Source organism: Pan paniscus, chromosome 4 (genome assembly GCF_029289425.2).
Source record: "Pan paniscus chromosome 4, NHGRI_mPanPan1-v2.0_pri, whole genome shotgun sequence".
NCBI classification, from domain to species: domain Eukaryota; kingdom Metazoa; phylum Chordata; class Mammalia; order Primates; family Hominidae; genus Pan; species Pan paniscus.
In genome coordinates, this window is record NC_073253.2 from 172,929,984 (window position 1) to 173,071,175 (window position 141,192).

The window sequence follows — 141,192 nt, forward strand, 5'->3', positions numbered from 1 at the left end:
AGTGGATCAGATCTCTATGAGGACACACTGATTCCCCTGAACACCATAAATCCTAGCTTACTTTGAGCATATGAACACCCTACCTTCTAGGTTATTTGACCGTAGAGGATTACGTGTGTGTGTGTGTGTGTGTGTGTGTGTGTGTGTGTGTATGCACATACATATATGTATACACCTTTTTTGAGACAGGGTCTTGCCCTGTCACCCAGGCTGGAGTGCAGTGGTGTCATCATAACACACTGCAGCCTCAAACTCCTGGACTCAAGTGATTCTTTCACCTCAGCCTCCTGAATGGCTGGGACTACAGGTGCGCACCACCATATCCAGCTAATTTTTGTATGTTTTTGTACAGACACAGTCTCACTACAATGCCCAGAGGAATATCTTACTGTACCAAGTGACTCTGATTCCTAGAGCATTTTAGCCATCCAAAGTTACTTAGACCTTCCAGTGCCTCTGACACCTCAGGAAACTCCACCCCCGTCCGGACACCCTCCCTATCTAGTCCACTGTGATGCTGCAGAAAAGTTACTGAACAGTAAAGAAATTCTGTGGGAAGAGTGTCCCTTAAGGATACTCTGATCCTAGAAGAACATCCTGCAAGTCGGGTTGTCTGAATCCAAATTCTAGAACCAGCCCTTGCTTGCTGTGTGACCACAGCAAGTAATTTCATCACTTTAAGCCTTACCTTCCTCATTTGCAAAATGAGCACAATACTAGAACTTTCCTTCTGTGTTTGAGCAGGTATGAAGAATGCCCTATGAAGACTCTATCAAAGAAAGGAATTCAAGTTTTTGTTTAGCTCATCTGTTCAGAAAAGTCAATGTAAAGATACTAGTATATTGAACAAAAGGAAATATATAAGATATACGAGTAGAATGACGTCCTAAAAGGCTAAGGTTTACACCTTAGCAAAAAGAAGAGAATAAGAATAGGCTCATAGTAAATAATTCATCACATCAACCAATAAAAAACCATATGAATATCTAGCATTTGATAAAACTCAACACTTATTCTTTTTTTTTTTTTTTTTTTTTTTTTTTTGAGATAGGGTCTCAGTCTGTTGCCCAGGCTAGAGTGCAGTGGCACGGTCTGGACTCACTGCAACTTCTGCCTCCTGGGTTCAAGTGATTTGCCTCCCTCAGCCTCCTGAGTAGCTGGGAATACAGGTGCCTGCCACCAGACCCGGCTAATTTTTGTATTTTTAGTAGAGACAGGGTTTCACCATGTTGGCTAGGCTAGTCTCAAACTCCTGACTTCAGGTGATCTGCCTGCCTCAGCCTCCCAGAGTGCTGGGATTACAGGCGTGAGCCACCGTGCCTGGCCTCAATTTTTATTTATTTATTTATTTATTTATTTATTTATTTGAGAGAAGGGTCTTGCTCTGTTGCCCAGCTGGAGTGCAGTGGCACAACCTCAGCTCACAGCAGCCTCCGCCTCCTGAGTTCAAGTGATTCTCCTGCCTCAGCCTCCCAAGTAGTTGGGATTACAGGTGCATGCCACCAATCCTGGCTAATTTTTGTATTTTTAGTAGAGACAGGGTTTTGCCAAGTTGGCCAGGCTGGTCTCGAATCCTGGCCTTAAGTGATCCACCCACCTCAACCTCCCAAAGTGCTGGGATTATAGGCGTGAGCCACTGTGCTCAGCCTTATTCAAATTTTTATATGATATAACTATTAGCAAATTATGTAATAAAGGCTATCCATTGAAACCTTCAAGATATTTTGATAAAAGTAATCTGTCAAAAACTTGTCATTCTTAAATGATAAAATGTAATTAGCATTCTCCTAAAATCAGAAGAAACACAGGGCTGGCTGCCTTTACTCCTGCTATGCAACATTGTCCGGGATGTCCCAGCCAATCCAACTAGACAAGAAAAAAATAAGAGGTATGAGGATTTGAAAGAAAGAAAATTGTTTTCCTTCCTTCCTTTTTTCTTTCTTTCTTTCTTTCTTTCTTTCTTTCTTTCTTTCTTTCTTTCTGTCTCTCTCTCTTTCTTTCCCTTCCTTCCTTCCTTTCTTCTTCTTCCTTTTTTTTTTTTTTTTTTTTTTTTACAGATTTTCTCTTGTTGCCCAGGCTGGAGTGCAATGGCGCGATCTCGGCTCACCACAACCTCCACCTCCCAGGTTCAAGTGATTCTCCTGCCTCAGCCTCCCGAGTAACTGGGATTACAGGCATGCACCACCACGCCTGGCTAACTTTGTATTTTTAGTAGATACAGGGTTTCTCCATGTTGGTCAGGCTGGTCTCGAACTCCCGACCTCAGGTGATCCGCCTGCCTCAGCCTCCCAAAGTGCTGGGATTACAGGTGTGAGCCACTGCGCCCAGCCTGTTTTCATTATTTATAGATCATATCTTTGTCAGTATAAAGCATTCAAGAGCATATCCAGAAAATTGTTAGAAAAAGATCGAAACATTTCTAAATGCAAGATTAAAAACAAAATCAATTACATTTACATATACCAGTATACCAGCAATAGCCAATTAAATAATGCAACAGAAAAAAATTCATAATAGTACATAACTAGCAATATTGTCAAAGATTTGTAAGAAATTTAGGGGATAAAGAAGTTATAAAAATGAAACTAGTCCAGGCACGGTGGCTCACACCTGCAATCCCAGCACTTTGGGAGGCCAAGGAGAGTGGATCACCTTAGGTCGGAGGTTTGAGACCAGCCTGGCCAACATAGTGAAACTCCATCTCTACTAAAAATACAAAAAAAAATTAATAATAATAGCCGGGCATGGTGGTGCACACCTGTAATCCCAGCTACTCAGGAGGCCAATGTAGGAGAATTGCTTGAACCCCAAAGGTGGAGGTTGCAGAGAGCAAAGATTATGCCACTGTACTCCAACCTGGGTGACAGAGCAAGACTCCGTCTCAAAAACAAAAAACAAAACAAACAAAAACCACAAAAAACAAAAAAAGGATACTGAAGGACATGAAGGATAACTCAAATTAGAAGATAGTCCATTGACAGAATACTCAATATTGAAGGGTGTCAATTCTCCCTCAAGTTAAGCTATACATTTGATATAATTTTAGTCAAAATCTAAAAGACTTGTCATAGATTTTGAATGCCTGATTTTAAAATATGTATGGAAAAGTAAAGGTTAAAAAAATAAAGATTATTTTTAAAAACAAATAATCAGAGAAACAAAAACCAAGAGGAAGGAATTTGTCCTCCCCAAATATCAAAATGGTTTTAGATTTTTTTTTTTTTTTGAGACAGAGTCTCGCTCTGTTGCCAGGCTGGAGTGCAGTGGCGCAATCTCGGCTCACTGCAAGCTCCGCCTCCCAGCTTCAAGTGATTCTCCTGCCTCAGCCTCCCGAGTAGCTGGGATTATAGGCACTGGCCACCACACCCAGCTAATTTTTTTGTATTTTTAGTAGAGACGGGGCTTCACCATGTTGGCCAGGATGGTCTTGATCTCCTGACCTCGTGATCCTCCCGCCTTGGCCTCCCAAAGTGCTGGGATTACAGGTGTGAGCCACCACACCTGGCCTTTTTTTTTTCTTGTGACTGAGTCTTGCTCTGGTGCCCAGGCTAGAGTACAGTGATGCAATCTTGGCTCACTGCAACCTCCACCTCCTGGGTTCAAGTGATTCTCCTGCCTCAACCTCCTGAGTAGCTGGGATTACAGGCGTGTGCCACCACACCTGTCTAATTTTTGTATTTTTAGTAGAGAAAGGGTTTTGCCATGCTGGTCAGGCTGGTCTCAAACTCCTGACCTCAGGTGATCCGCCCGCCTTGTCCTCCCAAAGTGGGAGGATTACAGTCGTGAACCACCACGTCTGGTCTAACGAATGACTTTTCATAGGTCACTGGACATCAAGGAGCCACTTGTGAACCAGGTGGAATGCACAGCACGTGGCCCACAGGACCTACACTGTGGGTTGGATACAGTAATGGAAGGGGACTTTGGTCTTTCTTTTTTTTTTTTTTTTTGAGACAGAGTCTCGCTCTGTCACCCAGGCTGGAGTGCAGTGGCACGATCTCAGCTCACTGCAAACTGCGCCTCCCGGGTTCACACCATTCTCCTGCCTCAGCCTCCAGAGTAGCTGGGACTACAGGCGCCCGCCGCTGCACCCGGCTTTTTTTGTATTTTTAGGAGAGACAGGGTTTCACCGTGTTAGCCAGGATGGTTTCGATCCCCTGACCTCGTGATCCACCCGCCTCGGCCTCCCAAAGTGCTGGGATTACAGGCGTGAGCCACCGCGCCTGGCCAGGGACTTTGGTCTTTCTTGCTTGGAGCTGGGATGAGTGTGACCTGTGTGAGAAGAAGGAGGCACAAGGCAGATTGGGTGGCCACAGCTGTAACCTGGGGCCACAGAGCAGGCTTCTGTTACATACTATTCTTCTTTTCTTCATTTTAACAGAACCATCCCTTGAGGTTTAGCTGGGCACCTGGCTGCCCAGCTACAGACTAGATTTTCCAGACTAATTTATATCAATTTTCTTTATTCCTTTAAAAGTTGTTTATTTATTGCACTTACATACTAAGATACTATTCTCAAAGGACCACGAAAGCAGAAATGGTTAATATATGAAGCTGTCTATAGGCATGATAGAATAAAAAGTTTAAAAATTATTTGGGTCAGGCTTAAATAATTTTAACAGGTAAAAAAGTGTTTGACAATATTCAACAAATAATTCTTCACCTAATTTCTTATTGAAGCAATCACCTTAATATTCATTGGCCTTGATAAATGTGAACACTGGTCATATTTATGTAAATAATGGTCATGTGGCTTTCTTGGCATATCTAAATTCATGTTAGATCTGGCTTAACCTGTGCTTATATATGTATATGTTACAGTTATGTACATTAAATGTGTGTGTAAGAGTTGGAATTATTTGAAAGATAGCAAAATTTTAACTAGAAAAAATAAGTTAATATCTAATAATTGTTGACTCGTTGATTAAAATAAGTAGTTATTATGAAAGAGAAAAAAGGTGATTTCAAATTGATTCAGAAGAACTGGCCCAGCAACTAAGATTGTATGCTTTCCTTTTTAAAAAAAAAAAAAAAAGAACTGATACAATGTGATGTGACAATTAAGTACAGAAATTACAAAACTAGTTAAATTGATGTTGCCATTAAAGCAACATTAAATAGTTTTGGGGGAGAAGAAAGAAGCCGAGGAGATGGTACCCGTGCAGTTAAGATGGTCATGTCATTTGATACATGTAAACAGAAAGCAGCCTGAGGCCCACACCTGCACCATGCTGAAAAAGCTGACCAGCGTTATATGTTCAGTCCTAGATGAAATGCTGCATTTATTTTTTAAACACTGGTATGCATTGTTTTAAAAATGTATAAAATAACAGTGAAAAGTTAAAGAATTGTAAGAATGTAGCTAAATGTAAAAAAAGTTTGCAAAGCCATAATTTTTATGATGAAACCAATATCTTCATTATCTTTTATGTGTAATGTTTTAATGCTTTTTTAACCCAATGAAATGTGGAAGTGTTTTGTGATTTTTATCTTGCTATAGCGATTGTTTTATAAACAAAGAAAAAATTAATTCAGGGTTGCAGAGATGGTAAACTATTAAAATAGTTTGGTTATTAAATTATGAAACAATTGGGTATTAAATAATTCAAAATCGAAGAGCTGTGATTGAACAAACCTGTAGGCATAGGTAAGTGCTGAGGTGAAAGTGCCAACCAAAGCCGTTAGATTGAACATTTATGCCTGGAGGGAATCAGTAGAGGAACTGGCTGTGGACCTTCACCTCTGCATCCCCTTTGCTTTCTGCTGTAGCTGGGTATCACAAAAACAACAAAAACAAAAGCCGCTTATTTCTTAAAGACAGAGAAAGGACAGTTCCTTCCATTTAGGCATTCCTAAATTGCCTCCCCGGTGGCCCCTGCGCTCTTGGAGGAGGTCGAGACAGAGCAGACCCTCACTCAGGTGGGTGAGCGATGCACTTGACCCTGAGGACATCAGATACCAGGCCCGCCAGCCCCCGCAGGCGCGGAGCTGCGGCTGCAGCCACCAGACTAGAAGTGGCGCGCCCGCAGCAAGTGGCTGGACACCGCAGACCAGGCCCGCGTCCCCAGCAGCGCGGATCCCGGGGCCAGCCGCCCAGGCAGCAAAGTCAGGCGGTCGGCTTCGCCAGCAGCCGATCAGTCTCATCCTGTGGATTGCCCAGCGCCAGGGATCAGGATCCAGAGAGGTGTCCAGGAGGAGCAGACCCTCAGACCAGGTGCACTCGGTGACCTGACGCCATCCAAGGGAAGCTCCGCCATCCCGCGCCAGTGCCAGAGCTGCAACTGCAAACTGCGCGTCCTGGCACGAGCAGCGGTGGGGGCGGGTGGGGGAAGGAGCGAGTGACTCTCCAGGCGTCTTCCGCTACGTGGCACCAGCCAGGCAGCCCCCAGGGCCAGAGCGTCAGCGCCCAAGCCAGGCTCATCCGGGAAGCCACTCCGGTGGCCGCGGGGTGCCCATGCCAGCACCAGATCTCTCTTCGGAAGGAGGAGCGGGGCGGGCTACACGGCCAGACGGGCCCTCCCCTTCAGGCCGGGTGGGCCGCGCGCTTGCGATTTTCCGTCCGTGGTCCCGGGGCAGCCCGGGCCAGCCCAGGAGAACCCGCGAGCCCAGCGGCGCCTGCACCTGCGGCTTCCGGGAGCCGGGCGGCCCCCGCGGTGCAGGCGCGCGCCTAACGGCTTTGCGAGGCTCACTAGGTCTGAGAGGTCGGAGGCCGCCAGTGTCGCTGCTGAAGGGTGGACCAGGCGGGATCGCGGATTCTGGGCTACATCGCAGACTTGGTATCGCGGATTGGGATTTGGATCGGGGATTTTGAGTTGGATCGCGGATTGGGGGTTGGATGGCGGATTGGGGGTTGGATCGCGGATTGGGGGTTGGATGGCGGATTGGGGGTTGGATAGGGGATTTGGAGTTGGATCACGGATTGGGGGTTGGATCACGGATTGGGGGTTGGATCGCGGATTGGGGGTTGGATCGCGGATTGGGGGTTGGATCGCGGATTGGGGGTTGGATCGCGGATTGGGGGTTGGATCGCGGATTGGGGGTTGGATCGCGGATTGGGGGTTGGATGGCGGATTGGGGGTTGGATAGGGGATTTTGAGTTGGATCGCGGATTGGGGGTTGGATCGCGGATTGGCGGTTGGATCGCGGATCGGGGGTTGGATCGCGGATTGGGGGTTGGATCGCGGATTGGGGGTTGGATCGCGGATTGGGGGTTGGATCGCGGATTGGGGGTTGGATCGCGGATTGGGGGTTGGATCGCGGATTGGGGGTTGGATCGCGGATTGGCGGTTGGATCGCGGATTGGCGGTTGGATCGCGGATTGGGGGTTGGATAGGGGATTGGGGGTTGGATCGCGGATTGGGGGTTGGATAGGGGATTGGGGGTTGGATCGCGGATTGGGGGTTGGATAGGGGATTGGGGGTTGGATAGGGGATTTGGAGTTGGATTGGGGATTTGGGGCTGGGTTTGGGGCGGGGGGCGGTGAAAAGGTGACACGGAGCTGCCGCGGCTCAGGAGCCAGTGGTTGGGGGTCTGAGAAGAACTCACCACCTTGAAGAAGTTCTTCGGCTTTGGCAGCCGCAGGGGCCGGCGGTCCGGGGCTCCCTAGGCCACGTCTACAGGGGTTCGGGGTACCGAATCGGAAGATCCACAGGGCGCTGTCAAGGGCGAAGCCGCGGAAGTGGATCGCTGCCTGGCGTGCAGGAGCAGAGACCTGGAAGCCGGGGACACGCAGCACAGGCAGTGGGGTGGGGGCTCAGCCCAGGGTGGGAGGGGGTCCCCAGGCCCGGCTTCCCCGCAGCCCCTGGGATGGGGCCTCGGAGGGCACCCTCAGAGGGGTGGTGCCAAATGGAGCCTCAGCTGCTCTGCATCCCTCATAATTCCCCAGCTGGAGCGCTTGGTGGAGAGTGTGAGTGATTTAACTCACAAAGCTAAGCATACACAGTGTTATTTTTAACCTACACGTTTAAAACATGGTGTTATATACATTATAGGAGGTGCCTAATGAGAGAACTGATTCCGTGAGTCGGCCGGGCGCGGTGGCTCAGGCCTGTAATCCCAGCACTTTGGGAGGCCAAGGCGGGCGGATCACGAGGTCAAGAGATCGAGACCATCCTGGGTAACACGGAGAAACCCCGTCTCTACTAAAAATAAAAAATAAAAATAAAAATAAAAATAAAAAAATTAGCCGAGCGTGGTGGTGGGCGCCTGTAGTCCCAGCTACTCGGGAGGCTGAGGCAGGAGAATGGCGTGAACCCGGGAGGCGGAGTTTGCAGTGAGCCGAGATCGCGCCATTGCACTCCAGCCTGGGCGACAGAGTGAGACTCCGTCTCCAAAAAAGAAAAAAAAACAAAACAAAAAACAAAACAAAAAAAAACCGTGAGTCATTTTCAGTAGCGAAAAGCTCTCACCTAAAACTGTCCGTTTTACATCCGTATCCACCTGTGTAGATCGGTTCTTTACTGAAGGTTCTTAGAAGGAAACTTGGAAGTGGGAGGTGGGTTCTGTGTTCCTGAATGGGAAGACACGTTTTTCTCACAATGTGAGCTCTTTCTGTGATTATCAATTTTACATAAGCCGAATGAAAAAATCAAGGTTTTAACATTTTTGCGTGACACCTACTGTCTTTTACTATTGTAATGACATTTGTAAAAATTTTAGGGCTGGGCGCGGTGGCTCACGCCTGTAATCCCAGCACTTTGGGAGGCCGAAGTGGGCGGATCACGAGGTCAGGAGATTGAGACCATCCTGGCGAACACGGTGAAACCCTGTCTGTACTAAAAATACAAAAAAATAATAATAATAATAATAATAATAGCCGGGCGTGTTGATGGGCGCCCATAGTCCCAGCTACTCCGGAGGCTGAGGCAGGAGAATGGCGTGAACCCGGGAGGGGGAGCTTGCAGTGAGCCGCGATCCAAACGTGCTGGGATTACAGCTGAGAGCCACCGCGCCCGGGCTGAAAAGTGCATCTTCGTTTTACAGGGAATTCTTTCAAATCAAATAATCAAAAACTCTAAAAGCGGGCAAAGTACTTCTTTGCAGATCTACAAGTTTCTTTCTTTTTTTTTTTTAAATAACGGAAAACTTTTGAAGTTTATTCAATGATTAAAAGAACTTAAAAATAAAGAACTTATTTGTGTAGAGGAAGGCTTTTTCTTGGCACAGTTATTAAAATTCTCTGGAATAGATTTCAATTTTTTTCTTTTCTTTTTTTTCCCATTTTTCTCCAGTGATTTTTATTATTATTATTATTATACTTTAAGTTTTAGGGTACATGTGCACATTGTGCAGGTTAGTTACATATGTATACATGTGCCATGCTGGTGTGCTGCACCCACTAACTGGTCATCTAGCATTAGGTATATCTCCCAATGCTACCCCTCCCCTCTCCCCCCGCCCCACAACAGTCCCCAGAGTGTGATATTCCCCTTCCTGTGTCCATGTGATCTCATTGTTCAATTCCCACCTATGAGTGAGAATATGCGGTGTTTGGTTTTTTGTTCTTGCGATAGTTTACTGAGAATGATGATTTCCAATTTCATCCATGTCCCTACAAAGGACGTGAACTCATCATTTTTTATGGCTGCACAGTATTCCATGGTGTATATGTGCCACATTTTCTTAATCCAGTCTATCATTGTTGGACATTTGGGTTGGTTCCAAGTCTTTGCTATTGTGAATAATGCCGCAATAAACATACGTGTGCATGTGTCTTTATAGCAGCATGATTTATAGTCCTTTGGGTATATACCCAGTAATGGGATGGCTGGGTCAAATGGTATTTCTAGTTGTAGATCCCTGAGGAATCGCCACACTGACTTCCACAATGGTTGAACTAGTTTACAGTCCCACCAACAGTGTAAAAGTGTTCCTATTTCTCCACCTCCTCTCCAGCACCTGTTGTTTCCTGACTTTTTAATGATCCCCATTCTAACTGGTGTGAGATGGTATCTCATTGTGGTTTTGATTTGCATTTCTCTGATGGCCAGTGATGATGAGCATTTTTTCATGTGTCTGTTGGCTGCATAAATGTCTTCTTTTGAGAAGTGTCTGTTCATGTCCTTCGCCCACTTTTTGATGGGGTTGTTTGTTTTTCCTTGTAAATTTGTTTGAGTTCATTGTAGATTCTGGATATTAGCCCTTTGTCAGATGAGTAGGTTGCAAAAATTTTCTCCCATGTTGTAGGTTGCCTATTCACTCTGATGGTAGTTTCTTTTGCTGTGCAGAAGCTCTTTAGTTTAATTAGATCCCATTTGTCAATTTTGTCCTTTGTTGCCATTGCTTTTTGTGTTTTAGACATGAAGTCCTTGCCCATGCCTATGTCCTGAATGGTAATGCCTAGGTTTTCTTCTAGGGTTTTTATGGTTTTAGGTCTAATGTTTAAGTCTTTAATCCATCTTGAATTGATTTTTGTATAAGGTGTAAGGAAGGGATCCAGTTTCAGCTTTCTACATATGGCTAGCCAGTTTTCCCAGCACCATTTATTAAATAGGGAATCCTTTCCCCATTGCTTGTTTTTGTCAGGTTTGTCAAAGATCAGATAGTTGTAGATATGCGGCGTTATTTCTGAGGGCTCTGTTCTGTTCCATTGATCTATATCTCTGTTTTGGTACCAGTACCATGCTGTTTTGGTTACTGTAGCCTTGTAGTATAGTTTGAAGTCAGGTAGTGTGATGCCTCCAGCTTTGTTCTTTTGGCTTAGGATTGCCTTGGCAATGCGGGCTCTTTTTTGGTTCCATATGAACTTTAAAGTAGTTTTTTCCAATTCTGTGAAGAAAGTCATTGGTAGCTTGATGGGGATGGCATTGAATCTGTAAATTACCTTGGGCGGTATGGCCATTTTCATGATATTGATTCTTCCTACCCATGAGCATGGAATGTTCTTCCATTTGTTTGTGTCCTCTTTTATTTTCTTGAGCAGTGGTTTGTAGTTCTCCTCGAAGAGGTCCTTCACATCCCTTGTAAGTTGTATTCCTAGGTATTTTATTCTCTTTGAAGCAATTGTGAATGGGAGTTCACTCATGATTTGGCTCTCTGTTTGTCTGTTATTGGTGTATAAGAATGCTTGTGATTTTTGTACGTTGATTTCGTATCCTGAGACTTTGCTGAAGTTGCTTATCAGCTTAAGGAGATTTTGGGCTGAGACAATGGGGTTTTCTAGATATACAATCATGTCGTCTGCAAACAGGGACAATTTGACTTTCTCTTTTCCTAATTGAATACCCTTTATTTCCTTCTCCTGCCTAATTGCCCTGGCCAGAACTTCCAACACTATGTTGAATAGGAGTGGTGAGAGAGGGCATCCCTGTCTTGGGCCAGTTTTCAAAGGGAATGCTTCCAGTTTTTGCCCATTCAGTATGATATTGGCTGTGGGTTTGTCATAGATAGCTCTTATTATTTTGAAATACGTCCCATCAATACCTAATTTATTGAGAGTTTTTAGCATGAAGGGTTGTTGAATTTTGTCAAAGGCTTTTTCTGCACCTATTGAGATAGTCATGTGGTTTTTGTCTTTGGCTCTGTTTATATGCTGGATTACATTTATTGATTTGCGTATATTGAACCAGCCTTGCATCCCAGGGATGAAGCCCACTTGATCATGGTGGATAAGCTTTTTGATGTGCTGCTGGATTCGTTTTGCCAGTATTTTATTGAGGATTTTTGCATCAATGTTCATCAAGGATATTGGTCTAAAATTCTCTTTTTTGGTTGTGTCTCTGCCCGGCTTTGGTATCAGAATGATGCTGGCCTCATAAAATGAGTTAGGGAGGATTCCCTCTTTTTCTATTGATTGGAATAGTTTCAGAAGGAATGGTACCAGTTCCTCCTTGTACCTCTGATAGAATTCGGCTGTGAATCCATCTGGTCCCGGACTCTTTTTTGTTGGTAAACTATTGATTATTGTCACAATTTCAGATCCTGTTATTGGTCTATTCAGAGATTCAACTTCTTCCTGGTTTAGTCTTGGGAGAGTGTATGTGTCAAGGAATTTATCCATTTCTTCTAGATTTTCTAGTTTATTTGCGTAGAGGTGTTTGTAGTATTCTCTGATGGTAGTTTGTATTTCTGTGGGATCGGTGGTGATATCTCCTTTATCATTTTTTATTGCGTCTATTTGATTCTTCTCTCTTTTTTTCTTTATTAGTCTTGCTAGCGGTCTATCACAGTTTTGTTGATCCTTTCAAAAAACCAGGTCCTGGATTCATTAATTTTTTGAAGGGTTTTTTGTGTCTCTATCTCCTTCAGTTCTGCTCTGAGTTTAGTTATTTCTTGCCTTCTGCTAGCTTTTGAATGTGTTTGCTCTTGCTTTTCTAGTTCTTTTAATTGTGATGTGAGGGTGTCGATTTTGGATCTTTCCTGCTTTCTCTTGTGGGCATTTAGTGCTATAAGTTTCCCTCTACACACTGCTTTGAATGCGTCCCAGAGATTCTGGTATGTTGTGTCTTTGTTCTCGTTGGTTTGAAAGAAGATCTTTATTTCTGCCTTCATTTCGTTATGTACCCAGTAGTCATTCAGGAGCAGGTTGTTCAGTTTCCATGTAGTTGAGCGGTTTTGAGTGAGATTCCTAATCCCAAGTTCTAGTTTGATTGCACTGTGGTCTGAGAGATAGTTTGTTATAATTTCTGTTCTTTTACATTTGCTGAGGAGAGCTTTACTTCCAAGTATGTGGTCAATTTTGGAATAGGTGTGGTGTGGTGCTGAAAAAAATGTATATTCTGTTGATTTGGGGTGGAGAGTTCTGTAGATGTCTATTAGGTCTGCTTGGTGCAGAGCTGAGTTCAATTCCTGGGTATCCTTGTTGACTTTCCGTCTCGTTGATCTGTCTAATGTTGACAGTGGGGTGTTAAAGTCCCCCATTATTAATGTGTGGGAGTCTAAGTCTCTTTGTAGGTCACTCAGGACTTGCTTTATGAATCTGGGTGCTCCTGTATTGGGTGCATATATATTTAGGATAGTTAGCTCTTCTTGTTGAATTGATCCCTTTACCATTATGTAATGGCCTTCTTTGTCTCTTTTGATCTTTGTTGGTTTAAAGTCTGTTTTATCAGAGACTAGGATTGCAACCCCTGCCTTTTTTTGTTTTCCATTTGCTTGGTAGATCTTCCTCCATCCTTTTATTTTGAGCCTATGTGTGTCTCTGCACGTGAGATGGGTTTCCTGAATATAGCACACTGATGGGTCTTGACTCTTTATCCAATTTGCCAGTCTGTGTCTTTTAACTGGAGCATTTCATCCATTTACATTTAAAGGTAATATTGTTATGTGTGAATTTGATCCTGTCATTATGATGTTAGCTGGTGATTTTGCTCGCTAGTTGATGCAGTTTCTTCCTAGTCTCGATGGTCTTTACATTTTGGCATGATTTTGCAGCGGCTGGTACCGGTTGTTCCTTTCCATGTTTAGCACTTCCTTCAGGAGCTCTTTTAGGGCAGGCCTGGTGGTGACAAAATCTCTCAGCATTTGCTTGTCTGTAAAGGATTTTATTTCTCCTTCACTTATGAAGCTTAGTTTGGCTGGATATGAAATTCTGGGTTGAAAATTCTTTTCTTTAAGAATGTTGAATATTGGCCCCCACTGTCATCTGGCTTGTAGGGTTTCTGCCGAGAGATCAGCTGTTAGTCTGATGGGCTTCCCTTTGTGGGTAACCCGACCTTTCTCTCTGGCTGCCCTTAACATTTTTTCCTTCATTTCAACTTTGGTGAATCTGACAATTATGTGTCTTGGAGTTGCTCTTCTCGAGGAGTATCTTTGTGGCGTTCTCTGTATTTCCTGAATCTGAACGTTGGCCTGCCTTGCTAGATTGGGGAAGTTCTCCTGGATAATATCCTGCAGAGTGTTCTCCAACTTGGTTTCATTCTCCCTGTCACTTTCAGGTACACCAATCAGACGTAGATTTGGTCTTTTCACATAGTCCCATATTTCTTGGAGGCTTTGCTCATTTCTTTTTATTCGTTTTTCTCTAAACTTCCCTTCTTGCTTCATTTCATTCATTTCATCTTCCATTGCTGATACCCTTTCTTGCAGTTGATCAAATCGGCTCCTGAGGCTTCTGCATTCTTCACGTAGTTCTCGAGCCTTGGTTTTCAGCTCCATCAGCTCCTTTAAGCACTTCTCTGTATTGGTTATTCTAGTTATACATTCTTCTAAATTTTTTCAAAGTTTTCAACTTCTTTGCCTTTGGTCTGAATGTCCTCCCGTAGCTCAGAGTAATTTGATCGTCTGAAGCCTTCTTCTCTCAGCTCGTCAAAGTCATTCTCCATCCAGCTTTGTTCCGTTGCTGGTGAGGAGCTGCGTTCCTTTGGAGGAGGAGAGGCGCTCTGCGTTTTAGAGTTTCCAGTTTTTCTGTTCTGTTTTTTCCCCATCTTTGTGGTTTTATCTACTTTTGGTCTTTGATGATGGTGATGTACAGATGGGTTTTTCGTGTGGATGTCCTTTCTGTTTGTTAGTTTTCCTTCTAACAGACAGGACCCTCAGCTGCAGGTCTGTTGGAGTACCCGGCTGTGTGAGGTGTCAGTGTGCCCCTGGTGGGGGGGTGCCTCCCAGTTAGGCTGCTCGGGGGTCAGGGGTCAGGGACCCACTTGAGGAGGCAGTCTGCCCGTTCTCAGATCTCCAGCTGCGTGCTGGGAGAACCACTGCTCTCTTCAAAGCTGTCAGACAGGGACCTTTAAGTCTGCAGAGGTTACTGCTGTCTTTTTGTTTGTCTGTGCCCTGCCCCCAGAGGTGGAGCCTACAGAGGCAGGCAGGCCTCCTTGAGCTGTGGTGGGCTCCGCCCAGTTCGAGCTTGCCTGCTGCTTTGTTTACCTCAGCAAACCTGGGCAATGGCGGGCGCCCCTCCCCCAGCCTCGCTGCCGCCTTGCAGTTTGATCTGAGACAGCTGTGCTAGCAATCAGCGAGACTCCGTGGGCGCAGGACCCTCCGAGCCAGGTGCCGGATATAATCCCGTGGGACACCGTTTTTTAAGCCGGTCCGAGAAGCGCAGTATTCGGGTGGGAGTGACCCGATTATCCAGGTGCGTCCGTCACCCCTTTCTTTGACTCGGAAAGGGAACTCCCTGACCCCTTGCGCTTCCCGTGTGAGGCAATGCCTCGCCCTGCTTCGGCTCGCGCACGGTGCGCGCACCCACTGGCCTGCGCCCACTGTCTGGCGCTCCCTAGTGAGATGAACCCGGTACCTCAGATGGAAATGCAGAAATCCCCCGTCTTCTGCGTCGCTCACGCTGGGAGCTGTAGACCCGGAGCTGTTCCTATTCGGCCATCTTGGCTCTTCCCGCTACAAGTTTCTTCTGTACGTAGGAAAACAAGCCTTTGCGTTTCTGGTATAAGAATTTAAATTAAAAGAGGAATGAAACTGTTTTCTATCCACAATATGTATGAGGATGTTTTTTATACTGCTGCTTGAAGTTTAAGTTGCTGATTCCTTTTTAAATAGATAATTTGGTGGTAAGTCCTATATTTTAAAAATGTGTATGCCCGTTACCCTTCAATTCCATTATAGTAAAATACCCTTGGGAAATAGAGATACATGCACTTTGTTTTTCACAGCACTTATTTTAAAAAGAACCCATAGAATGGATCTTATACGTAAATTTCAGTTGCATCCATAGGATGCAATAATACGTGACCATCGAAGGTCACAATAGATATAGAAGTACGTTGATGTGTGAAGATGTATTTTGTGATAGCCAGCGAGGAAAAAAGAATCAGTTTGATTATACATTTACCAAACATCAAGAATTTAATATGGTAGCTTTTATTTCAGTATTAAAATAGCAATTTTATTTATTACTTTTTTATATACAGAATTCCACACCAAATTTTGGAACTTAAAAAGAAGATTCTTAAAACTTACAATCCAGGTAAGACTTCTGATAGTGAATTTCTCATTTCTCGTGGTGGTCCTACTCTTGGTTTGAAAAAATTAAGATGTAAGATTAAGGTAGTTTTGAAGGAAAAGAAAAGTTTCAAAAGATGTGTAAATTGCATGTATATGTACATATATACATACATGTACATTAGTTTCTTAATTTAACTTCTTTAGTTTGGAATTAAGAGTTATTTAAGAAGGTAGTTGTAGCTAATTTATAATCTCAAACAGTATTATCTGAAAAAAAATCATTTACTTAATTATGATCCCGAAAATCCTATATAATATTTATGTTTTCTCTATAGTCACATTGTAACAAATTGGACTTGTTATACATATGGCTCTTCTAGTTCATTTTTATAATAAGTTGTTTACTTTTATAATAAATTGTTTCTATTTAGTAAATACATAATTACAGTTGACCCATGAATAATGTGGGGGTTAGGGGCTCTGATTCCAGTGCAGCTGAAAATCTAAGTATAACTTTTGATTTTCCCAATTTAGCTACTAATAGCCCACTATTGACTGGAAGCCTTCCTGATAACATAAACGGTCGATTAACACCTATTTTATTTGTGCTGCATTATTATATACTGTGTTCTTACAATAAAGTAAGCTAGACAAGTGAAGCTGTTAGAAAGAAAATCTGCAGGAAAAATATATTGACTTTTCATAAAGCGTAAATGGATCCTCACAAAGGTCTTCATCTTTATCATCTTCAGGTTGTTTAGGCTGAGAAGGAAGAGAGGTTGGTCTTGCTGTCTCTGGGTTGCAGAGGCAGAAGAAAATCTGCATATAAATGAACTCCTGCAATTCAAACCCTTGCTGTTCAAGGGTGAACTGTATTACCTGTTAATTTGTGTCACTAAGAAAGTATCTTTAGAACCGGGAACTCAACAATCCCTTTCTCGTAGAATAAATAAATGGCAGTAAGAACTGTAAAAGTGAACCAGTGTGCACCCATACGAATAGGAGATTATTTTTTGAAGATACCTACTGAGTGCAGAAGACAGAAAAGCAATTCCTTTGTGAGAAGCACAAGTTATGTTACATATTCTTACATAAGCAAAATGGTTTTATCTGTCATAGTTTACACACACACGTGCACATAGACACATGTGCGTTCAGGTGCACACACACACACACACGCACACAAAGTTAAAAGTCCTGCTGATTCTTAATGACCAAATCCACTGCTTGCAAGGAGTAGTGGATAACACAGCCTACAGCTTGGATGCAATTCTTTTGGCTTTTTGACTTGTTCTGTGATGAACTGCCTTGAATGGGTCAACCATGTTTTAGTCTTATGAGAAATGAAAAGATTAGGGGCAAGTAAAAGGAACTCTATGATCAGTAGTTATACTATTATACTATATTCAATGGTTATGCTTTTTTCCAGTTATACAAGTTACTTGAATGATGCACAATTAATTTATTATCATTATTATAAGAGATGGGCTCTCTCTATGTTGCCCAGGCTAGAATGTGGTGTCTATTCAGTGGTACAGTCATAGCTCACTGTAGCCTGGAACTTCTGAGCTCAAGCAGTCGTCCCACCTCATCCTCCTGAGTAGCTGGAATTGTAGCCATGTGTAGTTACATCTAGCTGGATACACAATCATTTATTTATTTATTCATTCATTCATTTTTATTATTATTATTTTTTGAGACAGGTCTCCCTCTGTTGCCAGTACTGGAGTGCAGTGGTGGGATCTATCTTGGCTCCCTGCAACTTCTGCATTCTGGCCTTAAATGATTCTTTCACCTCAGCCTCCCAAGTAGCTGGGACTACAGGCATGCACCACCACGCTTGGCTAATTTTCCTTTTAAGGTTTTTTTTTTCCTCACTATATTGCCCAGGCTGGTCTGGAAGTCTGGAACTTCTGGGCTCAAGTGATCCTCCTGCTTCGGCCTCCCAAAATGCTAGGATTTTACGGATGTGAGCCACCACACCTGGCCTGCACAATTATTATAAAAAGGAATGAAGCCCAGTTGAGTTGCAGAAAATTGACCACCTTTTCATTTTTTTTTCTTGAAACATTCATATTGTAGAACATATTGTCAATCATCAAGATTCCCTATTTTTTATTCTGGTAAAACTAGGATTGCTGCTTATTTCCCATTATTTTCTAACAATTGCTTCACTTATTTCTTTTATGGCTTTAATCAGTTGAATATAGAAATACAAGAACCTCCAAGTCAAATATCAAGGAAAGAAAAGAAAAACAGATTAGGGAAAGCTATTCTGTGAAATAACCATCTGATTATATAGTCACGTACATCATGTCAACTTAATAAAAACCTTATATGATGCATTTGTGACAAGGGTTCCCAAGACCACCCCCAGGTTTGGTGATTCACTAGAAGGACTCACAGGATTCAGCAAATAATCATATTCAGATCTTTAATTGATTACAATGAAAGGGTACAAGCAAAATGAGAGGGAAAAGGTGCATGTGGTGGTCAAGTCTGGAGGCAACCAGGCACAAGCTTCCAGAAGTTCTCTCCTGTGGAGTTCCCAGGATCTGCTTAATTCTCCCAGCCTCACATTTTGACAACCCATGTGCAGTGATGTCTACCAGTCCCAGAATCTCATTAGAGACTCGGTACCCAAGTGTTTTTTATGGAGGTTACTCTCCCTCACATGTACCCACATTCCGACTCTCAGAAGGAAAGCAGCTGCTCAGAAGTAACCGCATTGTTTCTATCAACACTTTAGACACAGTGACCAGTCTTAGGGCATGGTGGGAACCCTCCCAATTCCAATTTCCTAAACAACAGCCAAGGGCCAGGCTTGCATGCGGGTCTTTCTAAGGACGGCAGTCTCTCGCCTGCTATATGAAATCTTTCCTGCACAACAGTTTTAGCCCCAACTTAACTTTTGGTGCTGTTTTAAAATTTCATTTTAACAGCAAATAATATTATAAGATAAGGTAACCTGGTACTAGTTTCTGTTGCATGATCCATCCTGTGTTGCAATGCTGGCTACCTTTTTGACTTCTGGTGACTCACAGGTATTTGAATGGAAGTTACCATAGCAATATTAAGCAATTATAATCTGTCCTTCTTATCTCTTTAACCTTTCAGTGAAAGTGTTAAATTGAATAAGCATAATAATTTCTGAGTTAAAATTAGAATAAAAATGGTCTTTTATTTTGATTATGTGAATCTACTTTTCATGTCGTGCTAAATCCCTGTTTAGAGTTAGGAAATAAGATATTCAATCATTTTATCAATATTTTCTTGCCTAAGCTTGCAATTGAATTTATTTGTTTTATGCATTTTCTATACTGCGATTTGAGAAATCATGCCCACATGCTGTTACTTTGGTCTTTAATGATCTCCAATTTTTAGGGTTACCACTGTGTCCTGCTTAAATATATCATAACAGATTCAGTGAATATCTTTTATTTTTTATTTTTGTTCTGGAAATCCTGGGATGCATAGACAGTGAATATGTTTTTTAAATCAATAACTCTATTTCTTATAGCAGTTTTAGGTTCACAGCAAAATCGGAGGAAGGTACAGAGATTTCTCCTCTGTTCCATGCCTCCCACACATGCACGGCCTCCCCCATGATTAGTATTTTCCACCAGAGTGGTACATTTGTTACAACTGATGATCCTACATTGACACATTATAATCACTCAAAGTTCATAGTTGACATCAGGCTCCATTCTTAATACTGTACATTCTGTGAATTTGGACAAATGTATAATGACATGTATCTATTTATTATAGATAGAACAGTTTCACTGCCCTAAAAATGCTCTATTCTATGCCTGTTCATCTCTCCCTTTCTCCCCAGCAGCTGCTGGAAACCACTGATGTTTTATCTGTCTTCATAGTTTTACTTTTTTCAGGAGAGTCATATAGTTGAAATAATACAGTGGATATCTTTTTGAATAGTTAAAAAAGTAAAGTTCCATGGTAATTGAATGTAGTCATTTAAGATGTTCTTTGTCCTTTTGTTTTTCTTTAGCTTCTTTGTCATTGTAAGGTCTGATGACATATGCTTTACATACTTAGGAAACATGATTTGTATAGGCCTTTGCCACATAATGGAAAGGGTTGAGGAAAATGACACCATGCAATACCACACAGCACAAACTGGAGCATCTTGCTCCAGTGAGGTGGGTCCAGATAGACTCCCTAGCAATGGAAGGGGAGAAGCTCAAGAGGTTGTACTTTAAAAAACTGGAATCACAAAGTCTTTCATACTTACCTTGGGTTGGAAATAAGACCAGGCAGTGAATGTTATAGGTAAATACATATGTTCCTCACTGATCCTCTTCCTTTGAGGGATGAGTTTGAAAACAGTCTGTGTTATGATGACATGACTCACCTGCAACTAGATTCTGTGTCGTGAGGGACGGCAGTTTTGCTTTATGTGAGGTGAAAAAGAATTTTTTTCTCCTACTAGGGAAAGGGGCAAGCATTGGAACATTCTGGCAGCAAGAGGGCATTGATAGTTTTCTTTCTGTATATTTTTCACATCATATAGTACTGCCTGGCAGCCTGGCACACCTCGCCGGTGTTTCTTAAGCTTCTCTCTGAATGTGAGGCGTGGTTCCGAGTGGATAAGCTCTTAAAGGAGTGATCTTTCCAGTGGTTCTTTCCGTGGGAGGTAAAATGGCAGGTGAATTTGGGCCTTGTTATACGTGGGGCAGAGTATATAGCTACAACTAAGGAAACCACCCAGCACCTTCCCCAGAAGAGTAGTATCCAGAGTAACACGTTGAGCTCTCTTGAGCTCTTCTCCACTGGCAGCTGGAAAGCTTTTGCAAGGATCCCTGTTGCTGGTCTGATTCCTACGTTCTGCTGGCTTCTGGTGATAGGGTGTTTTATTCTAAACCGAAAAGTTTTAACTGAAGAGCTAGAGAGGCTGTGTTGTGTTACAACAAAATAAGTGCAGTAGTTCCCCGTTAACTATGGGGGATAACATTCTAAGACACCCCCAGTGAATGCCTGAGACCACAAATAGTACTGAATCACCCACTGGTTTTTCCGACACATACATAACCATGATAATATTTAATGTATAAATTAGGCACAGTAAGAAACGAACAATAAAATAACAAATTATACTGTAATAAAAGTTACTTGAATGTGGTCTCTTGAAATATATTGTACGGTTCTCACCCTTTTTTTTTTTTTTGGGACGGAGTCTCGCTCTGTCGCCCAGGCTGGAGTGCAATGCTGTGATCTCGGCTCGCTGCTAGCTCTGCCTCCTGGGTTCACACCATTCTGCTGCCTCAGCCTCCGGAGTAGCTGGGACTACAGGCGCCCGCCACAAAGCCCGGCTAATTTTTTTTTTTCGGATTTCTTTAGTAGAGATGGGGTTTCACCGTGTTAGCCAGGATGGTCTTGATCTCCTGACCTCGTGATCCGCCCGCCTCGGCCTCCCAAAGTGCTGGGATTACAGGTGTGAGCCACTGCACCCGGCTGGTTCTCACCCTTTTTCTTGTGATGATGTGAAGTGATACAATGCCCGTGTAATGAGATGAACTGAGGTGAATGACGTGATCCTAGATCGTCAGGCCTTGATGTTGGCGGCGGGCTACAGGAGGAGACCGTGTTGATGACTCACGGGTGGACAGCATGTGCGGTGTGGGTGCGCTGCAGGACGATTCACATCCTGGGCTGGATAGAGGGTGCTGACGGTTTCACTGTGCTTCTCGGAATGGCACACTAAAACTTATGACCTCTTTATTTCTGGAGTTTTCCGTGTATATTTTTGGAATACAGTTGACTATTAGTAACTGTAACCACAGAAATCAAAACTGCAGATGTAAAATCTCTGGATCTTAACTCATTTGTTGGGTACAATTCTTAAAATCCTTAGGATTTCCAAAGTGATGTTTTTTTGTATGCTAATGATCCATGGCTGGAAACCCCTAGGTAGCTTCAGGATGGGAACTGGTCACCATCCTGAAGACGTGATTGATTAGAGTGTTGAGATCTTCTGTCTCATTCAGGAGACTCTGGAGAGGAGAGAAGAGCTGAAGGTTGTCAGTCACCAAAGGCCAGTGATTAATCAGTGATGCCAATATAATGAAGCTTTCATCAAGACCCAAAGTGACTGGGCTTGGAGAGCTTCCAGATGGCTGAATGCATGGAGGCTCCTACAGGGTGGTGTGTCCTGGGAGGGCATGGAATCTCCGTGCCACCTCCCCCATACTTTGCACTATGCATCTCTTCATCTGTATCTTTTGTAATGTCATTCATAGAAAACTGGTAAATGTGTTTCCCTGAGTACTTTGAGCCACTCTAGCAATTCAATTTAACCCAAAGAGGGAGTCCTGGGAACCCCAATTTGAAGACAGTTGGCCAGAAGTTCTGGAGTTTCAGACCTACGACTGATGTAGGGAGGCAGTTTCATGGGACTGAGCCCTTTACCTGTGCAATCTGATGCTATCTGCAGATAGAGTGTGAGAATTGACTTAGAGGATGCCCAGTTTGTGTCATCTGCAGAAATGATTGCTTACTTGTTGGTGGAGAAAAACCCTCCACACGTTTCGTCACAGGAGACTTCTTTGTTGATGATTGTTGCTGTGACGTGACAGCAGAGAAAAACAGGTCAAAGGTGTCTTTTCCACACATCCAGTGGACAAGGGGTACTACTGTATACTCTGTTTGAACTGCCCGTCATGTTTTGGTCCTGAAATCATGCTCTTTGACACTGTTCATTCATCACACCTGTTCTGCTAACAATACCATTTTTAGTCAATCTCACAGGGTTTGGCTAGGATAACTTGTATACTGCGGTTCACTTGTAGATATCAAATTTTATAAATGTATTCTTCTTTGCATTTAATAAATACAAAGTAAGGGAAGTAAGAGTTCTTACTGCATTAATTATCTACTAATAGGTATAATTAATATTAATTCTAATAAGGTCCCGGTTATGCTCCCAAAGGAATGCTTTATAACAAAGCATCAGTCCTATGCTTTAAAAAAAGAAAAGAAAAGAAAAGAAAAAAACATGGTCTGAAGTCTGCACACAAGTGTGCATAACTTTTTTGTGAAGGTAGAGTCTTGCTGTTTCCCAAGCTGGCCTCAAACTTCTGGGTTCCTCAAGTGATCCTCCTGCCTCAGCCTCCCAAGTAGTTGGGAATACAGGCATGTATCACTGTGCCTTCTTATGCTTTTAATATTCTATACAATTATTATTGATTTATAATGCAGTATACCTTTTTCTTGAATAGATTCTGGGAGTTCTGATGAATATACAGTCAGGTAGGATTTTACAGATTTAAAAAATTATGTTAACTAAGGAAATCTAGATGGAAGAGATTCATATCTGTTGAGTGTTGTATTCTGGGCTAAACCCCTATTGTGTGCTATGCATTTATCATCCCATAAAGCCATCGCAACATCTGTGTTCTTATAACCTACTGTTTATTACATAGGCAACTGTGGTTTAGAGGTTGATTAATTGGCTCATGACCCCGTAGTTAACAAAGTAGCTGACCCACAGTTAAACCATCAGCCTGTCTGGCTTCCAGATCCCTTATCTTGCTCCTCAGCATAGATTGATAGAAATCTGTGCAGCACTTGGATCAAGGTATACGTCTGAATCAGATTAATTTAGACAGTCAAATCTAGTTGTATGTTAACTCTCATTTAAGGTTATTGTTAGAAATGTGGTTAGTCCAGAGTTTCTCCTAATAAATTTGACAGTTTCAGTGGTAGCCAATATCTTATTTTACCATCAAAGGCTTTAGGGCAAAGTAAAGGTTTGGCCATAGGATTATAATTTTACAAAAGCAAGATTAGACAAGTCTCAGAATTATTTGACTTCCCAGTTTGGTTTTCCCTTTAGGCTAGTACTTCTGCTTACTTCAATAATACTTTTTTTTAGACTTTTTCCTTTTTCCATGACATTTCTATAATCCTGTCTTGATGTTGTAAAACTTTCTTCTCTGCTTTTCTTGGTCTTTCTTTTGTTATATTATTTTTTCAAAATCTGCTGACTATGTATTCCCAGTTTTCTTATAGACAGAATCAACAGCACATAGAATTACAGAATTTTAAGGAATCATAGGACAAATTAAAATAACCTCTAGTACTTTAACCTGTGTTAAACATTCGGTCAAGTGTTTCTCTAGATAGAGAACGTGAGACTCAAAGAGATCAGGATAGTTTTTTTATATATAGGAAGTGGCAGAAAGGAGATTTCAGCTCATTTTAAAGCTCAGTACTTGTCTTTCTTTTTTTTTTTTTTTATCCTATTGGCATGTTTTTCTGTTTGTCTTTTGTTTTGTTTTGTTTTTTTGAGACAGTCTCTCTCTGCTGCCCAGGCTGGAGTGCAGTGGCACAGTCTTGGCTCAATGCAACCTCTGCCGCCCGAGTTCAAGCGACTCTCCTGCCTCAGCCTCCTGAGTAGCTGGGATTACATGCACTTGCCACTACACCCGGGTAGTATTTGTATTTTAAGTAGAGGTGGGGTTTCAGCATCTTGGCCACGCTGGCCTTGAACTTCAGACCTCGATCCACTCGTCTCCACCACCCAAAGTGCTGAGATCACAGGCAAGAGCCACGACGCCCGGTTTGGCATGTGTTTTAATAATACAAAGTAGGGCGGGGCACAGTGGCTCACAACTGTAGGTCCTCATTTGCATGAGCTAAGTTTTTCATAGCAATCAAAAGCAAAGCAAGCCCAGGTGTTCGCCATTCTCCTTAATGGCATCAAGCCCAGGGTTTGAGAGCCATTTTCATTGGCCCCAGACGACCTGTTCATACCTGTCTTCATCGGGCCCAGCTCGGGGCTTCGAAGCTGGCTTCATCCAGGCCTGCAAAGGTGTTCACAGTGGGCCTCATCTAAGCCAGCCAAGGTGTTCTCTTACCATCCACACGATAGCCAGCCCAGATGTCCATAGCCATCCTCATCGAGGCCAGCCAGTTTGTTCACACTCGTGCTTATTGGGGCCAGCCACCTTCATAGAGGTCATCTCAGGTATTTACAGGCATCCTCACTGGGGCCAGCCCATGTGTCCACAGCTGTCCTCAGTGGGCATAGCCCGGGTGTTCATAGTTTTCCTCACTGGACTTAATCCAGGTGTTCCGAGCAATTCACATGGTCCCAGGCCAGGTGTTGACAGGTGTCCTCAATGGGGACGGCCCAGATGTTCACCGTTGTCTTAATTAGGCCAAGTGCAGATGCCCATAGCTGCCTCACAGGGCTCAGCCAAAAGGAACAAGGCTGTTCTCCTGAGCCCACATCAGGTATTTATAGCTTTCCACATTGGGGTCAGCCCAGGTGTTGGTAGCCATGCATTCTGGGCCAATCCGTTATTCCAAGCTGTTTCCTTGGGCCCAGCCCAGGTGTCCACAGCCATCCTCATTGGTCCAGCACAGGTGTTCAGAGCTATCCTCCTTGGCCCCAGGCCAGATGTTGACACTCGATCTGACTGGGCCCAGACCGGGTATGCAAAGCTGTCTTAACTAGGAGCAGCCCATGCTTTCACAGCGGTCTTCACTGGTGTCAGCCAGGTTTCTCAGAACTGTCACTTGGCCGAACCTTGGTGTACATTGCCATCCCCATGGAGCACAGCTCAGGTATCCATAGCCGTCCTCACTGGGGCCAGCTGAGGTGTTCCCAGCCATCGTCATTTGTCTCAGTGCAGGGGTTCACAGCTGTCCTCATTGGCTGAGCCTAGTTGTTCCTTGCAATCATTACTTGAGCAAGACCAGGTGTTCATGGCTGTTCTAACTGGGGGCTAGCCCAGAAGTTAATAGTGCTCCTCATCTGGGCCAGCCCAGGCATTCACAGCCATCCTCATCATGATCAGTTTCAGTGTTCAAAGCTGTCCTCCTGAGGCCAGCCTGGTTGTTCACTGCTGCTTTTACTGGGCCCAGCCCAGGTTTTCCCAGCTTCCCTCACTGGGGCTAGCGCAGGTGTTCACAGCTTTCCTCACTGGGCCCAGGCCATGGGTTCATAGCCATCTTCATCAGGCAAAGCCAAGGTGTTCACAGCCATTTTTTCCGGGTCCAGCCGAAGTCGCCCTCACTTGGGCCCAGCCCAGGTGTTAATAGTCGTCATCAGTGGGATTAGCCCAGTTGTTCACAGCATCTTTCTAGGGCTGAGTTTAGGTGTCAAGAGCCATTCATCTTGGGCCCAGCCAGCTGTTCATAGGCATCCTCATGGGGACAGGCCCAAGTGCTCACAGTGGCTCTCACTGAAACCAGGGCAGGTGTTTTTGGCTGTCTTCATTGGGCCCAGCCTAGACATTCATAGCTGTGCTCAAGGCGACCAGCCACGATGTTAACAGCTGTCTTCAGGGCAATCGTCCCCGGTGCCACAGCTGTCCTTATTGGCTTAGCCCAAGTGTTCTCAGCTGCTCTCGTTGGACCCAGGCCAGGTGTTCACAGCTGTCCTCACTGGCCCAGCCCAGGTTTCCATAGCCACCCTCACTGGGCCCAGCTCAGGGCTTCACAGCTGTTTACTCTGGGCCAAGTCCAAACACTCCAAGCTGTCCTTAGAGGGCCCAGCCAAGGCGTTCACAGCCGTCCTCATTGGTAGCTAGCCCAGCTGTTAGTCCTTGTCCTCAGTGGGCCAGACCAGTGTTCACAGACATCCTTATTGGGCCAGCCCAGGAGTTCCATGCTGACCTCGCTGGGCCCTGCCTAGCCCTTCATAGCTGTCCTCACTGGGCCCAGGCCAGGTGTTTGCAGCCATCCCCATCAAGGTCAGCCCAGGGGTTCACAGCCTTCCTTGTTTGTATGAACTCAGTTTATTATAGCAACAGTTTTTGATGGCTGTCAATATCAAGGCAAGCCCAGGAGTTCACGCTACCCCTCAGTAACATCAAGCCCAGGATTAAGAGCCATTTTCACTGGCCCCAGGCCACCTGTTCATAGCTGTCTTCATTGTATCCAGCCCAGGGCTTCCCAGCTGTCTTCATCCAGGCCTGCGCCGGTGTTCACAGTGGTCCTCATCTAAGCCAGCCAAGAAGATCCCTGTCATCCTCGTGACAGCCAGCCCAGATGTCCCTAGCCGTCCTCATCAAGGCCAGCCAGTTTGCTTACACGTGTGCTAATTGGAGCCAGCCACCCTCATAGAGGCCATCCCAGGTACTGACAGCCATCCACGCTGGGCCCAGCCCAGGTGTCCACACCTGTCCCCATTGAGCCTAGGCCTGGTGTTCATGGCTTTTGTCACAGGACTTCTCCCAGTTGTTTCCAGCAGTTTCCATGGTCCCAGGCCATGGTTTCACAGACATCCTCAATGGGGACAGCCCATCTGTTCACCGTTGTCTTAATTAGGCCCAGTGCAGATGTTCACACGTGTCTTCCTTTGGCTCAGCCAAAATGAACAGAACTCCTGAGCGCATACCAGCGGTTTCTAGCTGTCCACATTGGGGCCAGCCCAGGTGTTCGTAGCCCTACGTTCTGGGCCCATCCCAGTTATTCCAAGCTGTCCTCTTGGGCCTAGCCCAGGTGTCCACAGCCATCCTCCTTGGTCCCGGCACAGGTGTCCACAGCCATCCTCCTTGGCCCCAGGCCACATGTTCACATGCCATCTCACTGGGCCCAGAGCAGCTATGGAAATTTTTGCTCTTGAAGTTGAGGTCTGTTTTAATTGAGGTTTCTGAGGTTGTATAGCAGTGTGCAGATGCAGGTGACTTGTGCCCCAGCACTGGGCTGCCTGGCTGTGCCCTGGGCTTGTGTGACCTTCAGTCTGTGCTGGGCTGGAATCTGCTCTAGAGGTTTCCAGATTTCTTTTTACCCTCCACCCCAACAGACCCTCAGGCCTTTTTGTGCTCACTTCCCAAGCTCCCCTTGGACTCTGCTCCGGAGTCCATGTCGGCCCCGCCTGGGACCTTGACTGCCACGTCACCCACATTGCTCCTCTCAGCCTGTGATGACGATATATCCAGACCCCTTTCTGCCCCAGAGCTGCAGTGGGTCTCAGAGGAGCCCAGCTTTACCCCACAGTCTACCCTGGGAAGGTGGAGACACATCTGATACTGTCACTGCAGGGGGTGCCCCATATGGCAGCTGCTCCGCCAGGGCTGCCCTGACCCATCCCCAGCTGTAAGTCCCATGTCACTGGTGTGCACAGGCACTCACCTCTTTAACTTTGTCACGTCCACATTCTTAAGTGTTTGGTGGCACCAGGACCCGGCAGGGCTGAGGGAAGGACCCCTCGAAGCTCAGTTAGTTCTCTGTGTCCAGCAAGGATGAGTGTGAGGCCCCGAGCATCGAGCATCGGGAAAACCACGTCAGGTGTTCCTCCCAAGCAGGTGCCCATTGCAGTGCCTGCCCCTGCCGGAGGGCACTGCCTGAGCTAAATCCCCCGTCTCACCTTCCCAGACCTTCACCTGGTTTCAGGGCTCCTCAGCCACCCGCATATCGCTGAAATGTCAAAGAGCTTGTGAGGAAGCTTCTGGGGCACCTGCCTTCTAGAGGAGGCTGAGGGCAGCTGCGGATGGTTATTTATGGGGATGTTTTTGGCCTGGGCCACAAGCAGGTGGGTAAGTGGCACAGGGATGGCAGCTTAAGGTGCCCCGGCTTCTCTGCATGGCTGTCACTGAGCAGAGGAGTCCGGGCCTGCCAGCAGGTTCCATCCTAGCTTATTCTCTGTGTGTCCTCAGTTGGGGTACCTACCCTGTCTCTGCCTCAGTTTCCTCCTCTGTGAGACAGTGATCCTAACAGGCCCTACCTCTGACAGTGGTTTTGATGAAGTACGCGATGTGGGTGAAGCACCTGGAGCTGGCCCACTCACAAAGAACGCACCACGGACTCTCAAGGTTAATGTTGAAAAGGGGCTGGGGTGGGGCAAAAGCGGGCAGGCCATTTCAGCTCCAGGTGCCTGGGCTGACAGATTGGATTAAATTAGCATGTGCGTTGCTGAGTGCACAGGGGACAGTTGCCCAGGCCAGAGGCATCAGGGTCAAAGCTGGTGATGCCTTGGCCTCATCACCCCAGGCGAGGGCCAGTGCATGATGTAGTCGGCCAGGGGAGGGCTCTGGAGCCCTGCAGCCGAGGGGGCCTGGTGACCCTCACAAGGTCATTCACAGGCCACTAGGATGGCCTGCCCTTTTCCGGCCAGGTCTCACTCTAGGAAAAAAAAAATTGATTGTAACCTCGTTGGCAGTTTCCTTTGCATAGAAGTGGGAATTCGCTGCTAGCGAGGCTGGTGATGAACTCCGCCAAAGCTGGGAAATCTCGTTTGAGCAGGAGCGCCCATTATCTTGGCCAAGCTGCTGCAGCTGGGCTGAGCGGGTGTGGAAGTGTGGGTGGTAGTCGTGTAAGTTCTCCAGCCAAGCCCAAGTTCCTCTGCAGACCTGTGCATGACGGCATATCCAGATGATTCCAACCTCCTGCTGTGGATTCAGTCCCGCTTCATAAGACTTCTCTGCAGTCCCCAGACATCAACAAGGACCAATAAGCTATCTTTTCTGTGTCTTACCTGGATTCTTGTCCCTGTGAAGCATTAGCAAATTGAAATGTTTGTTTTCTACCAGCATTTGGGGGTATTAGTTTTTTTTATTTAAAAATAATCACAGTAAAGACATCAGGAATAACACACTTGTAGGACATTCACGAGGTACAGAAGAATGCACACCGAAATCTGGACTTGTCTTTTCCTCTTCTGTAGCCTGCCAGCTTCTGCCTCTGGAAGTAACAACTGTTAAGTTTCTGCACATCTTTCCAGATTTATTAATTGAACAATCATATAGCACTGACACCGTGACAAAGCTTTGTCAAAGGACTTTGGCTACCAGTGTAAAAGACTCATTTCTTTTCATTTACTGTGAACACTTAGGTGGCACCAGGAAGGAAAGCCTTATGCTCATTCCTTTTTATTCTTCCTAACATATTCTGTTTTTAAAAATGTCTTTTCCAGGGGCTGGGCACAGTGGCTCACGCCTGTAATACCAACACTTTGGGAGGCCGAGGCGGGTGGATCACTTGGTCAAGAGATCGACACCATCCTGGATAACACGGTGAAACCCTGTCTCTACTAAAAATACAAAAAATTAGCTGGGCACGGTGGCGGGCGCCTGTAGTCCCAGCTACTCGGTAGGCTGAGGCAGGAGAATGGCATGAACCTGGGAGGCAGAGGTTGCAGTGAGCCGAGATCGTGCCACTGCACTCCAGCCTGGGCGACAGAGCGAGACTCCATCTCAAAAAAAAAAAAAAAAAAAAAAAAAGTCTTTCCCAATTTGGCATTAAGAGATATAAATCTGTGGTCTAGTATTTTTTAATTGAGTTTTCTCACTCTCTCTCATATATGTGTATATATATGTGCACACCTGCCCTATTTTCTATTCAGTTGTTGACAATTAAAATTCTCCATTTACACAGGTAATATGTGTTCCTTCCCAAATTCTGTTAACCACCCCTTCAATTAGATAATTCCTGAAAAAAATTGCAACATCTATGTTAATGCAGTTTTGTTTGTTTTTTTATTTTTTATTTTTTGTTTATTATACTATAAGTTTTAGGGTACATGTGCACAACGTGCAGGTTTGTTACATATGTATACATGTGCCATGTTGGTGTGCTGCACCCATTAACTTGTCATTTAACATTAGGTATATCTCCTAATGCTATCCCTCCCCCCACCCCCCACCCCACAACAGGCCCCGGTGTGTGATGCTCCCCTTCCTGTGTGCATGTGTTCTCATTGTTCAATTACCACCTATGAGTGAGAACATGTGGTATTTGGTTTTTTGTCCTTGCTATAGTTTGCTGAGAATGATGGTTTCCAGCTTCATCCATGTCCCTACAAAGGACATGAACTCATCATTTTTTATGGCTGCACAGTGTTCCATGGTGTATATGTGCCACATTTTCTTAATCCAGTCTATCATTGTTGGACATTTGGGTTGGTTCCAAGTCTTTGCTATTGTGAATAGTGCCACAATAAACATACGTGTGGATGTCTTTATAGCAGCATGATTTATAATCCTCTGGGTATATACCCAGTAATGGGATGGCTGGGTCAAATGGTATTTCTAGTTCTAGATCCCTGAGGAATCGCCACTCTCTCTTCCACAATGGTTGAACTAGTTTACAGTCCCACCAACAGTGTAAAAGTGTTCCTATTTCTCCACATCCTCTCCAGCACCTGTCGTTTCCTGACTTTTTAAAGATCCCCATTCTAACTGGTGTGAGATGGTATGTCATTGTGGTTTTGATTTGCATTTCTCTGATGGCCAGTGATGATGAGCATTTTTTCATGTGTCTGTTAGCTGCATAAATGTCTTCTTTTGAGAAGTGTCTCTTCGTATCCTTTGCCCACTTCTTAATGGGGTTGTTTTTTTCTTGTAAATTTGTTTGAGTTCTTTGTAGATTCTGGATATTAGCCCTTTATCAGATGAGTAGATTGCAAAAATTTTTCTCCCATTCTGTAGGTTGCCTGTTCACTCTGATGGTAGTTTCTTTTCTGTGCAGAAGCTCTTTAGTTTAATTAGATCCCATTTGTTAATTTTGGCTTTCATTGTCATTGCTTTTGGTGTTTTAAACATGAAGTCCTTGCCCATGCCTATGTCCTGAATGGTAATGCCTAGGTTTTCTTCTAGGGTTTTTATGGTTTAAGTCTAACATTTAAGTCTTTAATCCATCTTGAATTAATTTTTGTACAAGGTGTAAGGAAGGGATCTAGTTTCAGCTTTCTACATATGGCTAGCCAGTTTTCCCAGCACCATTTATTATATAGGGAATCCTTTCCCCATTTCTTGTTTTTGTCAGGTTTGTCAAAGATCAGATAGTTGTAGATATGTGGCATTATTTCTGAGGGCTCTGTTCTGTTCCATTAGTCTATATCTCTGTTTTGGAACCAGTACCATGCTGTTTTGGTTACTGTAGCCTTGTAGTATAGTTTGAAGTCAGGTAGCATGATGCCTCCAGCTTTGTTCTTTTGGCTTAGGATTGACTTGGCAATGCGGGCTCTTTTTTGGTTCCATATGAACTTTAAAGTAGTTTTTTCCAATTCAGTGAAGAAAGTCATTGGTAGCTTGATGGGGATGGCATTGAATCTATAAATTACCTTGGGCAGTATGGCCATTTTCACAATATTGATTCTTTCTACCCATGAGCATGGAATGTTCTTCCATTTGTTTGTATCCTCTTTTATTTCATTGAGCAGTGGTTTGTAGCTCTCCTTGAAGAGATCCTTCACATCCCTTGGAAGTTGGATTCCTAGGTATTTTATTCCCTTTGAAGCAATTGTGAATGGGAGTTCACTCATGATTTGGCTCTCTGTTTGTCTGTTATTGGTGTATAAGAATGCTTGTGATTTTTGTACATTGATTTCGTATCCTGAGACTTTGCTGAAGTTGCTTATCAGCTTAAGGAGATTTTGGGCTGAGACGATGGGGTTTTCTAGATATACAATCATGTCATTTGCAAACAGGGACAATTTGACTTCCTCTTTTCCTAATTGAATACCCTTTATTTCCTTCTCCTGCCTGATTGCCCTGGCCAGAACTTCCAACACTATGTCGAAGAGGAGTGGTGAGAGAGGGCATCCCTATCTTGTGCCAGTTTTCAAAGGGAATGCTTCCAGTTTTTGCCCATTCAGTATGATATTGGCTGTGGGTTTGTCATACATAGCTCTTATTATTTTGAGATACGTCCCATCAATAACTAATTTATTGAGAGTTTTTAGCATGAAGGGCTGTTGAATTTTGTCAAAGGCCTTTTCTGCATCTATTGAGATAATCATGTGGTTTTTGTCTTTGGTTCTGTTTATATGCCGGATTACGTTTATTGATTTGCGTATGTTGAACCAGCCTTGCATCCCAGGGATGAAGCCCACTTGATCATGATAAGCAATTTGATATGCTGCTGGATTCGGTTTGCCAGTATTTTATCGAGGATTTTTGCATCAATGTTCATCAGGGATATGGGTATAAAATTCTCTTTTTTTGTTGTGTCTCTGCCAGGCTTTGGTATCAGGATGATGCTGGCCTCATAAAATGAATTAGGGAGGATTCTCTCTATTTCTATTGATTGGAATAATTTCAGAAGGAATGGTACCAGCTCCTCCTTGTACCTCTGGTAGAATTGGGCTGTGAATCCATCTGGTCCTGGACTTTTTTTGGTTGGTAAGCTATTAATTATTGCCTCAATTTCAGAGCCTGTTATTGGTCTATTCAGAGATTCAACTTCCTCTTGGTTTAGTCTTGGGAAGGTGTATGTGTCGAGGAATTTATCCATTTCTTCTAGTTTTTCTAGTTTATTTGTGTAGAGGTGTTTATAGTATTCTCTGACGGTCATTTGTATTTCTGTGGGATCGGTGGTGATCTCCCCTTTATCATTTTTTATTGCCTCTATTTGATTCTTCTCTCTTTTCTTGTTAGTCTTGCTAGCAGTCTATCAATTTTGTTTTTGTTGATCTTTTCAAAAAACCAGCTCCTGGATTCATTGATTTTTTGAAGGGCTGTTTGTGTCTCTGTTTCCTTCAGTTCTGCTCTGATCTTAGTTATTTCTTGCTTCTGCTAGCTTTTGAATATGTTTGCTCTTGCTTCTGTAGTTCTTTTAATTGTGATGTTAGGGTGTTAATTTTAGATCTTTCCTGCTTTCTCTTGTGGGCATTTAGTGCTATAAGTTTCCCTCTAACACACTGCTTTAAATGTGTCCCAGAGATTCTGGTATGTTGTGTCTTTGTTCTCGTTGGTTTGAAAGAAGATCTTTATTTCTGCCTTCATTTCGTTATGTACCCAGTAGTCATTCAGGAGCAGGTTGTTCAGTTTCCATGTAGTTGAGTGGTTTTGAGTGAGTTTCTTAATCCTGAGTTCTAGTTTGATTGCACTGTGGTCTGAGAGACAGTTTGTTATAACTTCTGTTCTTTTACATTTGCTGAGGAGAGCTTTACTTCCAACTATGTGGTCAATTTTGGAATAAGTGCGATGTGGTGCTGAGAAGAACGTATATTCTGTTGATTTGGGGTGGAGAGTTCTGTAGATGTCTATTAGGTCTGCTTGGTGCAGAGCTGAGTTCAATTCCTGGATATCCTTGTTAACTTTCTGTCTCGTGGATCTGTCTAATGTTGACAGTGGGGTGTTACGGTCTCCCATTATTATTGTGTGGGAGTCTAAGTCTCTTTGTAGGTCTCTAAGGACTTGCTTTATGAATCTGGGTGCTCCTGTATTGGGTGCATATATATTTAGGACAGTTAGCTGTTCTTGTTGAATTGATCCCTTTACCATTATGTAATGGCCTTCTTTGTCTCTTTTGATCTTTCTTGGTTTAAAGTCTGTTTTATCAGAGATTAGGATTGCAACCCCTGCCTTTTTTTGTTTTCCATTTGCTTGGTAGATCTTCCTCCATCCCTTTATTCTGAGCCTATGTGTGTCTCTGCACATGAGATGGGTTTCCTGAATATAGCACACTGATGGGTCTTGACTCTTTATCCAATTTGCCAGTCTGTGTCTTTTAATTGGAGCATTTAGCCCATTTACATTTAAGGTTAATATTGTTATGTGTGAATTTGATCCTGTCATTATGATGTTAGCTGGTTATTTTGCTCGTTAGTTGACGCAGTTTCTTCCTGGCCTTGATGGTCTTTACAATTTGGCATGTTTTTGCAGTGGCTGGTACCGGTTGTTCCTTTCCATGTTTAGTGCTTCCTTCAGGAGCTCTTGTAGGGCAGGCCTGGTGGTGACAAAATCTCTCAGCATTTGCTTGTCTGTAAAGGATTTTATTTCTCCTTCACTTATGAAGCTTCGTTTGGCTGGATGTGAAATTCTGGGTTGAAAATTCTTTTCTTTAAGAATGTTGAATATTGGCCCCCACTCTCTTCTGGCTTGTAGAGTTTATGCCGAGAGATCAGCTGTTAGTCTGATGGGCTTCCCTTTGTGGGTAACCCGACCTTTCTCTCTGGCTGCCCTTAACATTTTTTCCTTCATTTCAGCTTTGGTGAATCTGACAATTATGTGTCTTGGAGTTGCTCTTCTCGAGGAGTATCTTTGTGGCGTTCTCTGTATTTCCTGAATTTGAATGTTGGCCTGCCTTGCTAGATTGGGGAAGTTCTCCTGGATAATATCCTGAAGAGTGTTTTCCAACTTGGTTCCATTCTCCCCGTCACTTTCAGGTACACCAATCAGACATAGATTTGGTGTTTTCACATAGTCCCATATTTCTTGGAGGCTTTGTTTGTTTCTTTTTATTCTTTTTTCTCTAAACTTCTCTTCTCGCTTCATTTCATTCATTTGATCTTCCATCACTGATACCCTTTCTTCCAGTTGATCGAATCGGCTACTGAGGCTTGTGCATTTGTCACATAGTTCTCATGCCATGGTTTTCAGCTCCATCAGGTCATTTAAGGACTTCTCTGCATTGGTTATTCTAGTTAGCCATTCATTTAATCTTTTTTCAAGGTTTTTAACTTCTTTGCCATTGGTTTGAACTTCCTGCTTTAGCTCGGAGAAGTTTGATCATCTGAATCCTTCTCCTCTACTTGTCAAAGTCATCCTCCATCCAGCTTTGTCCCGTTACTGGTGAGGAGCTGCGTTCCTTTGGAGGAGGAGAGGCACTCTGATTTTTAGAATTTTGAGTTTTTCTGCTCTGTCTTTCCCCATCTTTGTGGTTTTATCTACCCTTGGTCTTTGATGATGGTGAGAGACAGATGGGGTTTTGGTGTGGATGTCCTTTCTCTGTTTGTTAGTTATCCTTCTAACAGCCAGGACCCTCAGCTGCAGGTCTGTTGGAGTTTGCTGGAGGTCCACTCCGGACCTTGTTTGCCTGGGTGTCAGCAGTGGAGGCTGCAGAACAGCGAATATTGAGGAACAGCAAATGATGCTGCCTGATTGTTCCTCTGGAAGTTTTGTGTCAGAGGAGTAGCCGGCCATGTGAGGTGTCAGTCTGCCCCTACTGGGTGGTGCCTCCCAGTTAGGCTACTTGGGGGTCAGGGACCCACTTGAGGAGGCAGTCTGTCCGTTCTCAGATCTCAAATTGTGTGCTGGGAGAACCACTACTCTCTTCAAAGCTGTCAGACAGGGACATTTAAGTCTGCAGAGGTTTCTGTTGCCTTTTGTTTGGCTATGCCCTGCCCCCAGAGGTGGAGTCTACAGAGGCAGGCAGGCCTCCTTGAGCTGCGGTGGGCTCCACCCAGTTAGAGCTTCCCAGCCACTTTGTTTACCTACTCAAGCCTGGGCAATGGCGGGCGCACCTCCCCCAGCCTTGCTGCAGCCTTGCAGTTTGATCTCAGACTGCTGTGCTAGCAATGAGCGAGGCTCCATGGGCGTAGGACCCTCCGAGCCAGGTGCAGGATATAATCTCCTGGTGTGCCGTTGGCTAAGACCATTGGAAAAGCGCAGTATTAGGGTGGGAGTGACCTGATTTTCCAGGTGCCATCTGTCATCCCTTTCCTTGGCTAGGGGAGGGAATTCCCTGACCCTTTGCACTTCCTGGGTGAGGCAATGCCTTGCCCTGCTTCGGCTCACACTCGGTGCGCTGCACCCACTGTCCTGCACCCACTGTCTGACAATCCCCAATGAGATGAACCCGGTACCTCAGTTGGAAATGCGGAAATCATTCGTATTCTGCATCGCTCACGCTGGGAGCTGCAGACTGGAGCTGTTCCTATTTGGCCATCTTGGCTCCACCCCCTATTAATGCAGTTTTTGTGCCTCATTAATGACCCATTTGATTTAATAGTTCTTAAAACTTGTGATGAATCAACAGTGATGGAAAGTTGTACTGAATCATATCTTTTTTAATTACTATGAATTATATTGTTAGAGATTGGCTTTAAAATTGAAGTTACACTAATGCATTTTAAATGTAATTTGGAGCTAGTTTAGAATTGTTGAAGCTAGGACTCTCTGGTGACTCAGGAATAGTAGAAATTGGTAGGGAAGGCATTTCACATCAAGCCTGGAATCTCCCTTTATTCTCAATGTATTAGCTTTTCTTATCTTTACCCTGAAATTTTCACTATCAAATATATTTGAGAGGCAAATCTTTTTCCTCCTTTAATGTTTGTTTCATACACATAGAATAATACTGTGTGTCTGAGATTCAGTTTTTGAAATGAAACACGGAGTCTAAGTGACCCCTTGTCGATGTGACAATGGACTGGTCTAGATCACAGCAGTTGGGCCCCATATTGTGACATGGATGCTTGCGAAAATTCTACTGTGACCTGTTGCTGAGGTGATCTGATGATATAGGTCTTGCCTTTCATTTTAACTGCCATTCTGGCAACTGAACGTTGGCAGTAAACGCAGCTTAGTTGTCTCAGAGGACTCACAATGGGATGTGTTTATAGTTGTTTCCTCGAAGGTATGTATGTTCATTTCCATCTTCTGACTGCAATTTCTTCAGATGAGCCAGTTTTCCTGTACGTTAAATGTCATTCTGATTGTTTTTTATTTCCCCAGCTCCTATTTGTCTACAGATTTATAAATATGTTTCAGAGTTTTATTACTCAATTTGTGTTTTTTTATTCTTCTATCAAGATTTTTGCCTCAAATACTTTTCTCTAGAAAATACACTGTTTCCAATGCCAATTTTTTTTTTTTTTTTTTTTTTTTTTTTTTTTGGAAGAGTCTTGCTCTGTTGCCTAGGCTAGAATGCAGTGGTGTGATAATGGCTCACAGCAACCTCCACCTCCCAGGTTTAAGCAATTCTCCTGCCTCAGCCTCCTGAGTAGCTGGGATTACAGGCATCCGCCACCACGCCTGGCTAATTTTCGTATGTTTAGTAGAGACAGGGTTTTACCATGTTGGCAAGGGAGGTCTTGAACTCCTGACCTCCTGATCCACCTTCCTTGGCCTCCCAAAGTGATGGGATTACAGGCATGAGCCACAGTGCCTGGACTTTTCTTTTTTTTTTTTTGGCAGAGTCTCATTCTGTCACCCAGGCTGGAGTGCAGTGGCACAATCTCAGCTCTTTGCAACCTCTGCATCCCAGGTTCAAGCGATTCTCCTGCCTCAGCCTCCCAAGTAGCTGGGACTACGGGTGCCTGCCACCATGCCTGGCTAATTTTTGTATTTTTAGTAGAGACAGGGTTTCACCATATTGACCAGGCTGGTCTTGAACTCCTGACCTTGTGATCTGCCCACCTTGGCCTCCCAAAGTGCTGGGATACAGGTGTGAGCCACCACACCCGGCCTCCCCCGCCACACACACTCTTTCATAGACTAGATACAGAATAAACTGCTGAAAAATCCACTGGGGGGCCACATTTTCAGTTAATTCCCATTAATTGCTTCTTCAGAATGGTTCAGTTGAAGGGAAGTTTATTCTTGGCACAGCCATCAAGTGGTAGTTAGTTTGGAATGTCCTAAGTTCCGAACTACCTTGGGGGCCAAGCAGAACTTGGTCCCTTGCTGTGGTCAGTTGGTCATGGAGGGGTGCTCACTGCCAGACAGCTGACAATACAGGGCAATGGGTAGGATGACCAGACATTTGAATTTGTTCCTCAGAGAGGCTTCGTTTGCAGGAAAGTGCCATATTTTAGCCCAGGAGTTAAAACCTAGAGACAGGAGTTTTGTTTTGTTAAATGATTTGGCTTTTTTCTGGACTCACCACCTCTTCCAAATACATCAACCTTCCTGAAGAGCCCTTGGTGCAGGAGGATTGAGAAAGGGAGTGGAAAGAGCTCCAGGTTCAGGGTCCAGGCCATGATTTAGAGGCCTCAGGTATTCAGGGATCTCTGTCCCCAGAAAACCAACCAAATTCTTGTCCCAGATCTATCATTCGTCAGTGTTGTGACCCTAGGCAGGTCGCTTCAAATCTCTTCATTTCACTTCCCTGAACCGTCAACTCTGAGTGGCAGCCCCTGCTCTGCCCATCTCTCTGGGCCGATGTGGGCATCACAGGAAATTCAAACAAAAACTTTTCACGAGTTCTAAAGCATGAGACCCGTGTCAAGAATGAAAAGAATTTTAGCCTCCACTGCCCTGGAGTCCCCCAAGTGGCTTCTCTATTAACCACTACCAAGGGCCTGGCTTATTCTTCCAGACATGAAATAATTGAACACTTTATGGCACTTAGGAAGCACCCGTTTTAAGGCTTTAGGTCCATTTAACTATTCTTACCCTTTTAACATAACGTAGGCCATTAGGAGGCACAGAGGGATCTATAGAACTTCCTCAGGTTCTAGCAGCTTCTCAGAAGTCCCTGAGCTCAGATCCTATGCTCCGGACCCTATGCTCTTGGTCACTCCAATCTACTACCTTTCTGTAATGTCTCATCTCAATACAGGCATTTGCCTGCACACTTATACGTGCAACCCACAGTGCAAGTCTTTCTGAAGCCCAACTCAGATTCAGGGAGCTTTGCTCTGCAGATGATGAACAGTGGAATCAAACATTTAAGCTGTGAATAAATAATTACTCATTTCTCTGATCTTTTGCGGCAAGACACCAACACCTGTCTTTATTTTAATTCATTTCCCAGTGTGTTGTGACGAGGATCAAATAGTGTATCCTAAGATGCCAGGGGAATCCACCGTCTGCCACCGCGAGCGTGAGAAGCCAATCACCTATCACTGGCATCACTGGCATCCCGGCCATATATACCCTAGAATTGCATCAATGGAAGGTGTTGTGGAAATTCAGTCATTCAGTTCATTCATGATATGATTTCTAGATTCTTCAGTGTCTCATATTTCAGACAATTATAAAATTGTGATGCTATATTCTTTATTTCATGTGTGCATATTTAAATGTGTTAAGTCAATCACTAGTGCTATAACCAGAGGAGTAAAGGTGTATTTCCATTCCAGATTTGGGTTTACTTTTAACAGTAAATAACATCTCAGTGCAAATTGTAGACATTTTGCTGATTGTTAAAACATTAATTAAAAAGGATCTTTTTCTGAGACGGTGTTGCCAGGTTTGTAAAGTAATGGACATCACTTCAAACTGTTTGGAAGTAACCGAAAAATGGAGGAAGTGGCAACAAAAATTTCCATATACCCACCTTCCTCAGTGTTTTTTGGTGATCCCATCTTTGTGAGTGTGATAACGCTCGTAACAATGACTGAGCCAATAGTGATACATTCTTATGAACAGAAATCTAGGGTTAGCATCAAGGTTCACTCTGTGTTGTCCAGCCTATGGGTTTTGACAAACTGACAATGTCTTTTGTCACCCTGACGGAATAATTTCACATCCTAAACATGACCTGAGCTGCATCTACTAATTCCTCTCCTTTTCTGAGGATTCCTGACAACTATGGATGATTTTACTGCCTCTATAGGTTTCCTTTTCCAGAATTTTATAGAGTTGGAATCATAGAGTATGTAGCTACGTATAACTAACTTATTTTACTTAGCAATATACATGTAAGATCTTTTGTATCGTTTTGAAGCTTAACAGCTTAATAATTCTTATCAGTGAACAATAGTCCATTGGTTTCATCGAACAGGGTTAGTTGGTTCACTCACTGCCTGAAGACCATCTCAGCTGCTTCCAATTTGGGTAATTATGAATAAAGCTGCCCACATTCTTGTGCAGATTTTAAGATGAACATAATTTTCTAATTTAGCTGGGTAAATATGTAGAATTTGGATCACTTGCTGGTAAGACTATGTTTTCCATTGTGTTAGGCGGAATTCACCAGTACAATTATGTGGGCATTTTTTTTTTAAGTTATTACTTCCTGATTAAATTCTATAATGATAGAGGCCTACTCAGATTATCTGTCTCTCCTTTGGGTGGTTATGGTAGTTTCTCCCTTTGAAGGCATTTGTCCATTTCATCTAAGCTAGGAAATTTGTGGGTGTAGACACTTGAATCTGACAAGTTGCCTGCTTGGTTCTCATCAAAGGCTACTGTGCTTCCGGTCATTCCTACTCTCAAACTTTTCAATAGACTTTCACTCCTGCACTTAAAAAATTGCAGGCATAGATTTGTTGAAAGTATTCTGTGATTATTTTCTTAATGATCATGGGATCAGCAAGGATAATTCCTCTTCTATTCATATTGTTTGTACATCGTGTCTTCTGTATTTTCTTTGTGATTAGCCTTGCTGGAGGTTTACCAATTCTATTGATCTTTTCTAAGAAGCAGCTTTTGGTTTTGTTGAGTTTCTTTATTTTATTATTTCTATTACATTGGTTTCTGCAAATATTGTTATATTTTGGGGGAGGAGGGTTGCCTGGTTTACATTACACTATACTTTTTTCTCTAGTTTCCTAAGGTGGAAAGTAAGACATCTGGATTTGGATTACATTTAGTTTACTGCACAGAATTGTGAATGGCACTGATGCCCCTGAAGTGTGCACTTGATTATTAAAATAATAAATACGATGTATTTTGGCCACAATACTGATTTTAAAGCCAATTAAATGGATGATAAATACAGGAGGAGCATATGTAGATCAAGGAAAGATAAATGCCATTATAACATTTCAACAACAAAAGAAATTTACCAGGCCTCAAAATGCACAAGGGGGTGATGGGACACTGTCATGAAATCAGCAGTGCATTTGTGTGCCACCCTGTGTGAACTCTGCCTTTTTCGCAGTGGTGTGGGGGCTTAGCCAGAGAACCAGGTCCTGACTTCTGTGGCTTTCCTGATGGTCTCATTTGCCTTCCCTCATCACCCAGGAGGGTGTCCCAGTGGCAGCCAAGTTTCTACCCTTAACCCACCTCCTTTACACATGCCAGCCCCCTGTCCTTAGCATCCAAGGTTGCCTAAGGGATTCCTTCAGTGGAACCAACATGATGACAGTTACTCTGTGTTTCCTAGATTACGATGAGGACCTGGTGCAGGAAGCTTCATCTGAAGATGTCCTGGGCGTTCATATGGTAAGTTCTTCTTTATGTTTCTGAGATGGAAATTTTGTTGCTCTTGGTTCTTTTTTATTTTATTTGAATTGAGATATGAAAATCTTACCATGTACATTATAGATGACTTACAGAATATTTTGGTGGGAAAATGTGAGGGTCATTACCAGGTAAGAAATGATCTCAGATGGCATTCTTAGATGACACCTTCAGTTATGAACTGTATGGCAGAAAGAATTTTTTTTAGGGGAAAAGCTTTCTTCTTACAACATTGTGACTATACAACCAAAACAATCTTGAAAGTCTTGCATAAAAATCTTGTGCCTTTCCAGAAGTGTCTTCGAGGCTTTAGGACCATTGCCTCAACCACTGTCTCCCATCTGCTTTTCTAATGTCACCAAGTAAAGAAAAGACTTGTATGGTGAAACCCCATCTCTACTACAAATACAAAAATTAGCTGGGCATGCTGACCGGCTACTGTAATCTCAGCTACTGGGGAGGCTAAGGGAGCAGGATCGCTTGAGGCCAGGAGGCGGATGTTGCAGTGAGCCATGATCATGACACTGTACTCCAGCCTGGGTGACAGAGCGAAATTCCAGCAAAGAAAGGGAGAGAGGAAGGGAGACAGGGAGTAGGGGAGAGAGAGAGAGAGAGAGAGGCAGGAAGGAAGGAAGAAGGGAAGGGAAGAAGGAAGAGAAAGAAGGAAAGGAAAGAAAGAAGGAAGGAAAGAGAAAAAGATAAAGAAAGAAAAAGAAAAGAAAGGAAAGAAAGAAAGAGAAAGAAAAAGAAAGAAAGAGAAAAGGAAGGGAGGGAGGGAAAAGGAAAACCTGTGCACACAGGACACAGCATGGTCTGACCCTTGTAGTGTTTTGTTTTTCTCTAAATGCAGGTGGACAAAGACACAGAGAGAGACAGTACGTATTCTGGAATCACCCCTATGCTGAGGAAAAATTCTAGTGTTGACAAAGGTGACACTTTCTTGCCTCATTTTTTCTGGAGAGCCACTCTGGTTTGAACTTCCTGCCAGAAATGTGGTTCAAGCACTTTTGTCTTGACAAGTGAAGAACCTGGTCAAGAAATGTGACCGTTGACTCTGGTGCTTGGAAGGAACAGGGTCATTTGGATAGAAGAGGGTGTTGTGAATCAGAGTTGGGAGGTATGGAGGAATGAGTCAATGTGGAATGATTGTGAATGTCTCTGCGAGTTTGTGTGCTTTTCCCCAGAAAATACGTTCCCATATGCAAAGCACAACACAAAGATTGATATTCTAGAAACAAAATTTGATCACCACTGCATTTTTGCAAAAAATCAGCCCATTCATTCCTCGCCACAGCTGTAGCTGAAGGTAAGTTTAATATCCCAAGTCCTCACATGGAGATGATGTAGAGATGAATTTTTCAGGCTTTTGGTCTCCTAAATGGAAATGGCATAGATGAACTCGGGAATGGGTGGAAGGGTGATGCTGTGGGCTACTAGTCTGAAGTTATAACATGGCCCTGGTGTAACTTGTCACCATGTCAGAGAGTCCTTAGCATCTATGTGTATGTGGAAGTATGTTGGCCTATAAAGATCTCCAGCACTGTATACCACAATAGAATGGTCTCAATGGTCAGCTGACCCAGAGTTTGAGTAGGTTCATTGTACAGTGAACTTGGGTGCGGTCATTAATATGAAACATACAGAGGGAGCTGCCAGGCCTTTGGTCTTAAGTGATGGGGTATTCCTCAGTTCCTGGTCAAGGGCAGAGAACATTCAGAGATATATTCTATTATATTTAATGAGATCATCACCAGAAACGTTAGAAATGCTCCAATTCAGTAGCACACATACCCAAGACACAGCACCCAACAAGATCTCACAGAGCCAATTGGCTGTTAGCCTGGTGCCCATCTCGTCTGCTGGAATCTCTGCACAGCTGGGTAACAGAGGGTCAGCGCCCCCACCTGCTGTCACCCATGAAGGGCTGTCCCATTCCTGGAGCCAGTGTGAGTATGAGCAACAGCGGGCCCCATGACACACACACACAGTGTTAAAAGAAAGAGCAGAAGGACAAATATCACAGGCCAAGTAGAGGTCATCTTTAAATGGTAGGATAATTGAGTATTTTCAAATCTTGGTTTAGTCTTCTTTGAAACAAAAGGTTAGTGAATATGTAGAATATTTTGGCTAGAATTATATCACCTCTTTGAAGAAAGGTTGCTTTTTACCTCATACAAAATGTTCTGGCTGGAGACGGTGGCTCATGCCTGTAATCCCAGTGCTTTGGGAGGCCAAGGAGGGTGGATCACCTAAGGTCAGGAGTTCAAGACCAGCCTGATCAACATGGAGAAACCCCATCTCTACTAAAAATACAAAATTAGCTGGGCATGGGAGCACATGTCTCTAATACCAGCTACTCAGGAAGCACATGTCTTTAATACCAGCTACGCAGGGAGCACATGTCTGTAATACCAGCTACTCAGCTACCCATTCATCGTCCACCACAGCTGTACCTGAAGATAAGTTTAATATCCCCAGTCCTCAGATGGACATGCTGCAGAGTTGAATTTCCCAAGCTCTTGGTCTTTTAAATGGAAGAGGCACATGTGAACTCGGGAATGAGTGGAAGGTTAATGCCATGGGCTACTACACTGAATTTGTCACAAAGCCCTGGTATAATTTCTTGCTAGGCCAAGTTATTCCAGCACTTCTGTGTGCTGGAAGAATGAAAACCTATTCAGATCCCAAACACTATCATTATCGGATGGTCTCAATGGTCAGCTAACCCAGGGTTTGTTTGAGTAGGTACATTGCACTGTGGGCTTTAGTGTGATCATTAATGTAAAACACACAGAGTCCTCAGGCTTTTGGTCTACAGCGTTGAGGTCATTCCTCAGCTCCTGTTCAAAAGCAGACAATAATCAGTGCCATACTCTATTGTATTTAATGAGATAATCACCGCAAGTCTTAGAAATTCAGTGGAAACCAATCCCAACACATAACATCCAATAAAATCTCAAGACTCAACTTGGGTGTTAGCCTGGCACCCATTTTCCCTGCTGGAATCTCTGCACAGCTGGGTTGGAGAGGGTCAGTGCCCACCCCTTGCCCCGCCTCGCTGCTCCCCGTGACAGACTGTCTCTGTGCTGGAGTCAGTGTGAGCATGAGCAGCAGTGAACTCCATGGTGCACACACATGGTGTTGAAAAGGAAGAGCGGAAGAACAAATATCACATGCTAAGTAGGGGTCATCGTTAAATGGTAGGATAATAGAGTATTTTCAAATCTCTGTTTATTTGCCTTGTAACAGAAAGTTAGTAATAAAATCTTTTGGCTAGAATTAAATCTCCTATTTTAAGAAAGGTTACTTCTTGTTTAGTACAAAATCTTCTAGAAGGGATGATAAACAGATCAGCAGCACATGTGGATTCTGAGGAGGAAATGACTTTGTCAGGGATCAATAAGAGGGCAAGTTAGCTCAGTTCAGATTAGGAAAGAGGAGCCCTAAGAGGCTGCCAGGGACACACAGCCTGCACTGCTGGTGTGCACTGTTTGAGATTGGCTATTATATGTTTATGAGGCGGCCTGGAGCTAGGAAGCCAAAGGCCCTGATTCTCTTTCTTCCTGCATCTCTCCTGTGCCTGCTACCCTCCTCCCAAGCCCACCTCAAGCAGTGTTACTGAATTGTTCATGAGCGCCACCACCAAGGTGCTGACGGTCACTCTGTGTCCTCCTAGTTGAGATGAAACGGCAAATACGGCGACTACGGGAGCTCCACCTATACAGCATATGGAAGAAGTACCCAGAGGCGATGAAGGTCAGGCCACCTGGATTTGTCTGAGAAAAAACTGTTGCTTTCTTAGCTTTATCTTATTTGGATTAAATTAAGATATGAGAATCTGACAATATGTATCTTAGTTACACAGTGTCCTTGGGGGAAATGGTAAGTGAGAGTCTGTCCCCACTGAGGCTTGATTTAAAACAGTGGGAGAAAATGACAGCATCAGTCACACATTGTGGGGCAGGGAGCTTTTGCCTTACTAATTTTGTTCTCTCTTTGGAGCAAAATCAGCTACTTGCCAACCAACATGGACTTCAGAGGAAACATCCTCTGAGAAAAATTTGTGTCTTTAGTATGAGTTGATTTGCTCTGTTCTTCTTTGGGGTTCCTTTGAACACTGGGTTTTCCATCTTGTTTTCTAATGTCACTAAGTGAAGAAAAGTCCTGTGCTCACAGGACACAGCATGGTCTGATGCTCATAGCAATTGATTTTCTGTCATTACAGACATCCTTGGGAGTTCCACAACGTGGTACGTATTGGGGAACCCCTCTCATACTGATGAGTAATCCAGATGTCGAGGAATGTGGCCCTGTCTCACTGGCTTTCCTGTAGACAGGCAGCCTGAGCTGAGCTTCATGTTGTGAATCAGGACCTAGACTGTGATGGGAGAAATGGTTTTTCTAGATAAGAAACAGTGGCCGCATTCTGCAGTCCCCGGGAGCAACTGTGTTCTCTGAAGGTGGGGTGGGATCCCGTGCAAGGGGCCTGCCATGTCTTTTGTGAATTCATGTGGTGCCGTGGTCAGTGTGTCTGGGAGAGGGGTGTGTGGGTTTCCGTACTACATATCCCCGGATTTTCTAGTGTCCACATTCTCAACAGAGATTTCCGTCACCGTTGCAGTCCTGTTGCAGGCACATGAAAAAATTAACTTGTAAGCTTCCAAAGTGTACAGTTTATTTCACGCACAGGACACTTTAATTAACCTAAAAGAAATCCTGTCAACACAAAAGCAAATTCTTACTGCACACCCATAGAACAGGACTGTGTCAGAATCTCTGCTACTTTTATTTTTTCATTGAGAATTCCCTGCTATACTTTATTTTCTAATAAACCTCACCTCTTCACAGGCCTTTCTATTTCCTCTGCCACTGGAGTGGTCATGACACCTCACTCTAGCCCCTTCCCTCCTTTACAAGCCTTTTATCTACCAAAGCCCTCAGAACTGACCCTCCACCACCCATCTTGAGCAGGGAGAGTGGGGCAGGGCTTCTTCCTGTGCATTTAGACCCTGGAGCAGCCTCATGCTACAGCGAGTTCTGCTGGGAAACTGAGAAGAGAGGAGCCTGCAGGTGGGGTTGGGGTGAAATCACCCCAACTTTCTCCACTGAGGCCTCATATTGACCATAAGATAATGGGGCCCAGAATGGATAATTCCAGGGTCATATAGAGTTTCAGCCTTGTATCCCTCAGCCTAGTCATGGTTTCTGTGTGCTCGGCTCAGAAACTACAACATGAAAAGAAAACCAAGGGGTTTGCCCTAGGGTCTGAGAGGCAGGGTGAGCACTTGCCTTCCTAGCATGATGGAGGGTGGCTCATGCACTGCAGGTGGGAAAGCAAACTCGGCTGTGGTACTGCAGAGGCTCCACGATGTCCCCATTCAACCGACTGTTGGCAAAGGTGCTTGTTTGTTTCTGAAGGCTGTTGCAAAAAAAAAAACAAAAACAAAACAAGTGAACGCAGTTGGTTTCGGTGAATAGGAATATAAACTCCACCAAATTTAGCTTGAGTTTTTTCTTGGAGTATGCATTTGGTGGAAACATATTGTGTATAAATCAAATTTGATTGCTGTGTAGGTGTCATTACTTATCCCACATTGTAAAACAATCAGGCTGGTGTGATTTTAAAATGTCCTTCACTAACCTCAGAAACTGTCTCCTCATAACCCGATTCCCCTAGTCATCTTTAATCTCTAGAATATAGTTTTTTGTGGTATTCAGGGGGCTTTCTGCTGTGAGGGATTAAAGGTACAAATCAGTGTTACCAACATTGGGGCTCTAAAAATTCATAGACCGCTGCCCGTTGGGCTCTATGTGAGAGACAGCAGGCTACAGCCTTGGCCTGAGCCTGCAGAGGAACATGATTTGGAGGAGCAGAAGGAAGGCATGAGGGCAGCAAAGCCACGAGGGAAGCCAAGATGCAACATCAGGAGAGTCAGTTCTACATCACCTGGGCACGGCCGGAATGTTCAAGCCTCATCTGAAGGAGGAGTTGAGCTCTGACTTCATGGCTGGCCTGAACATTGGCCATCTTCCCAAAAGCCTGGACAGAGGAGCTACTTTCTTGTTTCTTGTCTTCTCCATCTCCCTGTGTGTTGACAGCAATGGCACCACCAGAAATTAGTGAGAGACAGAGAACAGGAGTGAGTTCCTGAAATGTTCAACTTATCCCAGAGAGGACATGATCATTAGGGATGGACTTCAGGGTCAGGCCAGACACAGAGTAGTTGCCAGGCTTGATCACCCTGTGGCTGGGACAAAGATCAGCTTCTGGGAGTCGCTGGACAGGTGGTCCTTGTGTAGCTACTATTGGCCAAGAGTGTCCTGGCCCAGAGTTCCGTTTTACTGGAGGGAGCCTCAGCTCCCAGGCAGGGCAGCTGCCTAATGCTAGTGTCGGAGGAGGCGAGGAGGGGACCTTTCTCTAAGGCAGGCTGAACTCAACAAAGGGAGAGGGGCTGCCCTGGAGTTTAGGTGGTCCTTGCAACCCTCCCGTGTGATCCATAAGAGATCAGTTTCTCTGAGACAGCCTTGCAATCATCAGTCCCAAAGTCAGTAGTCTCCTACTCACAGGTGGAGGAATCCTGGCCATGGCTGGTCACTGGGAGGGCAGGGACTGTGTCCTCCTCCTTCTTTCTCATCCCAGAGCTCAACTCTGGGCAGCCCATCTTGGGTCCCAGTGATGTTCCGATGCCTGCATTCCTGTTCTGAGATCTAGCACAAGTGTGCAAAAACTTTCTGCTCATTTTCTATAGTCTCCGGGTTCCCACACTTACCCAGTTACCTGCGTGGGTTGTAATCCAGGGTCGGGGAGAAGAGGGTGGGCTCCTCAAACAGTGAGGCTTTCTCTTCTCTGCCCCTGCGGTTCTGGTCTGTCTGTTCCTGAAGTGTGCACTGAATGATTACAATAATAAATTTTGTATATGTTTTACCACAACAATGTCTGAAGTTCAATAAAATGAATGGAAAGTGCAAGAGAGGCATATGTAGACCCAGGAAAGATAAAAGACATTGTCACATTTCAACAGGAAAGTGGAAATTTCCCAGGCCTCAAAACGCATAGGGGAGTGATGAGACACTGCCATGGCATCAGCAGTGCATGTCTGTGCTGCCAAGGCTCTGTCTTCCGTGGCTTTCCTGATGGTCTCATTGACCTTTCTTCATCACCAAGGAGGATGTTCTGGCAGGAGGTCCGTTTTTGCAGTTAACCCCCCTTGTCTACATGTGCCAGCCCCGTGTTTTTAGCACGGGAGTCTGCCTGACGGATTCCTTCAGTGCACCCAACGTGCTGACAATTACTCTGTGTTTCCTAGAGCGTGACGAAGGCTCCTTGGGCAAGCCATTGTGTCCACCCGAGATACTCTCGGAGACGTTGCCAGGCTCTGTGAAGGTAAAGTCTTTTTTGTTTATCTGAGGTGGGAATTTTATTTCTCTTAGTTTCCATAGAAATTGAGATAAGAGATGATCATCTTACCATGTACATTATAGATGACTTACAGAATGTCTTGGTGGGCAGCTGTAAAGTCAGAGTCAATTACCAGCAAGAATGAATTCAAGATGACAGGTTCACTTAAAAACTCTAGGGCAGTAAGCATTTTCCATAGGAGAAGTGCTTTCTTCTGGAAACTAATGGTGAACATGCAATGAAAATAAACTTGGAAATCATGCACAGAAAACTTGTGCCTTTCCACGTGCCCTCTAGGCTTTAATTTGGGGCCCTTGTGTTGACTATTTTCACTATTTCCATTGGGTTTTCTATAATGTCAACAATGCAGAAAAGACCTGTGCACACAGGCCACAGTGTGGTCTGACTCTCATAATGTTTTTCTTTTCTCTATTTGCAGAAAGGTGTACGCTTTCCATCAGAAGGTATGTATTCTGGGTTTACTCTTTTTATTGTTTTTATTTTGCTTGCAATTCTAGGATGCATGTGTAGAACATGCAGCTTTGTTACATCGGTATAAATGTGTCATGGTGGTTTGCTGCACCTAAGCCTTGATCATGGCACTGCATTCTAGCCTGGGCAACAGAGTGAGATTTCATCTCAAAAAAAAAAAAAAATGCAGAGAACAATCAGGGACATATTCTACTATGTTTAATAACATGATGGCCACAAGTGTTCCACATGCCCTTATTCAGCCCACACATCCAATACACAGTGCAGAATAAGAGCTCAAGGAAGAATTGGGGTGTTATTCTGGTGTCCATCACCCCAGTGGGATTTCCTGCACAGCTAGTTTGGAGAGTGTTAGCGCCCCCACCTACTGCCCCCCATGATGGTCTGTCCTAGTGCTGGAGTCAGCGTGAGCATGAGCAGCAACTGACTCCATGGACACATACATCGTGTTGAAAAGGAAGAGTGGAAGGACAAATAAGCTAAGTGCGGGTCATTTTTAAATGGTAGGATAATTGAGTATTTTCAAATCTTGGTTTAATTCTGTTTGACTCAAAGGTTCAGTGAAGTCATAAGTTTTTTTGACTTCAGGGTCAGGCCAGACACAGAGTAGTTGCCAGGCTTGATCACCAAAGGTTAAATTTTTTTGAAGAGAGGTTGCTTTTATGCAGTACAAAATGTTTTAGGAGGGATGATGAACAGCAGCAGCACATGTGGATCCTGAGGGGGAAATGACCTCAGAAGGGATCACAAAGGGAGGGCAAGTTAGCTCAGGTCAGATTAGGAAGGAGGAACCTGAGACGTTGTAGGGAAGCACAGCCTGCCCCTATGGTGTGCCATCTTTGAGATCAGCTGAGTGCCATTGATGAGCTTGCATTAGCCAGAGGACCAAGGCTCTAGTTCCCATGGCTTTCCTCGTTGTCTCATTTGCCTGCCTGCACCACCAAGGAGAAAGGGCCTGCGGCTCCGTCTGGGGTAGCCCACCTTCTTCACACATGCCAGCCTCATGTCCACACCACCCAATACAACCCGAGGGATTCCCTCAGCGGAATCCATGCAGTGACACTTACCCTATTTCTCCTAGATCATCTAGAGGAGTTTATAGCAGGACATCTCCCTGAAGCATCCAATCAGAGTCTCCTCACTGTTGCCCATGTAAGTTGTTCTTTTTTTGTCTGAAAGGGGAATTTCATTTTCCTAGGTTTCTTTCAATTTCACTTGAATAAAGATAGGAAAATCTTACTGCCATGTACATTATAGATGACTTACAGAATTTCTTGGTGGGAAAATGTAAAATGAGAATTCATTACTAACTAAGAACTGATTGAAGATGGCATTCATAGATGACAGCTTCAGTTACAAACTATGTCAGCAAGCATTGTCCTCAGGAGAAAAACCTTTTTGAGAATTATGAATTTGCAACCAAAATAAATTTTAAATAATCTTGCACAAAAACCTGGTGCCTTTCTACAAGTGTTCTCTAGGCTTTATTTTTGTGGCCATTGCCTCCACCAGAATTTCCCATCTGGTTTTCTAATAGCACCAAGTTTAGAAAAGACCTGTGCACAGAGACAGCATGATCTTACCCTCATGGTGTTTTTCTTTCTCTAAATGCAGGCAGACACGGGCACCCAAACCAACGGTACGTATTCTGGGATCACCTTTTTGCTAAGGAAAAATCTTAGTGTTGAGAAAGGTGACACGTTCTTGCCTGCTTTTTCTGGAGAACCACTCTCATTGGAGCTTCCTATTGGAAAATGAGGTTTGGGAAGAAATTTCTAAGAGTGTACTGACGAGTGGTGACCATCCTACGTAGTCTCTGTTAGCTGCCGTGTCATTCTATGAAATCGAATGAGGTGCATCAAGGTTGGGGGTGGGTATAAGAAGAGAGTCTATGTATAGTGATTATGAATGTCTTTGGGAGGATGTGTACATTTCTCCAGATAGCATGCTTCCGTGTGCACAGCTCAACACAAAGATGAGTGTTGTAAATAAAAATTCCATTACCACTGCACACCTTAACGTCAATCTGCCCATTTATCCTCCACCACAGCTGTAGCTGAAGGCCAGTTTAATATCCCCAGTACGCAGTCGGAGATAGTGCAGAGATGAATTTGCCAAGCGCTTTATCTCCTCAGTGCAAGAGGCAGAGGTGAACTCAGGAGTGGGTGGAAGGTTGATGCCATGGGCTACTACTCTGAAGTAATCACATGGTTCAGATATAATTTGTTGTTATGCCAGAGAGTTTTAGCACCTATGTGTGCATATGGAAGTTGCATGGCCTTCAGAAATCCCAAACACTGTCTCTCATGTAGGATTGTCTCAATGGTCACATAACTCAGTGTAGGAATAAGTACATTTTACAGTGGACTTTGGTGTGGTGACAAATGGGAAACAGACATTGCGAGGTCAGGCTTTTGGCTGCAGTGCTGTGTTATTTTCTCATCTCCTGATCCAAAGCAGAAAATAATCAGGCATGTTATATTGTATTTAATGGCATAAACTCCACAAGCCTTACATATGCTGCAGTTCAGCACACGCACCCAAGACACAGCACCAAATAAGAACCGAAGGAAAAACTTGGGTGTTATCCTGGTGCTCATCTTCTCTGCTGGACTCTTCTACACAGCTGGGTTGGAGAGGTTCAGCACCCCCACCTGCTGCCCCCATGATGGGCTGTCCTAGTGCTGGAGCCAGTGTGAGCATGAGCAGCAGCAGGTCCCATGGCACACACACACTGTGTTAAAAGGAAGAGCAGAAGGACAAACATCACGGGCCAAGTAGCGGTCATCTTTAAATGGTAGGATAATTGAGTATTTTCAAATCTTGGTTTAGTCTTCTTTAAAACAAAAGGCTAGTGAATACATAGAATATTTTGATAGAATTAATCTCCTCATTGAAGAAAGGTTGCTTTGTTTCTAGTACAGAATATTCTGGTCAGGCGTGGTGGCTCACACCTGTAATTCCAGCAGTTTGGGGGGCCAAGATGGGTGGATCACCTGAGGTCAGGAGTTCGAAACCAGGCTGACCAACATGGAGAAAACCCATCTCTCCTAAAAATACAGAATTAACTGGGCATGGTGATGCATGCCTATAATCCCAGCTACTCAGGAGGCTGATGCTGGAGAATCACTTGAACCTGGGAGGCAGAGCTGGTGGTGGGTTGAGATTGCACAATTATACTCCAGCCGGGGCAAGAAGAGAGTAACTCCATCTCAAAAATAATAATAATAATAATTCTAGGAGGGACAAAATACACAGCAGCAGGACATGTGGATCCTGGGGAGGAAATGACCTCTAGGGGATCAAGAAGGGAGGGCAAGTTAGCTCAGGTCAGATTAGGAAGGAGAAGCCGTTGATGCTCCAGGGAAACACTGTGTGGTGTGCCCTGTTTGAGATGGGTTACTTCATCTCAAAGAGGTCGCCTTAGCTAGAGGACCAAGGCTCTGTCTTCTGAGGCCTTCCTGATGCCTTCCTTCACCATTTGCCTTCCCTCCACCATGGAGGATGGACCGGCAGCAGCTGAGTCTGTGCTGTGAACACACCTTTCCACACACGCCAGCCCCGTGTCCACAGCTCCAAGACCACCTGAGGGATTCACTGAGTGGAGCTCATGTGCTTATAGCGACTCTGTTTCCTAGGTGACCTGGAAGACCTGGAGGAGCATGTGCCAGAGCAGACAATCTCTGAGGAAGCCACAGGGGTTCACATGGTAAAGTCGTCTTCTTTCCTCTGAAAAGGAAATTTTATTTCTCTCGGTTTCTCTGTTTCAATTGAATTAAGATGTATACATCTCGCCATGTACACTATAGGTGACTGACAGAATTTCTTGGTGGGCAAATGCCAGAGTTCATTATCAACTAAAGAGTGGTTTCAGATGGCATCCACACTTACAAACTGTGTGTCAGCAGGCATTTACCTTAAGAGAAATGTCTTCTTCTTGAGAAAAATTTGGAATTGTCAAACAAAAACAATTGAAAATGTTGCACAAAAATCTTGTGCCTTTCCACGAATGTCTTCTAGATATCGGGGCCATTGTCTCAAGTACTATTTACCATCTGTTTTTTTAACATAAACAAGTGAAGAGAAGACCTGTGCACACAGGACACAGCCTGGTCTGATCCTCATAGTGTTTTGTTTTTCTCTAGATGGAGGGGGACCCAGACACACTGGCCGAACGTACGTATTCTGGGATCATCTCTTTGTTTAGGTTCAAAATATTAGAGTTGCAAAGACGGCACTGTTTTGCCTGCCTTTGTTCAAGAGACACTCTGGTTTGAGCTGTCTGCCAGAAATGAGATTTGGGAAGTTTGGTTTAAAAGAATGCTAAGATCCAGTAAACCACTCTAACCATGCTACTGTCATCCCTGGAAGCAGCAGTGTCATGTAAGGTGGGGTGGTACATCAGGGATGGGAGGGACAGAGGAGAGAGTCTATATGGAATGATTGTGGATGTCTTTGGGAGTGTGTGTGCATTTCCCCAGAAAACACACTCCCATCTGCAAAGCACAACATGAGGATCAATGTTCAAGAAAAATTCCATCACCACTGCACAGTTTGCATAAATCAACCCATTCATCCTCCACCACAGCTGTACCTGAAGATAAGTTTAATATCCCCAGTCCTCAGATGGACATGCTGCAGAGTTGAATTTCCCAAGCTCTTGGTCTTTTAAATGGAAGAGGCACATGTGAACTCAGGGATGAGTGGAAGGTTAATGCCATGAGCTACTACACTGAATTTGTCACAAAGCCCTGGTATAATTTCTTGCTAGGCCAAGTGATTCCAGCACTTCTGTGTGCATGTGGGAGAATGAAAAGCTATTCAGATCCCAAACACTATCATTATCGGATGGTCTCAATGGTCAGCTAACCCAGGGTTTGAGTAGGTACATTGCACAGTGGGCTTTAGTGTGACCATTAATGTAAAACACACAGAATCCTCAGGCTTTTGGTCTACAGCGTTGAGGTCATTCCTCAGCTCCTGTTCAAAAGCAGACAATAATCAGTGCCATACTCTATTGTATTTAAGGAGATAATCACCGCAAGTCTTAGAAGTTCAGTGGAACCCAATCCCAAGACATAGAATCCAATAAAAAAAAGTCAAGGCTCAATTTGGGTGTTAGCCGGGCACCCATTTTCCCTGCTGGAATCTCCTGCACAGCTGGGTTGGAGAGGGTCAGTGCCCACCCCTTGCACCCCCTCGCTGCTCCCCATGACAGGCTGTCCCAGTGCTGGAGTCAGTGTGAGCGTGAGGAGCAGTGAACATCATAGTGCACACAAATTCTGTTGAAAAGGGAGAGTGGAAGAACAAATACCACATGCTAAGTAGGGGTCATCTTTAAATGGTGGGAAAATTATTTTCAAATCTTGGTTTATTTGCCTTGTACCAGAAAGTTAGTAATAAACTCTTTTGGCTAGAATTAAATCTCCTATTTTAAGAAAGGTTGCTTCTTATTCCGTACAAAATCCTCTAGAAGGGATGATAAACAGATCAGCAGCACATGTGGATTGTGAGGAGGAAATGACGTTGTCAGGGATCAATAAGAGGGCAAGTTAGCTCAGGTCAGATTAGGAAGGAGGAGCCCTAAGAGGCTGCCAGGGACACACAGCCTGCACTGCGTGGTGTGCACTGTTTGAGATTGGCTATTTTATGTTTATGAGGTGGCCTGGAGCTAGGAAGCCAAAGGCCCTGATTCTCTTTCTTCCTGCATCTCTCCTGTGCCTGCTACCCTCCTCCCAAGCCCACCTCAAGCAGTGTTACTGAATTGTTCATGAGCACCACCACCAAGGTGCTGACGGTCACTCTGTGTCCTCCTAGTTCTGCTCAGGGATGTACTTCAGGAGCTGTCCAGTTACAACGGCGAGGAGGAGGACCGAGAGGAGGTGAAGGTCAGGCCACCTGGATTTGTCTGAGAAAAAACTGTTGCTTTCTTAGCTTTATCTTATTTGGATTAAATTAAGATATGAGAATCTGAAGATATATATCTTAGTGACACAGTGTCCTTGGGGGAAATGGTAAGTGAGAGTCTGTCCCCACTGAAGCTTGATTTAAGACAGTGGGAGAAAATGACAGCATCAGTCACCCGTTGTGTAGCAGTGAGCCTTACCCATTTTGTTCTCTTTGGAGCAAAATCAGCTACTTGCCAACCAACATGGACTTCAGAGGAAATATCCTCTGAGAAAAATGTGTGTCTGTAGTATGAGTCGATTTCTTCGCTTCTTTGGGGTTCCTTTGAACACGGGTTTTCCATCTTGTTTTCTAATGTCACTAAGCGAAGAAAAGTCCTGTGCTCACAGGACACAGCATGGTCTGATGCTCATAGCAATTGATTTTCTGTCATTACAGACATCTTTGGGAGTTCCACAACGTGGTACGTATTGGGGAACCCCTCTCATACTGATGAGTAATCCAGATGTTGAGGAATGTGGCCCTGTCTCACTGGCTTTCCTGTAGACAGGCAGCCTGAGCTGAGCTTCATGTTGTGAATCAGGACCTAGACTGTGATGGGAGAAATGGTTTTTCTAGATAAGAAACAGTGGCCGCATTCTGCAGTCCCCGGGAGCAACTGTGTTCTCTGAAGGTGGGGTGGGATCCCGTGCAAGGGGCCTGCCATGTCTTTTGTGAATTCATGTGGTGCCGTGGTCAGTGTGTCTGGGAGGGGGGTGTGTGGGTTTCCGTACTACATATCCCCAGATTTTCTAGTGTCCACATTCTCAACAGAGATTTCCGTCACCGTTGCAGTCCTGTTGCAGGCACTTGAAAAAATTAACTTGTAAGCTTCCAAAGTGTACAGTTTATTTCACGCACAGGACACTTTAATTAACCTAAAAGAAATCCTCTCCACACCCAGGCAAATTCTCACCGCACATCCATAGAACAGGACTGTGTCAGGATCTCTGCTGATTTTATTTTTTCATTGAGAATTCCCTGCTATACTTTATTTTCTAATAAACCTCACCTCTTCACAGGCCTTTCTATTTCCTCTGCCACTGGAGTGGTCATGACACCTCACTCTAGCCCCTTCCCTCCTTTACAAGCCTTTTCTACCAAAGCCCTCAGAACTGACCCTCCACCACCCATCTTGAGCAGGGAGAGTGGGGCAGGGCTTCTTCCTGTGCATTTAGACCCTGGAGCAGCCTCATGCTACAGCGAGTTCTGCTGGGAAACTGAGAAGAGAGGAGCCTACAGGCGGGATTAGGGGGAAATCACCCCAACTTTCTCTATAGAGGCCTCTTATTGACCATAAGATAATGGGGCCCAGAATGGATAATTTCAGGGTCATGTAGAGTTTCAGCCTTGTATCCCTCAGCCTAGTCATGGTTTCTGTGTGCTCAGCTCAGAAAGAGCAACATGAAAAGAAAACCAAAGGGTTTGCCCTAGGGTCTGAGAGGCAGGGTGAGCACTTGCCTTCCTAGCATGATGGAGGGTGGCTCATGCAGTGCTGTGTTATTTTCTCATGTCCTGATCAAAAGCACAAAATAATCAGGCGTGTTATATTGTATTTAATGGCATAATCTCCACAAGCCTTACATATGCTGCAGTTCAGCACATACCCCCAAGACACAGCACCAAATAAGAACCGAAGGAAAAACTTGGATGTTACCCTGGTGCTCATCTTCTCTGCTGGACTCTTCTACACAGCTGGGTTGGAGAGGTTCAGCACCCCCACCTGCTGCCCCCATGATGGGCTGTCCTAGTGCCGGAGCCAGTGTGAGCATGAGCAGCAGCAGGTCCCATGGAACACACACACTGTGTTATAAGGAAGAGCAGAAGCACAAACATCATGGGCCAAGTAGGGGTCATCTTTAAATGGTAGGATAATTGAGTATTTTCAAATCTTGGCTTAGTCTTCTTTAAAACAAAAGGTTAGTGAATACATAGGATATTTTAGTTAGAATTAAGTCTCCTCTTTGAGGAAGGGTTGCTTTTTATCTAGTACAAAAGTTGTGACATGGTGACTGACACCTGTAACCCCAGCACTTTGGGAGGCCAAGGCGCGCAGATTACCTGAGGTTGAGAGTTCGAGACCAGACTGACCAACATGGAGAAAACCCGTTTCTCCTAAAAATACAGAATTAGCCAAGCATGGAGAGGCATGCCTGTAATCCTAGCTACTCAGGAGGCTGAGACTGGAGAATCACTTGAACCCAGGTGGCACAGGTTGTGGTGGGTCGAGATGGCACCATTATACTCCAGCCTGGGCAAGAAAAGAGAAACTCCATCTCAAAAAAAAAAAAAAAAAGCAAGTTCTGGGAGGGACAAAAAACACAGCAGCAGGACAGGTGGATCCTGGGAGGAAATGACCTCGAGGGGATAAAGAAGGGACGACAAGTTAGCTGAGGTCAGATTAGGAAGGGGGAGCCCTGGATGCTGCAGTGAAACACTGTGTTGTGTGCCCTGTTTGAGATGGGCTCTTTCATGTCGAAGAGGTTGGCGTAGCTAGAGGACCAAGGCTCTGTCTTCTGAGGCCTTCCTGATGCCTTCCTTCACCATTTTCCTTCCCTCTCCACCATGGAGGATGGACTGGCAGCAGCTGAGTCTGTGCTGTGAACACACCTTTCCACACACGCCAGCCCCGTGTCCACAGCTCCAAGACCACCTGAGGGATTCACTGAGTGGAGCTCATGTGCTTATAGCGACTCTGTTTCCTAGGTGACCTGGAAGACCTGGAGGAGCATGTGCCAGAGCAGACAATCTCTGAGGAAGCCACAGGGGTTCACATGGTAAAGTCGTCTTCTTTCCTCTGAAAAGGAAATTTTATTTCTCTCGGTTTCTCTGTTTCAATTGAATTAAGATGTATACACCTCGCCATGTACACTATAGGTGATTGACAGAATTTCTTGGTGGGCAAATGCCAGAGTTCATTATCAACTAAAGAGTGGTTTCAGATGGCATCCACACTTACAAACTGTGTGTCTGCAGGCATTTTCCTTAAGAGAAATGCCTTCTTCTTGAGAAGAATTTGGAATTGTCAAAGAAAAACAATGGAAAATGTTGCACAGAAATCCTGTGCCTTTCCACGAATGTCTTCTAGATACCGGGGCCATTGTCTCAACCACTGTTTACCATCTGGCTTTTTAATGTCAACAAGTGAAGACCTGTGCACACAGGAGACAGCATGGTCTGACCCTCATAGTGTTTTCTTTTTCTCTAGATGCAGGTGGACCCAGCCACACCGGCAAAGAGTACGTATTCTGGGATCATCTCTTTGTTTAGGTTTGAAATCTTAGTGTTGTAAAGGTGGCGCTGCTTCACCTGCTTTTGCTCAAGGGCCACTCTGGTTTGAGCTTTCTGCCAGAAATGAGATTTGGGAAGTTTGGTTTAAAAACTACTAAGAGTCACACCGGGCACAGTGGCTCACGCCTGTAATCCCAGCACCTTGAGAGGTGGAGACGGGCGGATCAGCAGAGGTCAGGAGTTTGAGAGTAGCCTGACTGACATTGAGAAACCCCATCGCTCCTAAAAATACAAAATTACCTGGGTGTGGTGTCACATGCCTGTAATGCCAGCTACTCAGGAGGCTGAGGCAGGAGAATCACTTGAACCCAGGTGGTAGAGGTTGCGGTGAGCCAAGGTTGTGCCATTGCACTTCAGCCTGGGCAACGAATGAATCTCTGTCTCAAAAAAAAAAAAAAAACCCCAACAAACTGAGAGTCCAGTGCTCAAACCATGCTACTGTCATCCCTGGAAGCAGCAGTGTCATCTAAGGTGGGGTGGTACATCAGAGTTGGGAGGGACAGAGGAGAGAGTCTATATGGAATGATTGTGGATGTCTTTGTGAGTGTGTGTGCATTTCCCCAGAAAACATACTCCCATATTCAAAGCACAACACGAGGATCAATGTCCAAGAAAAATTCCATCACCACTGCACAGTTTGCATAAATCAATCCAGTCATCCTCCACCACAGCTGTACCTGAAGATAAGTTTAATATCCCCAGTCCTCAGATGGACATGCTGCAGAGTTGAATTTCCCAAGCTCTTGGTCTTTTAAGTGGAAGAGGCACATGTGAACTCGGGGATGAGTGGAAGGTTAATGGCATGAGCTACTACACTGAATTTGTCACAAAGCCCTGGTATAATTTCTTGCTAGGCCAAGTGATTCCAGCACTTCTGTGTGCATGTGGGAGAATGAAAAGCTATTCAGATCCCACACACTATCATTATCAGATGGTCTCAATGGTCAGCTAACCCAGGGTTTGAGTAGGTACATTGCACAGTGGGCTTTAGTGTGACCATTAATGTAAAACACACAGAGTCCTCAGGCTTTTGATCTACAGCGTTGAGGTCATTCCTCAGCTCCTGTTCAAAAGCAGACAATAATCAGTGCCATACTCTATTGTATTTAAGGAGATAATCACCGCAAGTCTTAGAAGTTCAGTGGAACCCAATCCTAAGACATAGCATCCAATAAAAAAATCTCAAGGCTCAACTTGGGTATTAGCCGGGCACCCATTTTCCCGGCTGGAATCTCCTGCACAGCTGGGTTGGAGAGGGTCAGTGCCCGCCCCCCGCACCCCCTCGCTGCCCACGACAGGCTGTCCCAGTGCTGGAGTCAGTGTGAGCGTGAGGAGCAGTGAACATCATGGTGCACACAAATTCTGTTGAAAAGGGAGAGTGGAAGAACAAATACCACATGCTAAGTAGGGGTCATCTTTAAATGGTAGGATAATTATTTTCAAATCTTGGTTTATTTGCCTTGTAACAGAAAGTTAGTAATAAACTCTTTTGGCTAGAATTAAATCTCCTATTTTAAGAAAGGTTGCTTCTTATTCCATACAAAATCTTCTAGAAGGGATGATAAACACATCAGCATCCTCCTCAGTGGATTGTGAGGAGGAAATGACTTTGGCAGGGATCAACAAGAGGGCAAGTTAGCTCAGGTCAGATTAGGAAGGAGGAGCCCTGGATGCTGCAGTGAAACACTGTGTGGTGTGCCCTGTTTGCAATGGGTTCTTTCATGTCGAAGAGGTTGGCGTAGCTAGAGGACCAAGGCTCTGCCTTCTGAGGCCTTCCTGATGCCTTCCTTCACCATTTGCCTTCCCTCTCCACCATGGAGGATGGAATGGCAGCAGCTGAGTCTGTGCTGTGAACACACCTTTCCACACACGCCAGCCCCGTGTCCACAGCTCCAAGACCACCTGAGGGATTCACTGAGTGGAGCTCATGTGCTTATAGCAACTCTGTTTCCTAGGTGACCTGGAAGACCTGGAGGAGCATGTGCCAGAGCAGACAATCTCTGAGGAAGCCACAGGGGTTCACATGGTAAAGTCGTCTTCTTTCCTCTGAAAAGGAAATTTTATTTCTCTCGGTTTCTCTGTTTCAATTGAATTAAGATGTATACACCTCGCCATGTACACTATAGGTGATTGACAGAATTTCTTGGTGGGCAAATGCCAGAGTTCGTTATCAACTAAAGAGTGGTTTCAGATGGCATCCACACTTACAAACTGTGTGTCAACAGGCATTTTCCTTAAGAGAAATGCCTTCTTCTTGAGAAGAATTTGGAATTGTCAAAGAAAAACAATGGAAAATGTTGCACAGAAATCCTGTGCCTTTCCACGCATGTCTTCTAGATACTGGGGCCATTGTCTCAACCACTGTTTACCATCTGGCTTTTTAACGTCAACAAGTGAAGACCTGTGCACACAGGAGACAGCATGGTCTGACCCTCATGGTGTTTTCTTTTTCTCTAGATGCAGGTGGACCCAGCCACACCGGCAAAGAGTACGTATTCTGGGATCATCTCTTTGTTTAGGTTTGAAATCTTAGTGTTGTAAAGGTAGTGCTGCTTCACCTGCTTTTGCTCAAGGGCCACTCTGGTTTGAGCTTTCTGCCAGAAATGAGATTTGGGAATTTTGGTTTAAAAACTACTAAGATTCACACCAGGCACAGTGGCTCACGCCTGTAATCCCAGCACCTTGAGAGGTGGAGACGGGCGGATCAGCAGAGGTCAGGAGTTTGAGACCGGCCTGACTGACATTGAGAAACCCCATCGCTCCTAAAAATGCAAAATTACCTGGGTGTGGTGTCACATGCCTGTAATCCCAGCTACTCAGGAGGCTGAGGCAGGAGAATCACTTGAACCCAGGTGGTAGAGTTTGCGGTGAGCCAAGGTTTTGCCATTGCACTCCAGCCTGGGCAACGAGCGAAACTCCGTCTCAAAAAAAAAAAAAAAAAAAACACCCCAACAAACTAAGAGTCCAGTACTCTAACCATGCTACTGTCATCCCTGGAAGCAGCAGTGTCATGTAAGGTGGGGTGGTACATCAGAGTTGGGAGAGACAGAGGAGAGAGTCTATATGGAATGATTGTGGATGTCTTTGCGAGTGTGTGTGCATTTCCGCAGAAAACATACTCCCATCTGCAAAGCACAACATGAGGATCAATGTCCTAGAAAAATTCCATCACCACTGCACAGTTTGCATAAATCAATCCATTCATCCTCCACCACAGCTGTACCTGAAGATAAGTTTAATATCCCCAGTCCTCAGATGGACATGCTGCAGAGTTGAATTTCCCAAGCTCTTGGTCTTTTAAGTGGAAGAGGCACGTGTGAACTCGGGGATGAGTGGAAGGTTAATGGCATGAGCTACTACACTGAATTTGTCACAAAGCCCTGGTATAATTTCTTGCTAGGCCAAGTTATTCCAGCAATTCTGTGTGCATGTGGGAGAATGAAAAGCTATTCAGATCCCAAACACTATCGTTATCAGATGGTCTCAATGGTCAGCTATTCCAGGGTTTGTTTGAGTAGGTACATTGCACAGTGGGCTTTAGTGTCATCATTAATGTAAAACACACACAGTCCTCAGGCTTTTGGTCTAGAATGGTGAAGTCATTCCTCAGCTTCTTTTCAAAAGCAGACAATAATCAGTGGCATATTCTATTGTATTTAATGAAGTAATCATCAGGCAGGATACCTGCCCCACACTAGTTGCAGGGGAGGTGAGAACGGACCCTGCTTCAGTGCAAGGTGAACTCAGCAAAGGGAGAGGGGCTGCTCCAGAGTCCAGGTGGTCCTTGCAACTCTCCTGTGTGATGTATAAGACATCACTTTGCCTTTTTCTCTGAGATAGTCTTGGAATTGTTAGTCCTAAACTCTGTTTTGCTTTACTTATGTGTAGATGAATCCTGGCCATGGCTGGTCACGGAGGGGAAGGACTATGTCCTCCTCGTTCCTTCTCATCCCAGAGCTTAGCCCTGGGCAGCCCATCTTGGGCCCCAGTAATGTTCCAATGCTTCCAAACCCTTTGCTGAGATCCAGCGCCAGTGTGAAAAGGCTTCCTGCTCATCTCCTTCAATCTGTTGTTTCTCATGGTAATTTAGAAACCTGAGTGGATTCTGATCCGAGGTCACAGGAGAATAGGGTGGGCTCCTGAAGTCAATGAAGTGTCCCCCTCATCTCTACCCTGGCTACTTTGGTTCAGCTTTTCTTCTTGCAGAAGAGGCTGTTTTTCTGTTTACGAGTCCTCCTTTGCTGGACCAGGCTTTTTTATTTTTGTTGTGGCATCCCTGCACTTCACAGGGGGCCTGGAGCTTGTTCCTGTGCCCCTGAAGTACCCATCCATGAATGATCAGATCAGAGCAGCAAACCACTCTGCCAGGAATCACCAGGGGGGAGAGTCACATCTTCCTCATCTTTGGGTTTAGACCTGTGCATTCCAGTATGGTCCTCAGTGGCATATGTGCCCATTCATGTTAAAATAAATGAAAAAAGTCATAACCTCCTCACAAGAGCCATGCTAGAAGTTCCCAGTTGCCAAAAGTCTACTCTTAAGAGAGCATCTCCATTCTCCCAGAATCACCTGGGAAGCAGCTGCTGTGAGTCTGGCCCAGGTTCTGTTCTCTGCACCCACCTAACTCAGCGCATTTGCATCAAGGCTGGAATCTCAGGTTCTCAGATTGGAGGTAAGAGATGCTATGAGCCAGTGTCGGTGAACAGTTGAAAGGGATTATTTCAGGTCCTCTGTCTTACCTGAAGGCTCACAACTGTGAGCAGTGCCTTCATAAAGGCCCCTGAGTTCACAGAGCCCAGGGAGAATCACGGTGGACAGAGCAGTAGTGCTAATGTTTGTGTCTCTGTACCTGGGCTCATGGGCACCACCTCTGGATCCATCCAGGAGGAAATAGACTGGTCAGGTAGGGACCAACACTCCAGGGTTGACCAGTGAGACAGGGTTCTTGGGAATTGGGTTACACTTGTTTTGGAGCCTAGGATGGGATCAGTGAAGTGACTAAATATGAAACAGGTGTAGAAGTCTGACTTGGGATTTTTTGTATCTTAATGAGAAAGTCCTAAGAGTTGTGTTCTCATGGGCTTTGTGCGAGTTGTGTATGGCACCATCATTTCTTGCTCTGGTGTTTAAAGATTACATTGTGCAGAAGACCAGATCATTCCTGCCTTTGCCACAGCAAGCACCAGAGCCCTGGGTTTTGATGAGGTCGCATTTTTTTGTGAATAGAGATCACAAGATGAGTATGCAGGTGTAAAGTTGAGTGTGGGGTGGGACACAGCCCCACACAGGCGCTACGTGATCCTGAAGACAAAGTCCTTCATACGTGTGCCAGGAGGTGAAAGGAGCCCACTGTCTTTCTCTACACTCTCGGGACCTGCAACAGCACCTTCCTGTCCTGTCCTCACTGTCTGCTCCTGCTCTAAGGGTGCTCCCTGGGTCGGATGACATAGGGAATCCTTCCTCTGGGATTCCTACGTGTGCCCCAGCATCCTGGAGTCCTGAGGGCAGAACACATGATTGAGCACAGTTTTGGCCTCCACTCCTCACCCAATCCCATCCAATCCCAAATCCCTGTGCTTTGAATGAAACTTAAATTGGCTTTCACTGGAGAGGCCCAAGTCCAGCTGTTGCTCAGGGCCCTCTGTGGCTGGCAGGAATCCTAAGGGATATGTGTGGAGGGGCTGCTGTGTTGCTGTAGGCAGTGGCTCTCACCCTCCCTGTAGCCTGGTCCCTGGAATCCACTGGGCCCAGGGCAGAGCCTCTGGGCAGCTGGCACAGTGGTCACTTGTCTTGTCACACCCTCCTCTCTGGCTCAGCAGCCTTGTCCTTCTCCCCACACTCCAGTCAGGCCCAGCTTGTTCTCTGTGTCAGGTCTGCCAGGTGCCTTCCCTCCTAGTCTTCCCACAGCTCAGGCAAACCCTGGGAGGGTCCCCTCATTTCTGTGCTGGCAACTGCTGGCCTCACCTGCAGATTAAGGCAACTGGGACAAGGGGCTTTACCTTGAATTCTGTTCCATCGTTTCCAAATATTCAGAAGCTGCTGGGATTCTTTTGAGGGCTGAATATTTTCCAAGTCTCTAAGGTCATTCCAGGCATAGAACAGTCACTGTATCAGTGACATCGGCCATCATCACCTCCCGCAGGCCCCAACACAACCCCAGGCCTGTGGGAGGTGCTGCCGACCCAGGGTGCGATCCATGGGTTGATTGGAGGCCCTGGCAGTGCAGCCTTGACCTTCTTTCCAGTGTTCTTATATTGGAGAACAGTAGGACTGGTGGAGGTCCACAGGGAGAAAGGAAATGGGATTCATGAGGGAACAGAAACAGGCCCTACAGGAGGAGAAGGGAGGGAATTCCACGTCATGCACAGCGTTGTGAAGAGGGCGGCTGCCTCTTGGAGGAACAGAATGACACGGCTTCCCCTCCCTTGGCTCAGTTATGGAATGTGAGGGCTGGGAAAGTACGTGGGAAGTCAGAGGTCCCTCCCTCATAGCACAGAGGAAATGATACAGGCTGTGGAGAAGGCTCCAGAAATGAGCACATCAGAGGCTCTGGGGTTGGCTCCACAGCCCCAGGACAGCGGGGTCTGGTTCTCTCGACTCTAACTCTCCCCTTTCCTTCTTATGGCCACCCCATCACAGCTGCTCCTCCGGACACTCTGATGCTTGCTTCACAGAATTGGAAGACTCCACCATTACAGGCAGCCACCAGCAGGTAATTGATCTCCTCTTATATGCTGGCTGTCTTTTATCCTCTTTCTGACTCATGAGCTCCTTTTTTAGCTCTAGTCCTTTTCCTCTTTCCCTCTCTTGTGATTGTTCTCCTGAAGGACCTGGTCTCATCCCACAGTTGAGGTCCTCGGGTCTTCAGTGTCAATAAAATCCCTCTCCAGCTCTCCTGCCCACTGCCTTGGCATTGCCCTGTTTACTGGCCCCCAGGTTGCAGCTTTGAATCTTGCTGAACAACCCTACAGGGTCCAGGGGAGGGGGCTGGGCTGGGATCAGAAGAGCTGGACCCCACCCTGCTGGAGGGACCCCCCAGTGACATCTGGGTCTGCTCTGGGCACCGCCTTCACAGATAGGTCTTTTCCTGCACTGGCGTCTCTGGACATGCGCAATTGTTCTCTTCCTCACAGATGTCAGCAAGTCCTTCCTCTGCACCTGCAGAAGAAGCAACAGAAAAGACCAAAGTGGAAGAGGAAGTGTGAGTGTGCAGTGGGCAGAATGATGAGGGAAGTAGGCACGTGCCCATGTTCTTCTTGGCTACGCTCACTTTCTTGTTGTCCCATCAGGAAAACCAGAAAGCCCAAGAAGAAAACCAGGAAGCCCAGCAAGAAAAGCCGGTGGAATGTCCTGAAATGTTGGGACATTTTCAATATATTTTAGAGACCTCTGAAGGTAAGTGAAGGATGCCCTGAGAACATGCTCCAGGAAACAGACACCCACTCCATAGCAGCCCCTGAGCCTGCTGGGCTGAGCCCTCCACAGGCTGCTTAGTGAGGGAGACACTGAGGTGCTGGTCGCACCCCCATGTGCAGGACTCCAAGGGCTTTGCACTGTGTTGTCTGCAGTAACTCTTCAGCTCACCAACATCTCATTTGGGGGGACCTAGCTCTGTCCTCCCAGCCCCTTGAGGACAACAGGGAGCATCACTAGTTCATCCTGAGAAGACACTAGGGTTGACATGAATCCCCCTGGTTCAGGCCTCCTGGGAAAGGTGTGAGAGGGATGGAGGCACCCCAGGCTCCTTGTCACACAAGCGAGCAGCCCACCCAACCCAGTATTGCAGGCCAGCAGGCCCCTCAGTAGGTCCTGGTGTCAAGCAGGGGACACGGCAGGATCCAAGAAGCACTGAAATGTGTCCAGTCCCAGGAGTCCTTCAGCCTCTGGGGGGTCTGGGGGCCTCCAGTTCCAGGGGTCCTTCAGCCTCTGTGGGGGCCTGGGGTGGCCTCATGGCCCCATTTTTCAAGATGAGGTTGGAGGCTTCTGTATGTAGAGGGCACTGGCTTGGGCCAAATGCCAACAAAACAAACCCCTGAAGACATTTCAGGGCCATGCTCACTTGGGAGGGTTTGAGGACATGATTTAGCGAGCCTCTGTTTTTTAAATATATTTTCCAATCTTGAAATAAGGTACACATATGAATGTGTGTGTGTGTGTGTGTACATATACACTGTTTTTCACTCTTTCAAATGTATGTCTTCTGTAACCCTTTTATGCTAGAATATACAAACATGAGAAATTTGTGTCTTACCAAAGCATAATTTTAAAAATTACAAAGCAAAGACAGGTCCGGTGGGGATGCTAGAAAGACCAGGTCTTATTAGGCAATAACAATGACGTGCTCCAGGAAGCTATGCATGTTCAACGTGCAGCTCTTCTCCAGGAAGCTATGCATATTCAACGTGCAGCTCTTCTCCAGGAAGCTATGCATGTTCAACGTGCAGCTCTTCTCCAGGAAGCTATGCATATTCAACGTGCAGCTCTTCTCCAGGAAGCTATGCATATTCAACGTGCAGCTCTGATCCAGGAAGCTATGCATGTTCAACGTGCAGCTCTTCTCCAGGAAGCTATGCATGTTCAACGTGCAGCTCTTCTCCAGGAAGCTATGCATGTTCAACGTGCAGCTCTTCTCCAGGAAGCTATGCATGTTCAACGTGCAGCTCTTCTCCAGGAAGCTATGCATGTTCAACGTGCAGCTCTTCTCCAGGAAGCTATGCATGTTCAACGTGCAGCTCTTCTCCAGGAAGCTATGCATGTTCAACGTGCAGCTCTTCTCCAGGAAGCTATGCATGTTCAACGTGCAGCTCTTCTCCAGGAAGCTATGCATGTTCAACGTGCAGCTCTTCTCCAGGAAGCTATGCATGTTCAACGTGCAGCTCTTCTCCAGGAAGCTATGCATGTTCAACGTGCAGCTCTTCTCCAGGAAGCTATGCATGTTCAACGTGCAGCTCTTCTCCAGGAAGCTATGCATGTTCAACGTGCAGCTCTTCTCCAGGAAGCTATGCATGTTCAACGTGCAGCTCTTCTCCAGGAAGCTATGCATGTTCAACGTGCAGCTCTTCTCCAGGAAGCTATGCATGTTCAACGTGCAGCTCTTCTCCAGGAAGCTATGCATATTCAACGTGCAGCTCTTCCGTCTGGATGGCACAGAGGATCTGGGTGGCAAGGCAGGGTCACCACCCCCACCCTGTGTCATGAGACCTCCTGCTCCTGTTAGGGCCCAGGGGCATGGGACTCTGCCTGTTGATCCTGGTATGCTTGAAATTCCCCCGTTTCTCTGTGTCTGTTTTACCCTCCGGGGAACCAGCCCCCTGAAGGTGCCCGTGTGAGCGCCCAGGTTCAGTTCTTCCTCCATGACACTCACAGACACTCTCTGTGGACAGATAACCCCTCAGCAGAGAGCAGCACACAGGGCTCAGTGCCTTGATATCTGAGTAGACCTGATTGTGGGGAGCTCAGGGGCCCCAGGTCACCTTCCAGGGCCCAAGGAGGTCTCTGAGACCTGCACACCGATCCCAGGGAGCCCCTCCTCCCTCTACCTCTGTGCCTCCCGAGTGACCCTTGCACCTCTGTCTGTGTTGCAGATTCCTCGAACACCAGGAAGGGCCCCGATGTGGGGATGTCAACATGGCTCAGACTTGATATGGATCGTGATCATTTCGGGAACTGTGTTACTCCAAAAACTTTTATAATCTTTGCTTAATTTGTTTTTAAATATTTTCCTGGCTGGGCGTGGTGGTTTATGCCTGTAATCCCAGCACTTTGGGAGGCCGAGGCGGGCGGATCACAAGGTCAGGAGATCGAGACCATCCTGGCTAACACGGTGAAACCCCGTCTCTACTAAAAATACAAAAAATTAGCCGAATGTGGTGGCAGGTGCCTGTGGTCCCAGCTACTCGGGAGGCTGAGGCAGGAGAATGGTGTGAACCTGGGAGGTGGAGCTTGCAGTGAGCCGAGATTACGCCACTGCATTGCAGCCTAGGTGACAGAGTGAGACTCCGTCTCAAAAAAAAAAAAAAAAAAAGCCAGTGCCAGCTTAGACCATGACTGAGAGCTTTGGTTTATCTTATCCTTGCTGAGCTGAGTGTTGCAACATTGAAACCTTCTGCAGTGTCCTCCCTCCCTCTCTCTCTCTTTCTCTCTCTCTCTCCTCCCTTTCTTCCTTTTACTTCTCTTAGGATAGGCTCGTCTGTACTTTTTTGATAGAGGTAACCATTTGCCACACCATTTTCTGAAGGGCCTGCTCTCTTCCCATTCATTTGTGATGGCACATTTATCCTACCTTAAGCTTTGATAATGTGTCAGGATCTTTCTGTCCTGTCCTCTCAAAGAGGTTAAATATTTTTTTATAATGACTTTTAATTGACTGAAGTTATAATAGTTGTCTCATGTCAAGTATAAAAACAGGCCAGGTGAGGTGGCTCACACCTGTAATCCCAGCACTTTGGTAGGCCAAGGTGGGTGGAACACTTGAGTCCAGGAGTTTGAGACCAGCCTGGACAACATGGGACAACCCCATTTCTACAAAAAAAAAAAAAAAAAAAAATACAAAAATTATCCAGGCGAGGTGGTGCACGTGTGTAGTCCCAGTTACTCGGGAGGCTGAGGTGGGAGGATGGCTTGAACCCGGGAGGTGAAGATTGCAGTGAGCTGAGATCACACCACTGCATTCAGTCTGGGCAATAGAACGAGACTCCATCTCAAAAAAAAATTCTATACTTTATTGACTCATTTATGTCTGATGGGTATTTTTGATTACAAATTGTTTAGTCACTACTTTAAGGCCTGCTTTACTTTTTATTTTATTTTATTGACTCATTTATGTCTTAGTCTTTTTTATTACAAATTATTGTTTAGTGACTACCTTAGAGCCTGTTTTATTTTTTCTTAATTTTATTGACTCATTTATATCTCAGCCCTTTTTATTACAAATTATTTATTGTTTAGTCACTGCCTTAGAGCCTGTTTTATTTTTTCTTAATTTTATTAAAGGATGATATTGATGATGAAATGTCTTACGATGATCATTTAGAGGTTTATTTTGAACAACTGGCAATTCCAGGAATGATGGAATAAAACATACGAAGTAGAAGGACTGGAACCTCCAGAAAAAGTACTTTAAGTTACCTACAGGTGACCGTAGTCGGGTATGTTACAGTCTTAATGGCTTTTCAGAAATTTGACAGAAAATCACTATTGATCTCACTGGATGTTTACATGAATTTTAAGCCTTTGGTTTTCTTTTAACTCTGTTTTTTACAGGTATGAATTGATAAGAAATGCCTGCACCTTCCCTCCTTCCTATCTTTCCCTTGCCTACAGAAAATATAAAAGGCAAAACAATGGACATCTACATATTCTTCATTCAGATCAACCAGTGGCTAGCATTTGCCACCTTTTGCAGTTTCTTTCTCTTTCCGTAAGTACTTTCTTCTCTGAATCATTTGAAAGTAAGTTGCAAAGAGCATGGTGTTTTACCCCAACACTTCAGCATTTATCTCTTGTGAATAATGACATGTTCTATGTAATTACAGTTCTACCATCTAACTATAATACAGTAATTTGATGTACAGCCCATATTCAGATTTACCTAATTGTCTCCAAAATGTTCTTTATTTTTGTTTTAGATCCACAGGTTAATCAAAGATTAACCTTGCCTTTGGTTGTCACATCTCTCTATTCTTTTACTTTGGAGTAGTTCTTTCAATACATGAAACATTTTGAAAAATCTGGGCTCTGTTTTGTAGAGTGACCCATAATCTAGATATATCTGGTTGCTTTTTTCTTCTGACTACAATAGATTGAGCATTTTGGCAAGAATACAGATTAAACAGTGTTCTCATGAGTGGATCCAGATTAAACAGGGAATAATGCCTAATTCAGATTAGGCAGTGTTGCGTACTTACCGCGTCACACCAGGAGATGTTTGCGTCTGTTTGTCCCACGATTGCTGATGCTATGTTTAATAATTTTGGTTGAGGTAGTGTCAACTGGACATCTCCTTGTGAAGGTAGCTTTTCCCTTTTGTTATTAGTCATCTGTGGGATGAGACATCAAAGCACTGTGAACATCTTACTCCCCGGCAACCTTCACGAGCTGGTTTCAGCATCATTGCTGAAGCCTCTTGGAAACATTCATTACACCCATGGTTCCAATGGTGATTTTTCTCATTCCTTTTACATTGATTATTTGCCTCCTTGAGTAAGGTAGATGTTGTCTGCTCCCCATGTTTCCCCTTCAAAATGTTTAATTTTAACTTAAATGATTAATACAGCTAAGTTAGTCTTTCAACAGGCAAATGAAAACAGTAGCCTAAAGTGTCAGTTTCAACCAGAAAATAACAGCTCTGATTTCTCATGGCTCACACTCTTCTGAAAGGACTCAGGAAGAGGCTGAGGAAGGCCGTGTTGTTTGTCTACCTGGGACTAGTAAGTATAGAAATAGAATTCCTTTGTTCTTAAATTCTACCTTTGACTTTACTTTTAAAATATAATTTCTTTGTTATGATTTAGCTCATGTCTGTAATCCTAGCATTTTGGGAGGCCAAAGAGGGAGAACTGATTGAGCCCAGGAGTTTGAGACCAGCCTAGGCATCATAGGGAGACTCTGCACACACACACACATACACACACGCTAACCGGGAATGGTGGCATGCGACTGTGGCCCCAGCTACCTGGGAGGCTGAGGTTGGAGGATCATTTGGACCCAGGAGGTGAAGACTGCAGTGAACCATGATTGCACCACTGCACTCCAGCCTGGGTGACAGAGCAAGACCCTGTTTCACAAAAGAAAAAGAAGAAGAGATCATCTATTAGTCTTCTTGATTTTTCTTAAAATGTGATATGTGATAGTTGATAAGCTTTATGCATATGTCAATCTGTGGCCATTTAATTTTGGGCTAAGGACGTGTTCTATTATAGCACAGTAATCATTTTACTAAATAGTGACTATCTGTCATTAAAAACAATATATTTAGTTTTAATACAGTTGAATACTTACAAATTTCTGGGGGAACTTGGTCAGGACATTTCAACTGAGAATTGTCAGGCACCTTCTCACTGATAGGCATGCTGCTCGGTGGTGCAGCTCATAAGCAGACAACCCCCTTCATGTAATTTAGCAGGAAAATGACAGAAATACTTGTATAACTATAAAGTAAAGCAGAATTCTGGTTATTGAATCACAGCACCTACTGAAAGAAGTTCTCAAGTTCTGATTGAGTTCTAAAATTTTTTGAAGATTGGAATTCTTCATATGTAAGTAAAAACAATTTCTGATGACCCATTTCTAGTCCATCTTCTAAAGAAGTATTTAATCTGGGCCATGTGCGGTGGCTCACGCCTGTAATCCCAGCACTTTGGGAGGCCAAGGCAGGCAGATCAGGAGGTCAGGAGATCAAGACCATCCTGGCTAACACGGTGAAACCCCGTTTCTATTAAAAATACAAAAAAGGCCGAGCGTGGTGGCGGGCGCCTGTAATCCCAGCACTTTGGGAGGCTGAGGCGGGCAGATCACGAGGTCAGGAGATCGAGACCACGGTGAAACCCCGTCTCTACTAAAAATACAAAAAATTAGCCAGGCGCGGTTGTGGGCTCCTGTAGTCCCAGGTACTCGGGAGGCTGAGGCAGGAGAATGGCGTGAACCCGGGAGGTGGAGCTTGCAGTAAGCTGAGGTCGCACCACTGCACTCCAGCCTGGGTGACACAGCGAGACTCTGTCTCAAAAAAAAAAAAAAGTCTCACTGCACCTTTGCAGTAATTATATGAAGGGGTCGCCTGCCCCTCCATACCTGTGGGTATATCTTGTCAGGTGGGATGAGAGACTGAGAAAAGAAATAAGACACAGAGACAAAGTACAGAGAAAGAACAGCGGGCCCAGGAGACGGGCACTCAGCGTACGGAGGACCTGCACCGGCACCGGCCTCTGAGTTCCCTCAGTTTATTGATTACCATTTTCAGTGTCTCAGCAAGAGGAATGCGGTAGGAGAGCAGGGTGTCAGCAAGAAAACATGTGAGCCTTTCCTTTCGCTGCTGCGGCCGCAGCCATGAGCATGCTCGGGCTTCGGAAGAGGCTCGCCTGTAGTGTCCTCCGCTGTGGCAAGAAGAAGGTCTGGTTGGACCCCAGTGAGACCAATGAAATCGCCAAGGCCAACTCCCGTCAGCAGATCCGGAAGCTCATCAAAGACGGGCTGATCATCCGCAAGCCTGTGACGGTCCATTCCCGGGCTGGATGCTGGAAAAACACCTTGGCCCGCCGGAAGGGCAGGCACACGGGCATAGGCGAGCAGAAGGGTACAGCCAATGCCCAAATGCCAGAGAAAGTCACACGGATGAGGAGAATGAGGATTCTGCGCCGGCTGCTCAGAAGAGACCGTGAATCTAAGAAGATCGATCGCCACGTGTATCAGCCTGTACCTGAAGGTGAAGGGGAATGTGTTCAAAGACAAGCGGATTCTCATGGAACAGCCACAAGCTGAAGGCAGACAAGGCCTGCAAGAAGCTCCTGGCTGACCAGGCTGAGGCCCGCAGGTCTAAGACCAAGGAAGCAGGCAAGCGCCGTGAAGAGCGCCTCCAGGCCAAGAAGGAGGAGATCACCAAGACTTTATCCAAGGAGGAAGAGACCAAGAAATAAAAGCTCCCCCTTTGTCTGTACATACTGGCCTCTGTGATTACATAGATCAGCCATGAAAATAAAACAAGCCTTAAAAAAAAAAAAAAAAAATGTGAGCAAAGGAATCTGTGTCACAAATAAGTTCAAGGGACGGTACTATGCCTGGATGTGCACGTAGGCCAGATTTATGTTCCTCTCCACCCAAACATCTCAGTGGAGTAAAGAATAATAAAGCAGCATTGCTGCCAACATGTCTCATCTCCCGCCACAGGGCGGTTTTTCTCCTATCTCAAAATTGAACAAATGTACAATCGGGTTTTATACCGAGACATTCAGTTCCCAGGGGCAGGCAGGAGACAGTGGCCTTCCTCTATCTCAACTGCAAGAGGCTTTCCTCTTTTACTAATCCTCCTCAGCACAGACCCTTCACAGATGTCGGGCTCGGGGACGGTCAGGTCTTTCCCATCCCATGAGGCCATATTTCAGACTATCACATGGGGAGAAACCTTGGACAATTCCCGGCTTTTCAGGGCAGAGATCCCTGTGGCTTTCCGCAGTGCATTGTGCCCCTGGTTTATTGAGACTGGAGAATGGCGATAACTCTTACCAAGCATACTGCTTGGAAACATGTTGTTAACAAGGCACATCCTGCATAGCCCTAGATCCCTTTAACCTTGATTCCATACAACACATGTTTCTGTGAGCTCAAGGTTGAGGCAAAGTTACAGATTAGCAGCATGACAGGGCAAAGCAATTGTTCAGGGTACGGGTCAACATGGAGTTTCTTATGTCTTCCCTTTCTACATAGACACAGTAACAGTCTGATCTCTCTTTCTTTTCCCTACAATTATAGTCCATTGTGTACATGAAAACAAGGCCTTCTGAAAACATGTATTATTGGTCAGAGGCAGCAGCAGTGAGAAGACAGTGTGTCGTATTGTCCAACACACACTTCCCACACAGCCCTGCCATGCTCACTCATGACTTTCTGACAAACTGCTTTGTTGCTAGGAAGCCCTTAATTTTCCTCTGTGCTCTCCAAGAGAAAGAGGGCGTCCCCATTGTTAACAGCTGGAGGAAAATGAAAAAGTAAGCTTTTCCTTCGCATTGGAAAACCTTTTTTTTTTTAACTTTTATGTTCAGGGGTGCGTGTACAGGTTTATCATACAGGTAAACTCGTGTCATGGGGGTTTGTTATACAGATTATTTCATCACCCAGGTACTGAGCCCAGCCCCCAATAGTTATTTCTTCTGCTCCTCTCGCTCCTCCCACCCTCCTCCCTCAAGTAGGCTCCAGTGTCTGTTGTTCCTTTCTTTGTGTCCACGTGTTCTCGTCATTTAGCTCCCACTTATATGTGAGAATGTGCAGTATTTGCTTTTCTGTTCCTGAGTTAGTTCACTTAGGATAGTGGTCTCCAGGTCTGTCCATGTTTCTGAATAAGATGTGATCTCCTTCTTTTTTATGGCTGCATAGTATTCCATGGAGCATATGAACTACGTTTTCTTGATCCAGTCAGTTATTATGGGCATTTAGGTTGATTCCCCGCTCCTGCAGAAGCCAGCCTTCTGTGTATCACCGCATGGCCCCATGACACAGGAAAATGCATGTCTCTGGGATGGGATGACTGTTTCTCATCCCACATGGTAAGGAGTTTCCAAAGTTCGCGAGCGTTTATTCAGCACCTGCTGTGAGCTATGCCGATGGTGCCACGGGACAGGTGGTGGGGGACACAGCCTGCAGTAACAGAGAACACCCTTCCCTCAAGAGCCTGCGTTCTCCTTGGGGGAGACAGAAAATGAGCCAAGTCCTGGAGCTGCCTGCATGGGGAGTGAGCGAGGAGGAATTGCAGTGAGGGGCAGGCAGCGGGGGAGAGCTTCACGCCCACCGCCCCGCTGGGTCCACACTCTTGTGCTGCCCTCCCTTGGAGGGTCGAGTTAGGGCCATGTCAACTTCCAGGGTAGTTCAGATCTAGTTGGGATTCTGGCTTGACAAGACCTTTTCCTGTTTCTCAAGGGGCCCTGGATTTTTCAACCGGGAAGGGAAGCTGTAAGAATCGCCTAGTCCAGGTGATTCAAAGTGTACTTTTGGAGTCTCTTCTGGGGCCATGAAGCGGGGCTGGGGGAAGCCAGGGGTTCTGGGGATTCTACCTTAACTCACCTGTTAACTGGTGAAAGACACCTTCTGACCAAAGATCACAAGATGAAAACCTGGAAAAGCCTCAAGAGAGTCTACATTACCTGGAAGGACTCTGAGGCCTAGAAAGAAAGAACTTGCAAACTGATGCCAGCTGACTTGCCCTCCAGGGCTCAGCCCGCTGCCGTGAGCTTTGTCTTGTGGCTTTTGTATCTCCAATGTCAAGTGGCCCAGGGAAAAAAGGCACCTGCTCTGTGGATGAGAGGTGTGGCCTGGTGATGTTGCCAGAGAGGGCATATCTGTTTCCTGGGGGTGGAATAAAATGAATTCTCCCAGGTCTTACACCTGCTATAAGATGTTTCTGGTCAATGGGTATTTGGAATACTGCCACGTTAGTTAGCGGGGAGGCATCTGGGATCTTTGATTCTGTGCCACAAAGCAGTTCCCTTTACTATGTCAGAACCCTCCTTACCTTTTGAGCTCACCTGGCCCTGCCACCTGGTATTCCATAACCTTCTCTCAAAGGCAACAGAAAGACCACAAGATACTGTAGACAATCCATTGGTGTGATTAAATATTTTGGAGATCTCTTGGCATTTGCTTCCTGGCAACTGTGGGGTAACGTTCTCTACACCAAATGTCTCAAACTCAACTGTCTACAAGAGCCAAGTAAGTGCCCTAATGAATGAAGTCGGCCAGGCAGGAACTGAGAATTATAGAAGGGAGGCGTCCACCATCACCCTTGCTTGGAATGCAGCCCTCCAAGACCTGGTCTTCCTTTTTTTTTTTTTTTTTTTTTTGAGATGGAATCTTGCCCTGTCGCCCGGGCTGGAGTGCAGTGGCGTGATCTTGGCTCACTGTAACCTCCGCCACCCGGGTTCAAGCAATTCTCCTGCCTCAGCCTCCCGAGTAGCTGGGATTATGGGTGCATGTCACCACTCCCGGCTAACTTTGTATCTTTAGTAGAGACAGGGTTTCATCATGTTGGCCAGGCTGGTCTTTAACTCCCGACCTCATGATCCGCCTGCCTTGGCCTCCCAAAGTGTTGGGATTAAAGGTGTGAACCACCACGCCTGGCCAGGAGAACATCTTGAACCTGAGAGGCAGAGGTTGCAGCGAGCCAAGATCGTGCCACTACACTCCAGCCTGGGCAGCAGAGCAAGACTCTGTCTCTAAATAACTAAATAAATAAACATATCAAAGAAGCAATCAAAAGTAGGAATAAGAAGAGACTATCAAATATGAGAAGCAACCAGGTAGATTTCCTTCATCCTCCTATTGGACTGCCAGCTGGGGCTTCCACTTTAGAATGTTAACCAAAATGCGCATGGACCTGTTGAACCTGCTTTTTTTTGGGACGGAGTCTTGCTCTGTTGCCCAGGCTGGAGTGCAATGGTGTGACCTTGGCTCACTGCAACCTCCGCCTCCCAGGTTCAAGCGATTCTCCTGCCTAAGCCTCCCAAGTAGCTGGGATTACAGGCGCCCGCCACCAGGCCCGGCTAATTTTTGTATTTTCAGTAGAGACAGGGTTTCACCATGTTGGCCAGCCTGGTCTTGAACTCCTGACCTTAGAACCTGCTTTATTTTTATCATTCTATTTGGATTTCCTTTTGAACGCTTCCTTAACTCCCTTACCATTTGCTAAAATTGGGTAGGTGCTTTATGGTGATGTCCCAACATAATTTTAAGTCTCTTATTGCTTGAACCCAGGACACGGAGGTTGCAGTGAGCCAAGATCATGCCACTACAGCCTGGATGACAGAGTAAAACTCCATCTCAAAAAAAAAAAAAAAAAAAAAGGTCTCTTAAAAGGATAAAGGACATGCTACCTGGTAGAAGTAAACTTAGAAATACTGTCCTCTAAATGCTCGTGTTGTTTAGAGAATTAAAATATTTGGCTTAGCAGCCTGGGTTTCTTAAAATGACTTCTAAAAATATTGCATTTACTAAATCTTCTTTCCTGGCCACTCATTGACTTAATTTCTGTCCTTATGTGCTGTGTCTAGGACATTTAGATATAGGAGGTAAATTCTAGCACATTTTGGGAACACTGTGAATAGAGGAGCTGATAAACACATGGAGTGAAACGGGCCAAGAATTGCTGTGAATATTAAAGATAAATAAAGGCCAGTAACAGGAAAAAGAAAGGGACACACAATTCATTGATCAGATTCATAGTTATAAAAAAATGCTCTCGCTTAAAGATTATCCCATTTCTGGGAAAATGGTTATTGCTGTCTCTCTGCTCTATTTTCTACATTATCATAGCGTAAAATGAATTTTTAGGGGATGTTTACAGTTCAATGCATCTTAACAAGTGTATAGATTCATGCAACCACCACCACAAACAGGACACAGCACAGTTCCATCACCCCAAAATCTCCCTCATGCTGCCCTCCACAGTCACCCCCCACCCACCCCCACCTCCTAGCAACCACTGATCTGTTCTCCATCACTACAGTTTTGTCTTTTCAAGAATGTCATATAAATGGAATCACACAGAGTTTATAACATTTTTATATTTGGCATCTTTCTCTCTTTCTTTTTTTTTTTTTTTTTTTGACAGAGTTTTCACTATTGTTGCCCAGGCTGGAGTGCAATGGCGTGATCTCAGTTCACAGCAACATCCGCCTCCCTGCTTCAAGTGATTCTGCTGCCTTAGACTCCCGAGTAGCTGGGATTACAGGCATGTGCCACCATGCCCAGCTAATTTTGTATTTTTAGTAGAGACAAGGTTTCTCCATGTTGGTCAGGCTGGTCTCAAACTCCCGACCTCAGATGATCTGCCTGCCTTGGCCTCCCAAAGTGCTGGGATTATAGGAATGAACCACTGCACCCAGCCTATCTTCCTTATCTTTCAGGGCAATGCCTGATGTCATACACAAGCCAGCTCCTTCAGCTCCTTCTTACTGTCTAGATTGCCATCCGTCTTTAGCATGATTACAGAGCATGTCTGATTGCAGTGGCAAGCGTTAGGACTCACTCAGAGCCTTGTGGCTTTTCTCTTTTTTTTTTGAGACAGAGTCTCGCTCTGTCAGCCAAGCTGGAGTGCAGTGGCGCAATCTCGGCTCACTGCAACCTCCATCTCCTGGGCTCAAGTGATTCTCCTGCCTCAGCCTCCCAAGTAGCTGGGATTACAGGCGTGTGCCACCACACCCGGCTAATTTTTGTATTTTTAGTAGACACGGGGACTCACCATGTTGGCCAGGCTGGTCTCAAACTCCTGACCTCAGGTAATCCTCCTGCCTCGGCCTCCCAAAGTGCTGGGATTACAGACATGAGCCACCGTGCCCGGCCACCTTGTGGCTTTTCTTCTCCATGTTGAGAAGCCGTGTACCGGCCTTGACAGTGAGACTGGTGGTGGCCTGGGGAAAAGTGGGCATGTGGATAATGTGTGGTTCAGTCTGAAGCTCCTCAGCTAATGTCCCAACTGCCTCAAGTGGTGATCAGGACAGCCTAAACTTTTAATATTTATTTATTTATTATTATTATTATTTGAGACAGGGTCTTGTTCTGTCGGCCAGGCTGGAGTGCAGTGGCACAATCTCAGCTCACTGCAACCTCTGCCTCCTAGGTTCAAGCGATTCTCCCACTTCAGCCTCCCAAGTAGCTGGGATTACAGGTGTCTGCCACCACCACACCCGGCTAATTTTTGCATTTTTGGTAGAGATGGAGTTTTGCCATGTTGGCCAGGCTGGTCTCAAACTCCTGACCTCAGGTGATTTACCCACCTTGGCCTCCCAAAGTGCTGGGATTACAGGTGGGAGCCACCGCGCCTGGCCTAAATATTTATTTATTTATAACACTTGTTTGAATTCTCTTTTTTGTACTTAACGCTGGCTCCATTGTGTGCAACACTGCCATCTGCCGTTAGGATTTGTGTCTGAGAACCTGGGCCCACAGTCTCGCTGCGGATGCAGAACTGGCAGAAAAGCCTACTGCACTTCCCCTGTGTGGTTAAACGACGGTGAACAAGTCCAAGGCGGAAAGAATAACCAAGTATATGCCTTAAGATGCTTTCTTGGAGGTCCCCAGGTGAAATACTAATCAGATCCTTCAGCATTTCCTCCTGTCCAAAAGGATCCTGCTGTATTCCTGTTTCTTTGTCATGAACCGATCACGGCTTTTCAAAGATGTATTATCTCATTTCGACAAAATATCTGAGAGCTGGCTGGGGCACGGTGTCTCATGCCTGTAATGCCATCTCTTTGGGAGGCCGTAGAGGGAGGATTGCTGGAGACCCAGAGTTCAAGACCGGCCTGGACAACAAAAGTGAGACCCCGTCTCTACAAAAAATATAAAAATTAGGAGGTCAAGGCAGGTGGATCACTTGAAGTCAAGAATTCAAGTTCAGCCTGGCCTACGTGGAGAAACCCTGTCTGTACTAAAAATACAAAAATTAGCTGGGCGTGGTGGTGCACGCCTGTAATTCCAGCTACTCGGGAGGCCGAGGCATGAGAATCACTTGAACCTGGGAGGTGGAGGTTGCAGTGAGCCTTGGTTATGCCACTGCACTCCAACCTGGGTGACAGAGGTCCTGTTAAGAAAGAAGAAACAAGAAAGAGAGAGAGAGAGAAAGAAAGAGAAAGGAAGGAAAGAGACGGAGAGAGATAAAAGAAGGAACAGACAAAAGAAGTCGAAGGAAGGAAGACACAGATAAGAGCAGCAAAATAAGAGAAGAAAAAGAAGCAGTAGAGAATCAAAAGAGCCAAAAATGGTTTCTTTGAAAAGACTAATAAAATCGACACATTTGTTAGCAACACTAATCAAAGGAGGAAGAAAGAGAAGGCAATGTAAAGCTAAGATGAAAAGGGAGTACATTTCTGATTTGAACATGGCAAATTAAAGACAGGATTTCCCTCTTTTCTTTATAGGAAACAATCATAACAAGAATAAGAAGCAAGCCGGGTGCGGTGGCTCATGCCTGTAATTCCAGCACTTTGGGAGGCCGAGCTGGGAGGATCACTTGAGCCCAGGAGTTTGAGACCAACCTGGGTAACATAATGAGACCTTACAAAAAAAAATTAAATTAAATTTCAAAAACATAATTAGATACCAGTGTATCCCCAGCAGATTGACACAAATTAAAAGTCAACAGTATCCTGTGTTGGTGAAGACATACAGCAACTGGAAGTCTCCTGTGCATGTTAGCCACGTTTATACCCTTCATCTCAGCAGTTTCACTCTTAACCATATATGCTAGAGAAACTCTTACTCATGTGCTCCACGGACAGGTAGGAGGGCCCAAGGTAACCTTGTTTGTAATTAAGAAAAAATAAAAACAGGAAACAAGCCAAGTGTCCAATGGGATAATGGATTAGTAAATTGTGATACCCAGTGAAACTGCATATGTGCGCACATCAACATGAATGAACCCTCCAAACATAACGTTGAGGGAAAAAACAAGCAAATCACAGAATACAAAAAATATATAATACCTTTGTATAAAGGTCAAAAACAAGCAAAACTAACCAAAATATTCTTCAACAATATGTGCATGCGTAAATGTGGTAAACATGAAGAAAAGCAAGGAAGCGATAAAAGCCCAGAGCAGATTACTAGGGGGATAAGGAGGGAGAGGATGCATTTGGGAGGGGCTAACAGTGGCTTCAAAGATATCCTTAGCATTCTATTTCTTCTTCTTTTTTTTTTTTTTTTTTTTTTTTACCAGAGAAGCTGTTGCTCCATTGCCCAGGTTGTGATCATAGCTCATTGCAGCCTTGACCTCCTGGGCTCAAGCAACCCTCCCACCTCAGCCTCCTGAGTAGCTGGGACCACAGGCATGCACCAACATACCCAGCTAATTTTTTTTTGTTTTTTTGAAAATTCCAGGCTGGAGTGCAGCGGCACGATCTCGGCTCACTGCAACCTCCGCCTCCCGGGTTCACGCCATTCTCCTGCCTCAGCCTCCCGAGTAGCTAGGACTACAGACGCCCACCACCACACCCGGCTAATTTTATTTTTGTATTTTTAGTAGAGATGGGGTTTCACCATGTTAGCCAGGGTGGTCTCAATCTTCTAACCTCGTGATCCACCCACCTCAGCCTCCCAAAGTGCTGGGATTACAGGTGTGAGCCACCACGCCTGGCCTAATTTTTAAATTTTTTGTAGAGACAGGATCTCACTATGTTGCCCAGGCTGGTCTCATATCCCTGGGCTCGAGCGATTCTCCTGCCTGGCCTCCCAAAGTGCTGGGATTCCAGGAGTGAGCCACTGTGCCCGGCCAGCATTCTATTTCTTAAGCAGCCTGTTGGGTGCTTAAGGGCTCATTTCATTATTTTTCACACCTTATATATGCATGTATAAATATATATGCTTCTTACAGATGGAAAATAAAAACTCATGAGAAAAAAATCTAATCTAAACCAAAAGAGGACTGTGTGTATCTGCAGCAGTTATGAAAAATAAAAATGCTTTCTCGTTGATGCTCCAGGAGAGCTGGGGAGCACACGAGTCGTCAGTGCTTGTCGTCTGCACATCATCATACGTAGCCCCCTTTGGATCTCAGAAGTTCCCCAGATGGGACCCACCAGCAAGAGGGCCCTGTGTTGTTGGAGGTGGCAGCTACCTCTGTGGCTTGTCCCAGGGTCACCAGAAATTCTGGAGAGAAATAGATGTGGTCCACGAGATGAAATAAGTGAAACCTTCACTTCTGCTTATTTGGAAAGCCTCCCTCAGACTTAGCTTCTTCGTCTGAAAAATGGGCGTAATTACTACCTGATGGGGTTCTTGTGAGAATCACATGAGCTAATCTATGCTCAGGATGCAAAGCATGGAACGCCTCTTGCCTTCTGAAATTACGTGAGAAGAGCTCCACACCATTCCTTCATCCCGAGACTCTCCCAGCCTTGCACAGTCCAGAGAAGGTCACTGCAGATTAAAATAGACCTAAAAGACACATCTACCAAATGCGGCGTGTGGACCTTAGGTGGATTCTGACTGAAACCCACCAATCCCGCTTGATCCGTGGTTCCACTTTCCACCATTGCAGTTGTCTGTGGTACAATTCAATAAGATAGTCTTAGGGAGAGAGACCACATTCACATAACTTTTATTACAGTGTATTATCAATTATTGTTGTTAAACTCTTACTGTGCCTCATTTATAATTACACTTTATTATAGGTGTGTATGTATAGGAAAAAATATCGTATACAAGGGCTCGGCATTATCTGTGGTTTCACGGCATCCACAGGATCTTGGACGTACACCCCGCAGATGGGGGGGACAGCTATATAAAAATGTATTCTTGAGAAAATCAGGAAAAGGCAAATAAGGATTGGGCATTAAAAAATGCCAAAGTGGCTGGGCGCAGTGGCTCAAGCCTGTAATCCCAGCACTTTGGGAGGCCTAGGCAGGTGGATCACCTGAGGTCAGGAGTTTGAAACCAGCCAGGCCAACATGGGGAAATCCCATCTCTACTGAAAATGCAAAAATTAGCCGGGCATGGTTGCGAGTGCCTGTAATCCTAGCTACTAGGGAGGCTGAGGCAGGAGAATCACTTGAGCCCAGGAGACGGAGGTTGCAGTGAGCCGAGATCATGCCACTGCACTCCAGCTTGGCCGACAGAGCGAGACTCTGTCTCAAAAAAAAAAAAGATGCCAAAGATGCCAAAGTGTGATAGTGCAATTGGGTTTTTAAAAAATTCTTATCCTCCTGGTGACATGCACCTGTAGTCCCAGCTGAGGTGGAAAGACTGCTTGAGGCCAGGAGTTCAAGACCAGCCTGGGCAACATAGCAAGACCATATATACACACAAAAAATTAGCCAGGCATGCTGGTGTGTGCCTGTAGTCTTAGCTACTTGGGAGGCTGAATCAGGGAGATCACTTGAGCCCAGGAGTTTGAGGCTGCAGTGAGCCAAGATCACACTACCACACTCCAGCCTAGGCAACAGAGTGAGACCTCATCTCTTAAGAAGAAAATTTTAGCCTTTAGAGATACAGCCTAAAGTATTTATGGGTAAAATACTATAATGTCTGAGGTTTGCTTTTAAATAATCTGATCGTGTGAGTGGATGTGAGTGCATAAAGATGAAAAAAGAGGCCAGGCGCAGTGACTCATATCTGTAATGCCAGCACTTTGGGAGGCTAAGGCGGGCAGATTGCTTGAGCCCAGAAGTTCGAGACCAGCCTGAGCAACATAGTGAGACCTCGTCTCTACAACTAAAAAAAGAACTTAAAAAAAAGGTGAAACAGGCCGGGTGCGGTGGCTCACGCCTGTAATCCCAGCACTGTGGGAGGCCAAGGTGGGTGGATCGCTTGAGGTCAGCAATTCGAGACCAGCCTGGTCAACATGGTGAAACCCCATCTCTACTAAAAATGCAAAAAGCTGGGCGTGGTGGCGGGTGCCTGTAATCCCAGCTACTCCAGAGGCTGAGGCATGGGAATCGCTTGAACCAGGTAGGCGGAGGTTGCAGTGAGCTGAGATCATGCCACTGCACTCCAGCTTGGGCGACAGAGCGAGACTCCGTCTCAAAAAAAAAAAAAAAAAGTGAAACAAGTGGTCCTGAGATGCTCACTGTAGGTAGCTGATAGCTGCCTGATAGGTACAAGAGAGTTTATTGCTCTCTTCGTTCTTCTTTGATGTATGTGTGAAATGTTTTGTGGAAAGAGGGAAGGAGGATGGGAGAGAAGCAGGGAGGAAGGAAAGCACTCTGAACATTTCCTGTTGTGTAGGTAAGAACTCCAGCGCATCTCAGACCACCAGAGCTCGGGCCACCAAGCTCTGCTACTGAGGGCTGCCCTCCTGCTTGCAGTGACACCACTAGCAGCGTAAGCTTCCAGAAGAGGATGGTTCCACACACAGTGCCAGCTTCACCAGTCCTTCTGGGCACAAACACACCCAAGGGATTCCTGCATTGAGAATGCAGGGTCTGAGTGGGCTCCAGCATCTCTCCCTGTGGATTCCATGGCCCTTGTCCTCTCCAGGCCCAGGAAGTCCAGCACAAGACGTAGGGCCCCCTTCCTTTTTCAACCTCCTGAAATACCAGAGCAGCTCCCCTTCAAATCATCCCACCCCTTCAGAAGGGGCTCAGATCTGGGAGGAAAAGGGCTCCCAGTGTGGGGCACTGTCACCCTCCACAGGCCACAGAGGACCCTCCTGGGATGGGGAAAGAGATGGGTGGGCTGGGTGGGGAGACTGTTTTCTGGTCACACCTGTTGCTCCCCATTCTACCTCCCCCCACTTGAATACAGACAAGGAGACCTCTTGCTAGAAAAGTGACATCATGGCAGGGCATGGTGGGTCACACTTGTAATCCCAGCACTTTGGGGGGCCAAGGCGGGCAGATCACTTGAGGTCAGGAGTTCAAGACCAGCCTAGCCAACATGGCGAAACCCCATCTCCACTAAAAATACAAAAATTAGACTGGCGTGGTGGCGTGCACCTGTAATCCCAGCTAGTCAGGAGGCTGAGGACAAGAATCGCTTGAACCCGGGAGGCGGAGGTTGCAGTGAGCTGAGATTGTGCCACTGCACTCCAGCTTGGCTGACAGAGTGAGACTCTGTTTCAAAAAAAAAAAAAAAAAGTGACTGTAAAAGTTACATGCCCATAAATCTCCATGCTACAAGCCAGGGAAACAGCAAGAGGCCATGTGCAGATGGGAGTGGCCCCTTCCCACTCCCAAGATCAAGAGCTCCTTATGCATCCACCAGCTTGTAGTCACTTGCTTCTTCTCACAGACATTCCTGAGAGGAGATTTCCCACCAGCCTGACATACTGTCGGGGAGAAAGTCACTTCCCAACCTTGCTTTAGGCCAGTGTTTACTGAGAGACAGGCATGTGCCTCAGAAGTGAGAAAACTTCCTCCCAAAGCATGTTAGTATATAAGTATCTTCCAGCCAATTTCTTTCCTTTGAAAAAACCTTACTGGCCAAAATTTTTCAAAATAAAAAAATTGGGGAGAGGAAGATTCTAAGACAGTGGAGTAGCAAGTTCCAGAAATCTGTCTCTTCACCTAGACAACAATTGCGCCGGCAGAATCTGTCTGATGTGACTATTTTGGCACTCTGGAGTCTATTGATGGCTTCCAACTGTGGCTAATTTGGGTCAATTTCAGCTCTCAGCAGGCAGCAGCCACCCATCTCCCATCCCATGCCCCTGGCAGGCAGCTGTGCACATGTTCCTGGAGCAGCTTGCAGACAGCTGGTGGGTGGGAGCCGGGTGAACAAAAAGGACCCTGTCCTCCAAATACGGGAGGTCTGTGCTCTGCTCACTGATTGCTGCTTCTGATCACTGAGGTGCAAAGAGGTGGTGGTTATTGTGGTTGCACCTGCCCCCTATGTTGCAAGCCCTTCCCCCTCTGACTGAAGTGACTTCCAGAGGATTTAAGGACTGTGGGCCTGCCCCCACCTGGTTCACATTTCTCTTTCTCCCCTCTTGGGAGGCAGACATTGAAGACTAGAACATTCAAAAGCAACTGCATATATGGGGGAAATTAGAGAGTCACCATGTGTGCCCCAGGGAAGGCGCACGTTCAGAGAAGACTTGAGAAAACCTTAAGTTTATAGCTCTGGCTGATCATTGGCACAGAGACAGACTACAAAGATTAATTTGAAAAAAAAAAAGTCTGGCCGGGTGTGGTGGCTCACGCCCGTAATCCAAGCACTTTAGGAGGCCAAGATGGGTCGATCACCTGAGGTCAGGAGTTTGAGACCAGCCTAGCCAATATGGTGAAACCCTGTCTTCTACTAAAAGTACAAAACTTGGCTGTGCATGGTGGTTCACGCCTGTAATCCCAGCACTTTGGGAGGCTGAGGCTGGTGGATCGCCTGAGGCCAGGAGTTCAAGACCAGCCTGGATAACGTGGCGAAACCCCGTCTCTACTAAAATTTAAAAAATTAGCTGGGCATGGTAGCACGTGCCTGTAATCCCAGCTACTTGGGAAGCTGAGACAGGAAAATTGCTTGAACCCAGGAGGCAGAGGTTGCAGTGAGCTGAGATCACGCCACTGCACTCTAGCCTGAGCGACAGAGGAAGACTCCATCTCCAAAAAAAAAAAAAAAAATTATCCAGGCATGGTGGTGAACACCTATAGTCCCAGCTACTCTGAGAGATGAGGCACAAGAATTGCTTGAACCTGGGAGGTGGAGCTTACAGTGAGCCAAGATCCAGCCACTGAACTCCAGCCTGGGTGACAGAGTGAGACTCTGTCTCCAAAAAAAAAAAAAGAAAGAAAGAAAACAGATTGAAGAGGCCAGGCACAGTGGCTCACGCCTGTAATCCCAACACTTTGGGAGGCTGAGGCGGGTGGATCACTTGAGGTCAGGAGTTCAAGACCAGCCTGGCCAACATGGTGAAACCCAGTCTCTACTAAAAACACACAAAAAATTATCCAGGTGTGGTGGTGTGTGCCTGTAGTCACAGTTACTCGGGAGGCTGAGGCAGGAGATGGAGGTTGCAGTGAGCTGAGATCGTGCCACTACACTCCAGCCTGTGTGACAGAGGGAGACTCCCTCTCAAAAAAAAAAAAAAAATTTGAAGAAAACTGAACAGAGTCTATAGGATCTGCGAGACACCATCAAGCAGACCAGCATACACATCGTGGGGGCCCCAGAAGTGCATACGTGTCTTGTAAGTAGTGTTTTCCCAGCATGACTTGGAGGAAACCCTGCCTTTCTGGCTTAGGCTCGGCCACAGCCATCTATGTGAGACCAACCCAGAAACACTGGCGCCTTGGGGAGACAGTGAGCCTGGTGGAGGGACACTCCGGTTGGGAACTGGACAGCCCCAGTTCTGCAAATAACTGCATGTGCTTGTGAGACCGACTCACCCCACCAATCCGCTCTTCCTCATCTCTGAAAGAGGCGGAACACCAGCACCCCCCTCTGGCAGTGTGAAGGTTTCAGTAGGGGACACATCGTGGAGGGTGGCTGGGATTTGCTCACACCACTGCTTAGATGAGCAGAGAAGATGTGTCCAAGTGAATCTTCTTCCCAAGGCATGGGTGCTTGCGGGGGTGGGGGGTGCCAAGACTTCAACTTAGCATCTCAGTCTCTTCTGAGTTTCTTTTAAAGTCCAACTTTGAACCTAGAGATGTGTAAACAGAATCTTGTGAAAGACGATGCCTTTCAGATGAATGTTCTATCATTTGGATGGAAATGATATTGAATCCCCTCCTTGTGCAAATGAGCCCTGTGTATGTATGTGTATGTGTATGTATGTATGCGTGTGGGGGTGGGGGGGTACTTAGGTGACATGTGCAAGGACAGAAGGCCCAGGGATGCCCTGAGGTTCATGCCATCCTCCACAGTGGAGGGTCTGGTTTGGTCTGGCCTTGGACAAGTGACTGCCATGGGGTGAACGGTCCCATTTGGTCTGTGGGCCACTGCTGGAGTCTCTGGTTCCAGCCATTTGCCTGTGATCATGGAGGCCACACATCTTGGAGCCCATGTGTCCTCACCCCAGGCCTCCACTGGCCCCTCAGCACTCCATGTCCTCCCATGGGGCCTGTAGGAACTTCTGCAGGCCTCAGCCAGGCCATGGGCTGCTGGGAGCCCTGCCTCGGGCTCATCTCTCTGCTGCTTCCTTCTGCCCTACCTACTGTCATTCCTGCACCCTGCTGTGAAAGTCTTCTCCACATGCACCTGCAGACCCTGGGGGCCCTGGGGTTCCCTGAATCTATCTGGATCTGTCAGGCATTCCCCCATTGTAGTTTCAACTTGCAGATGAAGCCAACAGTACATGCACCCTGGCCCTCGCTGCTCTCTTTGCCCCTCTTCTTCTTCCCTCATTTTGTGGGCAGGAGAAAGGGGCCTCCTGGACCACATCCCCCTCTTCCCAGGAGACTTGGTGGGATTTCTCTACACCATGGAAAAAAGCTTTATGATTTGCTCCAGTGGTCTTTAAACGTAGTGCTCACTGTGGTAGCTCACGGAGGCTGCTCATCACCTATTCCCCCCTCACCTTGCAGTGCCATGGGAGAGGATTACTCCCTGCCCTCTTGTGCTTGGGTGGGCCACATAGCAGGAGCAAGAGCAAAACCTGCCTCACAACTCAGAGCCACCACCAACCTGCTATAGAAGGGAAGTGTGACCAAGAAATAGATCTCTGTTTCTACACCCACTAAGACTTCGAGATATGTTTGTAATTGCAGCATATCCTGGATGATCCTGACTGATGTAGCTCCTGAAAGAAGTTATTAAAAAACTATGTGTATTCTCTGGCTGGGCCCGGTGGCTCACACCTGTAATCCCAGCATTTCGGGAGGCTAAGCTGGTTGGATCACTTGAGGTCAGGAGTTCAAGATCAGCCTGGCCAACATGGTGAAACCCCATCTCTACTAAAAATACAAAAATTAGCTGGTGCCTGTAATCTCAGCTACTTGGGAGGCTGAGGCACAAAAATTGCGTGAACCCGGGAGGCAGAGGTTGCAGTGAGCCTAGATCGCACCACTGTACTCCAGCCTGGGCAACAGAGTGAGACTCCATCTTAAAAAAAATGAATTTAAAAACTTTTTAAAACTATGTGTATTCTCTTGCATATTTTTAAGATGATATATGAAATTTTCACTATACATTTAAATTGTTGCAAGAGATGTAATTTCCCAACTATTGTAATGATTGACATTTAAAATAAAAACTATTTCATTCATCTTTTAAATGGACCCAATGAAATCTAAGTATTGAAGCATTTTCTTACTACCACCAGATTTTTTTTTTTTTGAGACAGAGTCTTTGTTGGCCAGGCTGGTGTGCAGTGGTGAGATCTTGGCTCACTGCAACCTCTGCCTCCCAGGCTCAAGCAATTCTCCTGCCTCAGCCTCCCGAGTAGCTGGGATTACAGGTGCCCATCAACATGCCTGGCTAATTTTTGTATTTTTAGTAGAGATAGGGTTTCACCATGTTGGCCAGACTGGTCTTGAACTCCTGACTTCAGATGATCCACCCTACTCGGCCTCTCAAAGTGCTGGGATTACAGGTGTGAGCCACCATGCCTGGCCTCTTTTTATAACAGAAATAGAAAAGAAAATATTAAATATTTTATATCCAGGGCGACTTCCCACCACCCCTTTTGTCTAGAAATGCATTCCTCTTGAGGGTATCCCCTAGGAGCAAAGCAAAGAAGGCTGTGGCTTATGTGTGTAATCCCACACTTTGGGAGGCCAAGGCGGGAGGATCACTGGAGCCCAGGAGTTTAAGCACCAGTCTGGGCAACATAACAAGACCTCCTCTCTACAAAAAAAATAAAAAAATAAAACTCGGGTGTGGTGGCAAGTGCCTATAGTCCCAGCTACTCAAGAGGTTGAGGTGAGGGGATACTTTGAGCCCGGGAGTTCGAGGTTACAACAAGCTATGATTACACCACTGCACTCCAGTCCAGGTGACCCTATCTCAAAAAATAAATATATAAAAATTTTAATTGTTTTTAATTTAAAGAAAATATTAAACATGTTAAAGATGAAATAAAAGGAAAAAATATATATTCCATTATATGATTTGACAAAAGAGTTTGGCTCCATTCTTGAATAACACACAGCATCTGAAATAAATCTCACAAAAATATCATCTGTGAGTTCCAGCCAACATGTCTGAAAACGCTGGTATATTCCCAGAGAACAGGCCGGCTCCACGCAAGACTCAGCACCACCACCCTCTGCTGCTCCCGATGCTCTGAGGCTTGTCCTGCTAAGGACGCATCCTAAGATGAGTGCTGAGAACAGGGACAGAAGCGCTTCCAAAGGGGTCGGTATTTTCTATCTGTGCTCTCTTGGCTTTGCTCTTAGGGGATTCCCTCCAGAAAGATGCATTTCTAGACAAAAGGGGAGGTGGGAAATGCAAAGCAGTGAACTAAATTTAAATTGCCATCTTAGCCGGGCATGGTGATTCACGGCTGTAGTCCCAGCTACTTGGTAGGCCGAGGCAGGAGAATCGCTTGAGCCTAGGAGTTCAAGACCAGCCTGGGCAACATAGCAAGGTCCTGTCTCTCTACAAAAATAAGCATAAAAATTAAAAAATTAGCCGGGCATGGTGGCGCATGCCTGGAGTCCCAGTTACTAGGGAGGCTAAAGTGGGACGATTGCTTGAGCCCGGGAGTCCGAGGCTGCAGTGAGCCATGATTGCTGTTGTGCTGTATTCAGCCTGGGCAAGAGAGTGAGACCCTGTCTCAAAAAAAAAAAAAAAAAAAAAATTTGCATTGAATTCCCTAACCTCATTCCCACGCCCCTACCTTCAGAACTTCATCAAAGAGGGACAACCCCACACAGTGACATCTGGGGCAGGCATCATGGAGAAGAGAGACTGTCACCTCAGATGCTCTTCCAGCCTGGCCAACTTTAGGCAAGAAGACATATGGAAGTTGAGTCCTGGAAACTGATTCCCTAAAGCTCTGCCTGTCGCTGGAATGTAAACATACCATCCAGTATCACTGCAATAGTTTCTGGCACTACCCAAATTTTCAAGATACATCAGCTAAGAATCATAGATAAATCTTTTACAAAAATGTTTTAGGCCAGGCACAGTGGCTTTCACCCATAATCCCAACACTTTGGGAGGCTGAGGCGGGCGGATCACCTGAGGTCAGGAGTTCGAAACCAGCCTGGCCAACATGGTGAAACCCCGTCTCTACTCAAAATACAAAAATTAGCCAGGTGTTAAATTAGCTGGGCATGGTGGTGCATGCCTGTAGTTCCAGCTACTTGGGAGACTGAGGCATGAGAATCGCTTGAATCTGGAAGGCAGAGGTTGCAGTGAGCCGAGATCACACCACTGCACTCCAACCTCTGTGACAGAGTGAGACCCTGCCTCAAAAAAAATTTTTTTTTAATTCCATATACTAGTGATATGGAAGGGAAGTGCTGGGAAGGGAAGAGTGTGGTCCCTTTAAATGATACAGAAGAGGGGAAAGGAAGTGCTGGGTAGAGGAGGGCATGGTCCCTGGCTAGGGTTCCACCCCCAGCCTGTGCCCACGGACCTAGGTAAGGACAGGCATTTTTGTTTTCCTGCCCAAATGTTGCATTTCCCAAGACCACCCTGGCCTGCCACACCCCTATCTTGTGCCTGGAAAAACCCACAAGACTGTAGCCAGAAGACACACAGGAGGCTGGATGTGGAGAGGAACACACCGACAGGCATGCTGGCAGGCCATCGACTGGTAGAATGACATAGAGTTTGGCTGGGGCAGTTGGAGGAGATCTCAGGCCACCGAGTGGCCCGACTCCAGGAGAAAACCATCTCCCTTCTGGCTCCCCCATCTGAGAGCTACTTCTACTCAATAAAACCTTGCACTCATTCACCAAGACCATGTGTGATTCGATTCTTCCGCTACACCAAAGCAAGGACCACAGGACACAGAAAGCCCTTTGTTCTTCTGATAAGGCAGGGCTCTAATTGAGCTGTGACTAATACAAACCATCTATGGACGGCTAAACTGAAAGAGCACATGGTACACACGCCCACTGGGGCTTCAGGAGCTGTGAACATTCACCCCTAGACGGTGCTGTGGGGTCGGAGCTCCACAGCCTGCCCATCTGTATGCCCCCGTAGAGGTTTGTGCAGAGGCGGCACTGAAGAAGCGAGCCACAACCCACCATGCTGCGTTTCACTAGTCAATAAAGTAGCAAAACCTATTTTTCTTCCCTCCTAGAAAGACTTTGTGCACTCAGAAACCTGTGTACCCCCAGTTTGACGACCTCCAAGCTTGTCTACCTGACCCAGGAGCTAAAGACATTGAGGAAATCCTTTTCCATTTCAACCTTGTTGGCTCTCAGCGCTCATCTGAAGTAGAAGTTTTGCATTCCAGCAATAGCACCAAGGCAAAAGTTGTATTTGGTCGGAGGCTACATATAAGGAACTGCAGCAGAAAAAAAGAATCACAATGATAGAACTTAAAGCTCTTGTCCCCATTCTGCCTGTAAAGCACAGTGAGAAGCAAGTGATGAGCACCAAGACCAGGGCTGTCAGAATAGCCGTGCTTCAGAAGCATGAGCTGGGCTCATCCAGTTGGGCTCCAGGCTGTGATGCTGTGGCAGGGGCCAAGTGACTTGGTGCAGAGGGGCTGCTGCCGAGCTAAGGCTCTGAACCAGAGCTTGCCATGGCCCAGAAGTGAAATGCGAACCCCGTGCCAGGCCTGGGCTGGCCCCAGGACCCACTCCAACTGCTTAAGGATCCCCCTGTGGGCTTCAGGCCCCGTGAGATGGAGGTGGAGGGTCCACAGGACCTCCCATGAGGTTGAGTGGGTGGGGAGGCTGCCTGTCATCCTGGGTGGCCACTCGAGTTCTCCATTCCCAGGCGGGAAGCTGCCATCTGGTGAAGAAATGGCAGAGAAAGGCTCAGAGTAGAGGACGCAGCTGGGCAGGTTCTACCCTCCCTTCTGCCCAGTGCAACAGGAAGCCCTTGGAGAGTGGGACCTCTATTTGCAAAACCCCTGAAGGTCCCACAGGGGAAAGAACACAAGACTTGGAGTCAAGTAGACCTGGGCACGCACCATGGCCCTGCCCGACTCACTGAGAGACCATGGCCTTCTGCATTCCACAACGGGGGGCTTATCACAGCCATGAGCCCAGGCCCCTGGGAAAAGCCCGCCCTACTCAGCCTGGTGGCCTCTGATGCGGTCCCCTCCTCGGCTCCCATGCCCCCTCTCTTGGGTTTATAACCCAGCTCACATTGGGACAGCCTCTTCACGTATCTAATCTCAACCCACCACTGCCCCGAGAGCTACCTTCTCGTTATTGCCACGTGGTGGAGTCCGGACTCCGCCTGGTTGAGACATCTGTGAGCAACACCAGGACACAAACCTCGTTCTGTCCGACTGTGGAAACGGCCGTTTCCACTGGCCCATCACTGAGTCACAGAAAAGGCACAGGCCCTACGAATGCCGACATCGCCTCCCATAAAACCTGACGGGGGAAGAGGAGGATCCAATTTTTGGTGTTAGAAAAATTGTAAATTGTAATGAACATGCTAGACAAGATGTTCCGGGGACAGGCACTTGGCAAGCGTTGTCCTGCAGGGGGTGCTATCCACTCAGCGACCCACAATAGCCCTGGGGCTGAGAGGTGGGGGCTGTTTCCAGCCCAGCTGAGTCTCACTTGCTGGGGGGTCATTTGCCAGGTATCTACTTGTTAAAATGCTTGCTTTGCTATGAGCCATCCCAGCGAGCTCAGACAAATAACACTGTTCTTCAAAATCACAAAAATATATGTAGCCTGCAAAATACACACAATCATTTCAGAAATACACCCCCATGCTGGGCGCAGCGGCTCATGCCTGTAATCCCAGCACTTTGGGAGGCCGAGATGGGCGGTTCACTTGAGCCCAGGAGTTCAAGACCAGCCTGGACAAAAAAGCAAGACCCTGTCTCTACAAAAATTTTTAAAAATTAGCCAGGCAGGGTGGTGCACACCTGGGTTAGTCCCAGCTACTCTGAAGGCTGAGGCACAAGGATCACTTGAGCCCGGGAAGTCAAGGCTGCAGTGAGTCAAGATTGTGCCACTGCACTCCAGCCTGGGCAACAGAGTGAGCCCTTGTCAAAATAAAGAGGCTAGGCGTGGTGGCTCATGACTGTAATCCCACCACGTTGGGAGGCTGAGGTTGGAGGATCACTTGAGCCCGAGAGTTCCAGATTAGACAAGATCTCGCTCTTTCACCCAGGCTGGAGTGCAGTGGTGCGATTTCAGCTCATTGCAGCCTTGACCTCCCAGGCTCAGGCAATTCTCCCACCTCAGCCTCCTGAGTAGCTGGGACTACATGTGTATGCCACTACGCCTGGCTAACTTTTTATTTTTATTTTTTGGTAGAGATGGGGGTCTTGCTTTGTTGCCCAGTCTGGTCTTGAATTGCTGGCCTCAAGCAATCTTCCTGCTTTGGCCTTGCTGAGATTACAGGCATGAGTCACCATATCTAGCATCATTTTCTTTTCTATTTGTATTTTTTTTTTGAGACAGGGTCTTGCTCTGTCACCCAGGCTGGAGTGCAGTGGCACAATCTTGGCTCACTGCAACCTCCGCCTCCCAGGTTGGATCGATTCTTGTCCCTCAGTCTCCCTAGTAGCTAGGATTACAGATGTGTGCCACCATGCCTGGCTAATTTTTGTATTTTTAATAGAGATGAGGTTTCACCATGACGGCCAGGCTGGTTTTGAACTCCCGGCCTCAAGTGATCTGCCTGCCTCAGCCTCCCAAAATGCTGAGACTCCAGGTGTGAGTCACCGCTCCCAGCTTCTTTTCTATTTGTATTCTATTTCAGGGTTGTTGGTTTTTTTTTTTTTTTTTTGGTTTAACTGCACTTTTTGAGTATGTAATTTAATGTTCATGATTCGAAAGTCAAAACCATATCAAAAGGTGAGCTCCGAGCATCTCCCTTTCCCATGGCACACGTGCATTTGCAGGAGCTGCCTCCAGGCCTCCCAACTCCACTGCTCCGGCCTCCAGCCTGGCCCTCTTGGACACAGAGCTTGGACACCCAGGTTCCTGTCAGGACTGAAGTGGCCTAGAGCTGGCAGGGCCCCTAGAGGTCATCCACCATGCTTCTCCCTCCAGCAGACAGAAAGTGGATGTCAGACTTCTGGCCACCAGGGCAGGAGCAGAACTCAGGCGTGGCACTTCACAGTTCCAGAACCCTAGGGTCTCTCAGGCTGGAGTGGGGGTGGGGCACTCACCTTTATCCAGCTGCCTCTGCTAGTCAAGCAAAAGCACTGGGCAGGCTGTTTTCATGTAAATCCTCCTGACAACACTGGGAAGGAAGACACAGACACGTGGAAAGCTTCAAAGACCTAACTGGTCTGACCCAAACTCCTTGCTTTTCTGACACTGTATCACAAATAAAGTCTTCTCCTGCCATTCCCACCAATCAATTTCATCCTAAGTTCTTCGCTTACACCAGCAGCAGCATCTTCCAGGCTTCCAGGCCAGCAGTGGAGGAGTCATTTTTAGCTCTTCCTTCTCCTTCACCCTGGCATCCCATTTGTGGGCACAGAGCCCGGCCCTAGAGGGCTGGGAGAAACCGCAGAGGGCATCCAGTTCAGCTGCCCACGTAACACTTGGATTTTCTGTAAACATTTGTGGTGAAGCTGCTGCCCAGGCTCAGCCTAAACACGGCCCCCACCTCTGTGCGAGGGAGCTCGCCACTCCCTGACATGACCTGTTGCATCTTGAAACGGTTATGATGTTCAAAAGTCTGCCTCAGTTTGAGATTAAATCTGCCTCCCTGTTGCCTCCTCTCCTCGCTCCCTGCACGCACGTCCGCCGGTTCTAGTTTTTTGCGGGGGTGGCATAGAACCGATCTGACCTCTTCTCTATCTTAGCCCTTTGAATGAGAAAGCCGTGATCAATCCCCCAGCGGGTAAATATTCCCCATTGCTCCAGCTGGTCCTCATATGACATAGTTTCAAATCACTAGACAGTCTAGTCCCTTCTCCAATCATGCGTCAGTTCATCTAAATTGGGTGTTGCAAACTCAATGCCTAAGGGGGCCAAGCAAGCGGCATCGGTGAGTGAGACGGGTGGAGCGTAGCAATACGGAGTGGTGGGGACTGCGGCCAAGAGGTGTTTCAGCCAATTGCTGCCACGCAGAAGTGAGGCCCTGCATCCCCAGATCCTCTCGTTTTCGAATAGGAATCAGTATAATTTGGGTTTGGATTTGAAATGTTCTGATTTTTTGAGTTGGTTATTAATTTTTCTTTTTTTTTTTTTGAGACAGAGTCTCACTCTGTCACCCAGGCTGGAGTGCAGTGGTGCGATCTCGGCTCACTGCAACCTCTACCGCCCAGGTTCAAGCGATTCTCCTGCCTCAGCCTCCCATGTAACTGGAACTACAGGCACGTGCCACCATGCCCACCTAATTTTTTGTATTTTTAGTAGAGACGGGGTTTCACCATGTTAGCCAGGATGGTCTCAATTAATTTTTCAAACACAACACACTATATGAATCAACACTGTGAAGCAAACAAAAACCTATGGGCACCATCCCAGCACTTTGGGAGGCCGAGGTGGGCAGATCACGAGGTCAGGAGATCGAGACCATCCTGGCTAACACGGTGAAACCCCGTCTCTACTCAAAATACAAAAAATTAGCCAGGCATGGTGGTGGGTTCCTGTAGTCCCAGCTACTCGGGAGGCTGAGGCAGGAGAATGGATGAACCCGGGAGGCGGAGCTTGCAGTGAGCCGAAATGGTGTCACTGCACTCCAGCCTGGGCGACAGAGCAAGACTCCGTCTCAAAAACAAACAACAAAACAAAACAAAACAAACCTATGGGCACCAGTGTGCAACCTCTGGTTTACTGGCATCTTAAAATGTGCTACATAAAATTTGCTGGGTGCTGGCCAGGGACAGTGGCTCATGCCTGTCATCCCAACACTTTGGGAGGCCAAGGCAGGCGGATTGCTTGAGTCCAGGAGCTTGAGACCAGCCTGGGCAACATGGCAAAACCCCATCTCTATTAAAAATACAAAAATTAGCCGGGTGTGGTGGCACTTGTCTGTAGTCCCAGCTACTTGGGAGGCTGAGGTGGGAGAATCACCTAAGCCAGGGAGGTTGAGGCTGCAGTGAGCAGAGATCACACCACTGCACACCTGCCTGGGCAACCAGAGTGAGACCCTGTCTCAAAAAGATAAATAAATAAAATTTGCTGGGTGTGGTCGCGTTGCCTGTGGTCACAGCTACTTGGGAGGCTGGGGTGGGAGGACAGATTGAGCACAGGACTTCCAAACCAACCCGCAGTGCCCTGACCAGCCAGCTGTCTCCCTCTCCCACCCCTCCTCCTCACCGAAGCCCAGGGCACCCTCATCACCCTGTTGTCAGCCCCTGCCCTAGGGACTTACTGTGGCCAGACCTCAATGCCAGGCCCGGCCCCTCCTGGAGAGCACGCAGGCCAGGGCCTTGTCTCATGCACCCGTTGGCTTCTCCCCTCCTTTCTCGCCCACTCCTCCACACTTTTGCTCAAGCCAAGCCTGCCTCAAGGTGCCTTCTTCCTCCCCTGCCCGCATCTTATGTCCTCTCTGAGGCCTTCCCTGGTGGCTAAGCCCACAGTGGTGTCCCTCACGTGCTTGGCCAGTACTACGTGTAAAATGGGGAGAATGACAGACCAAACTCAAAGAGTGTCTGAGGAATGAATGAGGGGACTCGGGTCAAGTGCTTGGAGTAGAAGCTGGCACACAGCAGTGCTTGATGAACATCAGAGCCATGCATTATTATTAATATCACTCTTAATATCCCATTTCATGCTGAATCCACATGCTGCCTGGTGCTCTCTTTCACATTTGCTAATCACATCTCTCCAATTGAGTGAGGAAGCAGAAAGGACCCTGGAGGCAGAGACTGGTGGACCTGGATCTGAATTCCATGTTTCCCGTGTGTTACCCCAGGGAAGTCACATAACCTCTCTTGGCCTCTGTTTTCGAGTCTGTAAAACGGAGCTAATGAGTCCCCATCCTCAGAGCTGTGATAAGGATCTGATGAGGCAATGTCTGCGAAAGCTCTAAGTAAACTGGGAAGAAATGCTGTGAGAACGACCATTGCCGGGGAGGAAATTCCAGGCCAGCCATCGTATTGCTGGAGTCAAGGGCCAGGTGGTTCTGCTTTTGATCAGATCTAGAATGTCCACAAATGGCTAGTCTGTGCCAGACTTTTGAAGTATGAAGTACACTGTAAAGTCACCTCTAAACCTCTCCACTTGTCCCCTCCAGTCTGTCCCTGGCTGCTCTCTGCACCAACTGGCCCTTTTCATTCTCTCCTGGTATCCCAGCCTCCTGACCTCCCTTCCCAGACTCTGCCCACTTAAGTCAATCTCTGCACTGTGGCCAGCATGATCTACCTTCCTGCAGCCCATTCACTCATTCGCTCACTCATACATTACACAATTGTTTATTCAGTTATTACCAGGTGTTCTGGAAATAAAACAGACCAAAATCCCTGCCCTGATGGGTTTTACATTCTAGCAAAATACAGACTTATTATGTAACCTCTGTGCTTTAAAAACTCAACTGGTTTTCCAATTATGCTGGAGTCAACAAAAGTCTTGGCCGGGCGCGGTGGCTCACGCCTGTAATCCCGGCACTTTGGGAGGCTGAGGTGGTCAGATCACGAGGTCAGGAGATCGAGACCATCCTGGTCAACATGGTGAAACCCCGTCTCCACTAAAAATACGAAAAGTAGCTGGGCGTGGTGGCACATGCCTGTAGTCCCAGCTACTCTGGAGACTGAGGCAGGAGAATTGCTTGAACCAGGGTGTCGGAGGTTGCAGTGTGCTGAGATTGCGGCACTGCACTCCAGCCTGGTGACAAAGCCAGACTCAGTCTCAGAAAAAAAAAAAAAAAAAAAGTCTCGAGCGTAGCCTCCAGGACAGTTTGTGGTCAGCCTCTGCTCGCTTTCAGCTCCCTCCCCGCCTTCCCAGAAGGGAAGGCTGCCTTGGGCTCCAGGTGGGCCACGCCCCTTCAGACGCAGTGACCTTGCTTTGGCTGTTTTCGCAGTCTGGAAAGTCCTCTTTTGAGTTACAGGTTGCTGAATGTTTTCTCCGTAGAGGAGTTTCTTCTCAGTCTGGCCTGGTGGCCCAGGTCAGGGGCCTCTCCTCCCCTGAGGTCTGCAGACAGACAAGTCACCCGGAGGCTCCTGACAAGGACTCTGCTTGACCCAATATTAGTCGGGCCCCTGAGGCTTCTCCTAGACCCATCTGTGTGCTTCCTTATACAATCCAGTTTTAGCAGGAACCCTGCTAGCTCACTGTGGCAGAAACCCCCCACCCTCCATATCTGATCACCCTTGATATCTGGTCAGGCTCCTCCTCCCCATCACCCCTCTGGTGATGTCTGGTCACCCTAGCCTGTCTTCAGCTAGAATCGTGTTAGGTGAGTTTAGCTAGAATCCCCGACCCCTGATGTTGCTGTTAGTAATTCCCCATCCCCTGGCCCCCACCCTGCTCCTTGGCTATCACCCCCCACTCGCCCATGCCGTACTGGGAGTTGAGCCCAGTCTCTCTCCCCGACTGCAACAGCCCACTCCAGCAGTTCCTGTGTCTATCTCCACGGTCCTGAATAAAGTCTGCCTTACTGTGCTTTTTTTTCTTTTTTTCTTTTTTTTTTGAGATGGAGTCTCACTGTGTCACCTAGGCTGGAGTGCAGTGGCACGATCTTGGCTCACTGCAGCCTCCGCCTCCCAGATTCAAGTGATTCTCTGCCTCAGCCTCCCAAGTAGCTGGGATTACAGGCACGTGCCACCACACCCAGCTAATTTTATTATTACTATTATTATTGAGACAGAGTCTCACTCTGTCACCCAGGCTGGAGTGCAGTGGCACAATCTTGGCTCACTGCAACCTCCGCCTCCCAGGTTCAAACAATTCTCCTGCCTCAGCCTTCCAAGTAGCTGCGACTACAGGTGCCTGCCACCACGCCCGGCTAATTTTTGTATTTTTAGTAGAGACCGGTTTCACCGTATTGACCAGGCTGGTTTTGAACTCCTGACCTTGTGATCCACTCGCCTCGGCTTCCCAAAGTTTTGGGATTACAGGCGTGAGCCACTGCGCCCGGCCTTGACCAGCTAATTTTTGTATTTTTAGTAGAGATGGGATTTCACCATGTTGGCCAGGCTGGTCTCAAACTCCTGTCCTCAGGTGATCCGCCCACCTCGACCTCCCAAAGTGCTGGGATTACAGGCGTGAGCCCTGCCTTTACATTGTGTGCACCCAACCTTTACTGTGCTTTAACAAGTATTATTGAATGACTTTTGTTTTGTTTTGTTTTGCTACAGGCACCAACACGGCTCACTGCAGCCTTGACCTCCCGGGCTCAGACGATAGTCCCACCTCAGCCTCCAGAGTGGCTGAGACTACAGGCATGCGCTGCCACACCTGGATAATTTTTTGTAGAGACCGGGTCCTGCCATGTTGGCCAGGCTGGTCTTGAACTCCTGGGCTCAAGTGATCCTCATGCCTTGGCCTCCCAAAGTGCTGGGATAACAGATGTGAGCCACCTTGCCCAGCCTCACTTTTTTCTTTAACACTCCCAAAGGTCATTTCCCTAGTTGCTTCCCCAGCATCTACACAGCGGATGCTTAGCCGTGTGTGTGTGTGTGTGTGTGTGTGTGTGTGTGTGTTTAAAAGGGGCTGGTAAGGGATGTGTGTGTGTACGCACGTGTGTATGTGTGTGGGCATGTATGCGTGCGTGCGTGTGTGTGCGCATGTGTGTGCGTGTGTGCATGTGTATGTAGAAAAGGGCTGGTAAAGGACAGCAGTGGCTTTGTGGGTGGCCAGAGGAGGGAAGCAGGGAGCACTTTACAACAGGGAGACAAGCGAGGGTCTCTGGAGGAGGTGCATGTGGTCAGGGCCTGGATGAATGACTAGGATGTAACCACAGGAAGAACTGCCTGTTGGGCGATGGGGCCTGCAGGTGCCGAGACGGGGAGGCCAGTGGGATGGGACATACGACGGAGTCATCCAGTGTTCCCTGGGCCAGGAGAGGAAGGTGAAGAAAGGAAAGGAATAGGGAGGGAAAGCGGCAGAGAGGCAAAGCTGCCTGAGTGGGAAAGGCCTTGAGGGTCAAGCTGGGGAACTGGACCCCAGCCTGTGAAGTGGGGTCAAGCAAAAGCTCCCACAGGACAAGAACAGGTTATAGGGGTGGCCAAGGAGAAGCAGAGACTACCAACTTTCTAAAAAGGAGAGGAACTCTTAGCTTTTGGTGATGAGGCCAAGTAGAAAACTGGGCGTGGGGCTGCCACAGCTTCAAGAAGCCAGAAATCCAGTCTTTGTAGTCAAAATTCCTGAATGAAAATGTCACCATCAAATACAACGGGTGTTTTGGGTCTCCGGTTACACTCCCTCGGGCAGAGTTTTACATGATGCAGACCAAAATTAAGGCTGTTGGGGCAGACATGACTTGATAGAGGTTTATTGGAAGCCAAATGTGAGGATCAGCGCAGGAAGACACACTAACAAAGTCACTCCAAGAAAGCTGGGTGTGTTCCAGAGTCCGCTACAAGGTGGAGGCATGGGAAGCTTTTCTAAGAAGTTTTAGGGAAGCGGGGGGACTCCTCATACCAGAGTTGTCCTTTTGCATTAGAGGTGCAATACAGAGGTTACAATCGTGGGCTGCAGATGACAACATGCAGGCTAAATTTTTTTTTCTTTGAGACAGAGTCTCATTCTGTTGTCCAGGCTGGAGTTCAGTGCAATCTCAATCTCACTCACTGCAACCTCTGCCTCCCAGGTTCAAACGATCCTCCCACCTCAGCTTCCTGAGCAGCTGGGACTACAGGTGCACTCCACCATGCCCACCTAATTTTTGTATTTTTTTGGTAGAGACGGGGTTTCACCATTTGGCCAGGGTGGTCTCGAACTCCTGACCTCAAGCGATCCAACTGCCTCAGGCTTCAGAAGTGCTGGGTATGCGCCTCCGCGTGCCCAGCCTAAAACGTTCATGCAGGACAATCAGCAAAGCTTCGGGATTCAGAAACAGATCAGTGTCGTTTTCCACGTCAGTAGGTCATGTATTAATCGGTATGTTAACAGTTGGAGGAACTCACAGAGGAGCTCACAGGAAGATTCTTTACTCTTCCTGTGACAGGATATAAGCCCCGAATCCTAAGACCTTCACCTTCCCTGGTGGTTAATTTGAAATCCTGCCAAATGTATCCTGAAGGTTATCAATGGCAAGATCAAAGATGAGCATGGGACTGATGATGATAACGCTGGTGACTGGCATGGAGGTGGCATCAACCTAGGGAGGGCCTCAGCCAGCAAGCAGGAGCAGCCGGCCCACAGGGAGTGGGCTGCATTGTTCAGGTGGGCCTGAGAGGAAGAGGAGGGGAATTGGAAGAGAAGTAAGGTTGCCAGACAAAATGCAGAACACCCAGTTAAACGTGAATTTCAGATAACATTTTTTTTTTTTTTGAAACAGAGTCTCACTCTGTCGCCCAGGCTGGAGTGCAGTGACGCGATCTTGGCTCACTGCAACCTCTGTCTCCCAGGTTCAAGCGATTCTCCTGCCTCAGCCTCCTGAGTAGCTGGGATTACAGGCACCCACCTCTACAGCCCAGCTAATTTTTCTATTTTTAATAGAGATGGGGTTTCACCTCATCTCTGCTAGCCTGTTGGCAAGGCTGGTCTTGAACTCCTGACCTCAAGTGATCCACCCACCCCTGCCTCCCAAAGTGCTGGGATTACAGCCGTGACCCATCGTGCCCGGCCGGATAACAAATTTTTAAGTGTAAACAATGGTATTTAAAAAACCCTGATTGTTGCTGGGTGCAGTGACTCACCTATAATATTACCCAGCACTTTGGGAAGCAGAGGTGGGAGGATTGCTTGAGGCCAGGGGTTCGAGACCAGCCTGGGTAACATGGGGAACTTTTCTCTACAAAAAAATATAAAAATTAGCCGGGCAGAGGCTGAGGCAGGAGCATCGCTTGAACTCAGAAAGTTGAGGATGCAGTGAGCCCTGGTGGCGCCACTGCACTCCACTCCAGCCTGGGTGACAGAGCAAGACCCTGTCTCAAAAAGCAAACAAAGCCTGACGTGGTGGCTCATGCCTGTAATCCCACCACTTTGGGAGGCCGAGGCTGGTGGATCACCAGGTCAGGAGTTCAAGACCAGCCTGGCCAAGATGGCGAAACCCCGTCTCTACTAAAAATACAAAAATTAGCCAGGCGTGGTGGTGGGTGCCTGTAATCTCAGCTACTCGGGAGGCTGAGTCAGGAGAATTGCTTGAACCTGGGAGGCGGAGCTTGCAGTGAGCCGAGGTAGCGCCACTGCACTCCAGCCTGGGCGACGGAGTGAGACTCCGTCTCAAAAAAAAAAAAAGGAGAAGAAGAAGAGTAAAGAAAAAGAAAACCTGGTTATCTGCAGTTGCAATTTACCTGAGTGTTCTGTGTTTTTATTTGCTAAATCAGCAGGCTCGACAAGGCACACTGAACAAGAGGACAGTGCGCCGGCGTGGAACATGGTAGGGCCAACAGTGTCTCCCGAGGGTACCTGGCCCCAGAAACCCAGACTGGCGGTCATCCTGCGCAAAAGAGGCGGTTGAATCACCCGCAGCGCCTGGAGAGGAGGAGGTAGGCGGGCGCCCGTCATTTCCCCGGGCCTCTCTTCCCCAGCACGGGCAAGCACTCGCCGCCCACGTCTTCTCCGTCCCTGCCCTGAAGGCAGCCAGCTCCGCGCTCCGCAGCGGCATCCCCGGGCCAGGATGGGGTGGACGGGGCGGGGCCCGTGCCTGGTTTCCTTCTCCCCCTCTGATGGCTCCCTCCAAGGGTCTTGCCGGTCCCCCTCCTCCTTTACCTGCACCCACATCTGGCAGCCCCTCCAGCCTTGACCTTGAGCCCTGTCCTCTGTTTTCTCCAGACCATCTCGTCCCGTCCCGGGGTTCAATATGCGGCGTACTTCAGCAGGGCATTTTTAAACCCTATTTCGACCTGTTTTACTGTGCATCCTCTCATGCTCGCCCCACTCTCCCCCATCTCCCTCCCCTCCCTTTCTCCTTTTCTCTCGTTTTTTTTTTTTTTTTTTTAATTTTTTTATTTTTTTTTGAGACGGAGTCTGTGTCGCCAGGCGGGAGTGCAGTGGCGCAATCACAATCTTGGCTCACTGCAAGCTCCGCCTCCCGGGTTCAAGCGATTCTCCTGCCTCAGCCTCCCAAGTAGCTGGGACTACAGGCACCCGCCACCACGCCTGGCTAATTTTTGTATTTTTAGTAGAGACGGGGTTTCACCATGTTAGCCAGGATGGTCTCCATCTCTTGACCTCGTGATCCACCCGCCTCAGCCTCCCAAAGTGCTGGGATTACAGGTGTGAGCCACCGCGTCCGGCCCCTCCTCTCTCTATTGTTCACAAAACTGCTCAAAAATTTTTCTTGGATTCCCTAAGAAATGCACAGAAATGATCACTTTTCCACCCCACACCACAAAATAAAATTGACCACTGCTAAACCTGCACTGGGTAAAATTTATGATTAACTTTAAAATGACAGAAAAGCCAAATCTTCTTTAAATAACTTAGATCTGCAAAATCCTATCCAAGAGACTGGGGCTTGGTAGAAACAATGGCTGCAAAAGGAAGTGCAAACAGATGATGAGGAAATCAATTTTGTTTAACAAATGAATCAGGCCGGGTGCGGTGGCTCACGCCTATAATCCCAGCACTTTGGGAGGCCGAGGTGGGTGGATCACCTGAGGTCAGGAGTTCAAGACTAGCCTGGCCAACATGGAGAAACCCCATCTCGACTAAGAATACAAAAATTAGCCAGGCGTGGTGGCAGGTGCCTGTAATCCCAGCTACTTGGGAGGCTGAAGCAGGAGAATTGCTTGAACCTGGGAGGCCGAGGTTGCGGTGAACTGCGATCACGCCACTGCACGCCAGCCTGGGCAACAGAGTGAAACTCATCTCAAAAAAGAAAAAAATTGAATCAAATTACATTAAATTCAAATTAAAAATTGAATTAAATTGATACCAGTGAAAATAATTTCCACAAAATAAAATTTTTATGCAAAAAATAAGTGGTTTGACTGTGCCGTATTTACTTTTTTTTTTTTTTTTTGAGACGGAGTCTCGCTCTGTCGCCCAGGCTGGAGTGCAGTGGTACGATCTCGGCTCACTGCAAGCTCCGCCTCCCAGGTTCACGCCATTCTCCTGCCTCAGCCTCCTGAGTAGCTGGGACTACAGGCGCCCGCCACCACGCCTGGCTAATTTTTTTTCTATTTTTAGTAGAGACGGGGTTTCACCGTGTTAGCCAGGATGGTCTCGAGCTCCTGACCTCGTGATCGGCCTGCCTCGGCCTCCCAAAGTGCTGGGATTATAGGCATGAGCTACCGTGCCCGGCCTTCTTTTTTTTTTTTTTTTTTTTGAGATGGAGTTTCGTTCTTGTTGCCCAGGCTGGAGTACAATGGAGCAATCTTGGCTCACCGCAACCTCCGCCTCCCGGGTTCAAGCGATTCTCCTGCCTCAGCCTCCCGAGTAGCTGGGACTACAGACATGTGCACACCCAGCTAATTTTGTATTTTTAGTAGAGATGGGGTTTCTCCATGTTGGTCAGGCTGGTTTTGAACCCCCGACCTCAGGTGATCTGCCCACCTCGACCTCCCAAAGTGCTGGGATTACAGGCATGAGCCACCGTGCTTGGCCCCGTACTTACATTTTATCAATCAATTAATTTACTTTAATGCCTCTTGTTCCAAGAATGCTTTATTGACAAAACAATCAGTGTTGGCAAATACTCTAATTAAAATATTCCTTTCTTTCCTTTCCTTTCTTTTCTGTCAGAGACAGGGTCTTGCTCTGTCGCCCATGCTGGAGCACAGTGGTGTGATCGTAGCTGACTGCAGCCTTGATTTCCTGGGCTCAAGCTGTTCTGCCTCAGCCTCCCGGGTAGCTGGAATGATAGGCACACACAACCATGCCCAGCTATTTTTAAAAATTTTTGTAGAGACAGGGTTTCACTATGTTGCTCAGGCTATAATTAAAATAATTCGATTCAAGATAAGCACCAATCAAAGCAGGTTGAAAATGCCCCCATCTGTTGAAAACTCCCAATTTTATACATCACTACCTGAATTCCAGACTCAAATAACCAACTGCCCATGGGACATTCTCACTTGGAAGTCCCAAAACCTCATCAGACATATATGCCCAAAGGCAAACTGCTAACCTTTTTTTTTTTTTTTTGAGACAGAGTCTCACTCTGTTGTCACCCAGGCTGGAGTGCAGGGGCACAATCTGGGCCCACGGCAACCTCCGCCTCTCAGGTTCAAGAGATTCTTGTGCCTCAGCTGCCTAAGTAGCTAAGACTACAGGCAAGTGCCTGATTTTTGTATTTTTAGTAGAGACAGGGTTTCACCATGTTGGCCAAGCTGGTCTTTAACTCCTGACCTCAAATGATCCTCCTGCCTTGGCCTCCCAAAGTGCTGGGATTATAGGTGTGAGCCACTGCGCCCGGCCTGCTGACCCTTCTTTCATCAACTTGTCCTCCTTTTCAGACACCCTGTCTTCGACTGGGACCGTCCAGTTACTCATGCCAAAAACTCAGGGCACCCACCACCCTTACCTCTCTCACCCCCCAAACAAACCTAATGCCAAGTCCTATCAACTCAACAGCCAGGGTATCTCTCAAATCTGCTCTCTTTCCAGCTCTACTTCCAATGCCCTCATCCAAGCTCATGGTATCTTCTTCTTGCTCTCTGTACAACTAGTCTCCTCGAAACCACTGTTGTACCCTCTGATCCATCACCCACACTCATTGTTTAATAGTTTAAAAAAGTCGGTGGGCGTGGAAGCTCACATCTGTAATCCTAGCGCTTTGGGAGGCCGAGGTAGGAGAATTGCTTGAGGCCAGGAGTTTGAGACCAGCCTAAGCAACATAGTGAGACCCCATCTCTAGAAATTAAAAAAAAAAAAAAACTAAATTAAAATAAAAATAGTTTAAAAAGTAAACCAGGACCTCCCCTTTCAGTAAAGGCAGACTAGGTACTTCGGACAAAACCTCCTGATAAAAACAGCTACAAAAGTGTTTTAAAAATTTACACACACACACACACAAATTTTTTTTTTTTTTTTTTTTAAGAGACAGGGTCTTGCTCTGCCACCTAGGCTGGACTGCAGTCTCCTGATCATAGCTCACTGTAACCTCAAACTCCTGGGCTCATGAGATCCTCCTGCCTCAGCTAGGATTACAGGCACACATCACCATTCCCAGCTAATTTTTTATCATTTTTCTAGAGATGGGGTCTCGCCATATTGCCCAAGCTGGCCTTGAACTCCTGGCCTCAAGCCATCCTCCAGGTCAGCCTCCCAAAGTGCTGGGATTACAGGAATGAGCCACCATGTCCAGTTGACACACACAATCTTAAAAGCATCAAAGAGGCCGGGCATGGTAGCTCATGCCTGTAATCTCAGCACTTTGGGAGGCCAAGGTGGGTGGATCACCTGAGGTCAGGAGTTCGAGACCAGTCTGGCCAACATGGTGAAACCCTGTCTCTATTAAAAATACAAAAAAAATTAGCCAGGCATGGTGGCAGGCACTGGTAATCCCAGCTATTCCGGGGGTGCTGAGGCAGGAGAACAGCTTGAACCCGGGAGGCGGAGGTTGCAGTGAGCCAAGATCACTGAACTTCAGCCTGGGCGATAGAGTGAGACTCTGTCTCCAAAAAAAAAACAAAAACAAAAACAAAAGCCGGGTGTGGTGGCTCATGCCTGTAGTCCCAGCACTTTGGGAGGCCGAGGTGGGTGGATCACCTGAGGTCAGGGGTTTGAGACCAGGCTGTCCAACATTGTGAAACCCGTCTCTACTAAAAATACAAAAACTAGCCAGGCATGGTGGTGGGCACCTGTAATTCCAGCTATTCAGGAGGCTGAGGCAGGAAAATCACTTGAACCCAGGAGGCAGAGGTTGCAGTGAGCTGAGATTACACCATTTCACTCCAGCCTGGGTAACAAAAGCAAAACTCCATGTCAAAAAAAAGCATTAAAGAGCTAACAAAGTAGTGAAGAATTGCCATGCTGAATCTGAGAGAGAACAGGATTCCCAAGAGGTGACCCAGATACTTGAGGCTGCAGTTGCCCTGGAAGCTTTTGCCAATTGAAAAGAAGGGCTGAGAGGCTAAGCTCACTTTCAGTGGCTTTGCATGCCTGGAGATAAATATCTAAGTCTGGGGCCTGCCAAGAGTGTGGGTGATAAGCTGCCTCCCACACGCGAGTCAGCCCCCAAAGGACTGCATTTCAGAAGTAAAGGTGAACTGAAAGTAAAGCCGTCCTTACCTGAATGATAGTCCAGGTTTGAGTCACCCAGGTTCCCGAGAAAACACCATGCCCGAAGTATGAACTCCAATGATCTCAGTTTGCTGATCCCTCCAGGCACCTGGCAAAAGCAGTAGAAAATTCTCTTTGGCCAGGCGCAGTGGCTCACGCCTGTAATCCCAGCATTTTGGGGGGCCAAGTTCGGAGGATCACTTGAGGTCAGGAATTTGAGACCAGCCTGGCCAACATGATGAAACCCCATCTCTACCAAAAATACAAACATTAGCTTGGTGTGGTGGTGGTCACCTGTAATCCCAGCTACTCAGGAGGCTGAGGCAGGAGAATCACTAGAACCCGGGAGTGGAAGGTTGCAGTGAACCGAGATTGCACCACTGCACTTCAGCCTGGGTGACAGAGTGAGACTCCATCCAAAAAAAAAAAAGAAAGAGAGAAAGAAAGAAGGGAAGGAAGGAAGGAAAGACTCTTTGGTGAATGAGAAAATCACTCCATTTCAAATTAGTTCTACAAATAATTTCAGAAACACAATGTTTAACATACAAAAATAAAGACACATGAGGAAGCAAGATTCCTTGAGCTAAAATCATCAGAAATAACAGTCAATAGAAATAGAGCCAGAGGAACTCCAGACTATAAAACAAATTAGTATTATTATGTTCAAGAAATTAAATGCCAAAATTGAAAATTTTAGCAAGGAACTGGAAGCTCTATAAATTATATAGCATATGTGAAAAAGAAATAAATAGAAAGTCAGCCAGGTGCAGTGGCTTGCACCTGTAACCCCAGCACTTTGGGAGGCAGAGGCAAGGGGATTACTTGAGGCCAGGAGTTCGAGACCAGCCTGGCCAATATGACAAAACCTCGTCTCTACTAAAAATATAAAAATTAGCTGGGCGTGGTGGTGTGCACCTGTAATCCCAGCTACTCGGGAGGCTGTGGCAGGAGAATTACTTGAACCCAGGAGGCCGAGGTTGCAATGAGCAGAGATTGTGCCACTGCACTCCAGCCTGGGTGACAGAGCAAGACTCAGTCTCAAAAAAAAAAAAAAAAAAAGTCTATGACTAAAAAATTCAAACTACAGGTAAGGCGCAGTGGCTCACGTCTGTAATCCCAGCATTTTGGGAGGCCAAGGCGGGTGGATCATGAGGTCAAGAGATCAAGACCATCCTGGCCAACATGGTGAAACCCCGTCTCTACTAAAAAAAAATACAAAAAATTAGCTGGGTGTGGTGGTGTGTGCCTGTAGTCCTAGCTACTTGGGAGGCTGAGGCAGGAGAATCACTTGAACCTGGGAGGCAGAAGTTGCAATGAGCCAAAATCACACCACTGCACTCCAGCCTGGTGACAGGGCGAGACTCAGTCTCAAAAAAAAAAAAAAAAGAAAAAAGAAAAATTCAGACTAAAACTTCAAGCTCAATGGATGGGTTTAACAGCAGATTTGACGTGGATGAAAAATGAGTTAGAGAACTAGAAGGCAGGTCAGAAAAAACAATCCAGAAACAAGCATAGAGAGACACAAGGATGTGAAATGCAGAAGGGAAGACTACAGATATGGAAGTTACAGTGAGACTGTCTTACATATGTTTAATTGCAGTCTCAGAAGAAGGGGAGAAAGAGGACCCAGACCCCCAGACCAGACAGTATATTAAATTGTGGTTGAGAATTTTCCTGAATGGATGGAAGACATCAATCTATAGGTTTAAGAACTCCAATAGATGCCAAGCAGAATTTTAAAAAAGAAATTCACAGCCGGGCACGGTGGCTCACACCTGTGATCCCAGCACTTTGGGAGGCTGAGACGGGCGGATCACGAGGTCAGGAGATTGAAACCATCCTGGCTAACATGGTGAAACGCCGTCTCTAATAAAAATACAAAAAATTAGCCGGGCGTGGTGGCGGATGCCTGTAGTCCCAGCTACTTGGGAGGCTGAGGCAGGAGAATGGCGTGAACCTGGGAGGCAGAGCTGGCAGTGAGTGGAGATCGCGCCACTGCACTCCAGCCTGGGGGACAGAGCGAGACTCCATCTCAAAAAAAAAAAAAAAAAAAAAGAAATTCACACTTGACCCATCATGGTGAAAATGTAGGAAATCAAAGACAACAAGAAAATCATAAAAACATAGATAATAGTGCTGGTTATTTACCTCTGGTTTCTGGTCTACGCTCACCCTTCTATAATCTGCTCTGAGATGCTGGGGCTAGGGTCTGCAAGCCACATTTTCCAGCTCCCTTGCCAGCTGACTTCCTGTTAGCTTCTGCCAATGAGAGGCACTAAAGGCAGCTTAGCAGGTGGGAGAGGGGATTCCTTCCTGTCTCAGACAAAAATAGTCTCAGTTAGAAAACAAAACAAAAACTAGAGGCAAAGCACATCACTATATAATAATAAAGGTTTAATTTCCCAGGATGGCATAGTATTTCTAACTTTCAGTCACCTGTTAACGTGGCCTCAAAATACACAAATGAAGTAAAATTTTTTTTTTTTTTTTGAGATGCAATCTTGCTCTGTTGCCCAGGCTGGAGTGCAGTGGTACAATCTTGGCTCACAGCAACCTCCACCTCCCATGTTCAAGTGATTCTCCTGCCTCAGCCTCCTGAGTAGCTGGGATTACAGACGTGAGCCACCACAGCCAGCTAATTTTTGTATTTTTCATAGAGACAGGGTTTCACCATGTTGGCCAGTCTGGTCTCGAACTCCCAACCTCAAGTGATCTGTCTGCCTCAGCCTCCCAAAGTGCTGGGATTACAGGTGTGAGTCACTGTGCCCAGCCTCAAATGAAGTAAGATTTCTGAATGTCCTGATGTTAAAATGGTTGGGAAGCCTGGGTGCAGTGGCTCACACCTGTAATCCCAGCACTTTGGGAGGCCGAGGCGGGCGGATCGCCTGAGGTCAGGAGTTCGAGACCAGCCTCAACATGGAGAAACCCCGTCTCTACTAAAAATACAAAATTAGCGGGGCGTGGTGGTGCATGCCTGTAATCCCAGCTACTCGGGAGGCTGAGGCAAGAGAATTGCTTGAACCTGGGAGGCGGAGGTTGTGGTGAGCCGAGATTGCTCCATTGCACTCCAACCTGGGCAACAAGAGCGAAACTCCGTCTCAAAAAAAAAAAAAAAAAAAAAAAAAGGTCGGGAAGCGCTGACTCACAGTATGTTCCATGAGGCCTGTGCTCTAGAGAAAAATTACCCTAGGTAAGGACAATAGAGATGCAGCAAGTGTAAAGGCCCTGCGGTGGGCCAGTGTGACTGGAGCTTGAATAACGGGACAGTGGGAGAAGATGAGGTCAGAGTCAGGATGGAGCCACGGCAGCTATGACCTGATAGGACATGGTAAAGAGGGGGCTGCGGGAAGCCACTGGAAACAATGAAGCAGAGAAGGAACATGACCAGATTCAAGGCTTAGAAAGCCACTTCGGCTGCTGTGTAGAGAATGGACTAGGTGGAGTGAGACAGGAAGCAAGGAGGCAAGCTGGGTGGTTCCTGCAGGAAGCCAGGTGGGAGGGGGCAGGCGCTTGCACTGAGGGCTGCAGAGACAGAAGAAGTGGAGGGATGTGAGACATATCTGGAGAGAGAATCTATAGAGTTTGCTCATGAATGGGATGGGAGGGGTGTGATACGAGGCGAGGGAAGAAATTGAGGCTACTAGCGGGTTTGGGCTTCTGCTATGGAGTGGATGGTCGTAGCACAGACTGCAGTGAGGAAGACAGGTTCGAAGAGGGAAATCAAGCATCTTGTTCAGGACCTATGAAGTTGCGGAGCCCAGCCGACATCCCAGTGGGGACAGCCCATAGGTGGTATTTGTTGACTACGTAAGTGAGCTCAGTTCTTCTGGTGGGGAACACGGTCTGTAGTAAGGCGTAGTATTGAGTTTTAGACAACTCTGCCAAAACCCCTTAGGTGGAGAAGACTTCGGCTGCCCTGGGCCTTGCACCCACTGGTTCTGGATGTGCCATCTCCCGGGCTCACATGCTGGATTCACGTCAGTCCTCCCTCCTCCGTGGCCACTCTTCAGATGGCTTCACATCGGTCCTCCCTCCTCCGTGGCCACTCTTCAGATGGCTTCACGTCGGTCCTCCCTCCTCCGTGGCCACTCTTCAGATGGCTTCACGTCGGTCCTCCCTCCTCCGTGGCCACTCTTCAGATGGCTTCACGTCGGTCCTCCCTCCTCCGTGGCCACTCTTCAGATGGCTTCACGTCGGTCCTCCCTCCTCCGTGGCCACTCTTCAGATGGCTTCACGTCGGTCCTCCCTCCTCTGTGGCCACTCTTCAGATGGCTTCATGTCGGTCCTCCCTCCTCCGTGGCCACTCTTCAGATGGCTTCACGTTGGTCCTCCCTCCTCTGTGGCCACTCTTCAGATGGCTTCATGTCGGTCCTCCCTCCTCCGTGGCCACTCTTCAGATGGCTTCACGTCAGTCCTCCCTCCTCTGTGGCCACTCTTCAGAGACTGGGTCTCTTACTCCTTTCCTCACAGGGCATTTCTAGGCCCCTCACTATCCTATTCAGATCCTTATTTTTGGAGCTTAGCCCAGCTAAGCTATACATGGATTTAACCAGTTTTTTCATTAATGTCCATTAATGTCCATTTTCTGGTCTGGGATCCAACCTGGCATTGCACTGAGCTGTCACGGCTCCTTAGTGTCCTCCAGTCCCAGAGAGTTCCTCAGTTTTTCCCCATCTTTCGAGACTCACTTTTTGAGGAGGGCTGGTCAGAGGCTTTGTAGAGTACCCCTCAGCTCATGCTGGAGGAGGCTCTGTGGGGAAGGGTGATACCGAGGTGTACCTGGTACAGGGAAGCTCTGTATCTTAAAACTATTTCAAAATAAAATTTAAAACAGGCTGGGCGCAGTGGCTCATGCCTGTAATCCCAGCACTTCGGGAGGCCAAGAGGGGCAGATCACGAGACCAGGAGTTTGAGACCAGCCTGGCCAACATCGTGAAACCCCATCTCTACTAAAAAGAAATACAAAAATTAGCTGGGTGTGGTGGTGTGCGCCTGTAGTCCCAGCTACTTTGGGAAACTGAGGCAGGAGAATTGCTTGAACCTGGAAAGCAGAGGTTGCAGTGAGCTGAGACCACACCATTACACTCCAGCCTGGGTGATAGAGTGAGACCCTGTCTCAAAAAAAAAAAACAACTTAAAACAAAAAAATCAGCCAGGCAGGCGCGGTGGCTCACGCCTGTAATCCCAGTACTTTGGGAGGCCGAGGCGGGCAGATCACGAGGTCAGGAGATCGAGACCACCCTGGCTAACACAGTGAAACCCTGTCTCTACTAAAAATACAAAAAATTAGCCGGGTGTGGTGGCGGGCGCCTGTAGTCCCAGCTACTAGGGAGGCTGAGGCAGGAGAATGGCGTGAACCCGGGAGGTGGAGCTTGCAGTGGCTGGAGATTGCAACACTGCTCTCCAGCCTGGGCAACAAGGGCAAAACTCCGTCTCAAAAAAAAAAAAAAAAAAAAAAAATCACCCAGAGACATATCCTGGCATATTTTCTTCCTGTTCCTTTTCTTACGTGGGGGTGACATTTTCTGTTCCACCTAAGGAAGGTCATGGCAGACACATGATTCTACATCACTACATTGAAGTATCATGACCAGCCGGGGGTGGTGGCTCATGCCTGTAATCCCAGCACTTTGGGAGGCCAAGGCGGTAGATCACTTGAGGTCAGGAGTTCGAGACCAGCCTGGCCAATATGGTGAAACCCTGTCTTTACTAAAAATGCAAAACAATTAGCCGGGCGTGGTGGCGCATGCCTGTAGTCTCAGCTACTTGGGAGGCTGAGGCACAAGAATCGCTTGAACTCGGGAGGCAGAGGTTGCAGTGAGCCGTGATCGTGCCACTGCACTCCAGCCTGGGTGACAGAGTGAGACTCTGTCTCAAAAAAAAAAGAAAAAGAAAAAAGAAAAGAAAATGAAATATCTTGACAGGCATCATCACTCTTACTTCACCAACAGGGAAATTAAGGCCTAGGGCAGGTCAAAGAAATTAAGAAGGGCCAGGGCTGAATGTGAATGCAGGTCCCTGAGGCCAAGTTCCAGAATCTCACCACGCCAGGATTCTTGGTGGTTTTTTTTTTTTGAGATGGAGTCTCACTCTGTCACCCAGGCTGGAGTGCAGTGGTGCGATCTCGGCTCACCACAACCTCCGCCTCCCGGGTTCAAGCCATTCTCCTGCCTCAGCCTCCCAAGTAGCTGGGATTACAGGAGCACACCACCACGCCCGGCCAATTTTTATAATTTTAGTAGAGACGGGGTTTCACTATGTTGGTCAGGCTGGTCTCAAACTCCTGACCTCATGATCCACCCCCCTCTCGGCCTCCCACAGTGCTGGGATTACAGGCATGAGCCACCGCGCCCCGCCCCACGCCAGAATTCTTTCGAGGAAATTCATTCCCTCACTCCTGCACACATTCACTTAAGCATGCTGAGGGCCTTGTGGGTCCTGGCCTGTGACAGACCGGGGGTGACAGAGTCTAGGTGGCCGCAGTCCTGCCGTCAACCAGCTTCCATGCTAAAGGCTTAATGTCTGCAACCCAGGGCGCCCACTACCCAGCCTGGCCCAGCAGGAGTGAGTGGGGAAGGCGATATGCCCCTTCAAAAGGACTCACTCACTGCCCAGCTGTCAGCACCTTCCGGGTCCCCTCAGCTCTCAGATCGAGGCCACCCTGTTCCCTGGTGGCCAGTGACTGAGCAAGGCAGTGGTATTGTAGCAAGACGAGCCGCAGACAAAACTCCTCAGACACTGAGTTAAAGAAGGAAGGGGTTTATTCGGCCGGGGCATCGGCAAGACTCCCGTCTCAAGGGCCGAGCTCCCCGAGTGAGCAATTCCTGTCCCTTTTAAGAGCTCACAACTCTAAGGGGGTGCGCGTGAGAGGGTTAGGAGGTACGTGACTGGGGGCTGCATGCGCCAGTAATTAGTTGGGAACAAAGCAGGATAGGGATTTTCACAGTGCTTTTCTATACGGTGTCTGGAATCTACAGATAACATCACCCATTAGGTCGGGGTCGATCTTTAACTACCAGGCCCAGGGTGTGGTGCTGGGCTGTCTGCCTGTGGATTTCATTTCTGCCTTTTAGTTTTTACTTTTTCTTTCTTTGGAGGCAGAAATTGGGCATGAGACAATATGAGGGGTGGCCTCCTCCCTTAGTATCAGAACCTTGTCTAACGGGGGACTCCTCTGTCAGGCACCTCGATCCAGAGCTCCTCTGCTGGTGCCCTCTGCCCAATCCCCTTCCTCCCCATTTTTTTTTTTTTCCTTTTTGAGACAGGGTCTTGCTCTGTTGCCCAGGCTGGTCACTGTTCCCTCTCGTGCATTCTTTGTCCCCGTCAACCTGGTAAGCTCCAGGGGCTGGCAGCTGGCACAGAGTAGGAGGCTGCACTCCCTGACTTTTCTATGCTGCACACAGTCCTGTGCCCATCCTGTCCTCAGACCTGCCAGGGCCATGACCAACCTGCCAAGGGCATGGGAAACTGTGTGTGAGACAGCTCTAGGAGGAGGTGGAGCAGGTGGAAGGTAGGGGAAGTTGCTGCCCCAGTAGGTTTAGAGGGAGGGTGGGGTGGGGGTGTGGCAGGGCCAGGCAGGTGAGGGTGTGTGGGTGGGGGGGTGTGGGTGGGGGTGTGTGGGTGGGGGTGTGAGGGTGGGGGGTGTGTGGGGGATGTGTGGGTTGGGGTGTGTGGGGGAGGGTGTGGGTGGGGGTGTGTGGGTGAGGGTGTGGGTGGGGGGGTATGGGTGGGGGGTGGGCGAGGGTGTGGGTGAGGGTGTGGGTGGGGGGGTATGGGTGGGGGGTGGGCGAGGGTGTGGGTGAGGGTGTGGGTGGGGGGGTGGGGGTGGGGGGTGGGCGAGGGTGTGGGTGAGGGTGTGGGTGGGGGGGTGTGGGTGAGGGTGTGCGGGTGAGGGTGTGAGTGCCTGCCTGGCTCTCCTGGGTGGGGCTGGATGAATGTTTGGGCACAGGCAGCAGCTGTCACATGGCCTGGCTGCGGGTTTGGGACAGAAGCCAGGTAGGTGGGCTGTATCAGGCACAGCTACAAACTGTGCCAAGGAAGCAGCCAGAGCAGGGGCCCGGGGAAACTTCTGCCTTGGCAGAAGATATTGGGGGGACAGGATGATTTGGGGAGGTCTTCCAAGGCCCATGGGGCTTCACGGAGCCAGGGCCCAGGGCAGGGAGGGCCATAACCCTGGCTTGCCTGATTGGCTGAACACAAACAGGATGGAAGCGGGTGTGAGCAGCCCGCTAGGTGGATGCCTAAGTGAGGAAGGAATGGGCGGCCAGGTGGCTGAGACCCCCAAGACCAGGACCCCACTGTCAGGCCTGTGGCTTCCATAGGCCAGTGGGAAGCGTTCCCCTTTGGGCACTGAGGCCATCGGCTTCAGCTTCACACCCTTTTCCAAACAGACAGAAGTCCCTCAGGTAACCTCAAAAGTCACTTCTTCTGGCCTTCCCCAGAGGGAAAAGGAGAGAGCGGTGCTTGTGGGCAGGGGGCCCTCGGAGCTGGTGGAGGGCACAGCAGAGAGACTGCTTGCATGTGGGAGGCCCCCAGCAGAACTTGCCTAGACATCAGTCCTCGTTTGAGGCAAACTGTAAAATTATTACAATTTAGGCCAGGCGCAATGGCCCATGCCTGTAATCCCAGCACTTTGGGAGGCCATGGCAGGAGGATCTCTTCAGCCCAGGAGTTTGAGCCTGCAGTGAGCTATGACTACACCACTGCACTTCAACCTGGGCAACAGAGGAAGACCCTGTCTCTAAAATAAATAAATAGGCTAGTCGTGGTGTCTCATGCCTGTAATCCCAGCACTTTGGGAGGCTGAGACAGGTGGATCACCTGAGGTCAGGAGTTCGAGACCAGCCTGACCAATATGGTGAAACCCCATCTCTACTAAAAACACAAAAATTAGCCAGGCATGGTGGCATGTGCCTGTAGTCCCAGCTACTCAGGAGGCTGAGACAGGAGAGTTGCTTGAGCCCAGGAGGTGGAGGTTGCAGTGAGCTGAGATTGCACCACTGGACTTCAGCCTGGGCAACAGAGCGAGACTCTGCCTCAAAAAAAAAAAAAGAACCCTGGAGTGTGGGAGGGTTTGTGTGGAAGTAAATAAAATCAGCCTCTGCTGGGTAACTTTTAAAGGCAGGCAGTGGGTACGTGGGAGTTTTTAAAAATTCCCTCCCTTTACCTTTGCGTATATTTGAAAACTGTTGTAATTAAGCTTTAAAAATAATCTAGGTAAAGTCTTGGTTAAAAAAAAAAATAGTGGCCCATGGCCAGCACCTTTTGGACAACTCTGGACTATGACAATCCAAGTCACTGTATTACACAGATTTTTTTTTTTTTCTGTCTCTTTTTTTTTTTAAGAGGTGGAGTCTTGCTCTGCTGCCCAGGCTGGAGTGCAGTGGCCCAGTCACAAGCTTCTAACTCCTGGCCTCAAGCAATCCTCCTGGCTCAGCTTCCTGGGTAGCTGGGACTGCAGGTGTGCACCACTACACCTGGCCTAAAACACTTCAAATCATGGTAAAATGCACACAAAACCTAACTATTTTTTGAGACAGAGTCTTGCACTGTCGCCCAGGCTGAAGTACATCAGTCCTCTCTCAGCTCCCTGCAAACTCTGCCTCCCGGATTCAAGGGATTCTCGTGCCTCAGCCTCTTGAGTAGCTGGGATACAGGTGTGTACCACCGTGCCTGGATAATTGTTGTATGTTTAGTAGAGACGGGGTTTTGTCATGTTGGCCAGGCTGGTCTCGAACTCCTGGCCTCATGTGATCCACGCATCTCAGCCTCCAAAAGTGCTGGGAGATTTCAGGCATGAGCCACCACACCCGGCCTCTTAACCATCTTGAAGTGTCCAGTTCAGTGGTGTGAAGCACATTCGCACCGTCGTGCCGCCCATCCTCGGAGCTCTCTTCATGGTGCTGTTGTAGTTTCACAATGACTCCTCCAGACTTCTTCCACCCCAACCCCTTGCCATAAATCACTGCAGCTGAGGGACTGCAGCCCAGGAGTTTCTGGGCAAAGTACCCTGTTACCATCTGGGGTGGCAGCTCCACCTGGACTTAGCTGTGGGGCTGGTCCAGGTTTCCGGTGGCCTGTAACCCCAGCACTTAGGGAGGTCGGGGCAGGTAATCTCACACCTGTAGTCCCAGTGGTGCATGAGTGGGCCAGCTGGACTGCCTGGACTTCCGGGGTGTGAGTCCTTATGGGCTCCTGAAGGTCTGAGGTCTGCCCCGGGGCAGACACCTGAGCAAGTCATGGCAGCTCTCAACTTCCATCCCAACCTCCTGCCTGGGGCTGCCCCAGTCACCCCTGGGGGTGGGGGGACCGAGGGAAGAGGAAGCAGGAGGAGTGAACGAAGGCTCCTCTCCAGCTCTGCTGACTCGGGGAGGCAGCCCAGGTCCAGGAGTCCACTTTGACCCCACGTGCGAGAGTGCGGAGGGCTGGGGAGGCTGGGTGGGTGCACAGCCCCACTGGCTCTGCCCCATAGCCACAATACCCCTCTGTGACACAGTTTTAGAACAATCTTGGGCTGGATGTGGCGACTCACAGCTGTAATCTCAACACTTTGGAAGGCTGAGGCAGGAGGATTGCTTGAGCCCAGGAGTTTGAGACCAGCTTGGGCAACATAGACCTTGCCTCTATTTTACAAAAAAATTTTTTTTTTTTTTTTTTGAGACGGAGTTTTGCTCTTGTCACCCAGGCTGGAGTGCAGTGGTGTGATCTTGGCTCACTGCAACCTCCACCTCCCGGGCTCAAGCCATTCTCCTGCCTCAGCCTCCCAAGTAGCTGGGATTATAGGTGTGCACCACCACCCCTGGCTAATTTTGTATTTTTAGTTGAGATGGGGTTTCTCCATGTTGGCCAGGCTGGTCTTGAACCTCTGACCTTAAGTGATGTACCCACCTCAACCTCCCCAAGTGCTGGGATTATAGGCATGAGCCACTGCACCCAGCCTAAAAAACAATGTTAAAAATAAATAAAAATTTTTAAAAGACCAATCTTGGAGGACTGGCAGAGCTAGGGCCGGCACCAGGAGTTATCTGTTAGCCTGCGCTTTGCAAGGTCTGAAACCCTCAGATGCTGCCTCTCCAAGATTGCCCAGCTCTCCTCCCTCAGGCTGGGGCCTGGCCCAGCTCCAGGGGAGAGAGGACAAGGGAGGGCAAGGAGTGAAGGGCGGCCAGGGGACACAAAGCTGTCAGGTCCCTGGACATGCCCAGGGGATGCTGCCTGCTTTACAAATGAAGAATCCGAGGCTCAGGAAGGTCACCAGGAAGTCACGGACAGGACTGGGATTCAGAGCCAGGGCTGCCTTGCTTCAGCTCCTCCTCCTGGTTAGAAAACAGTCCTGAATTGCCTTTTTGCAGATGGTGTCTTAGAGCTGAGCATGGCTAACTGTCAGGCACTGGAAGAAGAACTGGGGGAGTCTGGACATGCGCTGGCCACCAGTCCCCCACACTCAGGGCTCACTGTCTCTTGAGGGTGACAGAGGATAACGCACTGTGACAAGCACCATCACAGCAAAGAAACAGAAAAAGTCCGGAGCGGCAAGAGGATGGGGTGATTAATTTTGCCTTGAGGGTAGAAGGAGGGGCCTTGAGGACAGTGGGTGCTCTTAATGGACTATTCCAACAACCAGCCACTTACGGATGAGGACACAGAGGCAGCTCCCAGAGCAGAGTTGCACAGAAGCAGTAGCAGTGGCTTGGCCCGAAGACTAAAGGAGTTGCAGGGCCAGTCTTGAAGCTGGGACTACACCTCTCGGGCAGAGGAGTGTGGGGACAGAATGCGTAGGCTACAAGGCTCCCTCTGGGGCAGAGTAGGGGGTGGCTGGGCAGTAGGAAGCCAAGGCAGGTTGTTGCAACAGTCAAGAAGAAAGGTGATGAGGCCAGAGGTGGTGGCCAGAGAGATGAGGAAATTCCTCCTCACCAGGATGGCTGCAGGATGATACAGTCCTGGCCACTCACAGACAGCATGGATGCAGGAAGACAGACCACAGACCCACAACAACGAAGGTGCATGCCGGTGTGGGCAGGACTCAGCCTTCCAGCACTTCAAGACAGGCCCATGACAAGCATTCTGTCCTTCTGACAAACCTTTCCCATAAGGAAAAGGGAGAAGGACCAACTGACCTTCACAGATGCTGCCACTTGCCAGGCACTGTGCAGGGTGCTTTACAGATGCTAGTTCACTTAATCCTCCCCTTTCAGAGCTGAGGAAACTAAGGCTCAGAGAGAGAAATTAAAGTGTCCCAGGTCAGCCAATTCAGGAAGTGGGTGCATCCAGGGAGGCTGGTTTCACTTCCCCTGGCCTGGTGCCCTGAGTGCCCCACCCCTTGGCATCTGAGCAGTGTGGCTCCCATGCCAACTCTACAGGAATGTCATGTCTGGGGGCAAGTGGCCCCTTGCAGGGGCATCTGCTGTGCAGGCCCAGGAAGGTAAATAAAGTTCACTGAATACAAGATCCCCCCATCCCAGCAGGAGTCCAGCTTGGCCTCTCCCATACTGTCCAGGCAGATGTTGAAGGGAAGAAAAGAGGCCTGGCCTCTGTTGGTTTCTGCCTCCTCACCTCTGCCCAGCCCACTTTCTTCTCTCAAAGGCCTCAGCAAGGCCAATGGGAGGCCAAGGTCAAGGGGACGGGGTGAGAACAAGAGGCAGCCTGCATGGACAGGACAGGAGTGCAGTGCAGTTGAGCAACTTCTTTTTTTTTTTTTTTGAGACAGAGTCTCGCTCTGTCAGCCAGGCTGCTGGAGTGCCGTGGTGCAATCTTGGGACACTGCAACCTCCACCTCCCAGGTTCAAGTGATTCTGCCTCAGCCTCCTGAGTAGCTGGAACTATAGGTGTGCGCCATCACATCTGCCTAATTTTTGTATTTTTAGTAGAGACAGATTTTCACCATGTTGGCCAGGCTGGTCTTGAACTCTTGATCTCAGGTGATCCACCTGCCTTGGCCTCCCAACGTGCTGGGATTACAGGCATGAGCCACTGTGTCCTGCCTTTATTTATCTATCTATTTATTTATTTATTTATTTATTTATTTATTTATTTATTTATTTATTTTTGAGACGGAGTCTCGCTCTGTTGCCCAGTCTGGAGTGCAGTGGCGCCATCTCGGCTCACTGCAAGCTCCACCTCCTGGGTTCATGCCATTCTCCTACCTCAGCCTCCCGCGTAGCTGGGACTACAGGCGCCCACCACCACACTCTGCTAATTTTTTGTATTTTTAATAAAGATAGGGTTTCACCGTGTTAGCCAGGATGGTCTCGATCTCCTGACCTCGTGATCCTCCTGCCTCGGCCTCCCAAAGTGCTGGGATCACAGGCGTGAGCCACCGTGCCCGGCCTTTTTTTTTTTTAAAGACAGGGTCTCGCTCTGCCACCTAGGCTGGAGTGCAGTGTTCGATCATAGCTCACTGCAGCCTCTGATTCCTAGGCTCAAGGGATCCTTTTGCCTCAGCCTCTCGAGTAGCTGGGACTATAGGCACCACTGGCTTGGCTAATTTTTTATTTTTTTATAGAGATGGGGTCTTGCTATGTCGCCCAGGGAACTCCTGGGCTTAAGCAATGCTCTCCCCTCGGCCTCCTAATGCGTTGGCATTACAGGCGTGAGCCACTGCACCCAACCCAGAATCTGAGTTTTCATCAGAACTTAGCTGTGACCTCTCTCTCTCTTCCTCATGCCATTTCTTGCAAGTGGATTCTTATAAGAACCTTCATTCAAACCCTCTCATAAACATCTCTATCACTGTCTCTCCCACTCAGTTGACAGAATGAACACCTTCTCGGCAGCTTCCAGCTTCCAGGTCCTCCTTGGCCCCATTTCTTTCCCTAGAGACCCAGGGGACCCGACCTCCCTGCCTGCCTGTGCCACCTCACAGGCCCCACGTCCAGCTGCGTGCACAAGCTCCTCTCTCTCAATGCTTCGGAGGCTCCCAGCGCCCACTTCAAGAGGCTTCTCTGGGTCTGCTCTCGGTTGCCACCTTCGTCCCTTCCCACCACTAACCTTTCCCACCCAGGGCTTGGACCTTGCTAGCAAGCTGAACTTGCCCTGCCTTCTCTAGCCCTGCTATCTGCTCTGCTGGGAACACTCCTCAGTGGAAATGCTTCCAGGACCATCTCAAAAGCCATTGCTCCAGTGAGGCCTTTCCTTGGGTCCCCCAAACAGCCAAATAGGTTCTTGCTCTGAAACTTTATCTGTCCCAGTGAGTAACCCTACCAGACTGGCTCCTCAAGGGCTGAGACCCACAGCAGCTATTAATGAGTTTTCTTAGACAAGTATTCTGAAGTCTGGCAGTTCTATTAGAAATTCTGGCTGGGCATGGTGGCTCACGCCTGTAATCCCAGCACTTTGGGAGGCCGAGGCAGGTGGATCACCTGAGGTCGGGAGTTCAAGACCAGCCTGACCAACCCCGTCTCTCCTAAAAATACAAAATTAGCTGGGCATGGTGACACACACCTGTGCCAACCAGCTACTCGGGAGGCTGAGACAGAAGACTCGCTTGAACCTGGGAGGGGGAGGTTGCAGTGAGCTGAGATCACGCCATTGCACTTCAGCCTAGGCAACAAGGGTGAAACTCCATCTCAAAAAAAAAAAAAAAAAGTTGCCGGGCGCAGTGGCTTATGCCTGTAATCCTAGCACTTTGGGAGGCCAAGGGGGGTGGATCACGAGGTCAGGGGATCGAGATCATCCTGGCTAACATGGTGAAACCCTATCTCCACTAAAAATACAAAAAATTAGCCGAGTGTGGTGGCGGGCACCCGTAGTCCCAGCTACTTGGGAGGCTGAGGCAGGAGAATGGCGTGAACCCGGGAAGCGGAGCTTGCAGTGAGCCGAGATCGCACCACTGCACTCCAGCCTGGGTGACAGAGCAAGACTCCGTCTCAAAAAAAAAAAAAAGTTCTTCCAGCCAGGCATGGTGGCTCACGCCTGTACTCCCAGCACACTGAGAGGCTGAGGCAGGCAAATCATTTGCCTTAATTGATTTGCCCACCTCGTCTTCCCAAAGTGCTGGGATTACAGGCGTGAGCCGCCATGCCTGGCCAGAAGTTCTTCCTAGAGGTTGTATGCTGTCCTAGCAAGAATTGGTAAGAACAGCATAGAACACAAGGGGTTGCAAATTTGTGGGCCATGGACCAAATTTGTTCCACAAGTGACAAGATGTTTTTTAATTGAGGTAAAATGTGCATACCATAAAATTAGCCGTTTTAAAGCAAACAATTCAATGACATTTGTATATTCATAACGTTGTGCAACCACCACCTCTGTCAGGCTCCAAAACATTTTCCTCATCCCAGAAGGAAACCCTATGCTTGTTAGGCAATCACTCTGCCTTTCTCTCTCCCCACAGCCTCTGGCTCTAATCTGCTTTCTGTTTGTCTGGATTTACTTATTATAAATGGCATCATTAACACATGTGGGCTTTGTGTTTGGTTTCTTTCACTTGCCATAATGTTTTGGAGGTTTATCCATGTTGTAGCAGGTATCATCAGTATTTCATTCCTCTTTTTCTTTTCTTTCTTTTTTTTTTTTGAGACAGGCTTACACCATCATCCAGGCTGGAGTGTAGTGGCACAATCTCCATTCATTGCAACTCTGCCTCCTGGGTTCAAGCAATTCTCCTGCCTTAGCCTCCCGAGTAGCTGGGATTACAGGCTCACTCCATCATGCCTGGCTAATGTTTGGTGTTTTTGGTAGAGACAGAATTTCGCCATGTTGGCCAGGCTGGTCTCAAACTCCTGACCTCAAGTGAGCCGCCTGCCTCGGCCTCCCAAAATGCTAGGATTACAGGCGTGAGCCACCACATCGGGTCTTTTTTTTTTTTAAGATAGAGATGGAGTTTTGTGAGTTGCCCAGGCTGTTCCTGAACTCCTGGCCTCCAAAAGTGCTGGGAGAGTTCAGACATGAGTCATCACATGGCGTTCATTTCTTTTTTATGGCTGAATAATATTCCACTGAATGGATCTACCATTGTTTGCTTACACCCTCATCAATTGTTAGTTTGGGCTGTTTCCACCTTTTGGCTCTTTGACTATTGTGACTAGTACTGCCAAGAACATTACTTGTTTGAGGAATATAATTGCTGGGTCATATGGTTAACTCTATGCTTAACTTTTGAATTAGAAACGGTGTTTTAATTTTTCGAATATGACTCCTTTACGTGTCTGTGTCTGTTTCCATGTCTTCCTACTGTCTTAGTAGGAAGCTCACGACTCATTTGCGTAATTTTTCTGGCCCCTGAAGGCACCTGATTTTGCTGCCCCTAGAATACTTTGGAGGCAAAAAGAAAATAATTCTGTGCCCAATTCAGCCGGAGTCGTGGGGTAAAATCTTTTCACTTCTCAAAGTACTACTGTGGTTCATCCCCAAAGGGGGGAAATCAGGTTTTCCGGAGAGGAGGCGGCTACAATCAGGGAGGTGAGGGACCTCACGCGCCTCTTCCTTAGAGGAGGCGGGCGAGGCGAACGGCGGCGGAGGAGGAGCGGGGGCGCTGTGCGCTCTCTGGGGCGTGGGCCGCGCTCGGGGCTGCCCACCCCTCGGGTCCGAGCCGGGGCGCTCAGGGAGGCAGCGACGCGAGGCGCAGCCGGCCCAGGTTTCGCCCGCCACCGCCGCGCGGCGCCTCTGCGGGTCAGGGCCGGGGGCGCGGTCGGGGCCGGGCGGGGCCCAGGTTGGCTCGCGGGTAGGCGGCCCCGCCCCCCACATCCGGGGGCCGGGGCCGGGCTGTGGGCTCGCCGCGCGCCGGTGAGTCAGGCCGGGTTTTCCCTCCGCCTTTGGGGCCGGCGATCGAGCGCCGCGGAGCGCGTCCCTCCCTCGCCAATCCGGCTCCGGCGCCGGCGCCCGCCAGCGTTTTCCCGGCGCCTGCCGCTCCGCCGCTCCGACCCGGCTCGCAGTCCCGGCCGGAGCCGGCGCCTTGCAGGAGGGTTCAAATCCGCGCGGGGGAGCTGCGACGCGCAAGGGCTGCGGAGCCGCGGGCCGGCGAGCGCGTCGCCACCATGGTAAGTGGGGCGCGCGAGGGGCTGGGGACCCGGGCCGGACTCGGGGGGTGGGGAGGGGTGGGGCGGGTCGCCAAGGTCTTGTTTTCTGGCGTCCTTGGCAAAGCTGCTGTCCCGCTGGCCGAGGCTCCCGTCTGAGAGATGGGCGGGGGTGGCAAGGTGCGGCGTGCGCCCAGGTGTCCCCTGCTCCCGGTCACCGAGGCACCGGATCGGGGACCGACCCTGATGCTCCGCTGGAGGGGCAGGCGGCAGGCTACCTTGCTCTCCCCAACCCCTGCAAACGCGCTTTCCTGGGAGCAGCGCGCGGGACCCCTGCGCCACGGCTGGGTGGGGCAGGCGTCCTTGGCGCCGGCGTCTGACCTCGGCCTCCGCCCCCCTGCCCAGCCGCTCCCGGCAGGCCTCAGGGAGGGGCCAGGGGGAGACGCGCCTCCCACCCCGCCCCCCAGGTAGCTCCGGGACCTCCCGCAGCTTTGGGGAACCCTCGCCTTCACCCTTGCTTTCCTGACACAAATTCCGTGGGGATGCAACCTCGTTTGCCCCTCTGACTTCCCCATGAGATCTCTCGCCTCCTCCCACACCTTTATCCCACAACCCCCTGCCGGTCCACCAGGCTGCAGCTGCGGGTCTGCGGGTAGGGGACATTCCTAGGTCTTGACCGCCAGAGCACCCGGTCCAGTCCCGGCCACAGCCTTTGGCCCAAGTGAGGGCTGGCCTGGGGACAAGCCGAAATCAGGGCCCTGGCTGTATCCAGAAAGAGAACTGAGACCCGTTGCCTCCCACTGGGCCACCCCCCGACCCCAACCACATAGGAACAGATTGGGCCTGGCTGTCCTCGGGAGGGAGCGGACGCAGGAGGCCATCCTGGGCGCGGTTATCAGCCTCCTCCCAGGGCCCTCCCAGGCAGGGCTTCTCTGCCGGCTGGCAGCGTGTGGGTGTGCATGTGCGAGACTGTGAATGAATGCGGCCAGCCTGCTTCTGCCACCGCCTCTAGAGCTAGCATAGCGACTCGGAGTCCCCATGAGGCAGGTTTTCTCTATTTCTTCCTGACCTGGGGGGCAGCAGGAGGGATTCCAGGCCTGGTGGACCGCAGTCTAGAGCAGCCTGGTTGCAGGTGTCCTTGGGAGAAACAGGCATGGAGGGCTGGGCAGACATATATGCAATACATACACAGCAGTGTGTGCCCATGGAGGGGAACCCGTGACCCCTGGCTTAGGACAACCTGCTGAGGTAGAGAGGACCTTGCCCAGGGAGTTGAGATTGCTTCTCACTGTGGGATCTTGGATAACTCACCTCGCCTTCCTAGGTCTCAGTTTCCCGATCTGTAAAATGGAGTGAGGGTAATTACTGTCCTGTTTGCCCCCACGAGGCTATTGTGGAGATGAAATGAGATAATGAAATAGAAGGGCTGAGAAAAAACTGTAGACTGCGGTGCAGCCGTGAAGCACTATATGGTGATACTAAGCACCATTTCCGCAGGCTTTAGCCCCTGTCTCTGCCTCAAGTGTCTGTCACAGAGGGGATGGGGTGGGCCAGCCTCTCCCAGCCCCTCTCTGGGCCCCCCTTGCCTACTACCCCCCCCCCTTTTTGGAGCTGGGACATTCCAGTCCCATTCCTTAGGGGCAGCTGCAGACACGCCCCTTAGCAGAGCTGATCCCCCAGCAGGTGGTGGGACCTTTCCCTGGGGCCAGGGCTCAGGAGGGGCTGACTGTAGCCAGGGCAGGCAGCACTCCTGCCCATGTGGGGACTGGAATGTCCCACCCCAGAGGAGATGCAAGGTGGGATCCGAGAGGACTTCTAATCCTGGAGCCTGTGTGCTTTCTCCCCTGCGGCTGAACGTGAACTTAGGCGCGTTACTTCACTTTCTGAACCTCAGTTTCCTCTTGTGAAGTGGGGGATGACAGAACTCATCTCCTGTGTGTCTTGTGAGGATGTGATAGTGCCCTTTGGCGTGACCCAAAAGGGCACCAACAGGCTCTGGGACGCCCCCCTCAAAGAAAGCGCGTCCTCTCCTTCTTTGCTTCCTGGCCAGGGCAGCTGTGTCTTCCATCTCCACTAAGGATTGGTCCGAAAGCGATTCCTCTCCGTGTTCAGAGATTCCAGTGCTGCCTGCTAATCTTGGGGAATGGAGAGGGGTGAGGGGACTGGTGGCGGGGAGCAGGAGTGAAGAGGCCTTACTGGGGCTAGCCAGGACCTGTGGAGAATGTGGCTTGAATGTCCCAGCCCAAATCTAGCCAGCTGTGTGGCTGGGGGTTTGCTGCTCCCAGCTCAGGGAAGCCCAGGCACTTGGCTTGTCCCCTACCCTTCTCTCCACGACCCGTGCAGGGGCCCCGGCTTTTTGCTCTGATGTTCCAGTGAGGCTGCAAGGCACTTGCTGTCCTCCCTCCCTCCTCCCCCACCAAATCCCCTCCAGCCTGCACAGCTGCCCTGCCCTGAGCGGGCAATCCCTGGGCTTCCAAGCAACAGGAAGGAAGGAATGTGTGTGTTGGGGGAGGGGGTGGAGGTAGGATGGACCCCTTTAGGAAAAGAGACTGTCCCCACTCTGTGACATAGGCAGGGAGGAGTGTCCTGAAAGCTGGGGGCCTCCGCCCTGCTGGGGGAGCTGATAAACCAGTCAGAGAAGTCAGCCAGGAGGGGCACAGTGGGGACGGTGGGGGACCTAAGGAGAGACAAAGGGAAGGGGCTGTCTGCTGCTGCTCCTTCACTAGCCTGGGGGCTGGGAAGGACACTAGGTCATCATGCCACTGGGCTGCTCCTGCTTTGTCAGTGTGTCCTGGAAGGTGCTCAGTGCTGTGGGTGACCTTGTGCACAGCTGTATGATTGTGTTTGCTGCTGGACGTGACCGTCTGCACCGTGTCCTCTAACATGGGCTCTCTGTGCTGCTGGGTGGGGCTGACGTGGCACACTGTGGTGTGTGTGGTTGTACGCGCTGTTGTGGCCGGTGGCTACCTCTAGCTCAGGGACTTTCCCTGGACCTGCGATGCCTCGTGGGGAACCTGGGGGTCGGTTATCTCCTCGAGACAGGAAGTGAGCATCTGCCCACCGGAAGCTGAGGCGGTGTGCATTTGGGGTGAGGTGGGCGTATTTGGCAGTGCTGCCAACGTCCCCGCCCCCAGGGCCACACAGGGCTTACATTTCATAAGCCCTTTCCCTCCATCTCTGACTGTCAGTAATCCTTTGAGGAAAGCCGGGCAGGCGGGGTCTTTCCCACTTCATTTTTTTTTCCTTTTTAAAAATAAATAGAGATGGGGTCTCGCTATGTTGCTAAGGGTGGTTTCAAACTCCTGGGCTCAAGTGATCCTCCTGCCTCAGCCTCCCAAAGTGCTGGGATTACAGGTGTGAGCCACCATGCCTGGCCCTTTCCCACTTCAGAGATGCAGAAACTGAGGCATGGCAAAAGGCGGAGCATTTGTGTCTGGGGTCCCCTGGAGAGAGTGAGGGCAGGCTGGAGAGCAGGTCTCTGCTGTCCCCTCCCCAAGAAGCAGCAGGAGGAGTTGAGTGTGCTCGTGGACAAACCATATCTCTGGCTGGATGGGCTTGTCATGGCAAGGAGGTATCAGATGAGGAGGCAGGATGCTTCCATTCTAATACTTTTGGCTGTAGGGACCAATCCTAGGTCCCACTAGACATTGGGCAGCCGTGACCAGCTACGACCTTGGGCAAGTCACTTCACCTTTCGGAGCCCCACTGACCTTTAAGAAGGGTCAATAGCTGGGCACAGTGTCACGCACCTGTGTTTTTAGCTACTCAGGAGGCTGAAGTGGGAAGATGGCTTGATCCTAGGAGTTCGAGGCTGCAGTGGGCCATGGTTGCACTACTGTAGTCCAGCCTGGGTGACAGAGTGAAGAGCAAGACCCTGTCTCAAAAAAAAAAAAAAAAGGAAGGGACAATAACTCTGTCACAGGACTCAGCAGGACCCGTATGCAGGGCCAAGTCGCTGTAGGAACCCAGCCCCTGTGATTCCTTACCTGGATGCATCTCCTATGTGGCCTGCAACGTGCGTTCTCAGGGGCTGGGCTGGGTGGGGTGTGCAAACCCGGATTCGCCCCATCCTGGGTTTGGGGGTTGGTTGGGGGAGAGCTGAAGTCATTTTTGCACAGGGTGAGGTGAGGCTGTGGGGTTGGGGCAGGTCCCCTTCCCGGAGAGCTTTGTCTTCCACAAACACAAAACCTGGAAATGGTTGAGGAAGATGGAACCTCCTAACGACCATTGTTCGGGGGCAGGAGTGGGTGCCCGGAAGCATGGGTGGTAGTAGGGGACCCACAGCTGCAGCTGGCCTGCTGGGCTTCTGTTCGAGAATGGGAGCAGCTGCTCAGGGGTGGGAGGCAGAGAAGGTGGCATTCGTTCACTCGGCCAGACCTTTCTGCACGCCCGCTCCATGCTGGGCACTGGGCTGTGCAGAGGATCCCCAGGGGACTAGGTACCAGCCCTGCCTCCAGAGTGTGTGGCCCAGCACAGGTGGAAGGTGGTCGGTCAGCCTAGTCCCTTGGTGATGTTTGTGTGCCTGGCTAAGCTCGGCTCCAGCCAGCCTGTTGACCCTGGCTGTGGCCCAGGCCCTGAACTGGGTGCTCTGTCATGTTATCCCACCCCATCCTCCCAGCATCCCAGTGATAAGTGTTATTGTCGCCAGGGTGTGTGTGCGGAAGTCCAGGCTCACTGAGGTTAGTGGCTTGGCCGGGGTCACACACCGATTGGTTCCGCCAGGGTTAGGATTTGGGACCCACCCTGCCGGGTGGTGGGCTTTGGAATAAGAGCATATACAGGGGCTGGAGTGAGTCCAGCTGCCCCTTCCCTCCTCCACCCACCACTGCCCAGACGGGAACACCTGTCCCGGAAACTGTGGCCATTGTTCACGTCATCCTTCCTCCTTTTGGGCCCTTCCTGTTTGTATCCCTCCCACTGTAGCCCCCAACCCTCCCCCCCATGCCAGATGTTTCCCTTGGGGAGCTTTGCCCTTTGCAGGAAGAGGGGCTGCAGGGGTTACCCCTCTCCCATGGGAAGGAGGGTCTCACTGGCCTTGGGTCTCTGTGCCTTCTCCCCACCCCACAGATTTGGTGGGGAACATGGCAGGAGGGTAAGCAAGGTCAGGTTCAGCCAGGCCGAGTTTTCTTTTTTTTTTTTTTTTTTTTTGAGATGGAGTCTCCCTCTGTCGCCCATGCTGGAGTGCAGTGGCGCGATCTCGGCTCACTGCAAGCTCTGCCTCCCGGGTTCATGCCATTCTCCAGCCTCAGCCTCCCGAGTAGCTGGGACTACAGGCGCCCGCCACCATGCCCAGCTAGTTTTTGTATTTTTAGTAGAGATGGGGTTTCACAGTGTTAGCCAGGATGGTCTGCGTTTCCTGACCTTGTGATCTGCCTGCCTTAGCCTCCCAAAGTGCTGGGATTACGGGCGTGAGCCACCGCGCCCGGCCAAGTTTGTCTTCCTTAGCCCTGTGCGGGCCCAGTGCTGGGAGGACGGCTCCTGTCCTGCTGCTTCCAGGCCTATCCCCTCCCGGTACTTCTGAATCCCACACAGGCCCCGAGGTGGAGCTGGCTCTTCGGTGCTCGGCTGGGGCACCATTGCTCTTCCTTAGACTCAGTCCAGCAAGTGACAGATGGGCAGGTGGCTTTGGGGCTTGTACTTCTTTTTCTTGCCAGTCTAGGGATCCTGTCCCGGGGTTCTCTCTTGGACCTACATCTGCCTTACCTGGGCCTGGGCCAGGTTGTGGGGAGCTACAGGGAGCAAGTACCTTGTTTTCAGGCCCCAGGGAAGTTGGGCAGCCAGTGCTCACCTGCCCCTAATGGAGCCTCCCAATTCCCAGAAGCAGCTGCCTGTACCCTGTTGAAACTTCATGGCCACAGCCCCAGGCCCTGCTGGCATTGCCATGGGCAGCGTGGGCAGCCTGTTGGAACGGCAGGACTTCTCCCCTGAAGAGCTGCGGGCGGCGCTTGCCGGGTCTCGGGGCTCCCGCCAGCCTGATGGGCTCCTCCGGAAGGGCTTGGGCCAGCGTGAGTTCCTCAGCTACCTGCACCTCCCCAAGAAGGACGGCAAGAGCACCAAGAACACCAAGCGGGCCCCTCGGAACGAGCCTGCCGACTATGCCACCCTCTACTACCGGGAACATTCTCGCGCGGGTGACTTCAGCAAGACCTCGCTGCCAGAGCGGGGTCGCTTTGACAAGGTGCACCTTTGCCCTTGCCCCTTACAAGGTGTGGGGAGGGTGGGGTCTCCTTGGAGACCCTGATGTTGGGATGGGGTGGGGACGGGGCATGCTGAGATACGAAAATCGTGCTATGGGCTGGCCTGAGGTTTGTTCACTGCCTCCTGGTGGCACGTGCCCCGCGGTCTCAAAGAGGATCCCTCAGGGGCTGTGAGAGCATCAGGAGGTAGAGCAGGCAGCTGCCCAGGTCTCACACCTGCCCTCTCTGCCCTCTCTTCCTGGCAGTGCCGCATTCGCCCCTCAGTGTTCAAGCCTACGGCGGGCAACGGGAAAGGCTTCCTATCCATGCAAAGCCTGGCGTCCCATAAAGGCCAGAAGCTGTGGCGCAGCAATGGCAGCCTGCACACGCTGGCCTGCCACCCGCCCCTGAGCCCCGGGCCCCGGGCCAGCCAGGCCCGGGCACAGCTGCTGCACGCCCTCAGCCTAGATGAGGGCGGCCCTGAGCCCGAGCCCAGCCTGTCCGACTCCTCCAGTGGGGGTAGTTTTGGTCGCAGTCCTGGTACTGGCCCTAGCCCCTTCAGCTCCTCCCTTGGCCACCTTAACCACCTCGGGGGCTCCCTGGACCGGGCCTCTCGAGGACCCAAGGAGGCTGGGCCACCAGCTGTGCTGAGCTGCCTGCCCGAGCCACCACCCCCCTACGAGTTCTCCTGCTCCTCTGCCGAGGAAATGGGAGCCGTGCTGCCCGAGACCTGTGAGGAGCTCAAGAGGGGCCTTGGCGATGAGGACAGCTCCAACCCCTTCACGCAGGTGAGGGAGCCCCTGCCCTGGAGTCCTGTTCTGTGCCTCAGCACTGGGGTACAGGCCAGAGAGAGGGGCCCCAGCCAGTTCACCCACGTGGCCGGGGACACAAGAGAGCAAGAAAGGGGGAGCTGGCTTGGCTTCCTTCCTCTGCATCCCAGGTGGTGGGGATGTCATGTCACTGGGGGTCCTTGCCTGGGAGTTGTGTGGGAAGGAGAGAGGCTCCCTGGGAGGGCCATGTGATGGGGACACCTCACCCTGGAGGGCATCCCGGGTTAAAGCGCGTGTGTGGCTGGGTCCTGTGGTGTAGGGGCACAGGATATGATCAGTGGCTGGAGTATCAGGTGGAGCTCTGAGTCGCCTCTAGGGGGCAGGGCCACGGTGGATGCATCTCTTCCCCTTGACAGGTGCTGGAGGAGCGCCAGCGGCTGTGGCTGGCTGAGCTGAAGCGCCTGTATGTGGAGCGGCTGCACGAGGTGACCCAGAAGGCTGAGCGCAGCGAGCGCAACCTCCAGCTGCAGCTGTTTATGGCTCAGCAGGAGCAGCGGCGCCTGCGCAAGGAGCTGCGGGCTCAGCAGGGCCTGGCTCCGGAGCCTCGGGCCCCCGGCACCCTCCCAGAGGCAGACCCCAGTGCACGACCAGAGGAGGAAGCCCGATGGGAGGTGAGAGATGACACAGGGCTCCGAGACTCTCCCATCTCCGTTGCCGGTCCCTTCCTCTGCCTGCCCCCTCCCAAACCGGCTCCCCACACCCTACTTTGCTTGCGTCCTCCCCATCCCCCAGGTGTGCCAGAAGACAGCCGAGATTAGCCTCTTGAAGCAGCAGCTGCGTGAAGCCCAGGCGGAACTGGCCCAGAAGCTGGCGGAGATCTTCAGTCTGAAGACACAACTTCGGGGCAGCCGGGCACAAGCCCAGGCTCAGGACGCAGAGCTGGTCCGGCTGCGCGAGGCTGTGCGCAGCCTGCAGCAGCAGGCCCCTCGGGAGGAAGCCCCAGGCAGCTGTGAGACTGATGACTGCAAGAGCAGGGGCCTGCTAGGGGAGGCAGGAGGCAGCGAGGCCAGAGACAGTGCTGAGCAGCTGCGGGCTGAGCTGCTGCAGGAGCGACTTCGGGGCCAGGAGCAGGCGCTGCGCTTTGAGCAGGAGCGGCGGACTTGGCAGGAGGAGAAGGAGCGCGTGCTGCGCTACCAGCGGGAGATCCAGGGAGGATACATGGACATGTACCGCCGCAACCAGGCACTGGAGCAGGAACTGCGGGCACTGCGGGAGCCCCCCACACCCTGGAGTCCCCGGCTCGAGTCCTCCAAGATCTGAGGCCAGCAGAGCGAGCTGACAGCAGCAACACTGTCAGAAGGTGCCCTGAGACGGCCGGCTCAGCCTTCCCTTGCACTGGTTGGGGTGGAACCTGCAGAGGCCAGCCCGGGGCTGGGGAGGCGCAAGGAGAGGAGGGATCCAGTGGGGCCGTGGGCTGGGTAGGGTGCCTTGGCAGGAGCCAGGACAAGGCCCTCCTGGCAGAGGAGCACCTAGGCAGGGCCCAGCCCTGCTTCCTGGAGTGGATGTGGCCCAGAGAAGGAGGCTGGGGGATCACCAGCCCCAAGGTCCCAAAGGGCAGGTCAGAGGGAGGGAGGCTGGAGACCTGGGCTGGGGCCTTCCTCCAGGGAAGGAGGCTGGGGTGGGAACACTGGCCTCCCCCAGAATAAAACCATGTTTTCTACCAGAGGCTCAGAATACGCTGAGCCTGTGACCAGAGGATGATGGATGGTCGGGATTGAGGCTGTTGACCTGGGCAGTAGCTCCTCCCATGGCCAGTGGTCAGTGGGAGGGTGTGCCCTGCGCCTGTCTGCATGGCCACTGGGCATGTGTGTTGGGAGCAGAGGAGTCCTACTCCTTGCCTCAGCCCCACACGGTTCCTTAGCTGCCGTGTGGGCTGAAATTCCTTTCTTTAGCTTTAGCACCAGTGGAGTTTTCAGAAGGAACAACACCAGGGAATGCCAAGAAAACAAAGGGCAAGTCAACCAAGGCATTTTGAGAACATGAAATGTCTTCTTGGTGGGAAGGCTGGGCCTCAGGAGTATCCACAGGCTCAGGCCATGCCCCTCCCCGCACCCGCCTCCTGTCTCCCTCCCTCCCTCCATAGGAGTGGGGGGCCCCTAGAAGTGCTCTGCCTTATTCCCTGTTCGTAGGAAGGTGCAGGAGAGGAGGTGGGCAAGCTTATGGGTTTCTTGGTAAAGAGCCTTTACCAGAGCAAGGAATGGGAACATTTCCCCATCAGCAACAGGGCTCTGGGGCATTATTAAGTAGGGGTGAAATATGATTGATTTGCATTCTGGAAAGCTCTCCCAGGAGGAAGCATTCCCCACCCCGCCTTGCCTCTGTCCTGCGCTGGGCTCCAGGATGGTCAGTCCTCCCAGATCCCTGCTCTCAGCTAAGGCTGGTCCCTAAAACCCACACCTGCCTTTGGTCTCTCAGAGACCTGGCTTGTCCTCTGGGCCTTTGCTCCCTCGCTGGGTGCCCGGCCTGGAACACAGGTTCTGTCTGGCTGTGTGAGTGGCGTCTCTCCCTTCCTTTGAGGGAAGCTCAGCTTCCTTACGCGCTCATCGTTGGACAGGCTGCCGTGCATTGCGTGCTTACTGGGCGCCAGGTGCTGTGCTGGGCCCTTGTGAGTGTGGGGGCACAGGCTGAATTAGATGAGCTCCTGCCCCAGGGGGCCCTGCACACTGATGTCAGCTCACCAGTCCCTTCCCTGACAGGGCAGCTCAGGGAACTTCTGAGAAGTTGTCTGCAGAGAGCCCCAGCTCACTCCCTTTGGCTACCCTGGCCGTGCCTGGCAGCCCCTCAGGCCCCACAGGTGGGTCCTGGTTGTGAAGTGGAGTTAGTGCCCATGGATGTCAGGGGACGGGTGTGAGGCATGAGCTGGGGGGCCCCCTTTTTCAGGGCAGAGAGTGAGGCGTGTGCACTGTCTGCTGTGGGGATGGTGTGTTTATGGCCATGTAAGTGGCAGGTGTGTGTAAAGATGTGCTTGTGGGTGGTGGGTGTGTCCGAGGGGGTGTGTTTGGGAGCCTGGCCTCCAAAAGCCAGTGTCTGGGTTGGAGACAGTGCAGGCCCCTTCTTGGCCCCACCCTCTACCCCATTCCTTCCTGTCAGCCCCAGTCTGTCTTGGCACTGGCCAGGCTTGGGTGGAGCCTGTGTCCCAGACAGATCCCCTAGGCCTATCTGAGACCCATGCAGGCCCGTACCTGAGCTCCTGTCTGCCTGAGGAGGGAAAGGGGAGTGGCCAGGTCAGGCAGGCCAGTCCTCTACACACCCCCTTGGTACCCATTCCCATTTCACAAACTCCTCCAAACCCCAAACGGAAATCTCTGGGACAATGGCTCCTCCAGAGGGCCCCTCAGAGCCAGGTGCTGGCCAGATGCCTTGATCACAGCCTCCATGGCCAGGGGCCTGTCAAGCCAGGGGCCCACACACCTGGTGCCAGGGTCCACCTCGGTATACCAGCTCTGCAGAACAGTTCCCCACCCAGCAATTAGGGAGCTGGGCTGGCCAGTACAGCCAGTGGGGAGTGGGTGGGAGGTACCAAAACTTGGCAGCTGTGCCAGAAACCAAAGCCAGGCCCAGATGTAGGGGGAGGGCACGAGAGCTGAACCTGAGCCTGGGGCGTCTCAGAGCTGGATCCCCGTCAGCTCATCCAGGCTGGACAAACCAGTTCCTGGGTCCCCCAGCCGGCTGGGTGGCTCTGGGGCCAACCGACCACAGGTGTCACTGATCACAGGTGTCACTGATCACAGGTGTCACCGTAGTGGCTACCACCTCAGGGCAGCCCCTCCCTCCAGCTGGCGGGGCCTCAGCTTCCCAGCTGCCCTGGCTTAGCCTTCCCTGCAGCCCCTCCCCAACAGGCTTGGTCCGGGCAGCCTGCTCTGCAGAAGGTGGCTGCCTCCTGGTGCTGGGCTCCCTGCCTCTGGGGCCTCCAGTCCTTCACTCAGTGTCATCCCTTCCAGCAGCTCCCTGGGCCTCTTGGTCCATCCCTTCAGGCTTCTGACACACTAGTGGCCTCTAGTCACTGATAGTGGTGCCTCCTTCTTACCTTGGCAAGCCCTTGTAGCCCTCTGAGCCCTCATCCTGCAGGCAGAGCCCCTCAGTGCTCTGAGAAACCTGCCCTGAACTCACCGCCTCCCCTGCCTGGGCACTCCCTCCTCCCTGCGCCCACAGCCCCCATGCCAATCTCCGTCAGCTCTTTCTGTGCTGCTGTAATTGTTGGTTTGCCTGTCTCCTTTGAGCTGTGGGCATTGCCAGGGTAGAGTGGTGTCTTCACCGCAGCTCCAGAAGGCACTGGTGGGATGTGGAGTCAGGAGCAACCAGAGCCCCCCCATACTAGAATGGGTTTGAGCTTGGGGTGGGGTGGATGGGGAAAACTTACTCTGAATGTTCGTTCACCATCCGTGGGCACCAGGTCTGTGCCAAGCACAGGGACTCCAGGGGCAGCTGCCATTCATTCCAGTGATGTATTTGGGGCCTTCTCAGGTGAGGAAGCCAAGGTGGCCAAGGCCCTCGGTCCCCTGCCCTGATAGGGCTTACCTGTGGGTGGGGGAGGGAGACCACACATGTCAGAGGTAGAGAAGGCCGCTCCAAATAGTGACTGGGGCCAGGCAGGCGGAAAAGAGAACAGAAGAGAATCCAGAAGTGCTCAGACAGAACTAGGGACAACAGAGGGGCCTCCATGGTGGCATGGGTCAGCAGAGCATGGAGCAGGCAGAGGAAGCCTATCTGTGAGGCTGGGTACATTTCTCTGAGACTCAGGGGATGTAGGTGTTGAGGTTTCTGCAAAGAGGGCGCAGGCCCTGCAGTGACGGTTCAGATATTGATAACCCATCCCCCTTGGCAGGTGGGGGCTTAGGCATCCATATTGGATTCAGAAAAGAAAAAGAATGATGCTTCTTGCAACAAAAACAAAAGTGATTATGTCACGAGAGGAGAGGCTGGAGGGCCATGGGAGTTCCCAGCTGGCTCACTCATCCGTCCAGGAGGTGGGTCTCATGGTTTCATTTTGCTCTGGGCTTACTTAGAGTTTTGGCAAATGCATAGTTATGTAAGGAACCCAACAATGAAGATACAGTTCTGTCACCCCCCCAGCATTCTCCTGTGGCCCTCTAGTCCACCCCCCGCCCCACCCCAGCCCCTGGCAACCACTGATCTGCTTTCACAATAACCATATGGGGTTTTTTCTCTTTCCTTTTTTGTGAGCGGTGTTTAATTCCTTTGCTCTAATATGTAATATTAGAACATATTACAAAGTAGCAAGAAAAATACGACATTGGTGTAAAAATAATCTACACCTCATGGAAAGAATGAAGAGCCAGAAATAGATTCTATTCTGTAGAAAATCTTACACAATAAAGGACTTCAAAATACGGGTAAGGAAGGATGCTTTAACAAGCGGTGCTGGGATAACTGGATAAAAATTTGGGAAAAAAGTCATACTATGTGCCACCCCTGCATTTATTATTTTATTTTATTTTATTTTATTTATTTTTTTGATATGGAGTCTCACTGTGTTGCCCAGGAGTGCAGTGGCGTGACCTCAGCTCACTGCAACCTCCGCCTCCCGGGTTCAAGCAGTTCTCCTGCCTCAGCCTCCTGAGTAGCTGAGACTACAGGCGCCTGCCACAACGCCTGGCTAATTTTTTGTATTTTTAGTACAGACAGGATTTCACCATGTTAGCCAGGATGGTCTCGATCTCCTAACCTCGTGATCCACCCGCCTCAGCCTCCCAAAGTCCTCGGATTATGGGCGTGGGCCACTGCGCTTGGCCCACCCCTGCATTTATTGAGTTAAATTTTAAAAATCCTATCCTAGGAAATTGGTGGTGGGGCTCAGAAAATGATACCCCAAAGTATGGAGCTGTGGGAGGCTGAATGCTTTGAACTAAAGTGTCTGACCATCGCTCACTCCTTTTCCCTCCCAAAACCCTCCTGAAGCGCAGGGAGGGGCCTTCTCTGATGCTCTCTTTTGTTTCTAAGGGAAGTTCCTGCAGAAGGAATGCCATTGTCTTGAGCCCTTTCCCTAGCATCTCATAAAACATGGACAATTAACTCACAGGAAAGGATACTGAAGGTGATACCATCTCTTCTGAGGACTGGGCTACTTGAGAAGTTTTATCTGCATGACAAGACAGCCTTTGTTTGCCATGCATTTCCTCCCCTCAACCTCCTAGCGTCTGCTGCCACCTCCTCCCAGAAACCTCAGGCCCCAGTTTTTGGAGCTCAGATGCTATTTAGACTTCATCAATCTGGCCCTTACTAGAGTCTCACATTTTGTGGGACTCCTGTGCATGTATGTAATAAATTTGCATGCCTTTTCTCCTATTAATCTGTCTACTGTCAATTTTATTCCAGAGACTCAAATTATTGAAGCTTCGGAGAATACAGGGAATGTTTAAAACTTCTACGCTGGCAAAAAGTTAATTCAATTATTACTGAATTAATGGGAGAATTGATTGCTTTGAAGGAATCCTCCCCATCCCTAACAAAAAAACAAAAACACAATCTCTATGGGGAAAGATGGACAAAATCAACTATTTAATACAACTTGGTGCACACTTGAAAATAATACCAAGATGCGAGGATGGCCACATACTGGGGGAGAACCTCAACTTTGCTCACATCCTTCTTGGCTGTGAGGCAGGCCAAGGCTCCCGGAGAGGAAGTGGGGAAGCCTGGGGCATTTGCCAAAGCCTGTGAGGTCAGGTTGGCTGGAAGGCGGCTTGGGCCCCTTGGCACCAAGGCAAGGTTCAATCAACTCTCCACCCCTATGGCTTCCGTTTGGGCCAGGGCCACCCAGGCTTCTCATGCTTGGGCAGGCATCTCTGGGATCCACCCTCCTGACGCCCCTGCAGGCACACAGTCCTGCTGTGGGCCTTCTCCCCTGCTATATATCATAAGGTTTTTGAGCCGCAGTTTCCTTATGTATACGTGGAGGACACTGGCTTCTTGAGTATCTCTGAGTACCTCCTGTGTGCAAAGCATATGGTGTTGGCGATAAGGCAGTGATGAAGACAAAACGTGGGCCCAGTGGAATTTTTTTGTTGTTGTTCGTTTTTGTTTTGTTTTGAGACAGGGTCTCACTCTGTTGCCCAGGCTGGAGTGTAGTGGTGCAATCTTGGCTCACCGCAACCTCCGCCTCCCAGGCTCAAGCGATTCTCCTGCCTCAGCCTCCAAAGTAGCTGGGATTACAGGTGTCTGCCACTATGCCTGGCTAATTTTTTTTTTTTTTTTTTTTTTTTGTATCTTCAGTAGAGACGGGGCTTCACCATGTTGGCCAGGCTGGTCTTGAATTCCTGACCTCAAATGATCCACCCGCCTTGGCCTCCCAAAGTACTGGGATTACAGGTATGAGCCACCACGCCTGGCCCATGTTTGTTTGTTTTTGAGACAGGGTCTCTCACACTCAGTTATCCAGGCTGGAGTAGTGGCGCGATCACTGCTCACTGCAGCCTTGACCTCCTAGGCAGCCTCCCATCTCAGCCTCCCAAGTAGCTGAGACTACAGATGTGCACCACCACACCCGGCTAATTTTTGTATTACTTGTACAGACAGGGTCTCCCTATGTTGTCCAGACTGGTCTAGAACTCCTAGGCACAAGCATTCCTCCCTCCTCAGCCTCCTAAAGTGCTGGGATTACAGGCATGAGCCACCATGTCTGGCCCCAAAGAGGGTGATGGGAGTGGGGGCCAGAAGACAGAATGAACAAATAAACACGCAAGATAACTTCCAAGTGCTATAAAGAAAACAGGTCGGCTGGGTGCGGTGGCTCATGCCTGCAGTCCCGGCACTTCGGGAGGCCGAAGCAGGCGGATCACGAGGTTAGGAGTTCAAGACCAGCCTGGCCAGCATGGCGAAACCCCGTCTCTACTAACAATACAAAAAATTAGCCAGGCATGGTGGTGTGCGCCTGTAGTCCCAGCTACTCAGGAGGCTGAGGCAGGAGAATTGCTTGAACCTGGCAGGCGGAGGTTGCAGTGAGCCAAGATTATGCCATTGTACTCCAGCCTGGGCGACAGAGCAAGACTCCGTCTCAAAAAAAAAAAAAAAAAAAAAAAAAAAGGGCAAGGAATGGTGGCTCATTCCTGTAATCCCAATACTTCCAAAGGCTGAGAGGGGAGGATCTCTTGAGGCCAAGAGTTCGCAACCAGCTTGGGCAACATAGGGAGACCACCTCTCTATTTTGAAAAAAAAAAAGTAAGATGTGCAAAGGGGAGGGAGGGGGAGGCATGGGGAGGCATGGAGGATTCAAGCGGAGGATGGCCTGGAATGAGGCCCAACCAAAAAGGGAGCAGAAGTGGGCAACACAGAGACCTGGCTTTTTCTCCAGGGCTGTTCCTAGTCCCAGCTGAGGCCTGAGGAGGAGTGGGGACTTCTCTACTCTTTCCCTCCACAGCAGAGGGTCTGGGATAGAAAATTCAATCTGGGGCTGGGTGTGGTGGTTCATGCCTGTAATCCCAGCAATTTGGGAGGCTGTGGTGGGTGGATCACCTGAGGTCAGGAGTTTGAGACCAGCCTGGCCAACATGGCAAAATCCCCTCTCTACTAAAAATACAAAAATTAGCCGGGCATGGTGGAGCATGTCTGTAATCTGTTACTCATGGAGCTGAGGCAGGACAATCGCTCGAAGCTTGGAGGTGGAGGTTGCAGTGAACCGATATCACACCACTGCACTCCAGCCTGGGCAACAGAGCAAGACTTCATCTCAAAAAAAGAAAAAGAAAATTCAGTCTGGACCTGGGTTTGGGGTCAGTGCCTGTTCTCTCCTCCTTCCTAACCCTCACCCTTCCTCCTTAGGGCAGATGGGCAGCTCCCGTCTTCTCCCCTTCCCCCGTTCCCCAGGACAGCGACCAACACAGGGCGGCAGGGTAGGGCTGGACCCCCTCCTCTGCAGAACTGAATTCTGTTGAATACCCAGTGGGCAGATTAAGTTCGGGCTAAGGGGACCAGAAAGGCTGGGACAGGAAAGGAGTTTTCTTTTCTTTCTTTTTTTTTTTTTTGAGACGGAGTCTCGCTCTGTCGCCTAGGCTGGAGTGCAATGGCGCGATCTCGGCTCACTGCAACCTCCGCCTCTCGGGTTCAAACGATTCTCCTGCCTCAGTCTCCCGAGTAGCTAGGACCATGG

The 141,192-nt window shown here is 48.3% G+C and overlaps 2 protein-coding genes and 1 pseudogene across 7 annotated transcripts; all 3 read left to right on the forward strand.

Annotated features, from left to right (window-relative positions):
• Positions 1–6,241: 6,241 nt before the first annotated feature.
• Positions 6,242–87,604, forward strand: LOC117978296 (protein FAM153A-like). Of its 2 annotated transcripts, XM_055113069.3 has the most exons (28): positions 6,242–6,776; positions 7,576–7,745; positions 7,992–8,116; positions 15,801–15,856; positions 41,527–41,585; positions 42,454–42,478; positions 45,280–45,359; positions 45,829–45,853; positions 48,911–48,987; positions 49,442–49,466; positions 50,576–50,646; positions 51,109–51,133; positions 53,133–53,203; positions 53,640–53,670; positions 55,312–55,382; positions 55,840–55,864; positions 58,147–58,217; positions 58,649–58,679; positions 60,687–60,757; positions 61,189–61,219; positions 65,406–65,443; positions 65,865–65,932; positions 66,021–66,126; positions 68,316–69,878; positions 69,994–70,150; positions 71,026–71,159; positions 71,896–71,987; positions 72,540–87,604. In XM_055113069.3, exons 1-23 carry the CDS (start codon positions 6,455–6,457, stop codon positions 66,112–66,114), a joined length of 1,662 nt encoding a protein of 553 aa, XP_054969044.1. In that variant the 5' UTR covers positions 6,242–6,454; the 3' UTR covers positions 66,115–66,126; positions 68,316–69,878; positions 69,994–70,150; positions 71,026–71,159; positions 71,896–71,987; positions 72,540–87,604. The 2 variants fall into 2 exon arrangements, with proteins under 2 accessions (XP_054969044.1, XP_063460395.1); XM_063604325.1 differs by lacking the exon at positions 71,896–71,987 and having other exon boundaries at positions 6,244–6,776; positions 69,724–69,878; positions 71,110–71,159; positions 81,908–87,604.
• Positions 72,775–87,604, forward strand: LOC129397854 (large ribosomal subunit protein eL19-like; annotated as a pseudogene).
• A 37,325-nt stretch (positions 87,605–124,929) lies between these two features.
• N4BP3 (NEDD4 binding protein 3) lies at positions 124,930–138,396 on the forward strand. 5 transcript variants are annotated; one of them, XR_004671765.3, is made up of 7 exons: positions 124,950–125,104; positions 130,899–131,258; positions 131,523–132,044; positions 132,443–132,697; positions 132,819–133,386; positions 134,783–134,880; positions 136,912–138,396. XR_004671765.3 is itself a non-coding variant. In XM_034961113.3 (6 exons), the coding sequence occupies exons 2-5, from the start codon at positions 130,929–130,931 to the stop codon at positions 133,344–133,346; spliced, it is 1,635 nt and encodes a 544-aa protein (XP_034817004.2). In that variant the 5' UTR covers positions 124,930–125,104; positions 130,899–130,928; the 3' UTR covers positions 133,347–133,386; positions 136,912–138,396. The 5 variants fall into 5 exon arrangements, 3 of the variants coding, with proteins under 3 accessions (XP_034817004.2, XP_008968761.3, XP_034817003.2); XR_008625514.2 differs by lacking the exon at positions 134,783–134,880 and having other exon boundaries at positions 136,912–137,053; positions 138,048–138,396; XM_034961113.3 differs by lacking the exon at positions 134,783–134,880 and having other exon boundaries at positions 124,930–125,104.
• Positions 138,397–141,192: the final 2,796 nt, after the last annotated feature.

Bases quoted from the DNA above. Each gene is read 5' to 3' on its own strand.
- N4BP3 (XM_034961113.3), top strand. From the start codon at position 130,929: ATGGCCACAGCCCCAGGCCCTGCTGGCATTGCCATGGGCAGCGTGGGC. The intron at 131,259-131,522 runs GTGCACCTTTGC...TCTTCCTGGCAG, and splicing joins AGCGGGGTCGCTTTGACAAG to TGCCGCATTCGCCCCTCAGT. The intron at 132,698-132,818 runs GTGAGAGATGAC...CCCATCCCCCAG, and splicing joins AGGAGGAAGCCCGATGGGAG to GTGTGCCAGAAGACAGCCGA.
- LOC117978296 (XM_055113069.3), top strand. From the start codon at position 6,455: ATGCCAGCACCAGATCTCTCTTCGGAAGGAGGAGCGGGGCGGGCTACA. The intron at 49,467-50,575 runs GTATGTATTCTG...TATTTCTCCTAG, and splicing joins TGTACGCTTTCCATCAGAAG to ATCATCTAGAGGAGTTTATA. The intron at 60,758-61,188 runs GTAAAGTCGTCT...CTTTTTCTCTAG, and splicing joins AAGCCACAGGGGTTCACATG to ATGCAGGTGGACCCAGCCAC.